Source organism: Polyodon spathula, chromosome 26 (genome assembly GCF_017654505.1).
Source record: "Polyodon spathula isolate WHYD16114869_AA chromosome 26, ASM1765450v1, whole genome shotgun sequence".
Taxonomy (NCBI): Eukaryota; Metazoa; Chordata; class Actinopteri; order Acipenseriformes; family Polyodontidae; genus Polyodon; species Polyodon spathula.
Window position 1 is genome coordinate 1,206,180 of NC_054559.1, and position 128,516 is coordinate 1,334,695.

At 40.2% G+C, this 128,516-nt stretch overlaps 1 protein-coding gene across 1 annotated transcript; it reads left to right on the forward strand.

Annotated features, from left to right (window-relative positions):
- Nucleotides 1–18,515: 18,515 nt before the first annotated feature.
- On the forward strand, nucleotides 18,516–112,026 carry LOC121300555 (cAMP-specific 3',5'-cyclic phosphodiesterase 4D-like). The gene is made up of 15 exons (XM_041229126.1): nucleotides 18,516–19,178; nucleotides 57,994–58,185; nucleotides 58,887–58,923; nucleotides 66,742–66,815; nucleotides 67,103–67,146; nucleotides 72,144–72,256; nucleotides 78,593–78,686; nucleotides 86,880–87,052; nucleotides 87,889–87,987; nucleotides 98,417–98,581; nucleotides 99,274–99,373; nucleotides 105,624–105,778; nucleotides 106,462–106,584; nucleotides 107,350–107,532; nucleotides 109,440–112,026. The coding sequence occupies exons 1-15, from the start codon at nucleotides 19,051–19,053 to the stop codon at nucleotides 109,962–109,964; spliced, it is 2,205 nt and encodes a 734-aa protein (XP_041085060.1). The 5' UTR covers nucleotides 18,516–19,050; the 3' UTR covers nucleotides 109,965–112,026.
- The last annotated feature ends 16,490 nt before the right edge of the window (nucleotides 112,027–128,516 follow it).

A 128,516-nucleotide genomic window follows, 5' to 3' on the forward strand; every position in this document is an offset into this window, starting at 1 on the left:
GCCTCTTGTTACAATTCTTCAATCTATTGATATTGAGATATTGAGGTTTAAAAGTTTTAAAATGATATGAGGCAAAACATACATGATGATAATCGGCCAGTTAAAAGCTGACAATTCCCTTTGAACCGGAAGCACTCTGCAGAGCCTAATAACATCAATCACGAGTGTCACCATGTTCAAATTAAATGTCGTTTTTTTTTTTTGTTTGTTTTTTTTAAACCCTACCTGAAGACGTTACACACTGTTGTTATGCTTATGTGTTTATAATGTGGATCTGATTCGGTCACGCGAAACTCACCTGTTCACAGATTTAAAGGCAACAATTTATTTTTAATTGAAAGCACTTTGGAGATTATACACACAGCACAACCTAACTGTGTGATTTAAAATTTTAACCAGCTTTCAATTGAAATGTGTCGGTTCAGCGAGACCTTAAAGGAAAATATATGTGATATATGTGTGTGTGTGTGTGTGTGTGTGTGTGTGTGTGTGTGAGTGTGTGTATGTGTATATATATATATATATATATATATATATATATATATATATATATAATACAGTGCCTATAGAAAGTCTACACCCCTTGAACTTTTTTCACATTTTGTTGTGTCAGTGCCTCAGAGTTTCATAAATTTAATGAGGATTTTTTTTCCACTTATCTACACACCATACTCCACACTGTCAAAGGGAAAAAAGTTTTTATTGAGAAAAAAATTTATATTAAAAATACAAAACTGAAAGATCATAATTGGATAAGTCTCTACCCCCTGAGTTAATACTTGGTGGATGCACCTTTGGCAGCAATTACAGCTGTGAGTGTTGGGATTCTGTCTTTCAGCGGCCTCCCCACTTGCATGGTAGGCCACTCTTTATATCTGTCTGTCGTATGTGACTGCCTGTGCAGTCATCCGCGAATGATTGTCTATTCTTCCTGAGAGTGCATGTGTCCTCCTCGGGCTAGGCTTTGTCGTATCCCCGCTGTTGAGTGACCCTTCCAGCTGCACTCTCCTCCACGGGGCTAGGCCTTGCCGCATCCCCGCTGTCGAGTAGACGCTGCCGCTCACCTCGGTGAATCGGGCGTTGTAAACAGTGTACTCTCTTTCCCTTTATTATCTCCCTTTACGTGTTTTACAGTCTGCTTAAACTCGCCCGCCACGACTTTGGCCCTGCGTCCCCCCCCTAGGCGCTGACCAGGTATGTGTGTTGACCATGCAGTTAGGGCAGGCACATTGCGTAGCCACCTCCCCGGTGCTGCGGTAAAGTGGTGCACACATAGCCCGTGATATTTTTATCTTAGCGCACAGATGCTTAATGTAAGCAGCACATAGTGCCCAGCACCTCAGCAGTAGTGCACAATCAGCGTCGCGAGGTGCTCGGTATGCACGGTGCACACAGTGTTGGGTACAACACTAGTGTGGGAACGCACAGTGCTGCACGGTATGTGTTGCAAATAATGCAAGCTACTCTGCGCACGGGGCTCAGCACGCACAATGCACGCAGTGCACAGTACTCAGTGGTACCCACTGCTACAGAACTAGTGCAAGAGCGCACGGTGCTGCACAGTACACGGTGCACGTAGTGCTTACGATACTCTGTGCGCACGGAGCTCGGTAGGCAGGTGTCTTGTACGTCAGTATGCATAGCGCCCTCGGGTACTCAGTACATAAGGTGCCTCATTGTCCTCTGACTGTATGGTGATCCATGCCGTTGGGGGCTATGTGTTGCCCTGGTCATGTTACTGCATGTAGTCCAGGCTAGACACCCCTGTCCAGTTACTATGCTGTGTTTACTCTTTTTCTGTGTAACAGCGTACATCGGCCTGCTTTAAACCTTTCAGCGCTCGCTGTTTTGTGTTTTCCTCTGCTATTGCAGTTTAAAAAGAAAAAGAGATGCGTGGCTCATAGTGCTGCTCCCAGCTTTTCTCGAAAATGTCAGGTTAGAGAAAGCATCAGTTCTCCTAGTTGCCCAGTAGAGTATGGTTTTCGACCCTTTGCCAGCTGTTGCATGGCCAGCCCTGGGAGATTCCACTCTGTTCTATCTCCTTAAACAGACGGAAGGCTCTTTTTGGCACCTGGAACCGGGCAGGTTCTGGCTATGGGTCTGGCCCCTGAAAGGGACCGCTGGCTAGCCCTAGGGCTATCGGATGTGACTGTGGGTACTCTGCAGAGCACTAGGGCAGACTCCACTAGGTCTTTGTGTACCTGTAAGTGGAAGTATTTTTATCTTGGTGTCTGGCTAAAAGCTATGACTCCATATCTTGCCCTATGCCAATCATCTTGCAGTTTCTGCAAGAACTGCTTGATGATGGAAGATCACCTTCCACCTTGAAGGTGTATTTAGCGGCTATCTCTGCTTGCCATGCCACGTAGATTCAATGTCTCCGGGTGCGCATTTTTTGGCTACCCGTTTTCTTAGAGGCGCTCTGCAATTACACACTCTTAGGAGGACTATTCTCCCCGAAAGGAGCCTTAATATTATACTGGAGGCTCTCATGAAGGCCCAGATTGAGCCCATACACTCCATAGAGCTGAAGTACATGTCTGAAGACAGCCTTCCTCTTGGCTATCACCTCCGCTAAGCGGGTCACTGAGCGCCAGGCGCTGTCTGTGCACAGCTCCAGCATCTGTATTTGGGAGGATGGCAGCAGGGTGTTTCTGCGCACCAACCCTGCTTTCCTCCTCAAGGTGATCACAGCCTTCCACATTAATCAATCTGTGGAACTGGAGTCCTTCCTTCCACCTCCGTTTGCTTCAACAGAGGATGAGAGATTGATTTTCCTCTGCCCAGTGAGGGCATTGAGATGCTACGTGCATAGGACAAGAGCTCTGTGTCAGTCTGACCAGCTCTTTGCCTGTCACGGGACACGGACCTTAGGACAGCCCCTCTCTAAGCAGCGTCTGTCACACTGGATTGTGGACACAGTCTAGACTGTGTATAATGGTGCTGGCTTGCCCCCACCAGGAAGGGTAGCCGCACACGCCACAAGAGGGTTTACTACATCTTGGGCCCTTTTCAAAGGTGCCTCGATGTCTGACATTTGTATTGTAGCTAGCTGGGCTACGCCACATACTTTCTCCAAGTTCTACCATATTAATGTGGTAGCCCCAGGTTTGTCTTATTTCGGCACAAGGGTCCTTGAGGGTTAGACAGTGTTGTGCGTCCTTCACATGCTGCAGTTCCTTTTCCCTCGCAATGGCTTTGGTATACATTGAAAGGGAATAAATGTTAGGTTACTTACCATAACCCTGGTTCCCTGAAAGAGAAGATGACCACCACCCACGAGGTCGCTTCGGTTGCCCTCATGGGTTAGATGGAAAAAGAGGAGGATCTTCCTAAGAGTGACGGTTTTATTCCCTCGGTAGGCGGTACTGAGTGCGTCATCCCAGGAAGGGGCCTTTTGGCAGCTCTGGTATAGAGAACTCAGAAACACCTACCCGAAGGGCAGGAATATCCCATACCTAATGTAGTGGTTGTCATCTTCTCTTTCAGGGAACCAGGGTTACGGTAAATAACCTAACGTTTTGAAGCACTTTTGTCAGTATTATATACAGAAATAAAAAGATTGTAGATCAGAACAAAACAAACGGCTAACTCCGTTTTGGAGCTCTATCTAAACTTTTCCACAGCACTACCTAACATCGGTCGCCCAACTAACATCGGTCGCCCAACTACACTGAGCAATAGCATACACACACACACACACACACACACACACTTATATATATTTCTGTAAAATTACTTTGTGCTGAAAGCATGAACAATTTTATTTTTTCAAATGTACTATTATTATGCTATTTGTTTTTTTGTACAGCATCAGTGAGGACTTGCAGAAGAGTGCAATGTTTTAATAACTCAGATGTGTGCCTTTTAGATGCTGTTCAAGGTTACATACTGCTTGTGAATGGCTGCTCCTGAAATCAATGTGGATCTAGCTGGGTGATGCCAGGCCTGTGAGCAGAAGAAGAGAACAGTGTCAGGCTGTGATAATAAATAATGCAGTAAACAAGAGGAATAAAAGAAGTTTCAAGATTTTCAACTTCTAACAGTGCTTTTTCTGCTCATTTCACAGCATAAATCAATAATGTCATTTAAACTGACAGATTGTGCCAGATCACATTAAATTGCAAGCTGCTAGACCATTACCTCTTGGCTGACCCATAGTTGCGCAGTGGTAGTTCTTCACCCTTTTCAGCACACTACACTAAATAATTTTCAGCGTGCACGATTTCTTTAAAAATCGAAACGTCAGGGATTCAAACCCACTACTTGCCCATGTTTTCAGTATAGTACATGAACTTACAGAAAGCAAATAAAACAGAAGGTGGCACCGAGATTCAAATCTCATGGAGGTCACTGAGAGGTCAGGATTGAGGTGCTCTCATATTTTTCTGTGTTTGATACTGGACTGATACTGAAAGAGCATCCTCTATACGCGCCCCTTCAGATCAGTGCAGTGGGGTGTTGGGATTAGGGAGGGCCATTTGTCTAGCGGCTCTTTAATACAAATGCAAGAATAAACATGCATACAAATTCTTGTGTCATTTTGCAAGAGCACGTAGTTCAGTTCGAAGTAGCAAACGGGCTGTTTGTGGTCACAGTGCTTTTGCAAGTGTCATTGTCACTGCTTAGTGTGGAACTCAGAATGAGAGACAGATTTTTTTTTTTTAACCTACTCAGAACTGTTGACAACAGACCTATCATAAAAAATAATCTCCTTTCTGTTTCCTATTTTTGATTTTCTGTATTCAATGTGTGCGACACAGTGGCGTGGTCCTAGGTTCAATTCCGGCCTAGGGGGGTCTGTCTGTGTGGAGTTTTGTTCTCTCCATGTCTGCATGGGTTTTCTCCAGGTACTCCAGTTTCCCACAGTCCAAAGACATGCTGTTGGTCACTCTAAATTGCCCTGTGTGTGGTTCCCTGCAATGGACTGGCGTCCCATCCAGGGTGTAGTCCCCCTTGCGCCCTGTGTAAGCCAGGTTAGGCTCCAGCTCACCACAACTCTGTAAAGGATTAAGCGGATAATGATAATGGATGGATGTATTCAAAGTCATGACTCCATTAGTAGCATGCTTATATTAATTGTGTAAAATTGTGCAGAAATGTTTACTTTTAAAAAATACATGCAATTCCTTCCCTTGCCCATAATCCAAATGCCAGTGGGAAATTGTATTAGTGTTGAACCAGTATATTGGTGATTGATTAGTATTAGGAATCAACAGTATCACTGGCATGGAAGCAGTTCTTTGCTTTCTTCTGATTGCACAGTGGCAGTGCCAATTTGCAATGTCAACACAAGCAAACTGTCAAATAATTAGTGCTAATTTGTACTCAATTTCTTACCTGTTATTAGCACTGGCAGAACAATCATTGCCCCCTACATGTGGGGAGGCAATGTGCCTTGTTAGCTCAGTGATATACACTCTGTACACTGTCTATAGAAATGTAGCTCACATGGCCATTCCTGCTCGGTTTTGGCAGACAGACAGAACCCTGTCAAGACTTTATAAACATGCTGTACAGTCAGATAAATACATACATCTCAATATCAAGTTCTGTCAGCTAGCTTAGAATAACAAAGAAGCCCTTGTTAGAATGATGCTATCACAGCAATGGGTAAATGGATGAGTAGAAACTACAAAACATGGTACTGGGATCTGTTTGTATTTCATACAATGTCACAATTCTTCTTAACTTGATGACATTCCATATATATTGTTCTAATTCTTCAATAGCAATAGGACCCACAATTGCATCTTGGCTCATGGAAAAAAACAAGCTGTATTACATGACACTAAAATAGTGCAATACAACTTTTCTGTCTATGTATGCTGTAATAAGGTGAAGTCAAAGCTTTTCTCTTGTGGTTGATGATCACAGAACCCCTGGATGGAATGTATGAGTTTATAATTCAGTACAGACCATACTGACTGATTCAATAGAAACCACAGCACCCATGCACAACTGTTACTGTGGTGAAACTACATGTTATAAATCTGAACTTCTGAAAGCAACCACAGGGAGTGAGAGTAGGTGGGGATATGGTTCCATCTACTGGTAAGGTTTGGTACAAAAAAAAGGAAAATGGTTTTGTGGATTGTTATTTTGATTCATGTCTATCTACTTAATAAAATAGAAATGCTAGCTTATTAAATGGAACGGCAAGGGCTGGACACGAGCCACACACCTCATGGTTCTCACCATTCATCTACACAGCAAACTCTGGAGACAAGAGGCGAGTACGTGCCTCAGGCTGGTCGAATGAAAGCATGTCATGTGTATTAGTAATATAGGACACTGTCCCACCACACAGAATGTGTATTAAATGGTGTTTAATTGATGATGATGATGATGATGATGATGATTATGATGATGATGGTGGAGTACTGTGCAAGTGCACTTGGCTGTAAGTTCGTTGCCAGGTTGTTTGGACGAGATGATAGACCCCCTTGGTTACCAAGGGGAAGTAAAGAGAGCTGGTGATTGGGGGAGAGGAGGGGTGAGAATTCATTAAATGACAGGTCAGTTACTAAAGATATTCAAGACTTCATAAGGAATACATAGCTTTAGCAACAAAACCTGGAGACTTATAAATTTGTTCAGTGTTGAATTCTATGAGTTTACATTTCTTCTAGCAGCTTGGTACTTTTGAGGAACCACTAGATGGCGCTCGTGTCATGGTTATATTCAAAAAAAGCAAGTCCTGAATATTTATGCTACACTTTAAAACATATTGCACTGTGCTTTCAATAGAAGTATCTCAATAACATGGCTGTTAATATGATAACATTGATGACCATAACATTATTGCAAAATAAATATAAATAGAACACATTTAAAATCACAATTACAGATGCTATTCTCCAGATATAGGCAAAAAATCTGATATTGTCAATAACTAAAGCTAAAAAATGTTAATACCAAGTTACTTGACAATGGGATGAGCGACATACAGCTGGAAGGATGTACTGCCTTCCACACTCCTCTGCTGACTAATACTTATTGAAATAGCTGGTGCTGCTGCCTGGCATCTTCAGCAGCACTCTCAAGCCTTGCTGCAGAATTCTATGGGCTGCGTTGGGAGGATTACCACAAAAGCAATTGACAGAAAAGGAAGAAAGTAACCCATAGACAACAAATGTATTCATGAGAAGGACCTGTATGTTTCAGCATTCGGAATATATTTCTCAATGTCTTCCAGGTTTTTTTCGTCTTTTTGAAGACATTATCAAAACTTCTAATCGAAGCGTTTGTCATTGAATTTATGACGTTTCTTTTAGGGTTTCTAAATTCAGCGCTATGAGTGTTGAATAGTTAGGAATGGACTCTGGGATAACCACGGGTAGGTGGTTGATGCAACCGGGTGCAGTAAAATGCTCTAAAATTCAGTGGTAGCTTATCAGGGTATAGAAATAAACTAGTTACAATACAGAAATAAACTAGTTACAATATAGAAATAAACTGGTTACATTATAGAAATAAATTGGTTACATTATAGAAATAAGCTGGTTACATAAGCTAAACTTAATAAAATTAGTAAAGGATACTCCATAAAAGTCCACAGAGTTCTGTAGTTATTCCATGAATGGAGATTGTCAACAGTCGTCCTCATGAGTGAAATAAACACAGCACTTTGTTTATATAACAATTGAAGTGCATGAAAATGAAAGCCTCAAAATTTAAACGTCAAGAGGTTGATGTTACTTTGAACAGATCCCACTCTGCATCTGCTTAGCAACGTGTTGTCATTAGCAGTGGTGTGATTTTCCTGCCGTTGGATTTGAATTCAAAATATTCACTCATCAAATGTGAAGGTTATCCAATGCTAGATCTCGCAACACCTGCTGTATAATATGACGTTATTTGAGCTGTAACACTAGTATGATACTTTGATTTTACAAACAATATTCTGCAGAATAAGCACTGTGTGCATATAGGGACCCGCCATACGAAGATCTGTTCTCTACAAAAGGGGATAATGTATATGCTGGACAAAAAAGCGTTCCCCCTGTAAAGATGTACCTTAAAAAGGGGCCAAATTAAACAATACACATGAGGGACAACTTATTATTTTCATTATTGTGTTATTTTTATTGCAGTAGGAAATAGAAGCGACAGGAGTAAAACAAATGGGGACCAAGTTTTCCCCAACAGTCTTGATTAGCTCAATCACTGTTACATTACATGCGCTAGTTCATATCATGACCACAAGTATGCAGAGTTTTGTTAAGATCCGTCGCCATTTACTGTTTGTTTTGCCTCTTTACAAGGAGAACACGAAGAAGAGCAACCAGACTAGCCTTGCTTAACCTCTACAGATATTCAAATATTATTTTGTATGCAAGTGCTTAGAGTCATTTGAATCAACTGGGTTAGTTCTGGCAGTACCCTGATTTCCCATAAAGTTCAGTCCTGTTTAGATGGTCATGGTAGTTGTCATCTATCCTTGATTCTAACTTTGAGTATAAAAGTATTTTTCTAAAGCATGAACAAAGCGGTTTCTTTAAAAATGGTGTTGTTAACTAACCCAGGATGCGTCCCACAACTCTTTTCCTTTGGGACACCACAAGAGAAGCAAGAGCTTGTAGTTGAATAAACACAACCTGGCTTGTTTTTAATACAGTTGAAAACAACCAAAAATGAGAAACTATTTATAACCGATTTATACAAATACATGAAAGCAGGACCTCTGGCTCTTCTCGCTTCCTTCCTCTGTCTACTTTTAACTAACTTCCTTTACTTTCTAGTCTTGTATCCATGAGAAAAAATGCACAAAGACCAGCAGGGGGGGCATGAGAGGGTATGGTTCATAACTGATGTTTTCACCTTTTAGTTATCTTCCATGATGTTTATCTAACTAAGCAGTGTTTTATCTTGCTTTTAAGTAGCTTCCTCTTAGATTAGTATTTATATATTTTATTTTACTGTCCCCTTACCTGCAACTACTCAAATATATGGTTGTTGAGTTTTTAGATACGTCTGTGTAAAGGTGCTTTGAATGAGTTCAGGAGCTGCTCTTCAGTACTAGTTATGTGTCAGACATACAGGTGTGCATCATTGGCTAGATCAGTGTCCAGCACCATCTAGTGCATAGCTAGGGTATTGCTAGCAAAACAAAAGTAAACTTGATCCAAAGTGTCAAATCACTAGATGACGCTGGCTTTTAATTCTATAAAAAGACACAGGTCTAAACTACATGGACAAACTGCAGGAAAATGTGCCCCATCATAGTAAAAGTATTACATTGGTAATTTCCTCCCAGTGGAGAAGCAGGCCCTACATGGTATTGGCCCCTTTTTTACCTTCTAAAAGGTATTGACAGTGTCGACCCAAGGGACTTTTTCAGCATGAAAAAAGAAACAAGGACCAGGGGTCACAAATGGAGTTTAGAAAAAGGGGCATTCAGAACAGAAAATAGGAGACACTTTTTTACACAGAGAATTGTGAGGGTCTGGAATCAACTCCCCAGTAATGTTGTTGAAGCTGACACCCTGGGATCCTTCAAGAAGCTGCTTGATGAGATTTTGGGATCAATAAGCTACTAACAACCAAACGAGCAAGATGGGCCGAATGGCCTCCTCTCGTTTGTAAACTTTCTTATGTTCTTATGTTCTTATGTTCTTATGTCTATGGCAGGCAATTCGAACTGAAGTGTTATGGTCAGTGTTATGGTTTTTCTGGTCATTCTTGCCTTAGTCAAAAGTTCTTGGTCAAAAGTTTGCATCACCTAGAATTTTAGGATTGAGCCATAATTAAGAAAAAAAAAAAAAAAAAACAACAACAACTACATGAACATAATTTAGATAATTTATTTAACATCATGTAATGAAAGAAATTACACAGGCTCCACAAAAGTCTACCAGAAGCCATAATATTAGTACAGTACATTATTTCATGTTAGATTTTGAAATGTCACATTTTTCAGTTTTTGTCAGTGTTTTCGTTTATTATATGACTTGTGAATTATTGGCCAACACATTACCATTGGACCTTCTCCTCCCAAGGAAATCTAGCCTTGATTATGTCCTGTTGCCAGCTCTGTATTACAATAACAGCTAGACCACTCAAAACAGGAACATTGATACGAATGAACTGGCCCACAAGAAGAGAACAAATGTAGCATGTTGGTCTTTTGATTGGTACAGTGGTATGCTCTGGTAACCTAGTGGTTTTGGCATCGCCCTGGTGTGAGGCATGTTCTCCTGGTTATAGCTTGTGTCCTTTGATTAATGTAGCAGGCCAAACTAATGCTGTAGCTCACTAAAGCATTGCTGTGGATCAAATCCACCCAACAATGCTGAACCCAGAAGGCTACCATGAAGACCATAAAGCATCTGTCCACTGTGCCACAACTGTGCATAGTTTGAGGAGCATGACAGAGATTTCAGGGTCTCAATCCAGTTGAGCATGTGTGGGATGAACTTGATCAGTCATTATCACTATTCTCTGCCTACAGTACCTCTCTGCGCCATGTATGTGCAATAGTAATGACTGAATGAGTCCCTTGAAATACCTTCCAGCACCTTGTGGAGTCTGTGCCACATCAAGGCTGCGATCAGCACAAACGGTGACCCAAACCAATATTAGGTACAGGTCCTAATAAAGTGCCAGGCAGTGTACAGTATGTGCTGTTTGTCAGAAACAGTTGGAGTGGTTTCTCATTTACTTAGAAACATTATATTAAAAAAAATGAATATGAAAACATCTGACAAATCTCGACATGATTATATAGTTATCCATGACGTTCCGCTGGGACACGCCCCCCTGCTGGTTATGGATTTACAGCTGGCTAATTGTCAGCTGCTTTTCCCCGCAACCAAATACAGCAGGCAGCATGTCCCAGACAGAGCGTCTGCCTTTAATGATTCATTAAAAATCTAATGACACTAAACTATTAGCAAAAATAAACCAACATAACACCCCAAATGAAAATAAACAAAACAAATATTTCTCATGTGCAGAACTTATTGAGAGTCTCAGATTGAGGGGCTATATGGAGGTGTCTCTCTTTCTGTACCAGAGCGTATCAATTGCAATTAAACATTGTGTTGCAATTTGATGTAGGTCACGGTCATCAGGTTTTTTGTCACATGGATATCTCTAATTTTGAATTTACAGCCATGGAGGGAATGTATGTTACTGACATGCTTGTTATGGATTTATACTCAAAACGAAGTAATGTTTTGTAAAATTCTAGTTGAACTCATCGGCCCTGTGAGAGTTTACCAGCTGCAGTCTGTTGTGAATTCCTGCGAATCCCAAGCAAGGTTAGAAAGGGGTAACACATTTAAGAGACAGTTACAAGAGCACTTCAAATCCATTATCATATAAACCAAGCTAGAGGATGTTTACAGATATGCAGTCTTTCGTTTGTACACAAACCAGCGCTGAGCAATGTCACATTATTAGTGGGACGGGTCTGTCAGGGCAGGGAGTGCATCTTTAAGAGGTGCTGTTCAGGACTTGAAATGCTCAATACAGGCACACCTTCCCCTCCAAGTGAGATCTTGAGGCCTCGGAATGATTTACTACCCAACTCTCCACACCACACTCCCAACGTTATCCTTGTGCAGCCTGACTTTTAAACATTAGGGCTACATTGTTGCTTTGAGGTGTATTTGTCAAATACAGCAGTGTGCAGATGTATTAGAACACCTCAAGATGTGTCATTTATATCTTTTATATACCTACCTGCATGAAAACCTTAGGGTGTGAGAATTTCAATTTTCAGTAAGTAATCAGTGCTCTAGAAACAACTTCTAAAAAGTCTCATGCATTTGACCATTTGTGGCTCTGGGTTTGAATTGCATGTGTGGCCTATTAAAGTCTTCAATTAAATTAGACAATCACTACTTTGCCTATTTTGACATTTCTCCAGTATTTTCAGTTCCAGTGGTTTGATTTCATATGCACAACCAATCAAAACTTCAGAAGCAATGGGGTGTTGCAATACATTTACACACTACTGTATCTCTCTTGTACAGTGGATTGCTTTACATGCATAGAGGCCATACCAGAGATGTTCATGTTACAGTTATTCCACATATGAGGATAGTTTAATAAGCCACGAGTCCCCGCATTTGGAACAGTGCGATTCGCCGGTCATTGTGTCGTTGGATTTGTACGAATGCAGGATAGATTCAGAAGTGAGATCCGGTTATTTTATGCTGGTAATTTATAAAACATTATTGGGTTTCTCTCAAAGATACAATGTTACAAGCATTCCAAATATGTTTAATTTTAAACTTTATACTTGCTTAGTGGTTTAAGAAAGGGTTGGGAAGCTTGTCCCCCATTATATGAAGTACTAGGAACACATCTACTACCTTGCACAGCTATGGACTCCAGTGCAGTGCACAGTGCTTCAGCTATGGACTCCAGTGCAGAGTGCTTCAGATATGGACTCCAGTGTACAGTGTACAATGCTTTAGCTAAGGGCTTCAGTGCACAGTGCACAATCCTTAAGCTATGGGCTCCAATGCACAGTGTTTTAGCTATGGACTGGAGTACACAGTGCTATAGCTATGGACTCCAGTGCACAATGTTTTAGCTATGGACTCCAGTGCACAGTGAATAGTGCACAATGCTTCAGCTATCGGGGCTCCAGTGCACAGTGCATATTGCTTCAGCTATGGACTCCAGTGCACAGTGCACTAATAACATTGTTGCTGTAACAATGATAATAATATAAGTAGAAACACACCAGCAAACCATACAAAACATATTAAGTTAAATATTCAGATCACGTAGATGACACCCCCTTAATACTTGTGTATTTGTTTAATGTTTTAATTCACAACTTGAATACTACGTCTTGGAACCTACAGTGTATCTGTGTCTAACCCTCCTATCTGGGCCTCTTGGAATAATGTTGAATGACAGCCAATTTTAAATCTCTCTCAGGAGAACTCTAGTAGCCTGTTAATTCCGTCCATTGACAGGTCGAAAGGGCACTGTCTATCTTTAGAGCGGATTCTTACAGCATGTGCGGCAGACTCAGTTTCAGCAGCTAGTTTTTCACCTCCAATACAGTTAGACAGCATGGCCATCTTACTGGTTTTACTGGATTCACAGTAAAGACAACAACAACCATTGACTTGAATAAGGTGTTTCATCAAACAGCTTGTAGAGGGTGTGATGGTTAATAATTAAAACTGCCAACTTTGTGAAGTAGAAATAAAAAAAAAACTGAAATAGCTTGGTTGGATAAGTGTCCACCCCCCTTGCAATAGCAATCCTAAATTAGCTCAGGTGTAACCAATCACAAATCACAAACCAAGTCAAGTGACCTACACCTGTGTTAAATTGTAGTGATACACATGATTCCAAGATAAATTCAGCAGTTTCTGTAGGTTCCCTCTGCTGGGTAGTGCATTTCAAAGCAAAAACTCAACCATGAGCACCAAGGTGCTTTCAAAAGAACTCCAGGACAAAGTTGTTGAAAGGCACAGATCAGGGGATGGGTATAAAAAAATATCAAAGGCCTTGAATATCCCTTGGAGCATGGTCAAGATGATTATTAGGAAGTGGAAGGTGTATGGCACCAGCAAGACCCTGCCTAGATCAGGCCATCCCTCCAAACTGGATGACCGAGCAAGAAGGAAACTGATCAGAGGCTACCAAGAGGCAAATGGCAAAAAGGAAGTTGTTACTCAAGAAAGCCCACCTTGAATCCTGTTTGAAGTATGCAAAAAAACACTCAGGAGATTCTGTAGCCATGTGACAAAAAGTTTTGTGGTCTGCCAAAACTAAAATTGAACTTTTTGGCTTAAATGCAAAGCATTATGTTTGGTGCAAACCCAACGCAGCGCATCACCCAAAGAACACCATCCCTACTGTGAAGCACGGTGGTGGCAGCATCATGTTATGGGACGTTTCTCATCGGCAGGGACTGAGGTACTTGTCAGCATAGAAGGGAAAATGAATGGAGCAAAGTACAGAGAAGACCTTGAGGAAAACCTGCTGCCCTCTGCAAGAAAGTTGAAACTGATACGGAAATTCGCCTTTCAGCATGATAACAACCCAAAGCACACAGCCAAAGCTACACTGGAGTGGCTAAGGAACAAAAAGGTAAATGTCCTTGAGTGGCCCAGTCAGAGCCCCGACCTAAATCCGATTGAAAATTTGTGGCATGACTTGAAGATTGCTGTCCATCAACGAAGAGGAGTGGTCACTATTGCCAAATATAGGTGTGCAAAGTTGGTAGAGACCTATCCCAAAAGACTCACCCTGTAATTGCTGCCAAAGGTGCTTCCACCAAGTATTAACTCAGGGGGGGTGGAGACTTATCCAATTATGATCTTTCAGGTTTGTATTTTTAATATATAATTTTTTCTCAATAATTTTTATTTCCCTCTTAACAGTGTGGAGTATGGTGTGTAGATAAGTAGAAAAAATCCTCATTTAAATGCTTGAAACTCTGAGGCACTGACACAACAAAATGTGAAAAAAGTTCAAGGGGGTGTATACTTTCTATAGGCACTGTGTGTGTATATATATATGCCTTTTTTCTTACAATAATTTGCAAACCATTTTTTTGGGTGTTCTTTCGATAAAAATAAATAAATAAATAATAATTCCACTCACCTCCATAATAAGTTTGTTCGCACCGAGCAGCTTCTACAACAGCCACTGCGGGCTGACTGACACCCACCTCCCCACAGTCAGAGCAGCTCAGAAAGAACCACAATAGCTCGGTTCTACTTTAGATTTACCGCAGTCGATCATAGTTGTGCCTTATTACTAGGGATCTATCTAAGTCGCGATTTCGCAGATTTCGCGGAAATCGTGTAATTGAGGGGTCACCGCGAAATTAACCTCTTTTAGGCCAATGCATATGGAGAGGAAAAATAAAACCCTTTTAAATGAACTACTGCACAATGCAAGCGACGCAAACTACGTATCTCCCTTCTGTAGATAACCCTTTTTTATTCCTTCGCTGTCCTGTGTGCATTGCAAAAAACACGCACAAAAAACATTTACAAAAAAAATTCTAAAAAGCGGTTAACGTTTTTGTTTATTATTCAAATGACAGCGAAGTTTTAATCAGCCTATAAGATCGTCTTTACTGCTTTTCTGTCACCTGTAATGTGCAGTTGGGGGTGGGACAACGTTGGTGATGCATTTAGGTTGCCAAAATCTAGTTTTCAGCATTGGAGTTAAAAAATTAGAAATGGACGACAAAAAAAGCAAAGTATATTTCGGCTGATGATTGTTTCAAGACATTTCCCAAATAAACTGTACATGCAGACTGAGGTAATTGTTTTGCATATCATAATATGTCTGGAGAAAATAAGATTGATCGCTATTTAGCTTCAGAATCACACATTAAACAAAAGGCTACCAAACTGGAAAGTCAGCCCAAACAAAAAGTATTCCTGTCTGCCAGTTAAATCAGTACTAAAACAATCTAGCACAGCCACCTCGCTTCAACCTGCTGCTTACTTTCTGGCAGTTGGAATTTTAGAGCCGAATAGCCACGTTTTCTTTGTTTTGACTCGGTACTAATAAAATAAATGATTGGATGGGACAAATAACATGACAACAAACGTGCTGCATACATTGACTTTATTAAAGTATGCTAGATGCCCTTGGGTAACCGAGTTTTGTGGCTGTTTCTAATCGATTTCCACACCTGTATAACTTGGCAAAGCTTTGCCTTAACTTCCAACCAATTCAGTGGATGCAGAACGTGCAGTCTCTGCATGGACAAGTCAACTGCAGGGAGATGCTGCATGCTTGCCTTTAACAAATGCCAGCACTCTGTTTTAGTAAGGAAACAAGTATCACTATTTTTAGGCTTTATAGTGTTCTGAAATACTGTCTACTTAGGTTTATTTAATATTTAAACAGGTCAGTGAAATCCTAGTTTTATTCCACAACCTACCCGTGAAAAATACGTAAATTTACCGTGATTTAAGTAAGCCAAACCCAGATGTTCATGAAAAATGAGACATAAAACGGTACAATTACCCAAAAGCGGGACAAAGGTAACATTTTACTAAACCTGCGAGGACACCAGGATGTGCTCCCTAAAAAGGGGACTGTCCTGGGAAAATCGGGATGGTTGATAGCTTTATTAATAATACAACTAGCTTGTGCTGTGAAAATTCACATCTCTAAGCAATTATAATATCTAATATTCTAGACATACTTAAATATATCTATTTACTATATTTATCTCAATATAAATTAATATAAGGACACCAACTGTTCGACGAATGGCTCAGAACTTTTTAAAATAATCAGTCCCAAACTTATGAAGTCTGTTAAATGACCTCTCTAATAAAACCAGCATGCTGCTGTAACCAAAAAGATACTCTATATTTGACACAAATTATCAAGAGTCCTTTTTATATATATATATATATATATATATATATATATATATATATATATATATATATATATATATATAAATTACATTTTAAGTGGCCTATTTTAATGCCACCTCACCACTGAAAACCACAAATAAAATCATCTGGCACTGCTTTCTTATGAATCTCAAATGTAATAAATATCAAACTCCTTCATTTGACTTAAACCCGGAGACTGATACAGTTGGCCTTGCAAGTAGAAATATTTCTATATTCTGGCTCCTTTGCTATAAAATTCCTTCATCTTGAAGAATGTGATAAACCATGCTGAAACAGAGGTACTGAGCACTGTAAAGCCCAGAGAGGTATGGTAAAGCATATTAACAAGCACGGCAAACTATGGTAAACTGTGAAATGCCCAGCATAACCATGGTAAACTGTGATAACTGCACAGAATAAGCATGGAAAACTGAGATAAATGCACAGTATAAACATGGGAAACTGTGATGACTGCACAGAATAAGCTGCAAAATTACTGTTCAAATGGTAATCTTCTAGAAGGGGGAGCCTTCATCAAAACATTTACATTCACAGTTTCTTTAATCACTTAGTTTGATGTATCTTTGAGTTTGTAACAGTATTATATGACTGTATTAAGTGCTCTAGATAAGATCATTGCGGAAAGTCAGCTTTGCAGTCATATGTAAAGAGTGATACAACACTTTTGTCAACACTTTTGTCCAGAGCTGTATGGTAGAATAAAAAATATTGTTTCACAGTTTCTCTCATAGCTACTCAACCACACATGTGGTGAAACAAAAACTAAGTAGGTCCTGCCTGATATTTTAGGAGACGTTTGCTTGCTCTTTGCTTGACTAGCTGCAGCAGCACCGTTGTTATATTTCCTATTATGTGTGTTCTCTATGATTCTCTGTTTTAGATATGTTTTTTTCCCCATGCTTACTGACTATAAGAAAAAAAAAAATTGCTGCTTAAACATATGGGGAAACATATTGGTGTTACACAGACATCAGAGCGTGAGATGCACAGTATAAACGCTAACATACTTCCCTACGTCACTTGACACAATCAGTCTTTCATAAATTTGGCTGACATCCCTCATAAAAGTTTACCATAGTAAAAACATAGCCAAGTGTAATAAAGCATGGTAAAGCATAGGTAAGCATTGTGAAGCACAGAGGTATATTTTTTTACAAATTAAAGATATACAATTTTAGAGTGTAATTGAGTGTGAGGTTCTCTCTTTTTCTAGTGATTTATGGCTTCAGCCTTGTGAACTTGCATCTCGTCTACTTCAGTGTATGGATCCTTGTTCCTCTTTAAAGTAGTATACAAACCATGGCAAAGCATGGTATACTATGGTAAATTCATTGTATAACCATGGAGAACACTTTTCAAATTTAAGAATTAAATCAAATGTTTAGTTCAAACACAAGTGTAAATAATGATTTCCAATTTGTTATTAAAAATGGAACCTATACAATAGAAGTTGTTGCATTGTAGCACATACCATTATACTAGACTTTGTAACCATTACAAAGAATGATTTCCTGAAATATTTTTGAATGTTTCTGTTTGTTTGTGTATTCTATACTGTGGTTCCAAGAGTTTTTTCTTACAGTCATAAAATATTTGTCACGATTAAGGTTTTATTAAATCCCACCATATATTAATATTTGGTCATCTTTCCAATATTGTTCTACTACTTTTTTTGCAATGAGTAGAGGAATATTCATTGTCAGTTCAAATTAATATAAAAACATGAATGACAACTTTCACAAGCACAGAGCCTAGGTGCTGTATGCAGCAAAACAACCAACCACATATAAACAAACTGGTAAACCAGGCACACCCGCAGTGTTTCATACAAAGCAAAAAGGAACATTGTAATAAACAATAGCTCATTTTAGGTTACAATTGAGAGGAATTGTGGGGTCTCTATACTTTTTAGCATGTCTTATCATTTTGTTTAACAGGCAAGCTTAGACCCGGTGTACAATAAATGTCTTGGCCCTTTCTGTTTAGGCAGTAAAAGGAAAAGAAGATCACCACAAAGGGTTAAAAGGCATGTTGTGAAGAGGGCTTTCATGTGATTGGCCCCGCCTCCTATGGGCCGTGGCATCACAGTGTAATTGGCACTTTTTCAGGGATCAGTCAGTGTCCTGTTGTGAATAGGATTGTTCTACATCATTTCAGCTGTCAGGAGAAGCAGACTAACTGAGAAGAGTACAGCATGAGGGACAGGAGAGGAGCAGAGAGTGAGAGAAAGTGAGAAGCCAGGCTGAGGCATGGAGAATAGCCAAAAGAAGGTGAGATTCAAATTGGAATGAAGACCATGGAGCAGCACGGCGAGACAGTGCCTCTTCCTGGGAAACTGGAGACAGACAGAGAAATCTATCTGAACGAAGGTGCCAGAAAAGAATAGCAGAGACTTTCCAGGAAAGCCTGAAGAAGGAAGGTGACATTCGATAGAAAAATGTGATTAACAAAAAGTTAGATGCCAGCAGAGATGCCAAGAAGATTTATTTGAAAAGAAGAAGAAGATTACAAGAAGAAGAACCTGGGGATTCTATTTAAAACAAAAAAAGAAACTTAAGAAAACTGACAATGGGAAAATGTAGTTTCAGGAAACTGGGGTTGAGCAAAAGGAAAAGGACAGATGCACAACTGTAGCCCCAGCTGTTAGGAAGAAGAGAGTGTGGAGGGAAAAAAAGACATGAGTTTGCCAACAAACTCTGGCTTTCTTACTTCGAAGGATCTCTCCTTAAAATTACGAAATGGGAATATCTTTGGGTCTCCATGTGCTGTCAACCGGCCGATTGATATCATACAGAAGCGAAAACGGTAAATCATTATTTTTTAATATACTTTGTGTTGTTTTTTAACATGTAGGTAATTAACGTTGTGCTCAGAAGTTTCTGTAATTTTTTCAGGGAGATTGGGGAGGTATAGAAAGGTTTCCAATGGCATCTAACTCATTTTGTAACAATAAATTTACATATGTTACAGAGCTCATGGAATTTATAGCTAAGATCACAAGCTTAGTACTATTTGTGCAATTAGCAATTAGCAATTAAAGGAAACCTACACTTTTCTAATACTGTGACTTTATAAAACTCCTGTTAGTAACACTAGTAAGACCTCATCTTGAATATTGTGTTCAGTTCTGGTCACCTCGCTATAAAAAACATATTGCTGCTCTAGAAAGAGTGCAAAGAAGAGCGACCAGAATTATTCCGGGCTTAAAAGGCATGTCATATGCAGACAGGCTAAAAGAATTTAATCTGTTCAGTCTTGAACAAAGAAGACTACGCGGCGACCTAATTCAAGCATTCAAAATTGTAAAAGGTATTGACAATGTCGACCCAAGGGACTTTTTTGACCTGAAAAAAGAAACAAGGACCAGGGGTCACAAATGGAGACTAGACAAAGGGGCATTCAGAACAGAAAATAGGAGGCACTTTTTTACACAGAGAATTGTGAGGGTCTGGAATCAACTCCCCAGTAATGTTGTTGAAGCTGCCATCCTGGGATCCTTCAGGTTCAAGCTGCTTGATGAGATTCTGGGATCAATAAGCTACTAACAACCAAACGAGCAAGATGGGCCGAATGGCTTCCTCTCGTTTGTAAACTTTCTTATGTTCTTATGTTCTTATTGTCATCCTTAGCTCCTGATAAGAACATCACTTTGGTTATCATCACACTCCGGTAAATATTAGTTACATGTAGTAGTCACACAGCTGGTGTCCACTCCACTTACCCACTCTTAGAAATAGAAGCATTAGACTGTATAGTATTGCAATGTTCAGAATACAAAGCATGGTAGCAATATCATATGTGTTGTATCATCAACACTGTTTTGAATGCTTGTTTGCCAGGATTTTGGTCAACTCTGATGAAGTCAACTCATACCATTTTTGCTCTGTCCCTTTGCAGGTTTGGCTTTAATTAATGTCTTACCTGATTAATGCCTCATCATTCTCTATTGCAGTTTCTGGTTAGATCATTATTAACAATGTTTACTGACATCAGACCAGAACCAGGAACCAACACAGAATAAACAGAGAGATGGATTTTGGTGAAGCTGAGTGCTTGATTGTGCTCAGCATTTAATAAATGAACAAACAGAAAATAAAAGATTGAAAGACACTTTAGCCAAAACAAAGAGACAAACCAAAATGGACTACACAGACAAACACGGTGAGTTGAAATTATTACATCTATTACTATTACCTCTGTCTCCAATCCCGTTCTCAAACTCACCGAACTCACAACCAGGAGTGAGTGAAAACATGCTGCTTTTATGCAGCTGTACCGAGACTCAATTGCTAATCAATCATTCAATTGGAGTCTTGGTACAACTGCAAGTGAATTAATAAGTGCAATTCCCCGTGCTCACATATTATTACATTTTACCTGCACATGAAGTTCTATGCAATCCTCGTGCCTAAATACAAATATACATTTTGCTTGTAACCCATATTACATCCCGGTACCAATGACTATACACCAACATTAACACACTACATGCAACACAGAACACAGAAATACACCCCCAGGAGCGGGGCAACATTGCCACAATGCCCTTTAAGGTTGGGGTTATTTTCTTAGTTGGCTTAGTGGTTCCATACTGGTTCCAACTGTGACATTTTGCAGTTTACAGAAACAAGAAGCCATTCACTGACACCTATCTTCACATACACTGCATGACTTACTGTAATAACACAGTCAATATTAGTGATGCAACAAATAATTGATTAATCAATTATTGATCGCCATGGCTTTATTTTGCAATCCTCAATGAACCCTTTTATGCACAAATTATCTTTATATGGTAAAAAAAAATCCTCTTGGGTTGATATATTAAAAAAATTAAAAAAATTAAAATTCTATAGCATGGTTAATTAATTATTCATATGTCCTCATTTGAGGACACTGCGCAGTTAAGGTTATACAAATGCTTACATTCTATGCATAAAACACATACACAGCCAGTATTTTAGTAACATTTATTTAATTACATAAACTATTTACATAAATGTCAGTCTGGCTTAGTAATTAAGAAACTGAGCTACAGACCACAGGCTCATGGGGTCAGATGCCAGGTGTGGATACTACTGCCGCTATAGCCCTGAGCAAGGAGGTACTTTACCCTTAAAATCGCTCCAATAAATATAGCCAACTGTATGAACAGGAACTAGAATCTATGCATAAAAAATAATTAATTCCAAGGTGGGACACTGCTGTTGCTGTACTCTTGTAAAGGGTACTTGACTCAAAATTGCTCTAGTTTTCTTGTGAAAATGTCCCATACATGTTGGGCAGAAGGGTACACTGCATTTCCCACATCAGAAACTGGGTTTCTTTTTCTTTTGGGGGGGGGTTTGCATGCAGAGTCATGACATGTTATCTTTGTCTTTTCTGGTCAGTGAATGCCAACTTCATGGTATCACACGTCTCTCGCAACTGTCATTGGGGGTGGTGTTATGTTTTCAGAGAGGCGACCTCTTGTTTGCTTCTCTACATTGCCCATGTTGATCAAAGAATGCACAATTGAAGCCTTGACGTGAAGCAGGTCAAGCGGTTTGTTTGCAGCATTCCACTTGTGGATGACCCACAGGGGAGGGAAACTCTCGCTCTGATAGGGTATAAAACACGACCTGGATTTCACTAAACCAGGGGTCTCAAACTCGTTTCGTTTGGCTGGCCTGATCCGATACCCTGTCATCGTGTCTTTATCCGTGAAGAGAAAGGTGGAACAAGACTGCTGTGTGTTTCAAGAGAAATGGGGAATTTTGTATTTCTTGAGGGCATGAACGGAAAGACAATGTGCTTTATTCGTAAGCAACATGTGGCTGTTGTGAAATAGTACAACATTAAAAGAGACTATGAAGCACACCATGGCAAGAAATATGATACATATACAGGAATGGTACGTGAAGAGAAATACTCTGAATTAGCACAGTCATTGAAAAGGCAGCAATTGATGTTTACTAATGCTTGTAGCATAAGTGATGCTGCTGTTAAGGCAAGCCTGCTTGCTCACAAAATAGCTGTTTCTTCAAAACCATTTTCTGATGGAGAGTTTTTGAAGAAATGCTGCTGAAATAGTGTCTTGAGAAGCAGCAATCTTTCTCTGTCATTAATATCGACAAATCAAAATGTTATTCTCAGCTTAACTCGATACTCAAGATATCCTCAGTCCAGTCATTTGCTCCAGATGTTGATGACTGGTTCAAGCAAAGATTCAGCTAGCAAGAGCAGCAATAGCAGTCATTAATGTTCTTTGTCTTTATCTTTTTGCTGAGTGCTAAATAAAAAATTGATCTATTTATATTTTGCAATTAATTTTAATTAATTAATTTATATTTATTTTATTTTTTTTTGTGCTGATTTAGATATTTGTTCGGATATTCGTTTTAAAAACGTTATCAAATCCATTATATGTAGCACTGTATTAAAGTTGAAAAATATTCCAGAATTAAGAAGGGCCTTACTTTACACTCGTGGATTAATTACAAAACAAAGAATGCTAATAATCACTGCCCTTGTGTCTTGGCAATAAACAAAGTGGTCATAGACGCGTTTTTATAAAGTAATAACATTGTTTTTTAACTTGAATAAACACTTCAAATAAAATACACGTTAAAAAGACGGCGTTGTGTAATACAAACAATATTTACTCACTGTTTTTAGCATTGCCAGGATTGCATCGTGAAAGAAAATTAAAACGTTGATTAATATACGAGTTTTGCAAGTATGACCTGTATCATAATATTGCAGACAGAAACGGACCCTGATTGTAGCGGCGGTAAGAATCCAAGCGTGCAACTTGTATCTTCCAAAATAGAAAGCTATTTTATTTAGCAAATAGTGAACAGCAGCGCTCGCGCTGATCTCAGCTGACAGTCAGAGCTCACCAGCAGAACGCGCCACACTGCTCTCCAAATCTCACACCGATAAAATCGTTTCTGACGGATGGAGACATTTGTTTTTTTGCCATTGAATACATGTGAAAAAAAAAAAAAACATTACTCTTTTATGTTTGTCCGACCACTAAATTTTTTGACCTATATTCTAGTGGATAAAAAAATAATATTCCGCGGGCCGGATGACATCGCTCCGGGGGGCCGTGTGTTTCTGCACTAAACACAGTATTTCCTAAGTACAGCATCTCAAGGTGTTTTACAAAACGATAAATATTTAAAATATAAGTCGTTACCATATTTCCCTGACATTTTAACATCTATTCACATTTTTCGTGTGTAAAATAATTACGAAGGAGACCACTGAAACAAACGCGCATATCTTCCAGGCTTCGTATGTTTATACCCACTATCGCGCAATGTTCGCAAACGAGGACACATGTGAATACTGTTCCTCGTAATTAAAATTGAAGAAAAGACAAACAAAACTTTTAACACTCTCTATAATACTGTGGTTGATAACACATACTCAACGTTTCTGTGTTGTATGGAAAGCTGTTTGATTTATGACACAATGCCAGCATCACAAGCTTAGGTACAAAACAATGGCAACTGACAAGCTAATACACGTCCTGGAAAGCAAATCGGCATGTTAAACACAAGGAGAAGAAAACCGTATTCCGAGGTTGTTGAGTAAGCATTAAAAACAAAAACATGAGAAAAGATGCATTTGTGAACGAGGAAAAACACGATTTTGTATCTGTCCTCAAATGAGGACATTGTGCACGAAAGGGTTAACTTCATAAGAACATAAGAACATAAGAAAGTTTACAAACGAGAGGAGGCCATTCGGCCCATCTTGCTCGTTTGGTTGTTAGTAGCTTATTGATCCCAAAATCTCATCAAGCAGCTTCTTGAAGGATCCCAGGGTGTCAGCTTCAACAACATTACTGGGGAGTTGATTCCAGACCCTCACAATTCTCTGTGTAAAAAAGTGTCTCCTATTTTCTGTTCTGAATGCCCCTTTTTCTAAACTCCATTTGTGACCCCTGGTCCTTTTTTCTTTTTTCAGGCTGAAAAAGTCCCTTGCGTCGACACTGTCAATACCTTTTAGAATTTTGAATGCTTGAATTAGGTCGCCACGTAGTCTTCTTTGTTCAAGACTGAACAGATTCAATTCTTTTAGCCTGTCTGCATATGACATGCCTTTTAAGCCCGGAATAATTCTGGTCGCTCTTCTTTGCACTCTTTCTAGAGCAGCAATATCTTTTTTGTAGCGAGGTGACCAGAACTGAACACAATATTCAAGATGAGGTCTTACTAGTGCATTGTACAGTTTTAACATTACTTCCCTTGATTTAAATTCAACACTTTTCACAATGTATCCGAGCATCTTGTTAGCCTTTTTTATAGCTTCCCCACATTGTCTAGATGAAGACATTTCTGAGTCAACAAAAACTCCTAGGTCTTTTTCATAGATTCCTTCTCCAATTTCAGTATCTCCCATATGATATTTATAATGTACATTTTTATTTCCTGCGTGCAGTACCTTACACTTTTCTCTATTAAATGTAATTTGCCATGTGTCTGCCCAGTTCTGAATCTAGTCTAGATCATTTTGAATGACCTTTGCTGCTGCAACAGTGTTTGCCACTCCTCCTACTTTTGTGTCGTCTGCAAATTTAACAAGTTTGCTTACTATACCAGAATCTAAATCATTAATGTAGATTAGGAATAGCAGAGGACCTAATACTGATCCCTGTGGTACACCGCTGGTTACCACACTCCATTCTGAGGTTTTTCCTCTAATCAGTACTTTCTGTTTTCTACATGTTAACCACTCCCTAATCCATGTACATGTGTTTCCTTGAATCCCAACTGCGTTCAGTTTGAGAATTAATCTTTTGTGCGGGACTTTGTCAAAAGCTTTCTGGAAATCTAAATAAACCATGTCATATGCTTTGCAATTATCCTTTATCGATGTTGCATCCTCAAAAAAATCAAGCAAGTTAGTTAGACACGATCTCCCTTTCCTAAAACCATGTTGACTGTCTCCCAGGACCCTGTTACCATATAGGTAATTTTCCATTTTGGCTCTTATTATAGTTTCCATAAGTTTGCATATAATAGAAGTCAGGCTTACTGGTCTGTAGTTACCTGGTTCAGTTTTGTTTCCCTTTTTGTGGATCGGTATTACGTTTGCAATTTTCCAGTCTGTCGGTACCACCCCTGTGTCAAGAGACTGCTGCATGATCTTGGTTAGCGGTTTGTAAATTACTTCTTTCATTTCTTTGAGTACTACTAGGAGGATCTCATCTGGCCCAGGGGATTTGTTTATTTTAAGAGCGCCTAGTCCCTTTAACACTTCTGCCTCAGTTATGCTAAAGTTATTAAAAAATGGATAGGAACTGGATGACATGTGGGGCATGTTGTCAGTATCTTCCTTTGTAAAAACTTGTGAAAAGTAATCATTTAATATATTTGCTATTTTTTTTTTCTTCATCTACGATTTTGCCATTTGTATCTCTTAAAAATTTAATCTCCTCTTTGAATGTTCTCTTGCTGTTGTAATATTGGAAAAACATTTTGGAATTGGTTTTAGCTCCCTTAGCAATGTTCATGTACACTAAGTTGAATACTTAGTAAAAGCTCGAGAGCGACTCTACCCGACCATGGTCTTGGCTTTCCTTATACGAACTGAACACGACGCCTGACTTCGCAAAAGGTTAAGATAAACTAATAAGACTTGTAAAACTAAATTGCCAAAATGGTTTAATAGATCAATTAAAAAAAATATTCAGCGAAAAAAGGCACTTTACAGAGCATTAAAAAAGGACCAAAAAGAAAGTACACAGAAAGAGTACACAGAACTGCAAATGCAAGTCAAAAAGGAAGTTAGAAAGGCCAAGAGAGAAATAGAAATGAACATTGCTAAGGGAGCTAAAACCAATTCCAAAATGTTTTTCCAATATTACAACAGCAAGAGAACATTCAAAGAGGAGATTAAATGTTTAAGAGATACAAATGGCAAAATCGTAGAGGAAGAAAAAAAAATAGCAAATATGTTAAATGATTACTTTTCACAAGTTTTTACAAAGGAAGATACTGACAACATGCCCCACATGTCATCCAGTTCCTATCCAGTTTTAAATAACTTTAGCATAACTGAGGCAGAAGTGTTAAAGGGACTAGGAGCTCTTAAAATAAACAAATCCCCTGGGCCGGATGAGATCCTCCCAGTAGTACTCAAAGAAATGAAAGAAGTAATTTACAAACCGCTAACCAAGATCATGCAGCAGTCTCTTGACACAGGGGTGGTACCGACAGACTGGAAAATTGCAAACGTAATACCGATCCACAAAAAGGGAAACAAAACTGAACCAGGTAACTACAGACCAGTAAGCCTGACTTCTATTATATGCAAACTTATGGAAACTATAATAAGATCCAAAATGGAAAATTACCTATATGGTAACAGGGTCCTGGGAGACAGTCAACATGGTTTTAGGAAAGGGAGATCGTGCCTAACTAACTTGCTTGATTTTTTTGAGGATGCAACATCGATAATGGATAATTGCAAAGCATATGACATGGTTTATTTAGATTTCCAGAAAGCTTTTGACAAAGTCCCGCACAAAAGATTAATTCTCAAACTGAACGCAGTTGGGATTCAAGGAAACACATGTACATGGATTAGGGAGTGGTTAACATGTAGAAAACAGAAAGTACTGATTAGAGGAAAAACCTCAGAATGGAGTGTGGTAACCAGCGGTGTACCACAGGGATCAGTATTAGGTCCTCTGCTATTCCTAATCTACATTAATGATTTAGATTCTGGTATAGTAAGCAAACTTGTTAAATTTGCAGACGACACAAAAGTAGGAGGAGTGGCAAACACTTGTTGCAGCAGCAAAGGTCATTCAAAATGATCTAGACAAGATTCAGAACTGGGCAGACACATGGCAAATGACATTTAATAGAGAAAAGTGTAAGGTACTGCACGCAGGAAATAAAAATGTACATTATAAATATCATATCGGAGATACTGAAATTGGAGAAGGAATCTATGAAAAAGACCTAGGAGTTTTTGTTGACTCAGAAATGTCTTCATCTAGGCAATGTGGGGAAGCTATAAAAAAAAGGCTAACAAGATGCTCGGATACATTGTGAAAAGTGTTGAATTTAAATCAAGGGAAGTAATGTTAAAACTGTACAATGCATTAGTAAGACCTCATCTTGAATATTGTGTTCAGTTCTGGTCACCTCGCTATAAAAAAGATATTGCTGCTCTAGAAAGAGTGCAAAGAAGAGCGACCAGAATTATTCCGGGCTTAAAAGGCATGTCATATGCAGACAGGCTAAAAGAATTGAATCTGTTCAGTCTTGAACAAAGAAGACTACGTGGCGACCTAATTCAAGCATTCAAAATTCTAAAAGGTATTGACAGTGTCGACCCAAGGGACTTTTTCAGCCTGAAAAAAGAAACAAGGACCAGGGGTCACAAATGGAGTTTAGAAAAAGGGGCATTCAGAACAGAAAATAGGAGACACTTTTTTACACAGAGAATTGTGAGGGTCTGGAATCAACTCCCCAGTAATGTTGTTGAAGCTGACACCCTGGGATCCTTCAAGAAGCTGCTTGATGAGATTTTGGGATCAATAAGCTACTAACAACCAAACGAGCAAGATGGGCGAATGGCCTCCTCTCGTTTGTAAACTTTCTTATGTTCTTATGTTCTTAGTTCTTATGAAAAAAAGCAGATTCTTTAGCGAGTCAAGGCTCTACCGGGTGGTAGTTGGCCACGGCGGGAGTTAAGCCTTTATCAAGAGGGCAGTATTGCTATTGGAAAATTATTTCTCATTAAAAAAAAAAAAAAAAAAAACACTTTAAAACATAGCTGTACCTTGAACTTGTAATGATTCGTCAGGCACCCTTCTGCTGAGAATTTTTAGAAAAAGTCCCAAAAATGTTTGTTTTGTACTTGTCAGAGCTGCTTACAGTTTATGTGGACTGTGCAGATATCTGCAAGTATCAATATTACTGACGTGTCCCTGTCCTGGTTTCTCTTTGTTGAACGATGCTGAGTTCCAGTCGAGCTGACAGACTGAGATTAGCTGATGTGGCAGTGGCAGGTACTGGATTGGATGCTTTCGTCTGCATAAAGTATTGATTCACTGGTTTTGGTGACTAATAAAAATACATTTGGATCAATTGCGTCTTTATTTAGTATTTGCTGTCTAACTGAGCTTTTATTATTGCAAGTGAAAATGAAAAAGACGGCACTTGCGCTGAATGACTTTAAATGTGATTCACTGTCTAGTAATGTCGGCCAGAGCTGGAAGCTGATTATACTGATTTTTTTTTTTCTAATCGATATTAATTAATACAGTTCTCAAGGCATCCATTACTGTGTATAATACGTGTTGAGAGATCGAGTATTGAATAACCTTTACATATTTGGTGCTAATGAATGTATTTGTTTTTTACCCGGATCTCATCTTTCATTCAAATTCAACAGAATAATCAGGCACATGACACTGTTCCGAATGATGTTGCCGTGTTGCTAAGCAGATGCAGAGCTTGATGTATTGAGCTGTCTAAGTTAGGTTTAAATAAGATTTATATTCCATAACTTGTTCTTGTTATACAAATAGTTGTTAATCGAGTGCTATGGAAAGCTGTAAACATTCAGCTGTCCTGTTCATGGAATAACTGCGGGACTCCATGAACGGTCATGTCGGAGCTCATGTTACCTGTCCACCATCCCATTAGAAACATTGGTTGCTCAGGTTTGGGTTAGAGCAGTAATATGGCTTGAACTGACTTTGATTATGATTCAGTGTACAGGATGATTCATAGTCAGAGCATTGGAAAACTGAAAGTTGCATGGAAGATGATATGCAAAGAAACAGGACTGATAAAACGCTCTGTAGTGCACCTCCTGGACGCTAGAAGGTTGTCAGCATTTAAGTAGAATTGAAAACGATGCAAAACAGTAGTGGAGCAGAAGGCTTAGTAAACCTGGCCTATATTTATTTGTACATTTGACTTCATCCTGCGATTCTTTTATACAAATTGTTAATCTCTTTCAGTGGAATTGATTGCAACATTGAATCGCCCTGCTCACATTTATGAACAAACCTCTAACATTTCAAAAAGGTCTACCCTTCAAGCAAGAAAAAAAAAGATATAAACTGGGTTCAGCCAGTGAGAGCTCATTTAGGAATGCATTGCTTGTCATGGAATTATTTTATGAATAATAGCGACTGCCTTAGGTCTGGTAAAGCTATTGTATTTCCTGAAATTCACATGACTGTGTTTTTATTACACATGGGTGTTGCCAGGTTTAGAAAGTTTTGCAAACATGGTGACACTACACACAAAGCTCCACAGTGCCTACACCAAACACACACACACCCCTCCACAGTACCTACACCACACACACACACACACTCCACAGTGCGTACCTACACACAGTGCGTAACACACACACACGACATATATATGGTGTCATGTGTGTAGATATATATATAATAATATATAATTATATATATATAATATATCGTCAAATATGATTTTTTAAGTGTTTATGATTTATAAGTGAATATGTCCTGTGGGGGGTGTCTCGTATATAACAAAAAATGATTTCACAGAGTTTGATCAGCTTCGCAGTTCTCTTGCCCAAGTGCATGAGATGACCTCTGTTACAGTAATAAGAGACACCACACACACTGCCCATTAACATCTTAAGACAAACACTAAAAAGAAGCTTCTCATGCAATTTAGGAAACCTCTTTTGTGTATACTGTGTATACTAGCATCACAATGCTGGTCTTTTTGCACTGCTGATTTTGTTCCAAACCCTTTCTACACCCTTGTTTAAAAGTTATGCTTACAAATATTTTTTTCCCCCTGTGTAGAGAGAGCTTTTTTGGCAGTTGCACTGCCTTGAGAGGCCAGTAATTTGCACAGCCCTGCTGCTGACCTGGAGGTACTGTTAGGAAATCCGCTGGAGCCCTGGTGGTTAGCCAAATCAGTTGTGAGAAAGGAAATTAGCTCCATTCATCTTTTTAATCCTACATAACCCTGCAGCCCTGTGTCCTTTACTGGAGCAGCACCAGGAGAGCTGCAGAAAAGAGATCTGGTCAAATATTTATACCATTGGTGTTATTTTTATGAAAAGTTACGCAAATAACTTCTATCGCTAAGCATACTGCAAACTGTTTTACATTCATAGTTATATTATATATATATATATATATATATATATATATATATATATATATATATATATATATATATATATTTGGTCAGATCTTTTTGTGAGTTGTAGTAGTATATACAGGGAATCTGAGAGAAAAAAATGACACCAAAGTTTGGTGCTTCTTTCATTTGTTTGGTGTGCATGGTAATCAAACATGCATCGTCAGGTGTACAAAAGTTATTGCCCCCCTAGTTAACTCAACCCAATTAAAGGGATAATTAGGGTTACCTGTTTGAATACTTTGGTTAACAATCAGGCCTGATGTGGGCCAGTCCTGCCCAATATAAATCTGACTAACTTTGGCCCTTACCATCAGAGTGAAGTTGTCAGCACACAGGTTCTAGAGGCACATCATGCCACGATCAAAAGAAATTCCTGAAGACCTCTGGAAAAAAGTTGTTCATGCCTATCAGTCTGGAAATAGTTAAAACGCCATTTCTAAAGCTCTGGAGCTCCACCAAACCACAGTCAGAGCCATATTGTCCAACTGAAGAAAGTTTGGGACAGTAGTGAATCTTGCCAGGAGTTGCTGTCCTGCCAAAATGTCTCCAAGAGCAAGGCGTAAAATCGTCCAGGAAGTCACAAAGAACCCTAGAACAACATCCAGGGATCTGCAGGCCTCTCTCACCTTGGCTAAGGTCAGTGTTCTTGACTCCACTATCAGAAAGACACCGGCCAAAAATAGGATTCATGGCAGAGTAGCAAGGTGGAAACCACTGCCAAAAAGCACCTGGATGATCCTCAAGAGTTCTGGAACAATGTTCTATGGAATTTGTGGAATTTTTTGGCCAACATGGACCACGTTATGTCTGGTGAAAAACAAATACTGCATTCCACAGTAAGAACCTCATACCAACGGTCAACATTGGTGGTGGAAGTGTCATGATTTGGGGATGCTTTGCTGCATCAGGACCTGGACAACTTGCCGGCTGTGAGCTGAAGCTGAAGCACAGCTGGGTCATGCAGCAAGACAATGATCCGAAACACACAAGCAAGTCTACATCAGAATGGTTGAAGAACAAGAAATTTAAAGTTTTGGTGGCCTAGTCAAAGTCCAGACCTAAACCCCATTGAGATGTTGTGGCAAGACCTGAAACGAGCAGTTTATGCTCGAAAACCCACAAATGTCACTGAGTTGAAGCAGTTCTGCATGAAGGAGTGTGCCAAGATTCTTCCGCGGCGCTGTGAGAGACTGATCAATAACTACAGGAAGCGTTTGGTTGCAGTTATTGCTGCTAAAGGTGGCGTAACCAGTTATTGAGTCTAAGGGGGTGATTACTTTTTCACTCGGGGGCATTGGGTGTTGCATAAGTTTCTTTAATAAATAAATAAAATAAGTATCAAAATTTTGTGTTATTTGTTCACTTAGGATCCCTTTTATCTAATATTAGATTTTGGTTGAAGATCTGATAACATTCAATGTCAAAAATATTGAAAAATGCACAAAATCAGACAGGGGGCAAATACTTTTTCAGACGTACCAATACTACCATACATAAATATATATATATATATATATATATATATATATATATATATATATATAGAGAGAGAGAGAGAGAGAGAGAGAGAGAGAGAGAGAGAGAAAGAGAGAGGGGCTGCAGAGAATTACAGGAACATAATTTCATCCAGGGTTTCTATGGTGTCATAAATTACGAGACCCAAGGTCGAGTAATTTATAAACTGTCACAGAAACCCAAGATGGAATTGTTTTCCTGTAACTCACTGAAGAGGCCCATCTATTATTTATAATACACGGACACCCTTGTGGTGCTAATATTAAAGAAGACGAGGTTCAGCAGTACAGTTCGTTTTATTTATAATTAAGATGGAAGTAAACTGATCTAAATTTGGACTGAGATTATTTTGATAGATTCATTTTAAAAAGACTTTACAAAATCACGGGTCTGAAAAAAGCAATTCTCTACACCCAGCCCATCTGTAAGAGGAGACAAGCTCCATTCTGTCTTGTAAAAAGTAATAATAGAGTACCGTACAGTACCTTCAAATAAGTTTGAGCAGCTATAGTACATTCTTATTGATGTCTTGTTCATATTCCTGGCATGTATGCTAATCCCCCCCCCCCCAATGTATCAAGCATTTGTTAATTAATTAAATAACATCAACATGATGTAAACTGTGAAACCTTCTGAAAACTTGGCACATTTGCATATATTGACAAAGTGAATTAGATCAGCTTACATTAACAAAAGCTACAATAAAACAGGAGTAATCCCTGGATAACCACAGACTGGGAGGGGATGCAATCCAAGGGGTTAAGCCTGTGCTATAAAATTCTCTAAATCCAGCTATGGTTTATCCTGAGCTGGGAAAGGTGGAAACTTAGAAATCTGAAGGGATCTGACAGTTTGTCTGTTTTTTTCTGTGATTAACTCCAGAAACTTGCAATAACCCAAACATAGGGTTACCAGATTTCCAGAGTGAAAAATCAGTTTTTTTTTTCTTTAATTCACTGAAGCTGTAGCAACTCTGAAGCAGATCTGAGTCAGTTAAAACAATATTAATAATTTAAAGTGATATTTAACATCAGTTATATATATATATAGATATAGTTCTAATATATAGATATATATATATATATATAGATATATATATATATACATTTATACACACATACAGACAGACGTGCTCAAATTTGTTGGTACCCCTCCATAAAAAACAAAGAATGCACAATCTTCTCTGAAATAACCTGAAACTGACAAAAGTAATTGGCATCCACCATTGTTTATTCCATATTTAATAGAAATCAGACTTTGCTTTTGATTTTTTATTCAACATAATATTGTAAATAATAAAACAAATGAAAATGGCATGGACAAAAATGATGGGACCGCTAACCTAATATTTTGTTGCACAACCTTTAGCGGCAATCACTGCAATCAAACGTTTTCTGTAGCTCTCAATGAGACTTCTGCACCTGTTCACAGGTAGTTTGGCCCACTCTTCCTGAGCAAACTGCTCCAGCTGTCTCAGGTTTGATGGGTGCCTTCTCCAGACTGCACGTTTCAGCTCTTTCCATAGATGTTCGATAGGATTCAGATCAGGACTCATAGCCACTTCAGTATAGCCCAATGTTTTGTTCTTATCCATTCTTGGGTGCTTTTAGCTGTGTGTTTTGGGTCATTATCCTGTTGGAGGACCCATGACTGCGACTGAGACAGAGCTTTCTGACACTGGGCAGTATGTTTTGATCCAGAATGCCTTGATAGTCTTGAGATTTCATCATGCCCTACACAGATTCAAGGCACCCTGTGCCAGGCACAGCAAAGCAGCCCCAAAACATAACAAACCTCCTCCATGTTTCACTGTAGGTATGGTGTTCTTTTGTTTGAAAGCTTAATTTTTTCGTCTGTGAACATAGAACTGATGTGACTTGCCAAAAAGCTCCAGTTTTGACTCATCTGTCCAAAGGATATTCTCCCAGAAGGATTGTGGCTTGTCAATATGCATTTTAGCAAATTCCAGTCTGCCTTTTTTTTATGTTTTTCTTTCAAAAGTGGAGTCCTCCTGGGTCTTTTTCCATAGAGCCCACTTTTGCTCAAAAAGCGACGGATGGTGCGATCAGAAACTGATGTACCTTCACCTTGGAGTTCAGCTTGTATCTCTTTGGCAGTTATCCTTGGTACTTTTTCTACCTTTCGCACTATCCTTCTGTTCGATCTGGGGTCGATTTTCCACTTGCGGCCGCGCCCAGGGAGGTTGCCTACAGTTCCATGGACCTTAAACTTCCCTAGTGCCAATATTTGCAACTGTTGTCACAGGAACATCAAGCTGCTTGGAGGATGGTCTTGTAGCCTTTACCATGCTTGTCTATTATTTTCTTTCTGATCTCCTCAGACAACTCTCTCCTTTGCTTTCGCTGGTCCATGTTCAGTGTGGTGCACACAATGATACCAAACAGCAGAGTCACTACTTTTCTCCATTTAAATAGGCTGAATGACAGATTACAAGATTGGAGACATGTGTGGTACTAATTAAAGAAACTAATTTGTTTGATATATCATTATAATCCAATTATTTATTATCTTTTCTAAGGGGTACCAACAAATGTGTCCAGGCCATTTTAGAATATCTTAGTAGAATAAGCAATAATTAATCTCTTTTCACAGCTTCTTTGCTTTATTCTATGACATACCAAAGGCATGCAAGTGTACATGATAAAATAGCTTTTAATTTCATCACTTTTCAGAGGAATTAAGCATTATTTCAATGAGCTGTAAGGGTACCAACAAATTTGAGCACGTCTGTGTATGTGTGTGTATATATATATATATATATATATATATATATATATATATATATATATATATATATATATATATCTGTGTGTGTGTGTGTGTGTGTGTGTGTGTGTGTGTGTGTGTGTATATATATATATATATATATATATATATATATATATATAACACACACATATATATATGTGAAAGATCCTCGCAACTCTCATGGTTTGTTGCCCCTTTACGAACAGACCCAGGACGCCAGAAATGGAATTTAAAGCGCTTGCGCGCTATTTTTAACAAACACAAAAGGAAACAAGCAAAACACAAAATAAACACCTAGCTCCCACTGGAGCACTAACTATACAGTCAGGATCACCCTAACTAACACCCCAGACAGCTAAGCTGTTTACCGGTACCGCACCTGGCAGTGCCGAACTGGTTCGCTGGGGTGATGGAGGTGGGCACCTCACCTCCTCCTCTTTGTTCGTTGCTTCTCCCTCTCCGGGCTCTGGGAGCGGCGGCTCCTCCTCCTCTCTGGGCTCTGGGAGCGGCGGCTCCTCCTCTCTGGGCTCTGGGAGCGGCGGCTCCTCCTCCTCTCTGGGCTCTGGGAGCGGCGGCTCTCCTCCTCTCTGGGCTCTGGAGCAGTGGCTCTTCCTCTCTGGGCTCTGGGAGTGCAGTCTCCTCCTCCTCCTCTCTGGGCTCTGGGAGCGCCGGCTCCTCCTCTCTGGGCTCTGGGAGCGGCGGCTCCTCCTCTCTCTTGCTTCTCTTTCTCTCTGACTCCTTATCACTTTCATCCTTTAACCTTTTTCTTTTCTCTCTGGGCTCTGGGAACAGTGGGGCCTGCTCCCACTTTTGCAGCAGCAGCTCCAGCTCCGTCGGCTCCCGTTCCGGCAGCCCTAGTGCCAATCTCCATCTCTTATTCTGCTCCCATTGAGCAGCAGTCATTCTGTTGATCCTGGCGATCCATCTCTTATTCTGCTCCAGTTGAGCAGCGGTATCTCTGTTGTTCCTGGCGATCAACTGTTCAATGCTTTCCATTTCCAGGGTCATAGGGGCACCCACACTTTCTGCCACCATATGTGAAAGATCCTCGCAACTCTCATGGTTCGTTACCCCTTTACGAACAGACCCAGGACACCAGAAATGGAATTTAAAGCGCTTGCGCGCTATTTTTAATAAACACAAAAGGAAACAAACAAAACACAAAATAAACACCTAGCTCCCACTGGAGCACTAACTATACAGTCAGGCTCACCCTAACTAACACCCCGGACAGCTAAGCTGTTTACCAGTAACCCAAAACACAAAACCCCACAGTTTATCTCATTACCTTCTCTGACTGCTCGCAACCAGAGCACACTTTCTGTTCCTACCCCTCAGCAGCCCCGAACGGTATTCTTTAAATACCCTGCACCTGGCTCTAATTTACAATTAACACCAGGTGCAGGGGATTACTAAACAATAAAACAATTAACCCATTAACACCCAAATGTGCACATGTACATTCTTACATGTTTTCTGCAGGGAAGGATTTTAACCCCCTCCCTGCTTACTATATATATATATATATATATAATATATATATATATATATATAGATATATATTACGCAGTGACTGAAGTCAGGGACAACACTGGGGGGTTGAAGGTAGTCTTCAACAGGACTTGCCGTTTATTAGTTTCAGATTTCAAACAAAACATAAACACTTCGCTTCACAGGACACAAAAGAAAAAGCCTAGCTCTGCGCAGAGCTCTAACTGAACACAAACTTCCCTAACTACGGTTGGAATGGTTAAGCCGCTTATCCAACAAACAAACCAGTGATCCAAACAGTAAACAACCACAGGGTTATTTTCTTTGCCAATGCCTTGTCCCTTTTTCCCCAGAAATAGGTTTTTCACTTGCCTTTTGTCTTCCAGACTCTCTCCACTTGCGATCACCCAGCACAGACCAAGAGGCAGCTTATAGCTCTTGCCTGATTAGCTAATTGGACCCAGCTTGTTCTCAGCTGCTCCTATTAATCAGCTAGTTAAGCATTTGGGGAACAGAACTGGCCCACATCCCCCTAGTGGCCATTCTGAACATAACCCTTTTTTTTCTCTCCGGGAACAGCGCCCTCTTCATTCTCAAGCTGACATACCTATTTTCCAACACCACTCCACACACCTTATTACATATATATATATATATATATATATATATATATATATATATATATATATATATATATATAATACTCTATACCCCCATTTATAAATCTACAACCCCATTTTCTACACCCCATTTCAAAATATATATAAGAACATAAGAAAGTTTACAAAGGTTAAGGTAAGAAAGTTTAACATTACTTCCCTTGATTTAAATTCAACACTTTTCACAATGTATCCGAGCATCTTGTTGGCCTTTTTTATAGCTTCCCCACATTGTCTAGATGAAGACATTTCTGAGTCAACAAAAACTCCTAGGTCTTTTTCATAGATTCCTTCTCCAATTTCAATATCTCCCATATGATATTTATAATGTACATTTTTATTTCCTGCGTGCAGTACCTTACACTTTTCTCTATTAAATGTCATTTGCCATGTGTCTGCCCAGTTCTGAATTGTCTAGATCATTTTGAATGACCTTTGCTGCTGCAACAGTGTTTGCCACTCCTCCTATTTTTGTGTCGTCTGCAAATTTAACAAGTTTGCTTACTATACCAGAATCTAAATCATTAATGTAGATTAGGAATAGCAGAGGACCTAATACTGATCCCTGTGGTACACCGCTGGTTACCACACTCCATTCTGAGGTTTTTCCTCTAATCAGTACTTTCTGTTTTCTACATGTTAACCACTCCCTAATCCATGTACATGTGTTTCCTTGAATCCCAACTGCGTTCAGTTTGAGAATTAATCTTTTGTGCGGGACTTTGTCAAAAGCTTTCTGGAAATCTAAATAAACCATGTCATATGCTTTGCAATTATCCATTATCGATGTTGCATCCTCAAAAAAATCAAGCAAGTTAGTTAGGCACGATCTCCCTTTCCTAAAACCATGTTGACTGTCTCCCAGTACCCTGTTACCATATAGGTAATTTTCCATTTTGGATCTTATTATAGTTTCCATAAGTTTGCATATAATAGAAGTCAGGCTTACTGGTCTGTAGTTACCTGGTTCAGTTTTGTTTCCCTTTTTGTGGATCGGTATTACGTTTGCAATTTACTTCAACTAATGAGGCTGTTGGCACTTCCAAAATGGTCCATGGAGTTAAAGAGAATATTAAATTATTAAACACAATCAAAATTATTAATTAGCAATCCATACATTTATTTATTTTTGTATATTAAATTACAATGCTGTCAACTTGCTGAGCACACTCTACAGTTTTGTGGGATGATTGAACAAATTTTACGGTTTCGGACCGGGACGAAAAATGAAGGCTGAAAACTGTGTGAATCCCAGGATGTCTTTCCCAGGATGTCTGTTAATCCTACCCAAACAGGAGCGTGATTACCTGGTTATTTTTCTGAACCTGTACAGAGTTCCACAATGTCATTGTATTATCACGTGGCTCTGTCTATAAAACTCTGGAGGTACTTTTAAAAATACAACCTTAATGACTAAGCAGCTTCAAATATCACATTCTTGTTTAGATCCCCTTTACTATTGCATGGTATCTGCTATCATTCAGAATGGTGCAGGGGTCTTCTCCACTATTTACTCTTCTTTTTCTCTTTAGTTTTTTGAGTGCCAGGACTGAACAGTCTTTCTCATTCTATTTCAATCACGTTATTCAATTCTAGATCTGTCAACACCGGGCACATCTGTCAAATGGGCAATGCAAGCCCAGCCCCAGTCCTCCTGCATTCATTCATCTGTCTTAGTAGTGTGCACTCTGTAAACTACAGCAGTCAACAACAATTCACATTTATATACCTCCTTTCAATACATGGATTCAATCAAAAACAGTCTAATACAGAATTTGATTATATAGAAATTTCGAAAGAGATAAAAAAAAAAGTGGTTTTAATTGTAAACTTAGAAAAACTAAGATAAAAAGCTGGTTTGTAGAAATATAACAATTAAAACAAAAATGGAATAAAACTGGAATTTAAAGTTCTGTTTTGATTGTAAAATAGGAACACTAAAGATAGAAAATCTGTTTTATAAAAATGCATTGAGTCCCAGCTACCCTGACAAAAGGCAAAGCATTCTTAATTTAGAAGCTTTACAAGAAGACCACCCCCCTTCCCCACCTAATATTATTTTTATTCACCCTGGAATAGCCAGCAGCCTTACATCCTTTAATCTAAGTGCAGTAGTCTATCTAAGTAATCTAAGTTGCTCTTCTTTGCACTCTTTCTAGAGCAGCAATATACTTTTTGTAGCGAGATGACCAGAACTGAAGTCAACATAAGAACATAAGAACATAAGAAAGTTTACAAACGAGAGGAGGCCATTCGGCCCATCTTGCTCGTTTGGTTGTTAGTAGCTTATTGATCCCAAAATCTCATCAAGCAGCTTCTTGAAGGATCCCAGGGTGTCAGCTTCAACAACATTACTGGGGAGTTGATTCCAGACCCTCACAATTCTCTGTGTAAAAAAGTGCCTCCTATTTTCTGTTCTGAATGCCCCTTTGTCTAAACTCCATTTGTGACCCCTGGTCCTTGTTTCTTTTTTCATGCTGAAAAAGTCCCTTGGGTCGACACTGTCAATACCTTTTAGAATTTTGAATGCTTGAATTAGGTCGCCACATAGTCTTCTTTGTTCAAGACTGAACAGATTCAATTATTTTAGCCTGTCTGCATATGACATGCCTTTTAAGCCCGGAATAATTCTGGTCGCTCTTCTTTGCACTCTTTCTAGAGCAGCAATATCTTTTTTATAGCGAGGTGACCAGAACTGAACACAATATTCAAGATGAGGTCTTACTAGTGCATTGTACAGTTTTAACATTACTTCCCTTGATTTAAATTCAACACTTTTCACAATGTATCCGAGCATCTTGTTGGCCTTTTTTATAGCTTCCCCACATTGTCTAGATGAAGACATTTCTGAGTCAACAAAAACTCCTAGGTCTTTTTCATAGATTTCCTTCTTGAAAAACTCCTAGGTTTTTTCATACCAGAAAAAGGATCTATCTCCTAAGAGTTGTTTCTTTCATATAGATGGTATGTCACTCCTAAACCAGGGGGGTGGGGTAACTAGGGGCAGTAAACCCCCCAGGGGGGGGGGTGGGGGCAGGGGTGGGGGGGGGGGGAATTTTGCCCCCGTGGGGTAATGGCATTTAAAAAAACACAAACCCCCTTATCACAAGTGTTTCAGTGCAGGAATTATGTTCAGTGAACCTGGGCCCAAGACACAAGAGGCCCAAAAATCACAAAGCCAAACAAATTTGTTTTTTACAGTAGTGTTTCTGTTAAAATAGATATTTATATCCTAGAGACAGCATATAGCATTTACGAATTAAAAAAAGTTATTGCTTCATTTTTAGACCGTCTCTGGTTATTATGTGTTCCGCCCGTTTAATTTTGCTTACCAGTATTCCCAAAGAGACACGTTTCAACTGAGTGGCTGCAGCTGCTGTGATTGGGCACACAGTTTTTAAGCAGGGAGGAAGAAGGCAAGAGACCGCATTTAACACTTTTACTTCAGAATGTAATATGTTGGATGGTTATGGTGATATTGTTTTCCTGTTTCCAAAGTGTAATATGGAAACTGAACTGTCAGGGAAAATCGTTTTATCTGTGATTATTGTTTCTGCTGAACTAGCCTCTTGTCAACTGGCCTTGTCAACAGTAAACAGTACACGTGTTGCCCAGTCGTCCTTACTTGTACTTTCTTTACTATCCCACATTCAAGACAACTGTTTCCTGTGCTGAACACCACACAGTTTAAACCGCAGCACCTCTACTATTTTTTTAGTTCAAAACTTACAAGCAGGAATTAGGAGCCGGTAGAGACTGAAACGTTGCATATAATGGTAAACCGTAAATTCGGTGACCGTGGTATAGAAAAAATGTTACGGTTTCAAAACCGCGGTAATTTATACACACGGTACAAGTGACATCGCTAGGAGCAACTTGGTTCACTTGCATGTTTATAAATCATTCAAAATTGAGCTCCAGAATTCATTTTTTTTTGTTGGGCTAACACAAGTCAGATGGCATGGTCAGAAAGACTTTTGCGGGCGAACTTGCAAAAGAACTCAAAGCAGACAAACCGTCATCAAAGCAATTTAAACTTGAAGTCAAAACTAACAACCACAAATCATAGAAATTAATATTACTATATTAATAAAAATGGCCGTTAAATTACAATTTATGGCATTCTGGTTTTATAATAGCAGTGCGCGATACGCTTTATCCTGTGAACTTCAGAGCAACACATTGTTTTTATATGTAAGAAATAACCCACGACAGGGTGTGCAGCAAGACAATTCTTACCGCATGCCCTGAGTGCGTTATGAGGCACGAGGCCGCAGGCCTGTGTGTGTAAGTCAGTCGCCCGCAATGGCTATGCGCTCCTCAGGCATGTGACCACACGGTTGCACAGCTGCCCCGGTGTTTTTTTAATATCGCGGTGCGTAAGACTCTGCCAATGCTACTTCGGTACCACAGTGCACACGGTGCTTATTGACTCTAAATCTGCCACGGCTTTGGCCATATCCCCCTGTTCTATGCTACGCGCTGCTCAGATGTGTGACCATGCAGTCAGGGTAGGCACTGTGCCTAGCTGCCCTGGTGTTTTTTAATACAGCGGTGCATAAGGCTACTTCGGTACCATTGTGTGCATGGTGCCCATTGACTCGCTGTAACGATACAGGCTAGTGCGCCGGTGCTGCACGGTACTCGATGTATACAGTGCACGCGGTACTCTGTGTGCTCGATGCAAGTGGTGCCTGGCGCTGTATGGTACTCAGTGCAAGCGGTAGCCCGGTGCTCGGTGCACGCATTGCTTGGTGCATGCGATGCACATTATACCCGTTGCTGCACGGCACGCGGTGCTCGGTGCACATGGTGCTCAGTGCAAATAGTGCTCGGTGCACTTGGTGCATATTATACTGGTGCTGCATCAGTGCACACAGTGCCTGGTACAAGCGGTGCGCACAGTGCTCTGTGCATGCAGTGTGCAATGTATCTATTGTTGCACGGTACTCGTGCACGTGGTGTATGCAGTACTCGGTGCTCCTTAGACCCAGTGCTACACGACACTTGGTGCCCACAATGCTCGGTGCACACAGTGTTCGGTGTGCTCAGTGGTTTTTCTACCCCGCGCTGTGACGGGTAGGGCTGGCTTCCATGCCTGTGAGGTCTGTGGGACCAATATCCCGCAGGAGGTCAGGCACAGCCTGTGCGCTCGGTGCCTAGGCCCCGATCACGCCGCCTCAGCCTTGAAAGGCTCCTGAGACATCTGCGCGGCTTTTCATCCCCGCATGCTCGCGAATCGCCTGGAGAGAGTCGCACAGGGGCGTTCTTCATCCCCTGCAGTTGGCCCAGTCATGCCTCCCGACGCCGTCACAGAGCCCCTTCGGGGAGATCCCCTGTGCACAGGCGTCTGTATCCACCCACAGTTGCTCCCCGTTGCCTCCAGCTAGAGAGGTGAAGAAGTTCCGGCAGGTGAGGGACATTATGGATATGAAAGCCCAGATCAGTCGGATATGGAGGTCGAGAGGGAGCCTGAATTCCCGGCTAATACAGCCTCTAATTCCGAGGCGGTTTCAGTTACTAGCATACTTGCATACCTGCAGGTCCCCTGGACAGTGCAGACAGAGCCACGCCGTTCCGTCTTTCGACCACATGACGTGGCTTCCCGAGCTCAACCCTTCCCAGCTTTCCCTGATTTTATGGAGGAGGTGCGTTCCTCTTGGAACCACCCAGCCACAGAGCTGGTGCAATTGAGACATGGTTCTCTGGCCTCGCTGGAGGGTGCAGAGAAGCTGGGCCTGGCTGGGTTTTCCCCTGTGGACTCCACCATCTCAGCCTTTGTTAAGGCTCCGCCGGTGGGAGGTATGCCCAGGGACCCTGTGTGCCAGAACCTGCAGTGCAGGGTTACGGAGATGCACGTCCGGAGAGCTTACGTGGTGAGAGCCCAAAGTACCATCTTAACAAACACATCCAGCATGCTGACTGCATACTTATATGGGATTATGCGTGACACCCCGCTCCCAGAGCCGGTGGCCATGGAGTTGCGATTGCTATCTGTGGCAAAGTGGTTGGTAGGGGGAACGGGTGTAGTGGTGATGTGGTGCAGGAGTGACAGGCAGACAACGATAATCCAGTGAAAAGTGCTTTATTGCTTTTCCAGGTCTGGTGACCGACAAAGAAAACAATCCCCGGCAATACACAACAATGTGTAAAGCTCGAGGATAACAGAAACAGGGTACAGTCCTGAACAAAGTTGTACTCGAGATACTTTCTGGTACAAAAGAGGGACAGTGGCTTTCGCCCCATCCTGGACCTACGGTTTTTCAACCGGTTTCTGAAACATTAAGGATTCCACATGCTTACTCATCGTCACATACTCCAGTCTGTCCAGCTGGGCAACTGGTTCACCACGGTGGACTTAAAGGACTCATATTTTCACATTCCCATTCGTCCACAGCACAGGAAATATCTCCGGTTCGCCTTTCAGGGCAACGTGTACAAATTTTCCGTGCTGCTGTTCGGCCTCTTCTAGCGCCCCGTACATTTTCAAAGTGCGTAGACGCTATCCTCGCCCCCTTGCAGCCGCAAGGAGTCAAAGTGATGAATTACCACGACGAATGGTTGATCTGTTCCCAGTCATGGGAGGGAGTGGTGGCCCACACAGCGCTAGTGACAGAGCGTCTAGTGAGGCTGGGCCTCACCTTCAATGATGCCAAGAGTCAGCTGATGTCGGTGCAGTTCATAAAGTACGTGGGGCTCCGGCTGGACTCCACTATGATGCGCGCATACCTGTCGGATGACAGGGTAGCAGCTCTACAGCACCACCTCTCCCTGTTTCGACAGGGATCGAGGGTGCCCCTTGTTTTGTGCTAGCAACTACTGGGTCTGATGGCAGCAGCGGTATCAGCCATTGTGCTGGGTTTATTGCGCATGCGCCTGCTACAGGCGTGGCTCAGTGCATTCTGGTTACATCCCAAACGCGACAGGTACAGTGTGCCTTGCGTGTATGGTGGCCCTGCGCTGGTGGAGGATTCCCTCTCACCTGCGTCAAGGAGTCAGAATGGGAGTGGTTTTCAACCGCAGGGTGGTGAAAACGGATGCCTCCAACTCCGGTTGGGGCGTGGACTGTGAAGGCAGAGGAGTCAGCGGACCCTGGTTGGGCCGTTGGACGTCCCTGCATATCAACATGCTGGAGCTGCAAGCAGTGTTCCTTGCCCTCCAGCACTTCCTACCCATGGTGCGGAACAGACATGGGCTGATCCCCACAAACAATACATCAGTGGTGGCGTATGTCAACCACCAGGGTGGCCTGCATCACCTAGCCTTCAGGCTTCTGATTTGGGCCCAACAGAACCTACTGTCCCTTCGGGCGACGCATGTTCCGGGCGTGGAGAATCAGGCAGCAGACCGCCTCTCGAGGGAGGGCCCGCATCCATCGGAGTGGCGGCACTACCCTCAGGTGGTGAAGCGCATTTGGGAAGGGTTCGGGAAGGTGCAGGTTCTCTTTGCCTCGGCAGAGAAGACACACTGCCCCCTATGGTACTCCCTCCACCACTGTGGCAGTCCACTTGGCGTCAACGCCCTAGCCCACGTATGGCCCAGAGCTCTCCTTTACGTGTTCCCGCCTCTGCCATTGCTCCCAGCCTTTCTCGAAAAGGTCCAGTCAGAGAAGGCGTCAGTTCTCCTAGTGGCCCAGGTGGCCCAGGAGAATCTGGTTTTCATCCCTGTGCCAGCTATTGAACGGCCCGCCCTGAGAATTCCCACTTCGCCAAGATCTTCTCAGACAGGCGAGAGGCACACTTTGGCACCTGGAGCCAGGCAGGCTCCAGTTGTGGGTCTGGCCCCTGAAAGGGACCGCTGGTCAGCCTTAGGGCTGGCAGACACAGTAGTGGGTATGCTGCAGAGTGCTAGGGCGCATTCCACTAGGTCACTGTATGCCTATAAGTGGAAATATTTTCAAGATTGATGCCGTCCTAATGGTCATGATCCAATCTCCTGTCCCATGCCTGTCATCTTGCAGTTTCTGCAAGATCTGCTTGAGACTGGTAGACCACCTTTCACACTGAAGGTTTACCTAATGGCTATTTCTGCGTGCCATGCCCCTGTTGACTCTGTGTCCCCGGGCATGCATTTTCTGGATACCCGGTTTCTCCGAGGCACTCGCCGATTGCACCCTCCTAGGAGGGCTACTCTCCCCGAATGGAGCCTTGAGATTGTACTGAAGGCTCTCACGCAGGCCCCGTTTGAGCCTATATACTCCATCAAGTTGAAGCACCTGTCCATGAAGACAGCCTTCCTCTTGGCTATCATCTCCCAAAAGCGGGTTAGTGAGCTGCAGGAGGTGTCTGTGTATAGCTACTGCATGCGTATTTGGGATGATGGTAGCAGAGAGTCACTGCGTTCAAACCCTGCTTTTCTAAGGTGATTATAACCTTCCACTTGAATCAGTCTCTGGAACTGGAGCCCTTTCATCCTCCACCATTTGCTATGGAGGAGGATAAGAAGTTGAACCTTCTCTGCCCAGTACGGGCATTGAGATGTTATGTGGATAGGACGAGAGAGCTGCGCCAATATGACCAGCTCTTCGTCTGCCATGGATCACGGACCCTGGGACAGCCCCTATCGAAGTAGCGACTGTCGCATTGGATTGCGGACACAGTCTCGACTGTGTATGATGGTGCTGGCTTACCCCTGCCTGGGTGGATAGCCACACATTCCGCTAAAGGTGTGGCTACGTCATGGGTCTTCTTTCGAGGTGCTTCCATGGCTGAGATTTGTGATGCGGCTAGCTGGGCTACCCCGCATATTTTTCCAGGTTCTACCACCTGAATGTGGTAGATCCCTCATTGGCCTCTGTGGGCACTAGGGTCCTCGAGGTTGCGCGCTCACACCAATGACCTTGGTCAGGCAGGACTTAACATCCCTCATCTGCTGCCATTCTTTCCTCCCTCGCGACGGCTCTGGTACACGTTTCCCATAACAATGTTTTGGCTCTTTCAGGGAACCAGGTTTACGGTAGGTAAACTAACGTTCCCTTTCAATTCGAAGATGGCCACCAACCGAGAGGTCGCTTCGGTCGACATTTGTCGCGAAAGAGAGCGAATCTCCCCTGCGTGACGGTTAAGTGCCCTCGGGAGGCTGGTGGGCTAACTCGACAATGGGGACAAGCATGCCCGGCCCTGTGCAGTGACAGTGCTCTCCAAGGCAAGAAAGGGTGAAAAACACAGACAATTCTTAACAATAATACTTACCGTACTAAGACAGACAGACAGAAAGAAGCAGCTTGATACGTGGAGCGAGCAGGTGCTGATAGTCAGAAATAGAATAAAAAGGCTACGAATTTTTAAACCATGGATTCTGGGAAAAGCGGCGAAGGCTAGCTTTCAGCACAAAGTGTAGGGGAACTAGCAGTAGCTTACGCAGCACTTTTTAGAAGAAAAAAGACTTAATGCAACACAGACAGGTCTTACCGTACCAATTGTGAGAAGCGAAAGAGAGCAAATCTCACCTGCATGACGGTTAAGTACCTTCGGGAGGCGGGACCGAGGGGGTCACCGAGGGGAGAGGGCCTATCGGCAGCTTTGACAGAAAGAGCTCAGTGACACCTACCAGTAGGAAGGTTTATATCCCATAACAATGTGTGGTGGCCATCTTCTCTTTCAGGGAACCAGGTTTACAGTAGGTAAACTAATGTTTTGTGTACTCTTTTTGTGTACTTTGTTTTTGGTCCCTTTTAAACGCTCTGTAAAGTTCATTTTTTGCTGAATATTTTTTTTAATTGATCTATTAAACCACTTTGGCAATTTTGTTTTAGATTTAGATTTGTCTGGGGGGCTCCCGAGTGGCGCATCCTGCAAAGGCGCTTCACACGAATGTCCCCTATAGCCTGGGGATCGCAGGTTCAAGTCCAGGCTATGTCACAGCCAACTGTGACCGGGAGCTCCCAGGGGGTGGCACACAATTGGCCGAGCACTGCCCGGGTAGGGAGGGATAAGGTCAGCAGGGGAATCCACAGCTCACCGCACATCAGCAACCCCTGTGGCCAATAGGGTGCCCATGGTTCTGCAGTGGAGCCTCCAGATCTGTGTTGTCCTCCAGCACCATAGGTCTGGTGGCCACGCTGTGGATCCACAGTGCGAAAAATGACAGATTGGCAGGAGTACGTTTCAGAGGACATTTTGATTTCTCTCCTTTTGGGATGTAATTGTTTTGTGCTTCTAGTACTACATTTAAAAAAAAACAACCATCCTTTTTCTGTGGATGTTTTCTCTATTTTACTCCAATCTACTTCTGTTAGTCTCTGTTTCATAACTTCGTAGTTTGCTTTTCTAAAATTGTAAACCTTAGCTTTAGTCATTACTTTTGGGGTTTTAAAAACCCACCGGGTTTTCCCATTTTATATGGAGGAAGTTGAAATCTCCCACTAGTATGGCTTCTCCTTTGCTACACGCATTTCTAATGTCATTGTATAACAGTTGCTCGCTGTCTGAATCTGTCGGTCTATAGCATGCTTCTATTATTATGCCCTTTGAATTTTTGTCCGTTATGCTGACCCATATTGATTCGGCTTTGTTTTCTTTGTCCAGATTTAACATCTGGGCTTCAAGACTGTTTCTTATGTATAGGGCTACCCCTCTGCCTTTTCTGTCCTGCCTGTCTTTCCTATACAGTGTATACCCACAAATATTATATTCGTCCCCATCACTCTCAGACTACCATGTTTCTGTAACACCTATCACATCATAGTTACTTGTTAGTGCAGTAGCTTCAAGTTCTAACATTTTGTTTCTGATACTTCTAGCATTTATATAAATATATTTAATGGCTGTCTTACCTGAGTTGTTGTCCTTGTTTTGATGTGGTCTCCCTTCTGTTTTATTGTTGATTTCTCCCCCTTTCCTTACTAGTTTAAATGCTTCTGAACCTGCTCGAGGATCTTTTCTCCAAGTAGGTTGGTTCCGTTTTTATTTAAGTGCAGTCCATCCCGCCTATATAGTCCTTGTTGTAGAATGTGGTCCAATGATCAAGATAGGTGAAGCCTTCCTGTGTGCACCACGTCTTCAGCCATGCATTTAGATTAATTATTTCCAGCTGTCCATATGCTCCTTTGCAAGGTGCCGGCAGTATCCCAGAAAATACCAGTTTTGGTCTTGTCTTTCAATTTCCTTCCTAGCTCTCTGAATTTGTTCTGCAGGGATTTTGGTCTGTCTCTTCCAATGTTGTTTGTACCGATGTGGACAACTACTACTGGGTTGTCTCCTGTTCGTTCTAGGAGCCTGTCCACGTTCTCAGTGATGTGCTTGACAGAGGCTCCTGGAAGGCAGCACACTGTTGTAGTAAGGGGGTCCAAACTTGCTGTGTTTCTCAATATGGAGTCCCCAACAATCATGACCTCCCTTCTTTTTGCTGTCTGGTCACCACTGTTAATAGGGTCCTGGATGTTGTTCCTTTCATTCTCTTGTTGTTGGTTTTGCTCATCAAAATTTTGAAGTGGCTCGAATTTGTTGGTTGTTTTGATTTCTGGTGGTTGTGTTTGACAAAGTTTCTTTTTTTCCCTGCTTCTGCCTACCTGAACCCAGCTGTTCTGACCTTCTATCTCCCTGGTGGCTTTCAGTCTGTTAGGGGTGGTGCAGACTTCCATGAATTGTGGGTGTGCCAGCTCCTCAAGATCCTGTTGCTGTCTCATCTCTTGCAGCTCCATTTCTAACACACTTACTAGTTTATGCAAGTCCTGGATCATGCAGCACTTTACACACACTTGGTTTAGCTCTGCTGAGTTTTCTCAGATTACTTATTACAGATTACTGGCTTGAAGACCATGTTATTATTATTTATTTATTTATTTATTTTTTTGAAGTTTAGTTTATCTTCTGCAGCTGTCAACCTTCTTTCAACTGCTTCTAACTGCTGTGTACTTTTCCACACCTGTACTTCTCCCACGCTGTCGCTTCCACTGGCTGTTGCTGTTGTGCTGTTGGCTCCTCCCCTCCTCTGTGTCTGAGAACGGCGCTGAATTTGAATCAACTGCTCTGAGCTTCAGCTTGTTATCAGAAAAACACATGTAGCTGTTACACTTTAAGCTGCAGTGTTTTCCCAATTTACTGCGTTTTCTGATTAAAGCAATTAAAGATTCAATTTCTCCTTACTGCTTCTAACTACTCTGTACTTTTCCACGCCTGTACTTCTCCCACGCTGAAGGATCGCAGGGTGTCAGCTTCAACAACATTACAAATTTTCGTCTGCCCGTATATAAACACAAGCAAAATACAGTATTTATAACCAGTCACCACATGCACAAACTAACCCCGGTAATAATTACAATTATAATAACGGACACAACAAAAAAAAAAGCAGTGGTAATTTACCGAACCCTTGGTTTAGTAACAACAACTTAGGTAGCAAGTGGTTTTCAATCTGCATTTGTGAGTAAAATCAAACTGGTAATGTTTTTGAAAGTTGATGGGGTTGTTATGATCGAATCTCGCGGTAAATAAAGTAATTATCAGAAGTCACCTACATCACTTCCTGTCCCGATGACTGCATAAAGAGAATGTGTTAATCGAAACATACGCTAACGAGTAGGATTATTTATTATTTCAATTTTTTTTTTCATGTTTTTTTTGGGGGGCGGGGGGTTAAGCCATCTCTATAGGCTTGTTTGGGCCGTATTTTATTACTGTATTTGTTTGTGTGTGTGTGTGTGTGTGTGTGTGTATATATATATATATATATATATATATATATATATATATTATAATATTATATATATAATATACATATATAATGTACAATTGTATTAATAAATGTGTTTCAAGTGGCATTTGTGTTTGCAGTCGTTAGTTATTATACCTGTATACCATTTATGTAACACTTCCTGATACTGTACATTTCTTAAATTTTTAAAATTACGATAGAACCAATTGTTCGTCGGCTTCCTCTAATCATGTTGAGTGTATTTTCTCTGGCACGCTTTTCTCGCCTATGTGAGAATTCCACTCAACATGATTAGAAGTAGTTGCTGAACACTTACAATATTGTAAGGGAATATCTGATCTCCTCATATGCATGGAAATGTATAAAGATGCATGTGTGCAGTGTATATACAGTAAGTGAACGTTTGTGACAGCTCTGGCGGACTGGAGGAGTATGGTGAGGAGGTTCCAGTGTTTCAGGATGACCCTCTTCTTCCCCCTCAGTACTGAAGAACACTGTCTGATTTGCAGAGGCACCAAAACCTAATTCATAGGTCCCGAGTTTCATCACCTGGAAAGCTGGTCCAGATTATTTGCTGCGAGTGTGCATGAAAAATTTGGACAAAGATTAATTGTTCCTAAATTATTAAAATTACATTTCTAATTAATAAAACAAATAAAACAACACCACTGGGTAATTTAAAATGATATAATTTGCAACTTGATTGAAGAACCCATCAATGAATGGTGTGTAGATACTATCATATTGATAATGCCAAACTTCAGTTCTTTACATCAACCAAGCAGTGACGTTTTATCTAAGTTTTATTTTGCGGTTTGTACATTGACTGTCACGGGTCTGCTGGTTGCAATGTCAATTTAAATTTATGGGTATGACCCATGAAATGTGGGTCATTTGGGTGGTCTGTCATTTCTAGTAACCCAATGGTTGGCTCGATCTCATTCCTAGTGGACCTGTGTGCCCTGGTGTAAGTGGATTAGATGCAGGTGTCAAAAGCCAAGGACGCATTGCAAATCTGCCATCACCTGTAAAGAAACTTTACTGTAACATATAGTATGCCATGGAAACGTTTCTATAACACAATGTCTTTATTTACTGTTAGGTATTTATTTGTGTAATTATTTAAAATCTACAGTACAGCAAATAATGGTAAATCATTTTAGCAATACAGCAAACGTTCTGTAAGATTACAAATGGTTAAAACATGATAAGAAACCTCATTCAAAACCCCTAGCACAGAAAAAGGCTAAAATGCAGAGTTTCTTAAATTACAAATATTGATTACCTGGGTATTGTTGCAGTACTTACCTACAAATATGCCACCTGGTCCCTGAAAATGATTATGTCTGAGTCAAAATGTAAGTCGTGACAGGAGCCAGGGAGATTTGCTCATATGCTCCAGATGTTATAGGACGCATCATAGTCAGTGAATGGAACCCCTTCCTGTTCACATATGTATATGGATGGGGCTGTGGTGATTTGAATGCGACGTATGCAATCGATGACTATCATTACTCTGGAAAACTCAGCAATGTCGTAAAACTCCTTTTAATATTTTGTAGTTGCACCTGATTAAGTGGGACACTGATACAATCTTTATCAATGCAGCAGTGACCTGATGGATATCTGTAGAGATGGTAGATTGAGTGCCATTAAGTCTCCTGTGACCCTTTGCAATAACTCAGAGGCATTGAAGGACTGTGCGTCAGTATAGCACGGCCCCTGTTAGCAGCTATTCAAGGTCCTGACAGAGCCTCACAGAGGTTCACAAGAGCTGTCCTATCCAGTACTGACTGAGTTTTTATATAATCTGGTAAATCCAGGAAATTAACCCTGGTCCGGCACACCCTCTCTCTGTATTGTCGAATGAACCCTAGTCCTGCACACTCTCCCTCTATATTGTTGGGGGTCACAGCCTGGGTCCAGTGGTTAAAGTCCAGGGCTTGTAACCAGAGGATCACTGGTTCAAATCCACCTCTGCCACTGACTCACTGTGTGACTCTGAGCAAGTCACTTGCCCTCTTTGTGCTCCATCCTGCAGATGAAATGTTATATCAATTTCTTAATGTAAGTGACTGCATATAGTTCACAGTCTACCTCTGTAAAGCACTTTGTGATGGTGGTCCACTATGAAAGGCACTATATAAAGATATTATTTTATTATTATTGCTGTCTGAAGGTAATGTATATAGCTTTTTGTTAATGAACTCCTGATAAATGAATAGCACTGATTTACTTTTCAATTCCCACGCAATCAGAAGAAACAGCCGCAGGAAGCGCTTTGACTATGAACAATAGAGCATGACTACAGCATTCTGTTTCTCATGTTGGTGTCCCATGGTCTTGCACTAAATATCTGAACCCTCCCTGGGAAAGTGGCTACTTTAAAAAATTTGGGGTTCATTTAGAAACAAGTGAGCAGAAAAGTGTTGGAGCGGCACTTCTGTCTTTGTCCAGCAGGTGGGGCCTGTGACATGTAGATCCCAGGGTAGGCTTGCTGTACATACAGATATATAGAGCTCTGTATACAGTGAATAGGCACTGAGAGGTAAGATTTGTAAGGCATTTTAAATGGAATGATAAATACCATCCATACATCTCTTGATATCCTGTTTGTATTTTTGCAGTATTTTTTGGCTAATCTGTGATTAGTTTCGCAGGGGGTGCTTCAGCATTGCCATTCTGTTGTTTTGGACCTGTTTTTCCATACATATGTCTTTCTGTAATCCTGGGATTTGAAGTAATGAACATGTGCACGTTATCTGTTATGTTAAGAGGTGCTTTTCAAGACTGTCCACAGTCGAGAATAAATCAATCAGCTACTAGGAACAAGCATAAATGAGCCGAATGGCCTCTTCTTATTCGTAATTTTCCTATGTTCATCTGTAAATCTGTCTTATAATTGAATATATAGAGGAACGAGGACACTATCTTTAGGATGACTCCGGCTTTCAGGGAAAATCAATGACAAGAGCCACAATTGAGAGGGTTGTCTGTTGCTAATCTGTAAAAAGAAAAAAAAGAATGTCCTTTTCTAATATTACATTACAGTAAAACAATACACATCTGTAGGGTTTTTTTCACATGAAATAACTGTATGACGAGTTCAATGTTAACACAGTGGAGTCGACTGGTCCATTCAGTTTATGAGCGCTTCTCAGAGTTTCCATACTGTTTATAATATAGTATCATTATTTAAATAATGTGGAAAACCAATATTCCCACATAGAAAACACACGTAGTTAGTACTTTTTCCTTTGTTATTGGTATTATAATAATAATAAAAAAAAGAAAATACACATTTCATAGATAAATATATTACACTTAAGAATATCATATTACTTTCAAATGTAAGGGCATTTAAATTAAGGCAAAAAAATTAATATAAACTGCTCAGAAAAAAAACAAAAAACATTTCAAGAGCTTCAATAAATTAAATTAATATTTTGAAACAGCAGTTCGTTATGTTGCAGCCTTTGTAAAATGTGGAATATTTTAGAATTGGAAGGAAGAAGTTATTCCCAAAAGGCAGTGTGCAGGACGTTTCGTTTGGGAAGCAGGTCCCTTTATGTGGTGACTAAATTAACCTAACTGCTGTGAAGTTGTGTTGGGATTGTTACTGTACACCTGGGTTCCCATTCCTACATTTGGTACTGGACATCTGGGTTCCCATTCCTACATTTGGTACTGGACATCTGGGTTCCTATTCCTACATTTCTATGTAGCTGCTGAGATGCAGCTTCAGGGTACGGACATTTTTGGTATCCGCGGAAACTTTTCTTTACATTTTTCGGTGTTCTCAGTGTTCTCACTCCGTTGACGTCACCAGAATGGAACTCTATTTCTTTGCAGTTTTGATGAGTTTTGACACAATAATCAAACTGTTTATGGTCTGCTTTCATAGCGTTCTGTCCACACAGTCAGAAAGAACATCTTGTTTGTTTACATTCTCAGAGTTGCTCCCTACCCTTCTTGACACCCGCTGTCAGTACATCACTCTGTGAACACGATCGTCACTCTGCTTAGTGCTCTACTCTTCTACTCTCAGCAGTAGGAGGTTATAAGTGTTTGAAAAGCTTGATGAGGGTAAACACACTCAAAATACAGTAAACTGCACCATGAACCATCAAATGTGTATAGAGCCAGGTTCTGGTAGTTTATAAAAATGAAAAAACACACCACAGTTTATTATTCCTGAGTACAATCTTCATTTTTTGTTATTTATAATAATTGAATCCATTTCGTGTGTGGTGTCTTTTATTACGAGAGAGATCATTTCGCACAATTTGTGCAGACAGTACCCAAACTGCACTAAGAGACACCCAGCACAGCACGTATTAATATTGAAGCTTGCACAAGTCTTCCTATAGAGTAAACCATGCTCCCAATTCATATCTACAAGAACATTACTTAAACGTCTTGCTACTAAAGTATAAGAGGCACTCAACAAAACTGCTATAAATATTCAGGGTGGAGCAGGGCAGTGTGGAGCTGATTTTGTGTTTTTCAGAGCTGTTTTTAGCTCCACGCATCACAGCATCCTTGTAGCAATACTGTAGCTCACTGTCAAAATAAATCAAGCAGCCCGGAGGAAATACAAAAGCAGGGAGGAGCAGAGCAACTGAACAGAGCCCTCAGGTGAAGCCTAAACAGTGTGCTGTATTTAAAATGTGTCCATCTTTCCAAACAGCCTGCCTTCACTTGAAAGAGAACTAGACAAGTGTTCCACCTCACTTCATATGACACCATGACATCATCTTTACACGCGCTATGGAAAACTTCCAGCAATTATGATAGCACTATATAGCACATGTTCAAGTACTGCAGTTATTCCACAAATGAGGACAACCCCAAATTAAACAGCTGAATTCAGTGAATAACTTTCATTAGATCAAGCTCTGCATTGGATTCATTTAGCAGAATAATTGAATTAGAATGAATGCAAGATTCCAAAATAAGATCTGGAAAGAATGCGCTGTATACAATGCAACAACTGAACACTGACGCATTTCAAATGTCTAGTTTTCTATATTTCAGAAGCCTTAACTTCTGAAGCCCCCTATTTTAAGCCCTCTGGTTTATATGCACACTCTGAATGTGTGTAAGGGCTTACAAGACATTTTGAATCTAGAACTGAAGAAACAGTTCATTCCCTTCATATAAACCCACTCGGTTAGTAAACGGCGGAACGGGTTGTTGTCTCGTTGTACCCTGATCACAAGCTGTGCAAGCTCATGGAGTTCTTGTATGGTAATTCAAGGACAGAAATGACTTTTATTAAACTACTATCCCTGAATAACCCACTCAGACAGCCAGGCTCACCTGTGCTAAAACAGCAGGTTGCATTTCTTTATTCATATTTCATATACACGCTCCACGGGGCAGATTTAAAACCATGAGGACAGCATTCCAAATCCTGATCCTGTCATTTCTTTTCCTGTTAAATCATCCTCTCCTTTCTATAAGCCATGCACTCTTCAGAACTGCCGCTCTTTGTGGATTTTAAGTCTAGTGTCTATTAGAAATCTATTTGCTTGGTTGCCTTTTGATTTCTTTATGTACTGGTTAGTTGCAGATTACAATTGCGAATAAAAGCACATGTTAGAATGTAATCGTACTTATATGCAAGACTGTTTACAAGTCTAAATACAGAATATAGTAGATGCGGTACTGCGGTATTATAGTGAAACAGTTGGAAAGATGACATTGTCCTACACATAGTAGGAGTATAATACAGCAAAAAGAACTACTGTATATATAATACAACAGGATACAGCTTCACAGAGGTTTTTTTTTTAAACAATCTAAATACAGATATTGAAACTCTGGATATCGTCTAATCATATTTGGAACCACTGCAGAATGGTGTCAGTGTGTGCATTCTACAATCTGATTTGCAGGTTTGTGTCGAAACCTGCTGAATAATGTTACGTTAGCATATTGAATTGCATACCGCTTTGTAGTTTTCCGTATAACAAAAGCTTGACTTCAAATTAAAAAAAAAGTGATATTTCAAAATCTAACATGAAATACTGTACAACTATTATGGCTTCTGGTAGAGTTTTGCAATATTATTTTGCAGTTTGTTTGATTACATGATGTTAAATATAAGATAGAACAGTTTTCACAAGATCAGTTCAAATAAAGTCTGAACAAACAAATAGCTTCTTTAATGGTTTACTTTTCTAAAAATACTGTCCATGCAGGTGAATTTGACTCCCTTATTGGCCTACCTGATTTACTTAAATACAGTTTACACATTTCTGCATGTTGCTCTTTTGCAGAGGGATACAGGACTGCACTGCAATATGTGTGTTGAACGTAGCTGTTGCAGTTTGTGCAGCTGATACATATTTTTATGGTGGTTTATTAAGGACAGGTTTTTTATTTAATTATTATTAAATAATTACAGTAGAGTTTTGCAATATTATTTTGTAGTTTGTTTGATTACATGAATTCACATTAAATAAAAGATCTAAATTATTTTCATATTTTTTTTGATTTTTTATTATTCTCTATCGATGTTGTTTGAGTTTGAAAGTTGCACAGTGACTTAAAGATACACGTAGCTAATAGTGAGTTTCAATTTATGAATTACTTTTCTTTTTCATTAAATATTTCTAGTGATTGATGAGTATCTTATTGAATCCTGATTCTCCTTGGATATAGAGCTGTCTGCTGTTTCTATCTATCTATCTATGTAGATATTCACACATTACTTAAGTACATAAATCCTGACCAGTGCAAGTTAAAAAAAAAAAAAAGAGACTCAGCAAGATACACTGAAGTACAACAACAATCAATATTGAGTGTAATGAAAAAACTTGAACCTCCATTATTCATTTGCATTTAGATTTGGAGAGAATGAATTGTGGCTTGAGCTTGAAATAGCTCTGCTGTTCTTCACAGCGCCCCGACCCCCAGGGGAGCCCAGTGCAGTCTATAAATATCTGAGCGTGAACAGTCAATTCTGATGGAATCGGAGTTCACTCTACCTGAAACACTATTTTTAGAACATCCACAAGGAGCTGGGACTATTTTTAGACCCACATTGTCACCATATTGATTTTGCAGCAGCTGTACAATATTGCTGGCCTAACAGAGCAGAAGGTTTAAAAAAAATACATTATTTATTATCTACCGATATCTACACTAGTCCCTGTTTGAAAAAAAAAAATAAAAATACACACTCACACACAAAATTAGAACAATTATTTGCCATCTGAGCACATGTTATCTGCACCTTTAACTAGGGTCTGATTAACATGCCATGTAAACATAAGGATGATGTGATTTATTCCAGAATATTAGGTACAATATTTGTCTAATAAGTGACGTCACTAGACTTGTTATAGTGTTAGTGTATAGTCAGTGTTATAAAACGATATGCATGTATAGTAGACCCTGATATTGCCGTCTGATATTTCTTTGTATCAGAAGAAAATGACTTAACATAAAAATGAGCTATATGATTGAATTATTGTTATCATACTGTACATTTAAAAAATATATAGTGTAGGGTGCTGTGTTAGATACAAGAGGATTCTCACCCACTCAGAGTGCATTATCAGTTTGTATCATACAGCCCACTGTAGCCTATATTATATTCTATATAAACCACACAGGCCATATAGAGAACAGTGCTCTACGTATTTAGAGACTGTTCTAATGTGTTACAAAAGCTGTTTTTGCTTGATTTCGAACACAGTTTTTGCAGACACAAGTGGAGACTCCCCCCCACCCCCCACTCCCATTGCTTTATTTATTGCAGTGAATTGTAGGGCACTGTTTCCTTGGGTAAGTGTTTTAAATATATAGTACACAGTGAACTTTGAAGGAGTGCTAGCAAAGACTTGTTCCATTTTCTTACCATTTCTTGTGTGCTGTACAAACTGAACTGGGGTCATTTGGAAACAAACCACTATTACTTATATTACTTCCTGTGCTGTTGCTGCATTGATCTTATTGTATTTCGACCTTTGGAGTAAATCTGACCTATAGCACAGGATGTGTGTGGCTACCAGGAAGCAACTGCAGCTTTTAATGTGTTTATGTTGAAAATCTGCATAAAGAATAAATAAGCAAAAAAAAGCAAGCAAGCCCTTTGGTAATGTTGCCAGGGCTAGAAAAGTCAAAGCAAATGGATTGGTTCAGCAACTAGGTCTTCTTATTGACCTTTCAATAATACGCATGTAGAATCCCAGTGGTGTCAGAAAGTTTTAAGACAGTTTAGGGAGACTTTGTTTTTTTGTAATTTTGGTGCATCTTGAAGGACAGTCTGGGAGTCTGATGGTGTCTGTTTCTAAACAGTTATTTGACTGCCCCCCTCCCCTACAGAATCCTGCCTCTCTAACCCATCCTCTCTTTTCCCTTGTGCAGTTTTGATGTTGAGAATGGCCTGTCGGTGGGACGGAGCCCCCTGGACCCCCAGGCTAGTCCAGGGTCTGGCCTCATACTGCAAGCCAACTTCCCCCACAGCCAGCGGCGGGAGTCCTTCCTGTACCGGTCAGACAGCGACTTTGACCTGTCCCCCAAAGCCATGTCCAGGAACTCGTCCACCACCAGTGAGCTGTGAGTACATATCCACACTATACATCTACCGCCACACCTCTACAGGGAAACAAATTGACCTCTTCACATCTGAACCTCTCCACAACTACAAAATGTAACATGCCCACATGTAAACAACTTCACATCTCCACATCTACCTGCACTACATCTACACATCTAAACACCTCTACAACTACACATGTGTACTTATTCACAGATTCACATGTCAAAAACTACACATCTGCCTACTCAACTAAACATCCAGGAACCATTTCAACTGTACATCACATCTCTACATCTCCACATCTCCCTCCCAAAGACCTAACCTCACAACCACACACCTACATCCACTGTTTCTCAATTCTTATCACTTAGCACTTTCCAAACATTTTATACTGCAAAGTTTCTGCTACTGCAGGATGTTTGACCATTTCAAAGGCAGAAGATGATTTGCATCCATTTGCAAAAGTCAGCTATGTAGGTTATATATGTGCAGTTTTGAAAGAAACACATGTTAATATAATATATATATATATATATATATATATATATATATATATATATATATATACACCTGGTAATTCATTCATACATGCACATCTACAAAACGCCCCATGTGCCCAACACTCTACATTTATGGAATTATTTAATTGGCTGTGAATCTTTAAAATATTTTGAATACTACTTTTTTTTTAAATTTGTGATTTGGTATTGTGTTTCAGACATGGAGAAGACATGATTGTAACCCCATTTGCACAAGTAAGTTACTGTATTATTACCCATCATCCACGATAATAAAACTTTGTACATGATATTAGTTTTTTTATTATTATGTACATAAACAACTTGGCTCCTGGTGTTTCCATTTGTATAGTGTGTGTTTATTTATTATTTTACCTCATTTTAAACACACCCACATCTTGTTACTCAGGCGACTGGGGTGCGTTCAATAGCAGAGCGCCCTCTTGTGGAGCCCCGTAACATATGTTAGCAGTTATCTGTCATGATCAGTTTTAAAAAGCTAAAATGACAACAAAAATATTACTTATCACACATGTGTTGGTCATACAAATCCACATTTGAAAAAAACTATTTGCAGACACTGCACTGATAATGCAGGTCAGCCATTTTGAACCTCCAGCAAGGCAGCTCTGAGCTTGAATCGCTACTGTTAGGTAATGCTCTCGGCATGCAGGTCATTCCCTGGTGAGCTCAAAACTCAAGTAGGGTGTCCTCCAGGGGGCAGTAGCTTGCTTACAAATGTAGAGCTCCTGGGTGTGAAATGGTAATTGGCTTGGGGATCAGAGGACGGACGCACACTAACCTTTAGCTCCCTTTCAAATCGAAGACGACCACCACTGCATTAGGTGTGGGATATTTCTGCCCTTGGGGTAGGTATTGCTGAGCTCTGTACATCAGAGCTGCTGATAGGCCTCTTCCTGGGATGATGTACTCGATCCTGCCCAACGAGGGAATAAAACCATCACACAAAGGAAGCTTTTCCTCTTTTTCCCTCTCAAGATGGTACGGTAAGACTTTTGTGTTGAGCTGAGCGTATTGATAGAAAAATGCTTCTCGAGTCGACTCAAATCGGTTGTATTTCCCTTGCATTCGTGCTGAAAGCAGACGTGCCACTTTCCTGGAATCAACAACTTGAAAAAGACTGAGTCTCTATTGCCTTTCTGTCTTTCAGCGGCCTCCCCGCTTGTGTGGTAGGCCACTCTTTATATCTGTCTGTCGTGTGCGAGCGACTGCCTGTGCAGTCATCTGCAAATGATTGCACCGTGTAACAAATTATTATTTTTTTGGTTCCTGGTGTTATTTCCTAATTGCTTATGCCTCAAAAGTATAGAAAATGGCTATTATTTCCCACAAACTTTGCTTTTGTGACCAGGACAGTGATATTTAGAAATTTACCTATTTTCCAGAACATTCCAGATAGATTCAGTGCTGAGTAAACTTGGAGTAACTTCCAGAACTTTCTAGAACTTTTCAGTAATATAAATAGTAGTATAAATACAGGGGCCTTAAGCCCACCAGTTCAGTTTAGTTCCATAGATACATATCTGCATTTTTCTGAGATGGCATCAAGAGGCTGCAAGCATCCGGCAGACGCATTTTGCTATGTCTGCGGCCAATTTATCAAGACAAGAGCGAAAAAGTACTCCGTGGAAGCATCTGCTAAAATGTGTGAGGCCTACAAGGCATATTTCGGCATGCCTGTCAGGGATCAGGACAAACCCTGGGCACCTCATTTCACCTGCGAGCACTCCAAAAAAACTCTGGAAGGTAAGATGGACAATTGTTGCTCGGAATTTTATGTTATACAATTTGTTAAAATTTTTAAAATTGGAAAAGTTTTTAATTTTAAAATGTTTTACAATTTTCAATGTTACTGAAAAAATATATCATATATGAAAAATGTTGCGAGAATCTCTTACACATTAGTCATGGGTGAAATAAATATATTTTTGTAGGATGGTACAGAGGGGAAAAGAGAGCCATGAAGTTCGCTATCCCAAGAATTTGGCGGGAACCCACTGACCACTCAAGCAACTGCTACTTCTGCATGGTGGACCCTTCCAAACGTCGGACTGGCAAGAATGCACCTGCTATCACATATCCGGACCTTCCTTCATCCATTGCCCCGGTGCCAGACTGCCATGAGCTCCCCGTACCCACTCCTCCGAAGAGAGAGCAGCCGTCTTTAGAAGAGAGCAGCAAGTCAGAGAGCGAGGAAGACGTTGTAGATCTAGATGACAATTTCAGAGGTGGAACTGAGGAAAGAAACCCATACTACCCCAACCAAAAAGATCTCAACGACTTGATTAGAGTTCTTGGTCTCACCAAGTCCAATGCCGAGCTTTTGACGTCTAGGCTCAAGCAATGGAACTTGTTGGATGAAAGTGTGCAAGTCGCAGATCAGAGGAAGCTTCACCAACCTTTTTCCAGCTTCTTCACCCGTCAAGATGGGCTCTGCTTCTGCCACAATGTGACCAGTCTGTTCGAGGCAATCGGAATCGCCTGTAACCAGAATGAGTGACGCCTCTTCATTGACAGCTCATCCAGGAGCCTCAAAGCCATGCTGCTCCATAATGGTAACAAGTACCCGTCTCTTCCCCTGGCTCACTCGGTGCACCTCAAAGAGGATTACAACAGCATCAAGACCTTGCTGGACGCCTTGAAGTATGATGAGTACGGCTGGGAGGTCATAGGAGACTTCAAAATGGTGGCATTCCTGATGGGTCTCCAAGGCGGTTTTACCAAGTTTCCCTGCTATCTTTGCCTTTGGGACAGCAGGGACACCAAGGCGCACTACCACAGGCGGGACTGGCCACAGCGGACCGAGTTCTCTGTGGGGAGGAACAACGTCAAGTGGGAGCCACTGGTGGACCCCCGGAAGGTGCTGATGCCACCACTGCACATCAAATTGGGCCTTATGAAACAATTTGTCAGAGCTCTAGATAAGGAGTCGGCAGCCTTCAAGTACCTTCAAGACTTCTTCCCTAAGCTGTCTGAGGCAAAGGTCAAAGCCGGTGTCTTCGTCGGATCACAGATAAAGAAGATCCTGGAGTGCAATGAATTCCCCAAGAAGCTCACTAGTAAGGAGAAAGCGGCTTGGAACAGCTTTGTCGCAGTGGTTCAGGGCTTCCTGGGCAATCACAAGGCCGAAAACTATGTGGAGCTGGTTGAGACTCTGGTGAAGAACTACGGCACAATGGGCTGTAGGATGTCCCTCAAAGTCCATATCCTTGATGCTCATCTTGATAAATTCAAGGAGAACATGGGAGCGTACTCGGAGGAGCAAGGCGAGCGCTTCCACCAGGATATACTGGGCTTTGAACGTCGCTACCAAGGACAGTATAACGAGAATATGATGGGAGACTACATTTGGGGGGCTGATTCGTGAAAGTGATTTACAGTATAATCGTAAATCTCGAAAAACTACTCACTTCTAAATCTTTTGTAGTCATTTTTGTATTACTTTAGTATAAATACATGTTAATTTGGATTCATATGTTGTTTTTTTCTGACTATGTGAACGAAAAGACACAAATTCGCCCGTTTTGTCATTGGAAATAGGTAAATTTCAAAATATCACTGTCCTGGTCACAAAAGCAAAGTTTGTGGGGGGAATAATAGCCATTTTCTATACTTTTGAGGCATAAGCAATTAGGAAATAACACTTACTACCCAGGAACAAAAATTGTGTTACATAGTTGTCTATTCTTCCTGAAAGTACACAGTTCCTCCATGGGGCTAGGCTTTGCTGTACTCTTGCTGTCAAGTGACTCTTCCAGACGCACTCTGCTCCTCGGGTCTAGGCCTTGCTGCATCCCCGCTGTCGAGTAGACCCTGAAGGCTGCGTAGGCCTGCTCACCTTGGTGAGTCGGGCCTTGTAAACAAACAGTTTCTCCCTTTGGAGAGTGACAAACACTCTCCCTTTACTATCTTTCTGCCACGGTTTGCTGTCTGCTTCAACTCGCCCACGACAGCTTCGGCCTTGTCCCTGCCTACTCGATGGGCTGGTAAAAACAAAACAAAATCAGTTACCCACGTTGCTGTGGTAACTGTTATATTTACCTGCACAGCTTGCTGTGGAGTGTGTGTGTATTTGTTTCATTACTGCCTTACAGTTAGAAATAAGTAAAAAATACACTTGATTCTTCCACAGAAACCCAGCTCTGCTATGTCCCGGACTGCAAGCTTGTTTCAGTCCACCAACTTGCCACACTTTGTCACCTTCCTGGCATGGTGAATGTGTTTCTCCCATAGCTCAATGGCTGTGTGTATAAGCCTGTATGTTTTCCTATTACTGCCTTTGCAGTTAGAATAAAAAAAAAAAGCAGTACACTTATTCCTGCCTAACACGTCGCAGCTCCTTGAGCCTGTGCTCCACTCTGGCATACGTTATGCACTGCCACGTTGTGTAAGTGCACGTGGTCCAGAACAAGGTTATCACTGTTCTGCACCATGGTGCAGCACTGTGCACTCCCCTGTACTGCTCCCCTGATTGCCTACTGCTGTCACTCGAGTCTGTGTATCCACCCCTGTGTATGCTATGTGCTACCCCGGGTTGTGTTGACTTCATGCGGTTAAGGCTAGGTGTCTCTCAGTGCTTTTTACGCCCTCGGTTTTTAGATGCTCCATGCCTCGGTGCTTAGTGCCACAGCATGTCAATAGCACCTGCACTCGGTGTCCCCGATGCTTCTGTGCACCAGTAGTGTATTCTACCTCACTCATTATCCTCAGTGTGTCTGCACCCTTGGTGTCTGAGTGCTTTAATACACCTCTGAGCCATACGTGGCCTTGTGAGCCCCTGGCCAGGCAGCAGTTTCGACCCTTGCTGTGGTCCAAGGTCAGCCGATAACGCCGACCCCAGAGCTGACCCTGTCTGCACTGGTGATTGCCCCGGATGTTACAGAACCAGATTTCAGCATTGCTGAGGAGGACCATAATGCGATTCTATTGCGGCCTCATGGGAAGGTGGCTCCTTCCTTTAAAAGCAGCCCCTACCTCCCCTGACCATTACTTTGGACCAGCGGTTGAGGAATTGCTGCAGTGCTCCTACCGAGAACACAAGGCATCTTGGCAGGTAGAGAACGAGACCTTGGCGTCTACTGTACTTGCCAGGCTGTCTGACTGGACGAATGGTTTATCACACTGGACCGAAAGAATGCGGATTCTATGTTCCGATTCGTCCAGCATGCAGAAAGTGCTTCATCTTACAGGGGAGCGTCCTGTGTTTTCCGTGCTGTGATTCGGCCTCTCCTTAGTCCCCCTGCACGTTTTCAAAGTGCATGGATGCCATCCTAGCTTCCTTGTGGCTGCAAGTGATCAGGGTGATGAATTACCTGGACGACTGGTTGATCTGAACCAGTCGCAGGAAGGAGCAGTGGCCCACCCTGGTTGGGTCTCACCCCAAACGATGCCAGAGCCAATTAATACCGGTGTAAAATACAGTCTACTTGAGTCTCCGGCTGGATTCCCTTACGATGCAAGCCTGTCTGTTGGACGACAAAGCAGCTGCCATTCGCAACTGTCCAGCCCTGTTCAACAAGGGTTCACAGTACAATTGGTGTTGTGTTAAAAACTATCGGGTCTGATGGCCGTGGCTTCATTACCCACATAACTAGGGTTACTCCACATGCGCACGATCCCTTACTCTTGGCTATTACCTCTGCTAAGCGGGTCAGTGAGCTGCAGGCGCTGTCTGTGCACAGCTCCTGCAGGTGTATTTGGGAGGATGGTAGCAGGGTGTTTCTGCGCACCAACCCTGCTTTCCTCCTCAAGGTGATCACAGTTCCACATTAACCAGTCTGTGGAACTGGAGTTTTTTCACCTGCCTCCGTTTGCTTCAAAGGAGGATAAGAGATTGAATTTCCTCTGCCCAGTGCGGGCATTGAGATGCTACATACATAGGACAAGAGCTCTGCGTCAATCTGACCAGCTCTTCGTCTGTCATGGGACACGGAGCCTAGGACAGCCCCTCTCTAATCAATGTCTGTCACATTGGATTGTGATTGTGATGGTGCTGGCTTGCCCCCACCAGGTACGGTAGCCACACACTCCACTAGAGGGTTAGCTAAATCTTTTCAAAGGTGCCTTGATGTCCAATATTCATTCTGCAGCTAGCTGGGCTATGCCGCATACTTTCTCCCTGTTCTACCGCCTTAATGTGGTAGACCCTGCCTTGCCTTCTGTAGGCACAAGGTTCCTTGAGGGTGTAAGTTCTCACCGTTAACCTCTGGGCCAGACAGTGTTCTGCATCCCTCATATGCTGCCGTTCTTTGTCCATCGCGACGGCTTTGGTATACATTATCCCATACCTAATGTAGTGGTGGTCATCTTCGAATTGAAAGGGAACATAGGTTACTTACCGTAACCCTGGTTCCCTGAAAAAGAAGACGACCACCACCTGCGAGGTCGCTTCGGTCGCCCTCACGGGTTTGATAGAAAAAGAGGAAGAGCTTCCTTTGGGTGACAGTTTTATTCCTTCGGTGGGCGGGACCGAGTGCATCATCCCAGGAAGGGATCTATCAGCAGCTCTGGTATAAAGAGCTCAGCAACACCTACCCAAAGGGAAGAAATATCCCATACCTAATGGAGTGGTGGTTGTCTTCTCTTTCAAGGAACCACGGTTACGGTGAGTAATCTAACATTCTCCTGTGATAAGTGGACTTTCTAAATTGGGGGTGAAAACACAGAGTAAAACAATTGGACTAAAAAATAAATAATTAAACACTATGAGGACACGGTGAGAGAAACCTCAAAAGAAGTTATAGTCATCACTTTCAACTTAAGCTTTTACATTCGGATCCGAAAGAGCGCTCCTTTAATTACATCCTTCCAAACAGCCAGTCTCGAGATGATGTCAAGAGAAAGGCCAGCTTAAAAGTAACTGCTTCTAAAAGCATCAAACGTAGCCCTATTTCTTACATGCCGTTTGTTTTCTGTAGTTAATCCAACACAAATTTTTGCTTCTCTATAGAGATTTAGAGATGACTTTCCTTGAGATTTAGAGATAACGTTAGTCTTCAAAATAACGTGCTCCTTAGCATAGAGCATCAAATTCAAACACCGCCCAAATCACAGTACTAAAAGCTACCCTTATCAAAAATGGACCGTTTAAAAATATCCCACCATGTCAGACAACAGAATCATGCTTCCACTAGTGCTGTGTGTCAATAGCAAAGGCTGTGTGATTTCAAGCCCTGCCTGCTGTTGTGTTGGCACAGTTCTCTGTCCTCAGCAGTAGCTTTATGGGGTCATTTCCATTCGAACCAAGCACTATCTGAGCTTACTCTTGTATCCGAGAGAAAAATAGAGAGAGAGCGAGAGAGAGAGAGACAGAGAGAGACAGAAAGAGAGACAGAGACTCTCAATCCTGACCTGAATACACCCTGCCTGTATGACTGCATGCCTTCACTTCAGTCCTGGGCCTCACAAGTGAGACTGACAGCACTGCCCAATTGTGTGTTGTTGTGTTTGTTTGTGATGTGCCAAGTGCAACCAGTCATAGATGTAAGCTCTGCGGAGCTAATGTATTAGCGTTCTGAGATAGCCGAACCCAATAGCTATGGGGCTTTCTGTCATTCGGTTTATTAGGTCAGGGATTAAAGTATTTATGGAACAAAAATACATCATTGTTATTTATGTAACACACTGATCATCAGTTGTGATGAAACTTGGTAAGAACATTCAATGGCACAAGCTTTAGGACAGCGTGACACTTCTGACTTTTCGATGACTAATGAAGGCACGAGCAAGTGGGTAGACCACTGCAACTGCATGGATAGTGCTGAACTCCATGTGACGCTTTAAAAAGATTTAAAACAGCCTCTCTTTTCAACACTGACACTACAGCATACATTTCAGAACTTATAATTCCTAATAAACCTTTCGGAAAGAGGTGTAATATACTGTGGCACATGTTGGATATAACCTTGCAGTGTATTAACTAGGTTTGACACCCAGTGTACATTGAACAGTATTGGGGTAATGGACTTTGTGTTTGTTTCGCTAGTGTAGTTATTCCTTTGGCTAAGGACAGTTCTATATCAATTCCTCTCTCAGGTGCTGGCCAGCTTGCGAACAGTTCGGAGTAACTTTGCAATCCTGACCCACCTACAGGAGCGTGTGACCAACAAGTAAGTCCCCTGTTCAAGATCTTCCTGCTGTGAAAGGAAATTAACATGAGAGGTGAACCAGGAGAATATAGACTCTTCACGAGGAGAAAGCACTGGAATTCCAAACATAATTTTGTGGTAGCTGAGAAGTATCCTGGAATAATTTGATAACCGCAATTTCATTTTCTTTAGATGATGGTTGTATTAATCAGAGGTTGTGGGATGTGCAGTTTTGCCCCTTGTAGAGTTCAATGTATCCTACTGGTTTAAAACTCTGCTCAGTAACTGTCTTTGTTTAATGACTGCAGGAGATCATCGGGCAGCAATCCCCCGTCCAAAGCAACTCTCCCAGGTGAGTGTATGAGCAACTGTGGCAAAGTGCCCCACCCCTGTGTGTATTTTTGTGTTCTATGTTGTATGTAAGATGTTTATGTTGTGTGTGTGTGTGTGTGTATGTTGGTGTGAGTGTGAGTTATGTAGCACAGGTGATGTAAAATGTATAATTGTATTTACACACAAGAATGGCACAATTACTTCATGTGGAGATTAAAAGGGGTATTTGTTTGGAAGCACAGGAAGTGCACAAATTAGTTCACGTGCAGATGTTCCAAGATTCCAATTGAATGATCGATTAGCAATCGAGTCTCAGCACAGCTGCATACAAGATGCAGTGTTTCACTCACTCGGAGTTGGGTGCTCAGTGAGTAGAGAACGGGAGAGAGAAGGAGAGTATAATTAATTAAAATAACACTGTGTAACATTGTTCCTGGGTAGTAAGTGTTATTTCCTAATTGCTTATGCCTCAAAAGTATAGAAAATGGCTATTATTTCCCACAAACTTTGCTTTTGTGACCAGGACAGTGATATTTCAAAATATCACTATTTCCAATGGGAAAATGGGCAAATGTGTGTCTTTTCGTTCACATAAAGTCAGAAAAAAACAACATATGAATCCAAATTAAGATGTATTTATACTAAAGTAATACAAACATGACTACAAAAGATTTAGAAGTGAGTAGTTTTTCGAGATTTACGATTATACTGTAAATCACTTTCATGAATCAGCCCCCAAATGTAATCGCCCATCATGTTCTTGTTATACTGTCCTTGGTAGCGGCGTTCAAAGTCCAGTATATCCTGGTGGAAGCGCTCGCCTTGCTCCTCCGAGTATGCTCCCATGTTCTCCTTGAATTTATCAAGATGAGCATCAAGGATATGGAGTTTGAGGGACATCCTACAGCCCATTATGCCATAGTTCTTCACCAGAGTCTCAACCAGCTCCACATAATTTTTGGCCTTGTGATTGCCCAGGAAGCCCCGAACCACTGCGACAAAGCTATTCCAAGCCGCTTTCTCCTTACTAGTGAGCTTCTTGGGGAATTCATTGCACTCCAGAATCTTCTTTATCTGTGGTCCGACGAAGACACTGGCTTTGACCTTTGCCTCAGACAGCTCAGGGAAGAAGTCTTGAAGGTACTTGAAGGCTGCCGACTTCTTATCTAGAGCTCTGACAAATTGTTTCATAAGGCCCAATTTGATGTGCAGTGGTGGCATCAGCACCTTCCGGGGGTCCACCAGTGGCTCCCACTTGACGTTGTTCCTCCCCACAGAGAACTCGGTCCGCTGTGGCCAGTCCAGCCTGTGGTAGTGCGCCTTGGTGTCCCTGCTGTCCCAAAAGCAAAGATAGCAGGGAAACTTGGTAAAACCACCTTGGAGACCCATCAGGAATGCCACCATTTTGAAGTCTCCTATGACCTCCCAGCCGTACTCATCATACTTCAAGGCGTCCAGCAAGGTCTTGATGCTGTTGTAATCCTCTTTGAGGTGCACCGAGTGAGCCAGGGGAAGAGACGGGTACTTGTTACCATTATGGAGCAGCATGGCTTTGAGGCTCCTGGATGAGCTGTCAATGAAGAGGCGTCACTCATTCTGGTTACAGGCGATTCCGATTGCCTCGAACAGACTGGTCACATTGTGGCAGAAGCAGAGCCCATCTTGACGGGTGAAGAAGCTGGAAAAAAGTTGGTGACGCTTCCTCTGATCTGCGACTTGCACACTTTCATCCAACAAGTTCCATTGCTTGAGCCTAGACGTCAAAAGCTCGGCATTGGACTTGGTGAGACCAAGATCTCTAATCAAGTCATTGAGGTCTTTTTGGTTGGGGTAGTATGGGTTTCTTTCCTCAGCTCCACCTCTGAAATTGTCATCTGGATCTACAACGTCTTCCTCACTCTCTGACTTGTTGCTTTCTTCTAAAGACGTCTGCTCTCTCTCCGGAGGAGTGGGTACGGGGAGCTCATGGCAGTCTGGCACCAGGGCAATGGATGAAGGAAGGTCCGGATACGTGATAGCAGGTGCATTCCGACGTTTGGAAGGGTCCACCATGCAGAAGTAGCAGTTGCTTGAGTGGTCAGTGGGTTCCCGCCAAATTCTTGGGATAGCGAACTTCATGGCTCTCTTTTCCCCTCTGTACCATCCTACAAAAATACATTTATTTCACCCATGACTAATATGTAAGAGATTCTCGCAACATGAAAACTTGTGTTTTGGAAAATTCAGGCTAACCCGAGAGCACTTGAGTGCACTCGAGTTGGCTTGACTGGAAACGAGGCATAGGATATTTGTTTTGCACACTCAAGGAGTGTTAGCCATTATTTCAATGCAGAATTTGAGGATTTGTAATGCTGAATATACTGTACACATATAGAAGGAAATTCCAAAAATATTTTTAATTGATAATTGAACTCAGATTCAATGAGCAAAGCATTAACCTGTTAGTATGTACAACTGACTGATTAAAAAGTAAGGAGTTTCAAATATCATTTAAAATATCTTTTTTGTTTTAAATATACATGTGTGGTATTATTTCAACATGTTCTGTTGCTCCCATATTGAGTTTATATTATGTTTCATTAAGCCTTACCTGGCTTTAAGCAGCTTTGAGCTTGTCTGAAGTATCCCATCATACAGTACCTATCGGGGCTGATCAGTTCCTAATGCCACTCAAACCAAGTCAATATATGACTTTTCACCTACTCTGCTGTGCTTTATAACTGTGCAGATAGGTGCATGGTACTCTTAGGTACACGCTGCTGTGTGAGAATGCTCTTCATCCTATGGCTTCATATATAAGCCCTGTCTCTGAGTATGAGCTGAGATAAGTTAATATATAACTGGGGACCCTGAATTCTTTTAATATTTTATATATATATATATATATATATATATATATATATATATATATATATATATATATATATGCATTTCTATATACCACTAACACATTCAAGGATTTTCAATGGATTTCTGAGAGCGTTATAAGTGTCCTACCATTACATTAGCACCACTATAGACCAAGGAGGGGCTGACAGGTTTCACTGTTCTGTGGTTTGACTGTAATAAGAAGGTTGCGAGTTCCAACAATTAGGCTTTTCCAGACAAACTTAAAGTCAGATAGAGGCTGATTCAGAAAAAAAATCGTAAGTACTCAAGCAAGATAACCAAGAACCACTCAGAACGATTGCATAAAATAGGGAGGGAAACACAATTAAAAAGAGAAATGAAGCCAATGTTCTGATCATTTAACAATCCTACCTTTAACCCAAGAAGAGGGGCTGTCGTCCTAGCCCTCCCGATCCCAGCTGCACTCCATGACACTTTTCTGCTCAAACCCTGGGCTCTCTGTATGAGATCCTGCTGAAGCTATCCTCCCTGCACATCCTCCTATGAGGATATTAAGCATCCTGTTGACGTCAGACAGGCCATTCATAAAAAATATCAGTTGGTGTCTTCAGCAGAGCCTGCCAAACGTCTGCCTACTCACTGCAACAGCTTGTCTCGGTCACAGCGTTTCTGTCACCTCCAGCATATACAGCACAGGCCTTGGACAAAGTATTGGAAACACCTGCCAGAACTGGCAATAAGGTGTAGGGCAAGCATAGGGAGCCAGCATGACACTAATTCGATGTCTACAAGATCTTAAAATTGGATCGTTTTTTGAGCCTTGTGCGGCTTTGGCTAGGGAAGCATCTGTCAGTCAAATACTTACATCAGAATCACTCTGACTGACATAGACTCGCAGCAGGGAGATGCAGCTTTTCTATAAGGTAATATGCTCAGTTGACCCGATCTCAACTCAACATATTTTTTGTCCGCTGGCATTTTACCATTTACCAAAGATAGAACAATAAGATGTACTGGAATGTTCTCAAATTTTGCATTTTGAGAGTGGTTTCATGGTTTTTAGTATATTACAGAAAGTATGCTAGGGATTCCATTACAAACTGCTTAGTAATGTAACACAAAAGTATGTGCTACATATCAAATGTGTCTCTATCTGACTGCTGCTGCAGGGCAGTGACCCGCCTAAAAATCCATTCATTATTCACTGGATCCCAGTGGCTTTTTGGTTTTTTTTTGGTTTGTTTTACTTGTAAAAAGAGATTGCTCTTTAAATTTCGTTTCCCCATTGTTTTACAGAACGATCAAAAAAGCAGATGTTTTATACAAATACAGTGACACTAACAATCATACCAACAGTCGATCTTTGTTTCAGTGACCACTAAAATGTAACTGTACAATTTAAATTACATTTTAGCAGGAGAAAAACAGGTTTTAGATATATACTGTACAAATCTATACCATAATTAATCACTGATGTGTTAATGAGGTCAATTAAATATACTCCATTCCAAATGCCATGTCAGATTTTCCATCAACTATTTTAGATATAAGAAAAAGCAGTGTTTTAAATTATTACTATTATGAGTAAAATCGTAGACAATCACATTCCATCTGTCTTAAAAAATATTTCAGGAAAAAATTTATCATAGGTTTTTTTTTTTTTTTTTTTTTTTTGGCTGAATGTAAAACAACAGATCCCAGTTTCCATGACGACACAAAATGGCCACCCTTGTAACACAATATCTTGTATTAGTTTAAGAGCAATCAATTTCATTGCATTTAGAGCCTTCGTGGATTCATTTTCTGAGGATTGTGAAGGTTATAAAAGGGCCAACCGACCTCCTCCTTAGCATAAAAGAAGTGATAAGGAGATTTATCAGCCCACCTGCTGGATTGTGTCTGCTGAATTGAGGGTTTATGGGATAAGCACTACAGGTTTTGACTATGAATGTGCGCACTAAGAAAGCATGAAGCTTAAACCCTGAGTGTGTTGATTGTAAAGCAAGGGGAGGAAATGAAAGAATCAAAGTTGGAGGAAGCGTCTCTCAGACAGGAATAACAGCTCCATGTCGGACCAAGGGATACCTGGCTACAGCTATGGGGGTCCAGTGTGGGGGTTCAGGGGGCCAGCCAGCTCCTGAACCCAGCTACTCTTTGTCCCTCCAGAGGAGACCTGTCAGAAACTGGCGATCGAGACACTGGAAGAACTGGACTGGTGTCTGGACCAGCTGGAGACTCTGCAGACCCGTCATTCTGTCGGTGAGATGGCCTCCAATAAGGTAAGCAGAGGTGGTTCAAACTATGAGCTATACAATAGACACCTTGGTTATAGGGAACACACTAAAGCTGTGGTCAGTCAGAACTGACTGTTCCCACTAACCTTCAAATTAGATCGTATTGAATTACATGCCACTTCCATATACTTCACGAAAACTGACAAAAATGTTGACCTTTCAAAATCTAACATGAAAATACTGTACTACTATTATGGATTCCGGTAGACTTTTGACTTATCATTTAGTAGTTTCTTTGATTACATGATGTGAAATAAAAGATCTAAATTATGTTATTATTATTATTATTATTATTATTATTATTATTATTATTATTATTATTAGTATGTCTCAATCCTAACATTTTTGCCATAGCTGTTGGTCTCAGATCAGTTTTAGATAGAACAGTTTTCACAAGATCGGTTCAAGTAAGGTCTGAACAGACAAACTGCTTCTGTAATGGTTTGCCTTTCCAAAAACACTGTGCGTACAGGTGAATTTATCTCCCTTATTGGCCTACTTGATTTACTTAAATAGATATTTCTGCATGTTGCTCTTTTGCAGAGGGATACAGGACTGCACTGCAATATGTGTGTTGAACGTAGCTGTTGCAGTTTGTGCAGCTGATACATATTTTTATGGTGGTTTATTAAGGACAGGTTTTTTATTTAATTATTATTAATTTCATACTTTTCATATTTGTTTTCATTTATTTTATTGCTCTGGTCTTTTTCTGACTTATATTTTGTTTCAAGGAAGATCTACAAACATTATGTCACCAAAAAAAATGTTGATTGTTTTGTGCAGCACCCTCAAGAATCTAACTCAAGAAACTAAGGGGAAATTTAACATCAGGTGTTACAGGGATCTGGCCCCAGGTATTACTGGCCCAATTTAAATTGTCCGCAAACTAATTAACATCACATCTAATAAACTCATATATTGTTGCTGCGTTTGTAATTTGATACAACCAAAATTCAAATTTAAAAAAAAATTCAAAATTAAACTACAGTAAGTGCTGGTAACTTACCATTCCATTTAATTTCGTTGGAAGTCTTGAGCTGTGTGAACGTGACTAAGTATCGAATTATCACTTTATGGATGTGTCTGTTTACCTCGAACCCACTGCAGAAACACATTAATGAACTCGCCTCCGACCCGTTTTAAACGTGAACTCATCTGCGCGAGACCACCTGCTTCAAGCCGATTCTGAGCTACTGTGCAATGCACATTTTAACTTCAATTGGTAATACTTAATAGGCCTGCAAGGACTTGAGAGCGGCCCCACAATTGACCCCCCGACTAGAATGCTGCTGGAATACTACTCGGTTTGTATAATCATCATTTCTTCAATGTGTTTATTACCTAATGACATGTGCCCTCGTCACCAGTGGAAAACTATCTCAGCTAGAGGGAGGGATTTTGGGAGCACAGTCCAGTGGTCATTGTTACACTGGAATTTATTTTTAAAACATACAACATAACAAACCTAGGAAGTATTTGCAAGCTAATGATTGGTTATGCTCAGAAACACTTGGATTTTTTAACTGATATATTAGTTAAGCTGAAAGGTTCGATTCTGCTACATTCTGTCATTCACAGACCTCCTATAACCCTTTAATTTATGAAGTTCAATGAAACACAATGAGAACAGCCATACCTCGATCAGTGTGGTGGAGGCATCAATGAAGACATTCACCAAAATGTTTCCTTGATAATTGACTTCTCTGTAGTCTTGACTAGGAAAGCACTTACTATCATACCTCGATCCTTGTTCATCTGTTTTGAATGTTCCAATGTGTATTTATTTTTCAGTGGCCTGTTTGTAGCAGTGAAAATAACAGCTTTGCCAAGCTCTGAAGTCAGAGCTCTCTCTGCACGTGCAATGCTAAGCTCAAATAAATTACTTAATTAAATCCATTATCAGAAGGAAGATTCTGTGTGTTGCAAAACAGAAAACACAACGGTTGTTCATGGGTAACTCAAAAATAATCAATCCTAGTGTCTTTCCTCACTCATTGATTATTTATGTTACACGTTTTAGAACCATTATGTAACCTCTCTGAATCACACAGTATACCTGCCAGGGTATTCCCTTTACATTACAAACTAACCTCAGATACACAAGCTAAACATTATGTATAGCTTTAGAAGTCCTTTCTTTTCTGAAAATGTCAGTATGTAACTGTTTTTAAAAAGGCTTTGTAAAATGTTCACTTGGTTTTGCAATAAAATTTTCCCATGTCCACCGCCCACCTTACTCACATACACCTCAGTCAATGAAAGTGTTAATCCTGCAATGGCTCCCTTGGTCCTCGCAGTCAGTGTAGCCTCTGTCTTACCCCTTTAAGCAACCAATCCCGTTACCTCATTCCAACCTGCTTCTGTTGCCGACAGCTGTTTATTGGTAGAGCCGCACTGTAGAGTGTGAGAGTGCGGGGGGGGGGGTTTGGGTGAACATTTCTGTTTACACATGAATAAAAAGCAGAGGATGACGAGCAGTCATGTATTCCCGTTGTGTCTGTCCTAGTGAACATTCAGTCCTACCTCGCCTCCTCAATGGTCCTTCTCCCTTGCCGAGCCGTGCTCTAACAGCTGCACAGCTGCCATGCATTCTAGGGCACATTGTCTTTGGATAAATACAAGTGCTGTGCTGGGCTCTAGTGTTTGGTGGAAATTGAGTACTTTTCTCACCTTCACTTTCCATCGCAAGCTATGGAGTTGTTTTTGGTTTATTGTACTACTGGTTAAGCTGCCATGCCCGAAGTTATCTATTTGCTATCTATGTCTTGGAATTACATTAAGGTAAGTGACAGTGTATCCCATAATTTTTTTAATACTTTTAAAAAAATATATAAATACTGTTGCATATGTTTGAGGTGTTTCACTGCAGTGTGTTTAATGTTTTTGTAAGAATGTTTACAAAGCCGGTCAAATGTATTCAAGCACAAAAAACAAACTTATTTTATTCTATTTTATTATTGATACCAATGGTTAAAAAGTTTTGCATTACCCTATAGAATAAACTAATTTTGCTTTGTAAAGTTGAATGTTATGTATTCAATTATATACCACTTTGCAGTTTTCCATATAAACTGACAAAAAATAAATAAATTGGCATTTCTTTGTAGTTTCTTTGATTACACAAAGGCAAATAAAATATCTAAATTATGGTCATAGATATGGTCATAATTATACATGTCTCAATTCTAAAATTCTAGGAGATTCAAAACTTTTAGACATAGCTGTATTTATTTTGTCAAACATGTATGCATTTTGTTTCACTATTAATACAAATAATAATAATTCCAATACTTAGAAATACTACTACTACTGCTACTACTACTACTACTAATAATAATAGTAATAATAATAATAATAATATATAATAATAATAATAATAATAATAATAATAGTTATCAATACAATGTTTGAGATTTGCAGCACTTTATGTATGGTGCACACCATACTTTTCAGTAATACTAATCGTATTAGTATGGAAGCACCTGCCAACCAAGCTCTTGTTTTTTTGTGACTGGCACGGATGTGTAGTGGGACATGCAGCTTGCACACAATTTTGATTGTTTCTGTTAGATACTTTTTAAAATCTGCTATAAGGATAGCAATGATATAATTAAAATGGATTCCTAGGTCAAGTTCTTCTTTTATGAAGATCTTGAAATATTTCTCATGCTATAATTAATCAATCAATCGCTGCTAAACCATAACTGAATGGTGCCTTTTGCAACTGCAATAATTAAAGAAGTTCCTATGTGAAGCATGTTGCAGTTCTAAAGGTAGTATTAAAGTTCCTATTTGAAATGTGTTGCAGTTTTAAAGGTAGTATTAAAGTTCCTATGTGAAGCGTGTTACAGTTTTAAAGGTAGTATTAAAGTTCCTATGTGATGTGTTGCAGTTTTAAAGGTAGTATTAAAGAAGTTCCTATGTTGTTGCAGTTTTAAAGGTAATATTAAAGTTCCTATGTGGGGTGTTGCAGTTTTAAAGGTAGTATAAAAGTTCCTATGTGAAGAGTTAAGGTCATTCAAAATGATCTAGACAAGATTCAGAACTGGGCAGACACATGGCAAATGACTTTTAATAGAGAAAAGTGTAAGGTACTGCACGCAGGAAATAAAAATGTACATTATAAATATCATATGGGAGATACTGAAATTGGAGAAGGAATCTATGAAAAAGACTTAAGAGTTTTTGTTGACTCAGAAATGTCTTCATCTAGACAATATGGGGAAGCTATAAAAAAGGCTAACAAGATGCTCAGATACATTGTGAAAAGTGTTGAATTTAAATCAAGGGAAGTAATGTTAAAACTGTACAATGCACTAGTAAGACCTCATCTTGAATATTGTGTTCAGTTCTGGTCACCTCGCTATAAAAAAGTTATTGCTGCTCTAGAAAGAGTGCAAAGAAGAGCGACCAGAATTATTCCGGGATAATTCTGGTCGCTCTTCTTTGCACTCTTTCTAGAGCAGCAATATCTTTTTTATAGCAAGGTGACCAGAACTGAACACAATATTCAAGATGAGGTCTTACTAGTGCATTGTACAGTTTTAACATTACTTCCCTTGATTTAAATTCAACACTTTTCACAATGTATCCGAGCATCTTGTTAGCTTTTTTTATAGCTTCCCCACATTGTCTAGATGAAGACATTTCTGAGTCAACAAAAACTCCTAGGTCTTTTTCATAGATTCCTTCTCCAATTTCAATATCTCCCATATGATATTTATAATGTACATTTTTATTTCCTGCGTGCAGTACCTTACACTTTTCTCTATTAAATGTCATTTGCCATGTGTCTGCCCAGTTCTGAATCTTGTCTAGATCATTTTGAATGACCTTTGCTGCTGCAACAGTGTTTGCCACTCCTCCTATTTTTGTGTCGTCTGCAAATTTAACAAGTTTGCTTACTATACCAGAATCTAAATCATTAATGTAGATTAGGAATAGCAGAGGACCTAATACTGATCCCTGTGGTACACCGCTGGTTACCACACTCCATTCTGAGGTTTTTCCTCTAATCAGTACTTTCTGTTTTCTACATGTTAACCACTCCCTAATCCATGTACATGTGTTTCCTTGAATCCCAACTGCGTTCAGTTTGAGAATTAATCTTTTGTGCGGGACTTTGTCAAAAGCTTTCTGGAAATCTAAATAAACCATGTCATATGCTTTGCAATTATCCATTATCGATGTTGCATCCTCAAAAAAATCAAGCAAGTTAGTTAGGCACGATCTCCCTTTCCTAAAACCATGTTGACTGTCTCCCAGTACCCTGTTACCATATAGGTAATTTTCCATTTTGGATCTTATTATAGTTTCCATAAGTTTGCATATAATAGAAGTCAGGCTTACTGGTCTGTAGTTACCTGGTTCAGTTTTGTTTCCCTTTTTGTGGATCGGTATTACGTTTGCAATTTTCCAGTCTGTCGGTACCACCCCTGTGTCAAGAGACTGCTGCATGATCTTGGTTAGCAGTTTGTAAATTACTTCTTTCATTTCTTTGAGTACTACTGAGAGGATCTCATCCGGCCCAGGGGATTTGTTTATTTTAAGAGCTCCTAGTTCCTTTAACACTTCTGCCTCAGTTATGCTAAAGTTATTTAAAACTGGATAGGAACTGGATGACATGTGGGGCATGTTGTCAGTATCTTCCTTTGTAAAAACTTGTGAAAAGTAATCATTTAACATATTTGCTATTTTTTTTTCTTCATCTACTATTTTGCCATTTGTATCTCTTAAACATTTAATCTCCTCTTTGAATGTTCTCTTGCTGTTGTAATATTGGAAAAACATTTTGGAATTGGTTTTAGCTCCCTTAGCAATGCTTATTTCTATTTCTCTCTTGGCCTTTCTAACTTCCTTTTTGACTTGCGTTTGCAGTTCTGTGTACTCTTTCTGCGTACTTTCTTTTTGGTCCTTTTTTAATGCTCTGTAAAGTGCCTTTTTTCGCAGAATATTTTTTTTAATTGATCTATTAAACCATTTTGGCAATTTAGTTTTACATTTAGATTTGTCTACTTTAGGGATATAATTGTTTTGCGCCTTATGTTCTTATGTTGCAGTTTTAAAGGTAGTATTAAAGTTCCTATGTGAAGTGTGTTGCAGTTGTAAAGGTAGTTTTAAAGAAGTTCCTATGTTGCAGTTTTAAATGTAGTATTAAAGTTTCTATGTTGCAGTTTTAAATGTAGTATTAAAGTTCCTATGTTGCAGTTTTAAAGGTAGTATTAAAGAAGTGCCTGTGTGAAGCGTGTTGCAATTTTAAAGGTTGTTCTCATGTTGTTTTGGGTCCCTTGTAAGTGGATGTGTTGTTCTGTTTTTCAGTTTAAAAGGATGCTGAATCGAGAGCTGACACACCTATCAGAAACCAGCCGGTCTGGGAACCAGGTCTCCGAGTTCATATCAAATACATTTTTAGGTAAGTGAAACCTTTCTGAAACAAAATTAGTTAATTTTCTAGGATGAGGCAAGCCTTTGGCCGTAGCTGTACAGTTCACATGGTCTTGTGTGGTAGAGGAGTCTCCACTCCTGCCCACTGAGTGTACAGGGCAACACCACAACCATACACTACAACTACAGATCACCCTTTATTTTAAACCAGTACTTTCAGTGGATTCAGAAATACAAGGTAAATAACTTATTCCTTATAGCACTGTTTCTCTACCTTTAAAACATGAATTCAGTTTAGAAATACAAAATAATCCAATCAGCACAACACATAAACACACACACACACACACACACACACACACACACACACCACTATAAAAGAGTAATCAGCCGTTTTAAGACTTGACTGGACCCAAGTGCCCCAGTTTCTTGGTGTGCAATGGAAGAGGCTATAATCAAACCTATTAGAATTCAAGATCTCCCATTTGCTGGCCTTAAAAATAGGGCTATATCTCTACGAGTAGGCCACATTATTGCTAATTCATTAGACATCTGGAAGAAAGCTAATAAATACCTTGGTATTTCTTTTAATTTTCACAAATTCTCCCCCATTTAGAATCATCTCTTTTTGTTGACAGGCTCATAGCCTTTCTTTTACCCACCTTGGTCCACTAGAAACGTTCAAAGTTTTAATTGTTTTTTTGATGATGCAGACTTATGCACGTTCCAAGATCTTAAGGAGACTTACTACTCCCTGGGTCCACTTATTTTATGTATCTTAGGCTTTGCTCTGCCCTTTGTGCTTATGGAGTCCCATGGAATGTGGCATTGTCCACTCACTCTTTAGCTCGATTACTTATCTCAACTCCTGCGAAAAGAGGTCTTGTATCCTCGTTATAATAATTTTGTAGCTCACAATATCAATTTTCTAGCTGTAATTTCTGTTTGGGATAGAGAACTCGACAAGCTGGGTGTCAGCCCTGTCTGGGATAGAATTTAGGAAAATATCTTTACAACTTCTAAAAACTTAGCACACCAATTGATTAATTTTAAACTTGTACATAGATTTACATGATTTACTGCTGTTATGCTTATTAAAGACCTTCATTTAAGTTTGGGGCCAACAATTCACTAGAATATATAAAAAGTTATAAATATAATATATTATATATATATATATATATATATATATATATATATATATATATATATATATATAATATATATATATATATTTTTTTTTGTATTTTGTTTATAATGACTAAAAATGTAAAAATAAAATGCGAAATAAATACATCAAAGTTTAAAAAGAAAGGGGGTTAACAGATCTACTGTTAATTTAACAAATTGTTCAACACAAAAAAACACAAGGAAAAAAAAGGAAGGAGGCTGTTTGTTTGGATAGCATGTCATTTGTAAACATGACCTAGTGAGCACAGGCATACTGAAGCTGTTTCTTAGTACAGCCTGACTTTTGTCTTGCCTGTGTCAGCTATTTAGTTGTAGTAAACTAATGTGTATATAATGTGTGTGTGTGTGTGTGTGTGTGTGTGTGTGTGTGTATATATATATATATATATATATATATATATATATATATATATATATATATATATAGATAGATCCTCCAACCCTCAAGGTTCGTTGCCCCTTTAATTCAGGACCCAGGACACACAAATTTCTTTTTTTTAGCGCTTACGCGCACTTTTAATAAACACAAACAGAAATAAACAAAACAAACACCTAGCTTTTTCTTGAGCACTAACTACTACACACAGGAACCTAACTAACACAGGACAGCTAAGCTGTTTACCTGTAACACACATTGACAAAACAGAACACACAAAAAGGCTTTCTCACATTACCTTCTTTTTTATTTTTTTTACTACGATTGAGCACACCTTCAATCGGACTCCTCACACACCAGCAGCCCTGAACAGACTGACTGCTTTCTTTAAATACCCTGCACCTGGCTCTAATTTACAATACACGCCAGGTGCAGGGGATAACTAATAATTAAACAATAACACAATTAAACACCCAAATGTGCATTCTCACATGTTTTAGGCAGGGAAGGATTTTAACCCCTTCCCTGCCGTATTACTATATCTATATCTATATCTATATCTATATATATATATATATATATACACACAGCTCTGGAAAAAATTAAGAGACCACTGCAAATTCTTCTTAAATCAGCATCTCTACATGTATGGCAGCCATTCCATTCCAGTGTCTACCTGAATGAGGTACTGATTAGGGGATCACCTGAGCCAAATCTTATTTGATGAGGAGAAGTATAAAAACCACTCCTGTGGTCATCACTATCCTCTTGCAATAGGACCAGCTGGATGGCAAAACAGTGCTAGTAGTACCTCAAAAGTAATTGGAATCAAAATATAACTACTGACCATGCCCAAAGAGTTCAAAAGGAAAATTTTGAGTGAAGAGTCTGGCTTTACTGGCAGAGGGATACAGTAAGCATCGGGTTGCTTCCATCCTTAAAATTTCAAAGACGGCGGTTCATAAGAACAAGGTCAAGCAGCACACATTGGGGACAACAAAGCTACAGACCGGCAGAGGGCGAAAATGACTCTCCACTGACCGGGATGACCGCCAACTCATTTGAATGTCACTCAGCAACCGTAGGATGACATCAAGTGACCTACAAAAAGAATGGCAAACGGCAGCTGGGGTGAAACGCACTGCGAGGACGGTTCGAAATAGGCTCCTAGGGGCAGGGCTGAAGTCGTGCAAAGCTAGAAAAAAGCCCTTCATCAATGAGAAGCAAAGAAAACCCAGGCTGAGGTTTGCAAAAGACCATAAGGATTGGACTGTAGAGGACTGGAATAAGGTAATCTTTTCTGATGAGTCCAATTTTCAGCTTTGCCCAACACCTGGTCGTCTAATGGTTAGACGGAGACCTGGAGAGGCCTACAAGCCACAATGTCTCGCACCCACTGTGAAATGTGGTGGAGGATCGGTGATGATCTGGGGGTGCTTCAGCAAGGCTGGAATCGGGCAGCTTTGGCATGAATCAAGCCAAGTACAAGGTTGTCCTGGAAGAAAACTTGCTTCTTTCTGCTCTGACAATGTTCCCCAACTCTGAGGATTTTCCAGAAGGACAATGCTCCATGCCACACAGCCAGGTCAATCAAGGTGTGGATGGAGGACCACCAGATCAAGACCCTGTCATGGCCAGCCCAATCTCCAGACCTGAACCCCATTGAAAACCTCTGGAATGTGATCAAGAGGAAGATGGATGGTCACAAGCCATCAAACAAAGCCGAGCTGCTTGAATTTTTGCTCCAGGAGTGACATAAAGTCACCCAACATCAATGTGAAAGACTGGTGGAGAGCATGCCAAGACGCATGAAAGCTGTGCTTGAAAATCAGGGTTATTCCACCAAATATTGATTTCTGAACTCTTCCTAAGTTAAAACATTAGTATTGTGTTGTTTAAAAATGAATATGAACTTATTTTCTCAACATTATTCGAGGTCTGACAACACTGCATCTTTTTTGTTATTCTGACCAGTTGTCATTTTCTGCAAATAAATGCTCTAAATGACAATATTTTTATTTGGAATTTGGGAGAAATGTTGTCAGTAGTTTATAGAATAAAACAAAAATGTTCATTTTACCCAAACACATACCTATAAATAGTAAAACCAGAGAAACTGATAATTTTGCAGTGGTCTCTTAATTTTTTTCAGAGCTATATATATATATATATATATATATATATATATATATATATATATATATATATGTGATTTCCATTACATGAGAGTAGATGTTAAACTTCATATTGATTTGAACTTGGCTCTCACCAAGGTAAGCATCAACTAAGACATAGCTTTACAGTAAACTAATGTGATTCATCTGCATCTCCATCCATTTGTGTTGCTTTCCATCTGATGATGTAGATATCCTTCTGTCTGGTGTTGATTGCTGAAGTGTAATGCTGGCTACAGGGATCAGCTTGTTTGCCTCCCCAGTGCATCAGCACACACAACGGCTGCAATGCTGGCTCCGGGGATCAACCCAGTGCGGTCTCCCCAGAGCATCAGCATGACAGCCATCTGGATTGAGCTAAGTAGGGTACATCTCTGGGGTCTTCAAGTGGGAACCCATCCTCTGTGTTTTGTCGACTAGCCCACGACACCTCAAGAGGGCTCGAAGTGATTCTGGCGTCCCAGCATCACCCCCCTCCAACCCCCACTCAGTTCAGCCCCGCTTACTTACCCATACATCAGCGTTGCTTTCTTTCTATTGTGCTTGAGACCCCACCCAGAATCTTTCCGTCTCAACCACAGCCAGTTGCTGCTCCTTTCTGCTGCTTCAGATAAGCTCTTCACTGCGCGACGCAACTCTTGGCCACTAAACCCGACATCTCTGAGAAACCGGGTTGCAGAGTGTGCCACAAATCCTCGAAAACCCACCTCTACTGGATAAACTCGGACTCTCCATCCTCGCTGTTCCGCTTCAGCAGCTAGTTGAGCATACTGAAGTTTCTTCCTCTCATACACCTCATCCACAGTATCTTCCCATAGCACTGTTAACTCTACCAGATGAACAAGGCGTGCTGATCCTGACCACAAGACAATGTCTGGTCGAAGGTTAGTGGTGGCAGTCTCAGGTGGAAAAATAAGCCGTTGGCCAACATTTGCCAGCATCTTCCAGTCTCTAGCAGATTCCAGTTGTCCTGGGCGAGGCTTGATTTTAACACCTTTTCTTGGTGGTTGCTCTTGTGGACCGAGGAATATTGTCATTTGTGTGTAATGCTTTGATGGAACTGTTGGCAACTTATTGGTCAGGTTACGCTTGCTTTCCAATGCTAAAGCCAAACATCGCAGCACCTGGTCATGGCGCCAAGTAAAGCGTCCTTGGCTAAGACCCACCTTACATCCTGTCAAAATATGCCTTAATGTTGCAGGTGAAGAACACAAGAGACAGGCTTGATCCTCACCCACCCAGAGGTGTAGGTTCTGTGGTGATGGGAGAACATCATATGTTAACCTGATGAGGAAACTGATCCTGCTCTGTTCTATTGTCTATAGGTCTTGCCAGCCGATCTTGTGTGTGTGTGTGTAATAATATATATATATATATATATATATATATATATATATATGATATATTATATATATATATATCATAAGAGGTTGGCGACGTTCAGGTATTACAGGGCGGTACAGATTAACAATGCAAGCTTAATATTTAAATATAGTATAGTTTACAATAAGTGCAATCAAAGTGAGGAGTAGAACAAGTTATATCTACAGTGACATATTAGTGGTGTAATGTTTATTATGTGGTGCATAGGTCCAGTGCCTACAATTAAGCCGTTTTGCAGAGCATCACTGTAAAGGAAGAACCAACATTCCTCAACACATTATCTGTTTCCATGGGGACTGTAATATTATTAGACTGTACTTGTGTCACTTGCCAGTGTTCCAATAATATTTCTGCAGAAATTAACCTTTGCCAAATAGATGGCGAAGGAATGGAGAGCAAACAAAGAAAGAAATTCAGGGAGTTATTAAATATATAATTTACTTATTATAAATATAGTAAAAATGCGAAGGAAACAAAACTAAACCCAGACATATCGTTACACAGATACCAAAAAAAAACCAAATTTTTTTTTGTTATGTACAAGTTTTTTACAGAATGGTAGCATTAGCAAGTATCATGGTACTTTACAGTACAGAGCTAAAATTCAGTATTTTAAGTCATAAAATATTATATATATATATATATATATATATATATATATATATATATATATATATATATATATATATATATATAATATATATATATATATATATATATTTTAAAAAAAATCCAGTCCATATGCCACTCTACTCACCCACATTTCCAGCAATAAGAAGAAGAAGAAGAATAAGAAGAAGAAGAATGTTCCAGAACAGGGACAGTGCAAGGCTCTCTCCAGTAGAAAGTTGTTCTATTTTGTGAATCCAGTATACCGGCAGCCCATACAAGTTCAACACATTCCTCAGGAGCTGCTAATCCACACAAGCATTTTTTGTAACTTTCGTTCCGTAAATCTTGCAGTAAGCTGATATTAGCCCCAACAAATTCGTGGAACCTGCTGGGTTTTTTTCATGTTTTTGTTGTTGTGAAACGAGACAAATTAGTTTTTAGAGATTCAAAGAATACACAGTCTCTAAAGATTGGTGCTGAAGTCGGTAGCCTACAGCAATAATATAAGAGACCACTGGCTCAAATTCACAACTGTGCTAATTTAATACTTTTTAGGGTACAAACTTTTTTTTTGTTCTTAGTAGGTACCCATGGTAGATGCTACTTAAGACTACTGTAACATGAATTGCATCTTATCTTACTGCTAAGGGACTGAAAAGTTTAAGCTTAAAGCAATCAGCACCTGTTTCTACCAGGGACACAAACTGAGAAATAGCAAGTGTAAAGGATAACAAAATCTTTTCTATGCTTTGCTATTATTATTATTATTATTATTATTATTATTATTATTATTATTATTATTTCAATTTCGTCACATAATCTTGCCAGGGCTACCTCCAGCAGATCTCAGTTGATGATAAATAATTGCTTATTACAGCCTTTAGAAAGAAAGTAGCGCAGGTTTCATCACAAACGTGATCTTTACTGCTTAAGTATGGTGAACATATGGTATGGCTTTTAGACTTATTTTTTGGTCAAGGCTTTTTAGTGTGAGGAGGCGATTTACCCACTTTGCCACTTTGCCAGAAAGTTTACAAACGAGAGGAAGCCATTCGGCCCACCTTGCTCGTTTGGTTGTTAGTAGCAAAATTATTGATCCCAACAACATTACTGGGGAGTTGATTCAAGCAGCTCTCTTGAAAAATGCCTCAGGGTGTCAGCTTCAACAATTGTATGTTTTACTGGGGAGTTGATTAATTGTTTAGACCCTCACAATTCTCTGTGTGAAAAAAGTGTTCCTCCTAGCGTTTTCTGTTCGGGGCTGAATGCCCCTTTGTCTAATCTCCCTGTTTGTGACCCCTGGTCCTTGTTTCTACTTTTTTCAGGTCGAAAAAGTCCCTGTGGGTCGACACCTGTCAATACCTTTTAGAATTTTTGAATGCTTGAATTATTTGTCGCCTGGTCCTTAGTCTTCTTTGTTCAAGACTGGGTAGATTTCAATTCTTTTAGCCTGTCTGCATATGACATGCCTTTTAAGACCCGGAATAATTCTGGTAGCCTGTCTCTTCTTTGCACTCTTTCTAGAGCAGCAATATCTTTTTTATAGCGAGGTGACCAGAACTGCACCAAATATTCAAGATGAGGTCTTACTAATGCATTGTACAGTTTTAACATTACTTCCCTTGATTTAAATTCAACACTTTTCACAATGTATCCAAGCATCTTGTTGGCCTTTTTTATAGCTTCCCCACATTGTCTAGATGAAGACATCTCTGAGTCAACAAAAACTCTTAGGTCTTGTTCATAGATTCCTTCTTTAATTTCAGTATCTCCCATATGATATTTTCAATGCACATTTTTATTTCCTGCATGCAGTACCTTACTTTTTCTATTACATGTCATTTGCCATGTGTCTGCCCAGTTCTAATCTTGTCTAGATCATTTTGAATGACCTTTGCTGCTGCAACAGTGTTTGCCACTTCTCCTATTTTTGTGTCCTCTGCAAATTTAACAAGTTTGCTTATTATACCAGAATATAAATCATTAATGTAGATTAGGAATAGCAGAGGACCTACTCCACTGGTTACCTCACTCCATTCTGAGGTTTCTCCTCTAATCAGTGCTTTCTGTTTTCTACATGTTAACCGCTCCTTGAATCCCTACTGCGTTCAGTTTGAGAATTAATCTTTTGTGCGGGACTTTGTCAAAAGCTTTCTGGAAATCTAAATAAACCATGTCATATGCTTTGCAATTATCCATTATCGATGTTGCATCCTCAAAAAAATCAAGCAGGTTAGTTAGACACGATCTCCCTTTTCTAAAACAATGTTGACTGTCTCCCATTCACAAGTGGCACAATACAGTTTCAGCAAACAGATGTCACAGAGGCTCCCATTCACAGCACATCCGATGAAATGAAACTCAGAGTGGAAGATAGGAAAGGCATGTAATAGCTAGAACTAGATGATGAACAATCAGAAGCACATGGGGGGGGGGGGAATTTTGCACTTGGTGTTCATGTAACATTACTTGTTTTTTTTTTCAGATAAACAGCATGAAGTGGAAATCATGTCTCCGATACAAAAAGACAAGGACAAGACAAAGAGGCCCATGTGCCAGATTAGCGGGGTTAAGAAGTTAACGCATAGTACCAGCCTGAATACCTGCAGCATCCCTCGCTTCGGAGTCAAGACCGATAAGGAAGGACCTTTGACAAAGGTTAGTATTAGTATAAGCATTAGTAATAATACTAGTAGCAGTCGAATATTAAAATAAACCCCAGCATGCTTCTATAGCAGCTTTTATGACAGTACTGAAAATATACAAAGGAAACCAATGTGTACATGCTAAAAAAAAAAATAGCACACATCAGAGTTGGGCACAGTTACATTTTATACAATTCTAATTCCTATTCCATTTTATGGCATAGTCTTTACTGAGGTTTATGCCAGCGGCTTTATTGGGTTACCTGACAGCTCATTATTTGTTTGCTCAGTAAAGCCTTTGTTGTAAAATGATTGGAATAGGAATTGGAATTGATTAAAATGGAATTGGAATTACAAATGGAATTGGAATTGACCCCAACTCTGGCACACATTTCAGTGTACAGAAAAGTGTTTCTCTCCTTTCATTTGCAGGTGATTTGATGGGTTCACATTTGCTCCTAATAGTTTTTCTGTAGAATGCGTAGAAGTATCTTTTTTGTATAGAAGTCATCCCTTGCTTAGAACATACACCACAATTCTGAAGTAAAACAAAATACATTTATGTTTAATAGTAGTTGGTGAGTGCCATCTTGGTTTTTGTGATTTATAATAACATCTCTTGTTATGATAAACATTACTTCACACTATTTCAGCTGCACAAACTGCACAAGATGAAGCCTGTTATAGAAGAGACACCTGACACACAACGTAGTAACTTATAATGCTGCCAATGACTACGGTTCGAACAATGGCTCCTCCCGTTGCAGCTAGCATTGTGCTACTGCATCTGCAGTATGTGTTCTGGTGCAGATCTCTATTCTGCTTATTCATTTTGTCTTTACATTTCAGGAACTAGAAGAAATCAACAGATGGGGCCTTAATGTTTTTAAGATAGCAGAATATTCTGGAAATCGGCCATTAACAGTTATAATGTACACCATCTTCCAGGTAAATCTGCACTGTTCTACTCCGGTCATGTTTTTATTGATTCTCCAAACTGGTTTGCTCTACTGTGCTCAATCATTTGTTGTCAAAAGCTGATCTACTCCAACTAATATACAGTATGGGCCCGATCTTTGATCTTCGCGCAATCCCCTCGCTAAATTTGTGCCTTGCAAAAAATAGTGCTTTGGCACAAAATGAGAGATTTTCCAAAATGGCACAAAGCAGTTACGTGACATTGGAATATAGCAGTTCTTTTAGTAATTCGCAAATCTGTTTGTGCCTCGCAAAACCGTCTGCGCATTCATTACCAATATAGCAACTGCACACAACAGCCAAGCAAGAATGCAGAATGACAGTCACCATTAGTAATGGCATTACCCCACAAGCTGCTATCATTGGTGTCGCCACAGTATGTACCGATATGACAGCAGACAAGACCACACAATATATCGTGCACACATACATACGGACCATTCAAAAATACAATTGAACACAGACAGTATTGTATCACAAGGAAATACTATATATGTTTCTTTAAAGGCCAGCTGATCCGACATAGCTGTATGTTTTTGAAGTAAAATAATAAAAATAGGCTTTGAATACTGTTTTTTTCTGAATGATTTTTTTTTTTTTTTATATAAGTCGTGCCGTGACAAAGTCTACTGTGGTAGCACACTCTAATTTGTAAATGTAATGAGTTCATTCACCTGCAAAGTAAACATCAATTAGTCATTTTTATATACACAATGCACAGAAATGTGTTATGTTATTCATTCTACTCACCCATTTGAACATCATGATTAAGCCCAGTTTGTAAGAATGGATTTTTTTCATTATGCCATTTTTTTTGTAAGAATAATAATTAATTCTAAATACGCTCCTAAAATGTTAATTGTAGCCTACTATGATTTTTCAATAAAGTAACAGTCTCTGTACAATTAGCAACATCGACATTCAGCAGACTGGACAGCTGCTTAACAACGGCCAGAAATTATAGTTAACAGAACAGTTTGTCCCCCTTCTGCTAACTTATGATTGGACTGCTGCAGAGAAAATACAGGTTTTTGATTGGTTGATTGTATCACAGGGCTGGCTTTAGGAAAACGTTAGTATGTCTTTCACAGCAAGAGTGCCCTGTCGGTGTTTGGCTCCCCGAACTGCAGCTGCCCACCCCTACACCCGTAATGCACAGCAACCTATGGAATAGCCAAATAAAGCAATGGGCCACAAGATGGGTGTATGACATATTTATACAATTAATTTACAGATGTGAATCAACACACAGCAAAGATAACAGGCAGGACACCCCCCCCCCTCCTCATCCTTCTCTCAATATTCATTTCCATACTTTGATGGTACTCGTTGGATGCCGATATGCCTGTAGATCAGTGAAGAACACATATAACTGTATATGTAAACACACTACCGCTGTCCATCATATCAATACAGTGATAAAACACATAACTGATCCGCCCATCCGATGAGGGGTTGGGGTTCTGTACTATTGTACATTTGTACTATTGTACCCAACTCCAGAGAAGACTGTTACTCCGACACTGTTTGAGCCAGCGGTACACAGTTATTGGAACTAGCACATTGCAATTATCGCACAGATATTGGTATATTCAGACGAATTAGGGCTTTCGCCCAATTCAAATTTGATTGCTCTATGTGCATATTGAATGCCCACCTAGAATACATTTGCATTATATGTTTCTAATTACCGATGCATTACCATATGCTAATAGGACCGTATTAAAGGAACAGAAAGAAGGCAGTGTGCTGGACAGAGGTGAATGCATTCCACACTCGTCTATTGGGCATGGGAATACGCTATAAACGTCACTATGATATGAACATGTTATATATGGAAACACAAAAAAGAGGCTTATTGCTTGTATGTTTTTGCCGCAAATTGACTATGGTGATACAGCATATAGGTTTGCATTACCATCAACTTTAGCTAAACTGTACTTTATCATGCAGCATTGAAGTATATTACAAATACAAGATTTAATACACATCGTTGTATATTATACAATTTGGTAGGCTGGACTTCTTTGGCTTTACGTAGGTTGAAGCATTGTATAAGTATTGTATTGAAGCATATGCTAGTATATAAGGCTATGTAAATTATATGAATATACTTATTTAAATGAATACCTTATAGCTTCCCATAATAACCACAGCCTCAGATGTGCGTACTGAGGCTGGTAAAGGAACCTTTGCTTATTATGCCTGTGGCAAAGTGGCTAGTGGAGGGAAACAGGTATAGCGGTGATGCGATGCAGGAGTGACAGGCAGACAACAGTTTCCAGTGGAAAGGTGCTTTTATTTATAATCCAGGTCTGGTGACCGTTAAATAATAAATCCCCGGCTATACACAACAATGTGTAAAGCACGGGGATAGCAATAATAGGACACAGTCCCGAACAAAACGAACACACGGTCACCAGTCCTGGGTGAGTGCAGACGTGCTTGTGGTGGGTGAAGACACTGTATTTTGTGACGGTTCCGTGCAGTGGTGAGCCGGATTGTGCTGACCCTGGTCGACAGCTCCGGATAGGTGAGTTAACTGTCTGGTGGTGAAAAACGCAGACAATTACAAACAAATTCCTCTTTACAACGAGAGCTCCTCTCTCGATCCTTCTCTCTCCAAGCGTTAACCCAAACGAAGGAGAAAATCAGCGTTACCCTGGCCCCTATATGTAATCCCGCATGATATCGAGATAAACGGTTGCAGCTGCCTTATTACTTGCAGCTGCCTCTCGTTTACCTCTCAAATCAATACGGTCTTACAACAGAGTCGCGCTTCCCTCCAGGCTGACCCACTTCCCTGACCCGGAAACGAACTGTCAGGCCTGCCCTTCCAGATACTTCTCCTCCCGTTCTTTAGCGCCCTCACAGGTTGGGAGGAAGATTCATCACCAGAACTCATCTTTCCGTCACAATGCCCCATGACCCTGGAATGAGTTCCAGTCCAAACTAAAGCTGCAGACCCAGATATCTATTGCAATTTAAGAATAAACTGCATGATTTCTTGACAGAGTTGTAATTGTATTAAGTACTGTACTGTGCAAAAGTTTGAGGCAGGTGTGAAAAAATGCTTTCAAAAATAGACATGTTAATAGTTTATATTTATCAATTAACAAAATGCAAAGTGAGTGAACAGAAGAAAAAGCTACATCAAATCAGCATTTGGTGTGACCACCCTTTGACCAGTTTGGGGTCTTTCAAGTACTAATAGATTTGTGCCCAGTTTTTGCAAAGGCTTTGTTGGGCAAACAAGCCATCGTCTTATATAATATAGATTATAAAAAGATGACTCATGTATCTAGAAAATAACTGGTTTCTAGAAAGACTAGTATTCCGATGTTATCCTTATACTAAGTGGGTATTCGGTATCACGATTTCGGAATACTGGTATCCAGAATACAGACGGATTCATTTGGAATACTCTGTTTACATGGCATGGAATAGCTATTCAAATTTCCCCCTATTCCGAATACAACTGGAATCCTGATAGAACAGGACAACCGGAACAGGTGCCCGGATAGCAATATGGGTGCAGTTAATTGCACCTACCATGTGCGGCAGGTGCGCAACCTCATAAAAACCCTGCATTATCTCCTCCATTTGCTCTGGTACTGGGGAATTGTTCCTCTGTTCCTCAGCACGTTGCAACGATCACTCTGCACAACTGAGAAGCAGTTGTACTGTCCTCCCTAAGGAGATACTACTGGCCCAATATCTATAACTAATTAAGTCAGCAAGAGTGACAGACAGCAAAAGCAGGGACGTCAGAGGTGTCAATTTCACAAACAAATGGTTTATTGTTGTAAACTATAATGTAATAACTGAAATATAATGGCAACAACTTATTGCAGATAACATTTAGTGGAAGGTACAGGTGAGTAAGAAAGTAAAGTGAATTAAACAAACATCCAAACAAACTAACATTAAAGTGAAATGAATGCGGTGTCCGGTGGGCCTCCAATAAACCAACACACACAAACACTTTTCCAATATACAACTAACACATGGACAGGCAAAAGAGACGAAGGTGAATGAATAATTATACAGGGAAAACAATTACAAAGACAGTCTTGATGGCAATGGATGATAAATGAAATTTAGGCCTAACAAGTCCAGTGAAGCAATGCACATGTAATCCAAAGTAACAAAAGAACAAAACCAAAACTACAGGAACAAAAGTATCAAAGTAAAGTAGAAAAAACCAGCAAACAGAAAAGGAATAATCTCACCAACAAATAATGAAGTCCCGAATAGAGTCCTGTACTGATGATGGTGTATGAAGGTTGATGAAAAAATAGCAATCGTTGAAAATGGTGAATCTGTCGAGTAGTACCCGGTTGAATGGTGAACAGCCGTTTGGAAAATATCAGGAGAATCAGAAACAAAATGGAGACTGAACACACTACCAAAAAATACCCCTAGACAGACCTTGAACAGCAACTAAACTTAAACAAGTAACAGTGTAAATAAAAAAGAAAGGTTTAGATGAAGTACAAGTTTATGAAAAGGGAAAATGGATGCACCAGTATGTATCTAAAATAGTTAAAGTTACTCTGTTAATTAAGTAATATGCTATTTGTTCGTAAATGGATTCCTCAAGAGAAAAAAATGGAGACCTCCCTGGCCTAGCCAGCCAGCTTTAATACCGGTACTGGCTTCCAAGGAGCTCTGAGATTGGAGAAGTGGATACCTGAATGAGCCAATGGGGGAGAGGATGAACAGAGGGTGATAGCAAGGAACTATGGGAAAATGAGTTTTAACCTGGCCAGGCTACTGACCCTAATTAAAGGGACAGGTGGGTGAAACTTACACCCATTTCATGGAGCAAGTGAATTGCTACAACGTTGCAGCAATGCGGTTATGAACCTGTCAAGGTGGCGGGACACAGCTGACTGGGTGATCCCCACTGTATCACCTGCTACCTTCTGGAAGGTCCAGGTAGCCAGGATACACATACAGACACTACTATTTGCACAGACAAGGCATGACTGCGCAGGTTTGTTCTGGCCTGGTCATCATGCAACATGTGACATAGATGAGTCAGCATGTCTCGGTTGAGACGATAGCTGGACACGACTTGCTCATTGCTGAGCTCCTCATATGTGTGCTGAGGCTGGTACACCCTTTCAGCATATCTTCGTTTATTTCGGGGTTGCTGTTGCTGGGTGTGCCTTGCATCATTCACATCCAAATGTAGACGGACACGTTGCATGCTACCCACGTTTCCCATTGTTGCCTGTTTGTAGTCAGTGCTGGAATGGTAGTGTGCGCGGAGTTAACGCAGTCCTTTTACAATCCTTATTATTTTTTTAGTAGTAATCTTTTTTTTTTATAAACACTTATAAACTCATCTATATATAGACAACTGTTTGTCCAATACCTTATTGTAAAGTATTTGCAATTTAATAAATAAATAAGAATAAATACCTAATTACAGAAAAGGAATGAATGAAAACAATACATTGTAAAATATACTTGGAGGGCTATTGTAATTTTCTTAACAGCAACAGTTCTTAATAACACCGCCCTAGGACTCCTTCCACTGTTCTCTTATCCCATAAGTGGGTCATTAAATCAGTCATGGGGGTAAAGAGCAGTGGTATTAATACACATTCATGGGGCGTGAGCTGGGGGGTAAAGATAGGGCAGAAGAAGCAGAAGGGAGCGGTAAGTAGGACAGAGTGCCGGCTAGAAAGGACCGGACCTAGGATAGAAGAGCAGGCGAGGCCCACTCTAGTAGCAGACCAGCGAAGCTGGACATGAAAGCTGGGATAGAAGGTGGTCACTGACTGAGGGCCGCCATGCCAACACAACCCAGGGGCGAAGGACCCAGCAGCCGAAACCGGATAGAAGGATGGTCACAGACTGAGGGCGGCGATGCTGACACGGGCACAGGTGTGAAGGACCCAACAACCAAAGACAGAATACAGAAAGTGGTCACTGACTGAGGGCAGCGATGCCGACACGATCCAGGGGCGAAGGACCCAGCAACCGAAACCACATATGAGGGTTATGACTCGGGGAGCCGCTCCTCGGAGGAAGATGGTCCCGGAAGACCGGAACACGAAAGGAGATAGAGAGGGAGAGGTATCCAGCTTCTGAGACTTCTGTAAAGGTGCGCTCGTTAGACCCCCAATTGGCCGAGACTTCATGCTGCCTGGGACCTGAGATAAGAACAAGGCATAGAGGTTAGTATGGGAGCCACGTCCCGAACTGAGACAGAGTATAGAACAGAACCTTGAGTGAGGCAAGCTAAGCGCAGGAGCTGTGAAAGAACAGAGTGTGGCTGGGGGTCCGCTCTGACTCACATGGTGAGAACCCCCCTAAAGGTCAAGGGAGGCTGAAGCCTGCCCTGAGGTCGGGGAAGTGAAATCACTTGCCCCCCAAAGGATGGACCCCCTGCTCCTCACCAAATCTACCACACCGTGAGACAAACAAAAGACAGCACATGCCAGCGCATAACAAACAAAAGACCAGAAGGACAAACTGGACAAACATGAGGATGGTTAGTAATTTAGGGGGATGTGACTATGTGTCGAGGAGGGAGGCCTGCTCTGGAGGCGAGGGCGGAGAGGAGGGAGGCCTGCTCTGGACGCGAGAGTGGAGAGAAGGGAGGTCTGCGAGGAGGAGAGGGTGGAGTCGAGGAGTGAGGCCTGCTCTGGAGGCAAGGGTGGAGAGGAGGGAGGTCTGCTCGGAGGTGAGGGTGGAGAGGAGGGTCTGCTCAGAGGCGAGGGTGGAGGAATGGAGGGAGGTCTACTCGGAGGCGAGGGTGAAGGTGAGTGATGATAGAAGTGAGAGGAATCAATGAGTGAGAGCAATCAATGAAGAGGGGGGTAAATTGTCTTGAACTGAGAAGAGGGCAAGGGACGAGGACTGGGTTGAAGAGAGCTAGCTGCTGTCTTAGGGCATAAATAGGTGGAGTGCGCTGTGGAGGTGCATGCGCTGCAGGCATTGGCGCGAATGCCGCTAAAGATACGGGTGAAGAGATCTGGGTCGGATCAGGACCAGTCCGTGATATGGTTGTCAGCTGAAAGGGTGGCAGCAGCTTTGGCTGAGAATGTGCGGTTGTATTGATAGAACAGAGTGCCCTCATAGTGCACAGATAATTCAGTTACAAGCAAGAGATACCGATTTAGCTCCTGCAATCTGTGTGGATAAACGGAACAGAGAATGTCACAAAGGTTGAGGAGGAGGGGGACTCCTGCAAATCCCTCGGAGTGACAACAAACTTCAGGAATGTATAGAAAGGCTGGAGCATACGAGCTTCACAGTCATAGCAAACCAGCTTAGAGACTGTATAAAATTTGTGGTGTTATACAGCCATCTAACGGTTAAAATTAGAATTAACCACTGGCTTGAGTGAAGCAGGGTAGAATATATTTGGTTATTGTGATTAAAATCCTTGCCGGTGTAGAACAACAATTGCGTATTCTTTTAGATTTGAATATCTCTGTTACATGGTTTAGGACAGTTAGTCATGTATATAAATACATTAACACAGTATTTAGATGTCACAATTCGGCGAGTTGAACGAGCCCTCGCAGATTGTGAAAGCGCAGCAGCAGCAAGCCAGAAGATTGCAGTACTGAGGCACGGAGCTCGCAGTGCGGATGAAGCTGCCTGGTCACCATGGTGACTTACTACTCCCCACAGTCACACTATGAGGTTGCCATGGTAGCCACAGACTGAGAGGCGCCGGTGGAAAAGTTGCAGAACAGCAGTGTTGTTGGAGCATGTTGTGACCAGTCGAAAGCACAAGCCGCCACACGTTGAAATGGAGTATGAAATTGACTGGATAGGTCTTTAAAACATTGAACTTAGCTAATAGAAATCTAGGGCAGGATCTTATGAAGGAACGGTAATTTGTGCTGGCTCTGGGAGCGGAGGAGGGGCACTTGATTGCAAGCGAAGAGTAAAGGAATGTACAGCTGACAGATCTTTGTGGTGGATTAAAAAGAGGAATTATGACAAGGCAAACGCTGACAACGGGAATGTCGATATCTGTTTGGACGGTGCTGTTGCTGGGCTGGAGGCTGGAAAGAGCAGGAAAGACTAACGCTGGAGCTCCTGCAGCCGAATGGAGAAGCTGAATGATGAGAAGCAGCACCAGAGGAGGTAGGAAAATATTTGATAATATCTTGGGAGCGCTGCATAGAGAATTGACCTCCAGTGAAAGGCAACGAAGTGTAGATTACGGTGAAGCAGGAAAAGATGACGTCTGAGCGTTTGCTACAAAAACAAAACGCTAGACAGCGAAGGTGCAAGTGATCAGGGCTTAAATAGAAAATAGGTATTAATTGACAGGAAATTGGAAGCCCCTGCTGCACGCCCCCTGAACTACGCTCACTAACATTTAAAGAGCAGTGGTATTAATACAGTAAAGAGCAGTGGTATTAATACAGTAAGAGCAGTGGTATTAATACACTAAAAAGCAGTGGTATTAATACACAGTAAAGAGCAGTGGTATTAATACAGTAAAGAGCAGTGGTATTAATACACAGTAAAGAGCAGTGGTATTAATACAGTAAAAAGCAGTGGTATTAATACACAGTAAAGAGCAGAGGTATTAATACAGTAAAGAGCAGTGGTATTAATACACAGTAAAGAGCAGTGGTATTAATATAGTAAAGAGCAGTGGTATTAATACAGTAAAGAGCAGTGGTATTAATTAGGGATGGGCTAACTCGCCAAGGACGTTAGTATTTGTTAACAGGTTTTTTTTTGTTTTTTTTAGATTTCCAATAATGCTGGATTAATTTCATAAGCTTTGTAAAATAAAACAAAAAAAATAAAAAAGTGATGTAAATGTGGTATTGTGAAATACAAAGTAGACCATGAAATTGGAAATGCTTACATTAACAATACATTTTAATACAGTTTTTGCAATAGCTTGTTATTCAGAGTTGGGGGAGGGACTGTTTCAGCTAATGCTGAAATCACGTGGTTCACTACAGGCAGAATGGTGACCAGATGTAGGCCTAGCGATGTAGGGAAATATTTTGAACAAATTAATGACTTGAATGTGCAGTCCCTCTGTGCTAGATCCCAGGCATAAGCATCTCCGTTTTGTGGAGCCAGCACTCCGACTGAGCATCTGAGAGAGACTGGCTGAAATGCACGTCAGGGTTCCTGAACCGAACACCACTAGAACTGATGCCCAGAGAGAAGCAACAAACCACAATGACACGCCCACAGCAAGCTCCCGCATCACAAGCGCCGCAGTGCTCAACACACTCTTTGGGGAGGATTACTGCATTGCCGACTCCAATGCCGATCGGAACGAGAATGAGCAATATTTCACTGGGTCATGCATCCCACCCAATCAAAACCCATTGAAAATCAATGACAAAAAGTACACCAAGCTCAGTGTCCTGGCTAAGGAGTATGTATTTATTTCGCTCAGATTTCAGTTATTGAAATTATTGATTTATTTTAAATTTTGACGGTTTCGTTCTCATGTTTAATAAATTATTTTCAAATTGCACTTGTTTTCATTGTGAAATGACAAGCCTTAGCCATTACAATCTGTCATGGTTAATAAGACTTACATCATGGCTGCCGTTAGGATAATTTACATACATGTGCACGCATTAAATATTTTCAAGAGTCCTCGAGTACTTGAAAAATATCATGTGAGTATTTGAATTGTAAAATAATTCCAAATGCCCATCCCTCTTATTAATACAGTAAAGAGTAGTGATATTAATACACAGTAAAGAACAGTAGTATTAATACAGTAAAGAGCTGTGGTATTAATACACAGTAAAGAGCTATGGTATTAATACAGTAAAGAGCTGTGGTATTAATACACAGTGAAGAGCTGTGGTATTAATACACATTAAAGAGCAGTGGTATTAATAAAGTAAAGAGCTGTGGTATAAATACAGTACAGAGCAGTGGTATTAATACACAGTAAATAGCAGTTGTATTAATACAGTAAAGAGCTGTGGCTTTAATACAGTAAAGTGTAGTGGTATTAATACAGTAAAGAACAGTGGTATTAATACACAGTAAAGAGCAGTGGTATTAATACAGTAAAGAGCTGTGGTATTAATACAGTAAAGAGCTGTGTTATTAATACAGTAAAGAGCAGCGGTATTAATACACAGTAAATAGCAGTTGTATTAATACAGTAAAGAGTTGTGGCTTTAATACAGTAAAGTGTAGTGGTATTAATACACAGTAAAGAGCTGTGGTATTAACACAGTAAAGAGTAGTGGTATTGATATACAGTATATAGTGTAGTGGTATTAATACAGTAAATAGCAGTGGTATTAATACAGTAAAGACCAGTGGTATTAAGTGTTAAGATTGTTAAAGTAGTCACCTGACAGCACTAGCTGTAAGGTTTGCATCCTTGATTTCAGTTTATTATGGTTTTCCCACCCTATATTAGGAGAGAGACCTGTTGAAGTCCTTTAAGATCCCTGTCGACACATTTATCACCTTTATGATGACCTTGGAAGATCACTACCACTCGGATGTGGCATATCACAACAACATCCACGCAGCTGACGTGGTCCAGTCTACCCACGTGCTCCTCTCCACACCAGCACTGGAGGTGAGAGCAAAGTACACAAGCACTACATGTAACTGAGAATGAACTGGCACAAGGGTTGGTACAGTGATAGATTTTGTAGACATCTAACCGTTGTGAAACATTTGAATTTCAAATACAGGATTTGGCCTTAGTGTTCATATACAGTAGTAGTAAGTGCATGTAGTCAAAGTGTCTTCTGTCTTTTACCTACACGGTTCAATGCTGTGTGCATGCAGTCTTATACGCAATCATTTAAGTGATAGAGGACTTCTTGTGATGGCGTTTCTGAGTGATACAAACATTCCAGTTAGTTTAAATGTTTAAATGTGTTTGATCTTAAAGCTATGCAGAAACAACGGTTACAAATATTCCCAATATGTTAAAGTATAAAAGTTTAAACATGCTCAGAGAGCTCTTATTAAATCAGGGGGTGGGTTTTGGGGGTGTTTTTTTCTTTCTTTCTCCCAGTACTATGAATCTGTATACAACCTTTCAGAGCCATCCAACCAGGTGTTTAGAAGTTATACAGGTTACAGTATGAAGAAACACTAAATCAAGTCTACATTGTACTTCATTATATCTGGTCCTTTAGAAATGGTACTATTGTAATGCATACTGTATTGAGTAAATACATATTCCACTAAATTAATTTACTATATAAAAGAGAAGTTGAATGCTATTTTGGTAATAATCTGAAATCTTATTTTTCCTAGGCTGTGTTTACAGACCTAGAGATCCTGGCCGCTATCTTTGCCAGTGCGATCCATGACGTTGATCACCCGGGGGTATCAAACCAGTTTCTGATTAACACAAGTAAGCCTCCCCAGCTCTGCATCTTTCAATGCTGCAGTGGATCTTGTTGTCTAATTCTATTCAAGCAGTTGAACCCTGATTTGAGTGTACTGCTTTCTGGTAGATGTTAAGAACTATCGTATAGACAAGTCCAACTACCCAACAATCAGGGTTTTATTGCGTTTAGAAACGAATAAACAGTGTCTTTATTGCTACTGTTATTGTCTAATTCACAGATTTGTTTTTGTGTTTTGCTGACCCTGGTCCTTTACCGTGTGGTAGGTAGTGTATAGTGATTCAATACGCATCTCGCTATGCAGGTTGCCATGCAACATGTGTATGGATGCATGTGAGGGCTCTGATGGGATATTGAATGATACACAATAAGATCAATTATCACTGAATTGCATTTAAAGACTATTTTGTTAAAAAACTAAACGAGTTAGGAAGAATATGTATTTATACACACAAGTATTCTTGATTGAAGAGCCACTATGTGAACTACAAAGAGTGATGGTATACTTTCTCCATACACCATACAATCACCATAAAATCAATACATACCTCTATTGTGATAGGATATGATACCTCATGAGTAGTGTAATACATACCTTTATTGCGATAGGATACGATACCTCATGAGTAGTGTAATACATACCTCTATTGTGATAGGATACGATACCTCATGAGTAGTGTAATACATACCTCTATTGCGATAGGATATGATATCTCACAAGTAGTGTTCCCCATATCCAGTTTATTCCAAATTTTACAGAAAAATTACAGGATTTTTTTTTAACTGGACGCTGGTTTTTACTTATTTACACCTGACTTTTGTCTATTATTCAATAATCTCCCAGTACAATTTTCTAGGAAATACACAATATTTTGATTAAAATGCTTTTTTATTTTGACTCCGACATTGCAATAAGCAGCTCTGCACTGTATATCTTAGGATACAGTAGACATCTACACGTCAGATAATCAAATAACGTTCAAACGTGGTTCTCTGTCACTTCACAAAAACACTATCACCTGATATGCTGGCGAATCAGTCTTGTTATTGTGGCAATTGCTGGGCGTAGTAACTACTAGATTCCTCAAAAACTAAATTGAAATATTTACATGAAAATATAATATTTTTAGTGGCTGAGGAATAGAGAGAAAACATAAATCAGTTTATGAATATTCAAAAGAAAACCAAAGTTTCCAGGTATGCAAAAAGCAAAAACAGCAGAAGTGGGTGAGATGAGGCAGAGAATGCATAGCGTTGCAACCACTGCTGCATTGAGGTGCACGTTCACGCTGACAATAAAAGAACAAAGTGAAATATAGGCGACACATTAAACTAAAACAAGAAAGTGAACTGAGAGACAAGCAACCCATTTATCCTGGTTTTACACACGCTTTAATAAAAAGAAAGCGCAGAATGACTGTGTTAATGAGTTTGTCAGAGCGCTATGCTTTGCTTGACAGCCACTGTTTATTGCAGAGAGGTATGTATTGGTGACTTTGTGCAACAGTACTGTCTGTAGTAAAACACTACGTAACACTGACAATCTTAATCGCAAATATCTGACAGAAAATGTAAATGCTTTAGTTGTCAATTTTCTTTTTCTTTTGTTTTGTATGATTTCAAGGCTTATAAACCTGGCTCGTTTTGTGCTGATGTCATGTTCATACCTTCTGTAGATATTATTTCCATTAGCACAGCGATTGCCCAAACGTTCGCAAAGTACCAGCTAACTCGGGGAAATGTGGCTCCCACTTGCACAGATTATTATTAATCAGAAACCAGAACTGCTCCTCATCATATTCCACATGTAAAGTGTTTTTTTCAGAGATTTTTTTCCCCCAACTATTTTGTACTGATTCTATCCCTATTTTAATATATGTAAAATAAAAAAAATTCAGGGAATTTTTTTAAAAGATAAAACCCGAAAAGCGGAACACTACTCATGAGTCATGATAGATAACTAATCGTTACGCCCCTAGTGGTAATGCCTTGCAAAGGAGTTTCAGAATCATTTTTGTTCAGATAGGGTTAGTTCCCTTTCAATTTGAAGATGACCACCAAGACATTATGAGATGTCGATAGGCCCCTTCCAGGGAGGATGCACTTAGTCCCGCTCACTGAGGAGATAAAACTGCCATCCAAGGGAAGCCATTTCTCTTTTTCCTTCTTAAGATGGTAAGGTAAGACATCTATGTCTAGCTGAGCTATGATTGAAAAGAGTTTCTCGAGTCGAATCGAGTCGATTGTATTTCCCTTGCATCCGTGTTGAAAGCTGGCTCGCCGCTTTCCCGGAATCAACGACTTTGAAAAGACCTTACATGGTAGGCCGCTCTTTGTTATCTGTCTGTCGTGTGTGAGCGACTGCTTGTGCAGTACCCAAGAGTGGTTGTCTATTTCTTCCTGAGAGTACACAATTCCTCCACAGGGCTAGGCTTTGCCATATACCCACTGCTGAGTGACTCTTCCAGCCGTGCTGTCCTCCACGAGGCTAGGCTTTGCCGCATCCCTACTGTCGAGTAGACCTCGCCGGCTGAGTAGGCCCTCCCACTTCGGTGAGTCGGGCTTTGTAAACAAACAGTGTGCTCTCCCCTATACTATCTTTCTACCATGTTTTTGCTGTCTACTTCAACTCGCCCACCGTGGCTTCGGCTCTCGTGTCCCCCTAGTGCACGCAACGTGCTGACCAGGTGTGTGCTTGGTACGCACAGTACTTGGTACCCATTGCTACAATGCAGTGAGGGAATGCACAGTGCTGCACGGTATTCGGTGACAAGGCGCTCACGGCGCGCAGGATGCACGGTGCACACGGTGCTTGGCCACTGCCTCAGACCTAGCCAACAGCTCATGGTGCTGCACGGTACAAGTTCTCGGTGTGCACAGTGATGCCCACTGCTACAGAGCTAGTGCAAGAGCACATGGTGTTGCATGCATAGTGCTTGCAGTACTCTGCTCACGGTGCTCAGTAGGCAGGTGTTTAGTACCTCCAGTGTGCATAGCGCCCTCGGGTGCTCGGTGCACAAGGTGCCTCATTGCCCTCTGCCTGTAAACAGTGCTCCACTCCTCTGTAGGCTACACGCTCCCCCAGTCATGTGACTGCACGTAGTCCAGGCTAGACACCCCTGTCCAGTTACTGCGCTTTGTTTACTCTTTTTCTTTGCGATTGCAGTCTGCTTTAAAACCTTACAGCGCTCGCTGTTTTATGTTTTCCTCTGCTATTGCAGTTTAAAAAGGAAAAAGAAACATGTGATCCTCAGCCCGTCCTCTCGGTTTGCTTAAAAATTTCAGTTTGCCCGGATTGCTGTGATGTCTGTTGTGTTACCCTCACAGCTTTGCTGTTGTGTGCTTATATGTGTGGTTTTATTTCGCTGCCTTGCAATTTAGAAATAAAAAATAATACAAGCCTGATTCCTCAGTCGGGACCCAGCTCTGCTGCACCCCCGCTGTTAAGTTGCTTATGCCGGCTTGTTTCAGCCCACCTACTCTGCACACTTGGTCACCCGTATGGCATGGTGAATGTGTTTCTCTCATAGCCGAATTGCTGTGTGTATAAGCCTGTATGTTTGTGTCCTTGATGCGTCTACCCTTGGTGCCTGAGAGCTTCACTAAATGGCTGAGCCGTGCAAGGCCTGTGAGCCCCTGGCCAGGCAGAAGGTTCAAGCTCTTGCTATGGCCCCAGCTCAGCCGATAACGCCGGCCCCGGAGTTGACCCCACCTGCACCGGTGGTTGCCCCAAATTTTGCTGAGGAGGCCTCATGGAAATGTAGCTCCTTCCTTCATAAGCAGCCCTTACCTCCCCTGACCATTCCTTTGGACCAGCGGTTGAGGAATTGCTGCAGCGCTCTCACCGAGAGTGCAAGGCATCACGGCAGGTAAAGAACGAGATGCAGGCGTCCGCTGTACTCGCCAGGCTGTCTGGCTGGGCGAATGGTTTATCACACTGGACCGAAAGAATGCAGATTCCATGTTCCTATTCGTCCAGCACACAGGAAGTATCTCCACTTCGCCATACAGGGAGCGTCTTTCCGTACTATGATTTGGACTCTCCTTAGCCCCCTGCATGTTTTCAAGTGGATGGATGCCATCCTAGCTCTGTTGAGGCTGCAAGTGATCAGGGTGATGAATTACCTGGACAACTGGTTGATCAGCCCCAGTCGCAGGAAGGAGCAGTGACCCACACAGCGATTTGTGATGAAGCACCTATTGATGCTGGGTCTTACCCTCAACGATGCCAGAGCCAATTAATACCGGTGTAAAGTATGGTTACTTGAGCCTCTGGCTGGATTCCCTTACGATGCAAGTCTCTCCGTCGGTCGACAGAGTAGCTGCCATTCGCAACTGTCTGGCCTTGTTCAACAAAGGTTCAAAGTACAATTGGTGTTGTGTTAAAAACTATTGGGTCTGATGGCCAGGGCTTCATCAGCCACCTAACTAAGGTTACTCCACATGAGCCTGATCCAAGTGTGGCTCAGTGCCCTCGGCTGCACCCCAAGCACAACAGACACTGTCGGCTAACCATGTCTCTCCTTGCTGGGAAGCTCTATGCTGGTGGAGGCAAGCCTCTCACATGACCGAAGGCGCAAGGATAGGAGTGATACACAACCATCAACTGGTGATGACAGACGCACCCAACTCTGGTTGGGGGGGCGGTCTGGGCAGGTAGAGGAGATCAACACAGGTTTGACAGAAAAAGAGAAATGGCTTCCTTTGGATGGCAGTTTTATCCCCTCAGTCGGCAGGACTGAGTGCATCATCCCAGGAAGGGGCCTATCCCATACCTAATGTAGTTGTGGTCGTCTTCTCTTTCAGGGAACCTGGGTTACAGAAGTAACCTAACGTTTCTCCTTGCCATGTACAAATTGCATCCTCCTCTGTTCCTTATTGAATTAATGGCAAAGGGCACTATTTTAAAGATCTAAGCAGTGACAGATCTGAACAGCACCACTCTTCAGCTCTGTATTAATCCAAAAAGAGACCCTGTGATCTGGTCTTTTTTTTTTGTATATAATTTCCTAAATGTGTATTGACATGTGTATCGAAGCTGCTGTTCACACACAGGCCAACCTGACATTCACTCAAGAGTCATTGTTTACAAGCAGGCCTTGGTTGGTGTGTGTCTCTCAATGGGATAATTAGCCTAAGCAACTCAGAGGCAGGGAACAGAAGACTAACATGCTGGTAAAAATCCCCAGAGCTCTATTAATGGTTATATGAGGGCAACTCTGTTCAGTATAACGGCTTCTAATAATAGAACAGCAGTTCTTTTAGAAGAATGGGCCTCGGCATGTTTGTGAGGAGGGTGTCCAGTTATTGATTTCTTTTTTTTTATCAGAACTAGAATTGCATCCTGGCCCCATTAAAAAGTGATTGCACTGATTGACATCACCAAGTTTTAAATGGACTGTTCTGCAATAGTGGTATATTTATGGGGGAAGAATGGTGAACAGCGTAAATGTGTTTTTCAGAAAAGGAATTTTATTTTGTGTACAATCCCATGGCCATTTTTAAATGAACATAATTTTTTAATCAATATTCATTACTTGCAATTATTTGCAATTGAGATTAATTAATAATGTATACAGTGCTCACCCTTTATAACGCTATAGTGGGGAGCCATCATTACAAGACCATGCGTGCTATTTATATATATATATATATATATATATATATATATATATATATATATATATATATATATATATATATATATATATATATATATATATATATATATATATATCATTATATATCGATGCATTTTATATGTATGTTGATAGTATTTATGCTACTTTAATAAGTCATGGAACACTGGTCACTTTACTGAAATATCAGTTGAAGACATTGAGAAAGACTTACAGTCAAAATATTTGTCATTTAAGTTGTACAAAGTTTATTTACATATTTCTAAGTGGTCTTTCTAATAGTATTTTATAGTTACGGAAGAAATATCACTTTATGTAAATTGTTGTCCACCCTCTCAAACTGCTGTCCAGTGTGTAGGCGCTTTATACAGCATAGCAGCTAGGAATCCATTAAGAAACCAGTAACCTTGCGAACCATTTCCCTACTCCTGCTGGTGCTTACAGATAGCTGGACTTTTCAACAGGATATTGAAAGGGGCTAGGAAATTTAGATATGATACAGCTGTTAATTGTTTGATCTACTTCTAACTCAAAACCTTACTGCCAATGGGCTTTAATAGATCTGGAGCTCCACAGTACAGTTGCCTTCCTCTAATTTCCCTCCCTTCTTGCTCAGACTCGGAGCTGGCCCTGATGTACAATGACTCCTCTGTGCTGGAGAATCATCACCTGGCCGTGGGCTTCAAGCTGCTGCATGAGGAGAATTGTGACGTCTTCCAGAACCTGAGCAAGAAGCAGAGGCAGTTGCTCCGGAAGATGGTCATCGACATGGTGAGAGTGAGCACTGGAGCACTGGACTCGCATAAAGAACGATTCAACACTCAACAGTGCGCAATTTAGAAACACTAAAATAAACTTCAATTCAATGACAGACTGTTGGGATTAGAAGTCTTTTTCAATGTCTTTGTGTTTAAGAAAATAAATATATGTTTCTTTTAGTATTTCTAAATTTAGCCCACTTACTTGTAGTCGTAAAATATCTAGATAGCCCTGAATAGATAAACATCCCCACTTCCAAAATTGGCGAGATATCAATATCAATTATGCAATGAATGCTTTTTTTCTGCAATTTGTATACCAACATGTTTGCTTAGATCATATCTCTGTTGTTTCTATTAGAATCCATATCCTCTTCATCCTCAATATCTACATGTAAGGTTATGCACTGCTCCATTCTCAAGCTATGATCTTAACACAGTGCCTCTCCAGCACTGGAAAAACTACTCCAGAAATACTGATCATTCACAGATTTCCCATTATTTAAAGAAAGGAAATGTTATCCTACATCACGAAAGAACTCCTAGTTTATTTGAAAAATATAATTTTCACAAAAAAGGGGTTTCTGCAATGGTAACTGGTATTGCATGGAATATTGAACCAGTCTTGACAGTTAAATATGTTTCTGCATTCATTTTCTTGGAAAGCATCCGACAGTATGTCTTTCTCACCACCAGGTCCTGGCGACAGACATGTCAAAGCACATGAACCTGCTGGCTGATTTGAAAACTATGGTGGAGACTAAGAAAGTGACGAGTTTAGGGGTCCTGTTGCTGGATAACTACTCCGACCGAATACAGGTACTACTGGGGGGCACCTGTCCTGTGGTCTCAACACTACACAGCATACATGTTTACCTCCACCCTAAACTGCACAAAAACAACAGCACAACTTGCAACAAGACCTGTCAGACACTGTAACTATTTCATTAACTAGTCTTGGACAGCCTTTCTGTGAAGTTACTTAGGGTTTGATTTTATCAGATTATACCCTGTGGGGATTTGCCACAGCTGCATTTTTTAGAGCATTTTGCTGCACCACTGAATCTACCTGGATTGCACCCACCTCTTATTTTTAGGGGTGATCCTGGGATAACTGCAGATAGATGGATGATGCAAACTAGAGGGACTGACAGCATTATTACCAGAGGGACTGACAGCATTATTACCAGAGGGACTGACAGCATTATTACCAGAGGGACTGACAGCATTATTACCAGGGTTTTTATGGCTTGAAACTCACAAGACCTGCACCCAGTCCTGGGTTTCAGAACTACCTTCAATTAAGTATATTATTTAAATGATCAGGAGCCAGGAGTTTAATGTTAAAAAAGTACCTCCCTTACAGTTGAACAACTGGTAATGCTTCAGACTCATGTGTGATCAGTTCAGAGCAGAATTATCAGGGGCCTGATTGTTCAAATTTTTTTCAATACAAACCTAAACCAGGGAAGTTGTGAAACCCACAATTGGGTTCAGGGCTGGTGTAAGCTTTGAGAACTGGGTTCTATAAGCTGTAATGCTCAAAGTCCTGCACTGTGCCCCTGTGTGCCTGTCTTGCTGTAGGTTCTTCAAAACATAGTGCACTGCGCTGACCTCAGCAACCCTACCAAGCCTCTGCAGCTGTACCGGCAGTGGACAGACCGCATCATGGTGGAGTTCTTCACACAGGGGGACCGCGAGCGCGACAAGGACATGGAGATCAGCCCCATGTGTGATAAGCACAACGCCTCCATCGAGAAGTCACAGGTACCGAAGACTGGGGAGGCTTCATAATGTTGAGTTAGACAGGACTTCTCTTAACATTCCCTTCTGGATTGAATGGGTAAATACAGGGATGGGATTTTCATATATTGTAATGATCGTGTACACGCAATTTACTAAACGATTACGCTATTATACTATGCATTTGATGTAGCAAGCTGAAATGTTTCTTTGTGATTTATGGGTTTCTGTTGCGTGTGCAAGGCACCCTCTCAGTCTCTCAGTCAGTGGAGCCCGAGGCTTGTGGCTGAGCCTTTCTCTGCAGGTATGTGAACACATGCTTGCATCGCAGGTGGTTATTATTGTCCCTATGTTGTTCATGTAGCTCTGTCTTTCATGGCAAAGTGAGTCACACTGGAATTTTTGAGAACTTACGTGGCTGTTTCGTGTTCCGCTTGGTATCTGCTTGTTTACTAATATTAACCACAGCGGTTTAAGTATAAATAAATATATCATAACCGCCAACAATACCGCATTGTATGATATCTCTTTTTTTTTTTTGGAAAATATCTCTATTTTTTAGTTTCCTGTAATAATTAAATTGAATAATGAAATCTAGTTTTAATATGTGCAATGGTGCATTCCAATCACCTCTGTAACAATATTGGTATCACCCGCCACTTTTAAGAACGGCTGTTTTTTTTTTGTATCTGTCAGGAGCTTCAGTAATTTAGAGCCATAGAAAGAAATAATGATTTATTTAATATTTATTTATAGCAGTATTCTGGACTACAGCGGCAGGCTTAGTTTGTTTAATGGCTCTGTTCACTGCAGGACTGAAGCCTCTTTCACACTGGCACTTCTACCTGGGTCCCGACCCGGGTTCTGCCTACCCAGATCACAATCCCACGAAGTGTGAAACCACCTACCTGGGTCATACCCGGGTTAACCTCAGGATGTGTGTTGACACACTTTGATCCAGGTTGCGCAAGACAAAATGCTTGACGGCCATTTTTAAGCCTATGCAGTAATGAACAGCCACGCCTGCGGGAAGGTTTCACTTACGCAAGGAACATTTCTGTTTAGCTATATTTTTGTTGATTGAAACCCACCATGAGCCAGATTGCAGCAGGGATGAGAAAACATTTGCTCTAATCAGCATTTGGGCCGACGATTCAATCCAGAGAAGTTTGGCTGGAGAAGCTGCTTCCAGGGCATTGATATGTGCATTGTGTACTTGCGCCTCCCACCCAGGTCAACCCTGCTTTATCAAAAGCACAGTGAAATCATGCATGACATGAGGTCCTGACCCGGGTAGGGTCTGACCCAGGCAGAGCATGCCAGTGTGAAATGGGCTTTAGAGTATGCCTTGCACAAGCAGCAGAAGTACCAGTAAATCACACCGAACCATTACAGCTTGCTCTACCAAATGCACTCTACAAAAGAAGCGAATAACTGACCTAATAGTTGAAATGAACACTAAAGATAAATTGACTATCAGCATTGTTGACTTTTAGTTAATGACATCCAATGATTTAATGTTTACTCTGTACTACATTATTTATTTATTAGGCTTTATGTAGCAGAATGTATACCAAGACCAGGAGGTATGTACCATATTAGTATGATATGCTACTTCATGCAAACGTATTTATATTTTATAGTTGTTCACTGAATTGATTCATTATAATCTGTACGTTCTTATGTTGCCTTTAATTGTTGTTCGGAAATGATGCATAAGTTGGGCTTTACGCATACTGTACTTGTATTACACTTCATGTTAATATAAAGAGCTACTTATTGAAGCATTGCCAAAAGCATTATTTTTAACCAGTGGCACATTGATGTAAAGTTTAATAGTGTAATCTTTTAGTAAATTGTGTGTATTCGATTATTAAAATCTAGGAACATGTCCATCCCTAGTTTGAGCTCTTGTCCTTGTCCTATTCCAGGTGGGCTTCATCGATTACATCGTGCACCCGCTGTGGGAGACCTGGGCTGACCTGGTGCACCCCGACGCCCAGGATATTCTGGACACACTAGAGGACAACCGGGAGTGGTACCAGAGCATGATCACGCATAGCCCCTCGCTTCCCCCCGAGGAGAGAGAGAAGGAGGGGGGAGCTGCCGGGGAGAAGTTCCAGTTCGAGCTGACGCTGGAGGAGGAGTCGTCCGACACAGAGCAGGATGACATGGAGAGTCCTGTGAACGAGGAGACCAGTGACTCCAGAACGCCCGTCACAGACAACTCGGAGAGTGGAGAAGGAATTCCGGGGGCTGCCACAGCTCAGGACAGCATTGCGGCCAGTGCAAAAGCCACCATGAAGGTCGATAACCCCAACCCGACACGCAGAACGTTGGCCAGATGTGGCAGTATGAATGTGCCAGAGGCAGAGACTCAAGCAATGAGTGTGGAGGAAAAGGAATATTTAGTAGACAAAGAAGGAAATGTTATATACCTTCCGCTGGGAACATAACACATATGCACTTTCACTTACAGCTTTGCAAAAAGAAAAATGATCCTGTCTGTAACAGTAGCCTTACACTGGAATTGTTCATTTGGAACTCCTTAAATGTAGGATTTATTTTTCTTCCTAACGACCAACAAATACAAGCTACTTGCTCTTGTTAATCTTTGAAGTAGTTGACACCAGCATGCTTGATCTCTCATGATGGTGTCACGACAAGCACAGCGATGGGTTTGGTCAATGATGGCACATCAAGCTCTGAACAATGGAAGAGAAAAAGGAATTCTATTGAAATCGTCTTCCTTCAGTTGATGTACAGACACGTTTCTAAACTTGGTCTAGGAACTTTTGTACCAGGTAACCCGTGAAATTTCACAAAGACTGTTTGATAATTTTAACAGCTATTTTCACAAGCGTTTATAATTTCAGTTGTTTTATTTAGTTATTTTTTAATCCTCACTTTCCGTAAGTTTTTTGAAAACGCATTATAAAGCTCACTACACTTAACCTGCAATTTTACCAAAAATACTGACCTGAATTGAAAAACAAAAAAATAAATCACACAACAGAAATCTCAGGGTATGAAGGAGAATCACAAACACAGAATATAGTCTTTTAATGTAGCAAATTGTTCTTGGGTATCCCTAGTTATAGAACTGAACTGTATAATGGGGTATTACAAGGGAATCACCCTCAGATTCAAGTCACTCTGTGGAGATTTACTGGGGGAAATCAATTCCAAACATCTAAATCTGAATTTACTAGTCTTTATTATAGAATTAGGGATACCTAGCTTATTTTATAAAGAGCCTCCACTTTCATTTTTCTATGTAAGCTAGGTATCATTACACCGTTTTTTTTACACTGGTTTTGTCACTTGCTGTTTTAGCTACAATAACCAATAATTGGCTCATTTCCTTCTACCACACTATAAATTCACCTCCTGCGTTACATAGGAAGTGAATGGGAGGAACTTCCATGGCTAGATTCATAGCCCCCAATTCTCACTACTCTTGGACTTGTGTTACCCAAGGCAGACCAAGAGGGTGTGTGAAACCAAACAATAATCAATGTGAAGTCTGGAAAACCAAAAGAAGAGCTGCAAAACAAAAAGGGGCTTGTAAAAGTTCTGGACACGCCTTTGTTATGAGATACCTTTGGTGTTTTGTATTGCCAGTCTCCCTGACAGAGTTCACTTCAATGCCTTTACACTACCACTTTACCCCTAGCCAGTGTAGCTCTACAACTACCCTTGGCTCAGCCATGCCATCTATAGTGTGAGTGATACACCCTAAAAAACTGTCCAACACAGGGTTTAAGATAAACCTCGCCCTCTTTCTTGTACTGAAAATCATGGCTCATTTGCGTTGTCATTATTGCAGAAGTTAATATTTGACAGTGATGAAGGAAAAAGCATTGAACTGCTAATTCCTGGCACCCATTCACATACCAGAAAGCAGCTGTTGTATTTAAAAAAAACATTAACAAAAGTGGAGAATAAAAACTACTTCAGAACCATAAAAATGGGTGCAGTTAATGCCAATATTAAAATTGTAATTTGAAAGATGATATATACTATAGCTTTGTTTGACCAATTATCTTACCTGTTTCACATCGCTGGCAATAGTTCCAAGCAGTTCGGATGTATGTTGCTCCAATAAGGAGTTATATCAATTTTTCACTTAAGTTCACCTCAGTTTACAGCTAATTTATTGAATGTTCATGCGCTATTTCCTTAATACTGAATTAAACTCTGGTGCAACAGACGAACACCTGAAATGGGAAATGCTTTTTGTTTCAGTTACAACTGAATTTCATGTGGAGTTTGTGTTTAGTTATTTTTACTATATTTTTTAAGTTTAAACACTCTCCTACCAAAATCTTATTCTGAATGAATCAGAGGTGCCAATCCCGCCCCCCATGCCATAGCACTGTGTCATTGCAGCCATGTATTATCTAGTTTATTACTGCACTGTAAAGGGTTATCCCTCCTCCGCGGCAAAACTGGAAAGCAGAATGGAGTGCAAATGCATCACACACACACTTGCGGTTTTAAACTTTTTTTGTTTGTTTTTTGGGGGTTTTTTTTCTAAACACTTTTATAATTTTTTTTTTTTTTTTAATTAACCAGTTTTGCACTTCTGGAAGGATTTTAAATTAACAATTTGTTAATAAACCATTTCTATTCTGCAGATTGTGCTACAAATGCCAGTCGCTCACTATTGTATACTAAAATCTACAAAAATACATATTGTTATTGTACATGATACCTTAGCAAACAAATACATAAAAATAATGAAACAAAGAACTTGTCAACAATGAAGAATTGTCAGTAAAGTTCTCCTCAGTGTGACGATGCATTGCCAGGGCTCAGTAAAACACACATACTGTCTTTTCAATAAGAAACGATTTGCAGCCGACAAAAACCAACAATATGTCTAAAAACACTGTGTCTATGTGCAGCACCTTCCTGTTACCTGGTCCCCAGCAGACTAACAGGCATATGTGCAGCCCCTCCTGTTACCTGGTCCCCAGCAGACTAACAGGCCTCACTCATCCCCCCTATCTTGCCCTTTTGAAATAGAAAAAAACACCCATTCGTTACAATCCCCCTACTTTGTACATGCAGAAAAAACAAAAGTAAAAATAGTCTCTGTACTTGAAACTGTATATACAAACATAGGCATACAGTTTGATGTATGTATATATCTGAAATTAGAAAGCAATTAGAAAAATGTATCAAATTAATTTATAAAATATACATTTTTCTCCCTATTCTTACTTCTCCTCGCTCTTTGAGCAATACTGGTTTTGTATTTTAAATCACATGTAAGGATACCCCACGATTTCAAAGCCAATGTAGCCAGACTGCTAAAACAAGTCAATTTATAGATACAGCCAATCAATTGAATTATTTGAAACTAAAACAAATTGAGCAATATTAATTATGTATTGATAAACCCATGGTGATGCCGAAGTTCAATCAAAATGAATTTACTCGTTTGATTAACTGTGTATGGCATTCATTTTTATTTCCACACCAAAATGAATTTTACAAGCTGAAGAGTGAATTTGTACTCCAAAAACTAGCAGTAAATGTATTTCCCACTCCCTTGATAAATATATATTTAAATTTATGTCAGGCTGTGTATGTGTATGTCAATTGTACATAGCCATTTGCCTTTATATATGTAATCTGTGCACAATGTGTAATAACCAAGGTTTAAGCATCTCTCTTCTTATTCTCACAAGTTGTTTTTGCTTTACTTTCAGTCAAGTGAAGTCTCCTTCTCTCACTACAACACTTTGATGAGACCCATGTTACATCATTACTTTGCAATATTTTTCACTCATTTAACAGGTGCCATTTAAATATAATGAACCGGCGAACTTTGTATGACATTGTGTATTGTTTCTATCATTATTATTATTGTCCTTTATATTATGTAAAGTTTGCTATTTATTCTTTGTATGTGTTGCTCTGAAACAAGCGCTGTAAAGAGCCCTATATTCTCAGTACCAGAACCTGAACACCTTTCATGTGTACATTTCAAAAGATGGGCGCAGTGGTTTTCTGCAGATGTCTTCAACCCATCTGAATGTTTGTTAATTTGCAAACCATGCTCCAATGCCTATAAAGTCTCTGGAATTCACTTTGTGTTGAATATATATACCGTATTTGCTCAAAATAGATCCCAGGTGTTTATTTGCTTAATCTTCTCTTTACCTGGGTGCTGGATAATAGCGTCAATTGAAGAGTAGGTGCTAATTGGCTCCTGTGAAATCAATGCATACAGTGTGTGTGTGTGTGTGTATATATATATATATATATATAATATATATATATATATATATATATATATATATATTATATATATAATATATATAGATAGTGAATACCTTCTCCTTACTGAAGAGTTCGCACTGTTTGTTGTGTATTTAATAGTATTACATAAATATGTCTCACTGATATAAATATTTATTTGTCACAATGCATCCCTGTAACATTTCAACAACGGTTACTAGACTAAAAATGTTTCAGTAAATCTCAACCCTAGTTGCAGGAAAACCCCATGAAGACGAGAGATGTGACTCACTCTTTGCTCTTGTTCAGATATGTCGATTATTAAAATAGACCCCCCCCCCCCCCCCCCCCCCCAAAGCTGTCTATGCCTTTTAAATAAATGTGGTATGGCATGGTTAAAATGAAACACTGTTGTAATGGTGAAATGAAGGACAATCCCAGAGGCATGTCGGTGGGCTGCAAACAAAGTGGAAGTGGGGGAGTAACAGATAATTGAATAGAAAACTATTATTATAATGCAGTGTCGAGAAATAACTAACCGTTTATGTTTGTATATATGCTATCATCACAAAATCTATAAAGCGGGGGGGTTACTTCATTCCCCAAATGTGCTTCTCAGCTTAAACCCTCTGGCATCTGTTGTTTTTAGCTATGAAACAGGAAAGCTGAAACATGGACTTTTTCGTAGCGTACAAGAGCAGGTTGCTTCCAGGCTTGATTCGCCAGGGCAAAATACACTTTGGAGAGGGTGGGTACTTACTACCCCTTTGCCAGTTAAACTGGGCATTAACACGAATAAAGACTAACAGTCGAGACTGGGCGGTATTTTGAGCATATACGGTATATTAAAAAAAAATGGTGCAACCATGACAGTCCAAATGTGTTTGTTACCAGTGTGTATTTATGTATTCCATCTGATGACTGAACACGTGTCTTTTCTGTCTTCGTTAAATAAAAGAAAGTGTATTTTTTCTGCTCTGAGAAATAGCTCTCCTGTGTCTGTACTAGTCAAAGCAATGTTTCTGACTGTAGCATAACAATAGAATTATAACTAGGGTGACTGATTTTCCGATTTGGAACGGAGAAATGTCTCCATATACAGTGTGTGTGTGTGTGTGTGTGTATGAAAGAAAAATAAAGAGAGAGAGAGTGGAAAGAGATAGATTGCATACCCCAATGTGTGGAACTATACATACGTTGGGGGTTTAAACTGATTATATATTTTAAAAATTTACCCGATTTCTTCATTAAATAATTCTACCCAATTTTTAAAAAAGCATTTACCCGAATTTGGAAAAAAAATTAACCTGAAAATCAGACGCCCTAATCAGAAATCAACCAATCACAGAATGCCACACCTAATTCCAATGATGTGATAGTGCCTGAAGATGAAGGCTGTACTGTGGGGTAGTTGACTATAACTGGAGTTATGCATGGAGCTAACAAAAGTCAAGATCAACTACCTCACAGTAGAGTCTTCATCGAGAGGGCATTATTGCTATTAGATTTACCTTGAACTGGTTATGATTTGTCGGGTAGCCTTCCGCTGAGAAATCTTTTAGGAAAATAGTGCCAAAAATTTTCATAAAGGATCATAATTAAAGACAAAAACATAACTTTTTACTTGTCAGAGATGCTTGTAGTTTATCTAGACAGTGCGGGATATCTGAATGGAGCAATATTAGTGAACTGTCTGTGTCTCGTTTGTTGTTGAAAGAGGCTGTTTGAGGTCCAGTTGATCTGACAGGCTGTGATTGGCTGATTTGGCAGTTGCAAGTACAGGCCTGGTTGCTTTTATCAGTGCAAAGTATTGATTGGCTGTTTTTGGTGAATAATTAAAATAAATTTGGACTAATTGTGTCTAATAGATGTGAACCGAGCTTTCTTTACGGCAAGTCAAAACAAAAAAAGTCATAATTTGCGTGGATTGATTTTGAGTTTAAATCACAGGTGACATTCTATTGTCTGATAGAAGTCTGCTACAGTTGAAAGCTGATTTGCTGATGATTCTGAAGAAAAAAAAAACAACACACATCTGGAAACTTGTCAAATGGATCATCTTATTAACGTCACTCCTTGGATGAACACTTTTCTCAAAAGAAAATATTACTGAAATTCCAAATAGAAAATAACTTGTCTTTTTAATAAATAGTCTTCTCCATGACACATCAGCTGTAGGCCTACATACATTATTCAGGGACTGTAACAACCAAACGAGCAAATGGGCCGAATGGCCTCCTCATCGTTTGTAAACTTTCTTAGTGATGTTTCTTATTTCTTATTATTCAGGGACTGTGGCAGGAAACCCGGCCTGAACCATATTATTGATCAGAGGAGGGTTTGAGCAGCTTCGCTTTGGCTGTGTGCAGTAGCAGTTGGTTCAGTAGACCCCGGGCAGCAATGCTCTACCTAGAGCAAGCACTTTCGGTAAGGTAGCTGTGGCACGGATAGGCTTGAGGGTCAGACCAGGAAATGCAGGACACAGTGTCTTCATTGAATGTGCTGGTGGTGCACAGATTTAATAAACAAAACAGTTAAAAAAACAAACCACTCAAAACGAAAGGCACAATGGCAAAAATAAATAGACAAACAAATCAGTGAACACAAACCCCAAAAAGTATCGTGCTGATCCTTCCAGCACAAGTACCAGTTGTTTATATTTTCTATGTTTTAAATTTCTCCTTCTCTAACCCACTCTCCACCACAAATACCCAACCCCCGAGTGTGAAATGTGTGACTCTTTGACTACAGCTGTGCCGGGACTCAATGGCTAATCATTCAATCTGGCCCTGGCACAGTCTGTATGTGAAGTACTTTAAACACCTAGGAAATGTTTTCACAAAAGTGTTAAGCTATTCTGAGTTACGTCTAAAAGATTAATTATATATATGATATATATATATATTACATACATACAGATGTCCAGACAGAAGCCTTCACATATCCCTTGAATCTACTCTCAATAACTTCAGCTAAATAGGTTAATTCCAAGTTTCAAGTAATCTATAAGTGGTTTTTCAGATATATGCAAACATGTAAGTGTGACATACAGATGGACAGACAGACAAACTCTGTTTATGTCATCAAAATGTGATATTTTCAATAACCTGCTAAATAAAGTTAAGACAGAGTTTCATGACAATTGGAAAGTCTCTGCTCCACAAAGTCTGTATCTCGGAGCCCATTTGATGATATGACATCACATTTGCAAGGCTACATGAACACAATCCCCCAAACTGGTTGAATTAGTTTGAATCCTTGGATAAGCGTGTCCGTGTACTGCTTTGTTCCCTACTCTATTTACAGTTGCCATGGAAATTGTAGAGCAAGACTAGTGTTCTCTCCATGAAAATACCAAGGGGGGATTCTGGGATTGTTACTTAATGAGGGTCCAATGCTAAGAGGTGGGTTTTAAAATCATGTTGCTGGTTCTTGTGCGAATGTGTACAGCTGGGACACGCAACTGGAGACACATTGCTAGGCAACTAATTGAGCAGGTAGGCTCGCGAGACCCTGGTCCAGTTTGGCTGGGGGGGGTGCCCGGGGAGGAACATCAAGAAGCTTCTGTGCCACAGCCTGAGGCGACTGCACTGCCATGCTACACAGAGGGGCACTTTGTTTACATCAAAGAGGAGAGTGTCTTCTCTGCAGGGTAACTACAACGGAACCCTTCAACTGCAAGACAGTGCCTGTGAAGGCTCTGCTCAGCCAGGACTGTCGTAAAGACTGGAAGTTGCTGGGAGGCCGGGACTTCGGGAGCCACAGCAGTCGGTTAGTTTAGGGGATGTTGATCCCAACCAATATAGAGAGGGTTTCGTAGTGTAGTAGGTTCCTGGAGTGGGACATCCCATTTAATTAGGCAAGCGCTCGCCTTGTGTTGCAAACTTTAATTTTGAGCTTTGTTTTCTCTTCTTTATTAATCTGACACTAGGGCTGCTATTGCTGGTACCCTAGTGACAGCACCTGTGTTGTTATTAAAGCTGAGCGCCTGTGCTGCGCGTCGACACCCAACGCTCTGTCTCTGACTTATTATTATTAGTGATGACCCACGTACGTAACACGTCCCCCTGTTAGAGTGATACATACAGGTGATCAGTGACTTGTGAATTGTTCAGTCATATTGTAAACTGTAGACTGCTCTGGATGAGACTGGGTTTTTGGTTTTGTGGCACAGATGGAAATTTGGCATAATATAAGAAATTGCACCACTCTAGACACTATACTGTACATCAGTTCTATTTACACTTTTAACAAAAAATAAATATTATAAAGGGCTTTCTGTGCTCACTGTTTGTGTGCATGTACTGTTGGTTCTCTTGAAACATTCTTGTACGTTGTACAGCTTTTTTATAAAAGCGCAAACACACACAAAGCCAAGCTAAATTTGACCCCAAGGAGTTCTGAATGATTCCATCAAAGCAGCCCCGAGGTTCCATACCGCATGAGTTAGCGCCATGACAACATGTCAAAGATCTTCTGTCCTTAGTGCCTGTCCTTGAACAGGATGTGAGTATTCTTCAGAGTACAGTCAGCTGGTATGCTAATGATTCAAATGCATGGAATTTGATACCTATTTATGTAACACACTGCTGGAGATGTATTCAGAGGAAGAAATATATTCTTACTTAGTCTTGGGGATCTCTCAAGCAGAGACTGGCTGCATAGAGCAGGGGTGGGCAATCCTGCAGGCTTTCTGAGTATCTCTAAATCACCAATGGCTAAAAACCTTTAGTGTTGACCAATTAAGAAAATAATTGGTTCAATTAAATAATTGGGAACTCAGGTGGAACGAAAACCATGGGTTAGGGTACATTCCTGAACACCTTGCCCTGTACTGTTATCAGGTTTAGGGTACATTCCTGAACACCTTGCCCTGTACTGTTATCAGGGTTAGGGAACATTCCTGTTTTTCAATTCCATTTCTAGTTTTCCATTTTTATAATAAGTTTGCAATTCCAGTTCCCATCCCATTTCAATCAATTCCAACACATAATTGATCAAAATTGCAATTAGCAGTTTTCTGTTAAAATCAGCATCTCATAGTGGCAACAAATTATTTAGTGTTAGTCAATTAAATTGGCTTCAAATGAAAGCAGTTGAACAATCGCAACCAAAATATTCCAATTCCAATTCCTTCAAATGAGACACAAAGATAGCTTTAATTAACAGTTTTTAAGCCAATGTTGCCACCTACTGGTAACTGTGTTTACTACTTGCTAAAGAGGAAAGGCATAATTTTTAAACTTGGACTCGATCACAGCAGACAGACTAACAGGTTTGAACTCTGTATATGAAAATACATAAGATAGATTTCACAAACCATGACCTCAATGCATGGTTCTGACAGTGAAGCAAAACACTGGTTCAAGCAAACGTATTGCAAGCTCGAGCCTTGGAAAGGTGCATTCATTTAAACTAAATCCTTGCTAATCAAATCTGCTTTCTTACTAGCTGATCTATATATATATATATATATATATATATATATATATATATATATATATATATATATATATATATATATATATACACAGTGAGTGATTGTCTAATGTAATTGATGACTTTAATAGGTCACAATTGCAGTTAAGTTAAAATAGTAAGAGAAAAAGAACAGATAGCCAAGAATGATAACTGCATGACAGTTATTGAAGATGCCTAATTAAAACACAAAGTCATGTAACATTTTCACTCATGTGCCTATTGTTCCACCAATTACTGACAGACAATTGAAATGCTTACCCCCGGAGGTAAATGCAGGTAGGTATATAAAGGATTGTGAACAGAGATGGGTCGTGTGGTGACATCAAGCCAGGAAATGAATGGATAACAACACCAGCCTGGGGTAATGAATGCACTGGTGTGCAGATTTAATAATAAATAAAAATGTTTGGGTTTTTTTCACATTCTACACAAGTTTAGCATGGATGGGGAATTTTAACACCATCCATGCTGCAAAACAACAATCAGAAAATATTGTGTTTTTTTAAAACTACTAATCAATATGTTTTTAAATAATAATACAACACAAATACAAAATAATACAAATACACACACATACACACACACAGGTGTACCCAGTTACAAGAATATACAAAAGTATTTGGGCAGTTAAATAAAAAGAGAAACCACAAAGAAAGTGATTTCTATAATTTTTAATTGTTCTGATATAAAGATATAAAGTAGAGATTCAAAGAAATAAAGTAGAGATTCAGCTTTATAATAAAACAACAAATTATTACATGACATGCATAACATAAAAAATAACATAAACACATTCGTTGCTAATTTTGACAATTATCTTGATTGAAAACCAACACCTGATGATAATTATAAAATTAATAAATACATAATCATCAAGTGATGGAAAATAAATCGTAGTACAGCAACAATCTCAAAATGGCAGAGATACAACTAAACAAAAAAAGAGGAACTACCAGAAAAACAGCAGAAAGACTTGATTTACTGAAAAGCACTGTGTGTCTTTTATTGACAAACTCAGGAGAACAGAACTACTGCAACTAGCTCCAGGTATGGAAAATCAAGAAATATTTCTGCAAAATCTGGAAGAAAAATCATTCGAGCAGTCTGGCAAAAACCTTGGATTACTGCAAATGATTTGACACAAGAACTGAGAGAAGGTGGTCAAGAAATTCATGAGGGAACAATTCAAGATACCTCAACAAGATGAATGTCCATGGGCGAAAACCAAGATGCAAACCTTTCTTAAAAACAATACACAAAAGAAAACGATTGGAGTTTTCCATTAAAAACTTGAAGTCGTCTGATAATATCTTCAACCAAATTTTATGGTCAGACAAATCCAAAATATAACTTTTTTTCACCAAGAAAGCAACAGTATGTTTGGAGGAAGAGAGGAGAAGAATTTAAAGAAAAGTTCTTCATGCCCAGTGTTAAACAGGGTGGCAGTTGTGTGATGGGATGGGCTTGTTTTCCTGCCTCAGGCACTGGCGACCTTTGTATTGTAGAAGGATCAATGAATGGTGCAAAATATCCAGAAATTTTGCACTCTCATTTGTTACCCAGTGCTAAAAGGCTTATTGGATGGAAGTTTGTATTCCAGTAGGAAAATGAATGACCTTAATCATTCTGTGTAGTCTACAAAGGAATTTCTTAAAAAAAGGAAGATTACTGTTATGGACTTGAATCCCAATGAGATATTGTGGATTGACTTGAAGGCTGCTGTTGGAAAAAGGAACTAAAGTCAATTCCAGAACTCAAAGCTGTAGTATCAAAATTTCTGACAGTTAACAAAGTGTTATAAAGAAAATACATTATATATATATATATATATATATATATATATATATATATATATATATATATATATATATATATATATATATATATATATATATAACTGCAAGCAGTAAAAGAAGCAAAAATGGACACACAAAATACTAATGTAAGGGAGGGTGCCCAAATACTTTTACCAAAGTATGAAAATGTTTTATTGTAAAGCTGAATCTATACTTTCATTTATATCTTTCAACAGAACAATTGTTGTTGATAATGAAATGGTAGACATATTAGTCTGATGATAGACAAAGAGAAGATGATAACTTTTATTGGACTAACTAAACACGTGTTTATATACCATTTATTCCATCTCAAAAGTGTTTTATCAGTCAAGGTCCTCCAGCTAAAATCAAATAAACTCAGTAATGGAAAATGGGCTTGCAGAACAGGAAAAGAACATAACTGAGAAGTTATCCAGCAACAAACTCTCCATCCCCAGCTGTGCTGCTTTCATAGAAAGATTCTACTTGTGAGATGTCTTGCTCATTCAAATATTCAGCATATTTTTGTAAAGGAGATGATTATATAAACAGGGATACCAAGATATTGAGTAAAGGGTCTAAGTGAGGAAAAAGGGCAATACAATCCCCACCCCTAGTCTTGCTGTAAATCATTTGTTTTTTTCATAATTTGTGCCAGTACTAGATAGTGTCACGGCCCAAGATGTTACCAACAGGAATTAGAGACTCAGAGACAGGAGCTGCAGTGAAGCATTGAATAAGAGACAGGAGCTGCAGTGAAGCGTTGAATTAGAGACTCAGAGACAGGAGCTGCAAAGAAGTGTTGAATTAGAAACTTAGAGACAGGAACTGCAGAGAAGCACTTAATTATAGACTCAGTGACAGGAGCTGCAGTGAAGCACTGTTGCACACTTTATTAAAAAAAAAAAAAAAAAAAAAAAAAACACCATACAGCCTGACTGATTTATAATCACCCTTTCTTTCTGAAGGCCTGCTGTTTTTAATTCTTATCGTAATTTCTGTGGCGTTCTGTATCCATTGATCAGCTGCCTGCACTCCTCCCTCAGGGAGTTCAAACCAGAGGCTAAATCAATATGTAGCAGCTGTCCCTTGAGCATACGAAACAGTTCTTTTGTGATATACAATTTGTTAAACAGACAATAGCATACACCAATTGATAGTGTCAAAAACAGACACGTATATCTACACATATCGGATAATTTTTTTTAGCTTAAAATAAATGAATACACTGTTTTAAGTAAGTTTTATTTGTTGAACACCCTAGCCAATGCTTTAGGCACAGCACAGAAACCTGATTGGAAATATGTGGAGACTTATAACAGAGGGTAGGAGTCACTTCTTCATACAGAGAGTAGTGAGGAGATGGAATGGGTTACCTAGTCATGTTGCTGAAGGAGACACTTCTTCACACAGAGTGGTGAGGGGATGGAATGGGCTACCTAGTCATGTTGTTTGATGCTGAATCATTGGGATCCTTTAAGACCCGACCTGACAAATTTCTCAGCTGTAGGAGCTAGACAAGCAACAATAGCCAAAATGGCTTCTTCTAGTTCACAACTTGTGTTCTTACATTAAAAATGTCAAATCTGACAGCAAATATTACTATAATGTAGGTGTTCTACAAAGAACATACAAATATAGGTGGAACTTGTGAAGCACTTTGTGATACCATGGCATGAAAGGCACTATATCTTCCCAGCGCTATATCTTCCCATCTTCCCAGCAACAGCGATAACAGACAGTACTCAGAGCAGCTGATTCAAATTCAGCGCTACAGAGCAGTTTAGAAGCAGAAAGGAGAAATTGCATCTTGAATTGCTTTAATCAGAAAACAGAGGACATTGGGGAAACACAGCAGCAGCTCAAAGTCAAACAGCCGCATGTGTTTTTCTGATAACAAACAAGCTGAAACTCGGAGCAGCTGATTCAAATTCAGTGCAGTTCTGATACACGGGCGAGGGGAGGAGCCAACAGCACAGCAGAACAACGCAGTTAAACGAGGCAGTCTTCCCAGCGACAGCGAGCGGGAGAAGTACAGGCGTGGAAAAGTACAGAGCAGTTTAGAAGCAGTTTGAAAGCAGGTTGACGGCTGCAGAAGAAACTAAATTTCCAAAAAAAAAAAACCTCAACATGGTCTTCAAGCCAGTAATCTGTGACACCTGCTTGATGTGGGAAATCCGAGAAAACACCTGCTTGAGTGGGAAATCCGAGAAAACCCAGCTGAGCTAAACCAAGTGTGCGTAAAGTGCAGCGCGATCCAGGATTTGCATAAACTAGTAAGTATGCTAGAAATGGAGCTAGAAGAAGTGAGACAGCAACAGGATCTTGAGGAACTGGCACACCCACAATTCATGGAAGTCTGCATCACCCCTAACAGACTGAAAGCCACCAGGGAGATAGAAGGTCAGAACAGCTGGGTTCAGGTAGGCAGAAGCAGGGAAAAAAAGAAACTTCGTCAAACACAACCACCAGAAATCAAAACAACCAACAGATTTGAGTCACTTCAGAATTTTGATGAGCAGAACCAACAACAAGAGAATGAAAGGAACAACATCCAAGATCCCATTGACAGTGGTGACCAGACAGCAAAAAGAAGGGAGGTCATGATTGTTGGGGACTCCATATTGAGAAACACAGCAGGTTCAATTCGCAGTTTGGACCCCCTTACTACAACAGTGTGCTGCCTTCCGGGAGCCTCGGTCAGCACATCACTGAAAACGTGGACAGGCTCCTAGAACGAACAGGAGACGACCCGGTAGTAGTCGTCCACATCGGTACAAACAACATTGGAAGAGACAGACCAAAATCCCTGCAAAACAAATTCAGAGAGCTAGGAAGGAAATTAAAAGAGAAAACCAAAACTGTGGTATTTTCTGGTATACTACCGGCACCTTGCAAAGGACCATATGGACAGCTGGAAATAATTAATCAAAACGCATGGCTGAAGACGTGGTGCACACGGGAAGGCTTCACCTATCTTGATCATTGGACCACATTCTACAACAAGGACTATCTGTATAGACGGGACGGACTGCACTTAAATAAAAAGGGAACCAGTCTACTTGGAGAAAAGATCCTCGAGCAGGTTCAGAAGCATTTAAACTAGAAAGGAAGGGGGGAGAAATCAACAAAAAAACAGAAGGGAGACCGCATCAAAACAAGAACAACAACTCAGGTAAGACAACCATTAAATGTATTTATCTAAATGCTAGAAGTATCAGAAACAAAATTCTAGAACTTGAAGCTACTGCACTAACAGGTAACTATGATGTGATAGGTGTTACAGAAACTTGGTTGTCTGAGAGTGATGGGGATGAATATAATATTTGTGGGTATACACTGTATAGGAAAGACAGGCAGGACAGAAGAGGAGGAGGGGTAGCGCTATACATAAGAAACAGTCTTGAAGCCCAGGTGTTAAACCTGGACAAAGAAAATAAAACCGAATCAATATGGGTCAGAATAACGGACAAAAATTCAAAAGGCATAATAATAGGAGCATGCTATAGACCGCCAGATTCAGGCGGTGAGCACAATAATCTGTTATACAATGACATTAGAAATGCGTGTAGCAAAGGAGAAGCCATACTAATGGGGGATTTCAACTTCCCCCAAATAAAATGGGAAAACCCGGTGGGTAGCGCGAAGGATGAAATAGAAATGGTGGAAATGACAAATGACTGCTTCCTAACACAATTTGTCAAGGCACCAACTAGAGGGGAGGCATGCCTTGATTTAGTCTTTTCAAATAACGAAGATAGAATAACTAAAACAGAGGTCAGAAAACCACTAGCAAACTCGGACCACAACATGGTCTCATTTGAAGTGTTCTTTAAAACCCTAAAAGCAATGACTAAAGCTAAGGTTTATAATTTTAGAAAAGCAAACTATGAAGGTATGAAACAGAGACTAACAGAAGTAGATTGGAGTAAAATAGAGAAAACACCCACAGAAGAAGGATGGTTGTTCTTCAAAAATGTAGTACTAGAGGCGCAAAACAATTACATCCCTAAAGTAGACAAATCTAAATGTAAAACTAAATTGCCAAAATGGTTTAATAGATCAATTAAAAAAAATATTCAGCGAAAAAAGGCACTTTACAGAGCATTAAAAAAGGACCAAAAAGAAAGTATGCAGAAAGAGTACACAGAACTGCAAACGCAAGTCAAAAAGGAAGTTAGAAAGGCCAAGAGAGAAATAGAAATGAACATTGCTAAGGGAGCTAAAACCAATTCCAAAATGTTTTTCCAATATTACAACAGCAAGCGAACATTCAAAGAGGAGATTAAATGTTTAAGAGATACAAATGGCAAAATCGTAGATGAAGAAAAAAAATAGCAAATATATTAAATGATTACTTTTCACAAGTTTTTACAAAGGAAGATACTGACAACATGCCCCACATGTCATCCAGTTCCTATCCAGTTTTAAATAACTTTAGCATAACTGAGGCAGAAGTGTTAAAGGGACTAGGAGCTCTTAAAATAAACAAATCCCCTGGGCCGGATGAGATCCTCCCAGTAGTACTCAAAGAAATGAAAGAAGTTATTTACAAACCGCTAACCAAGATCATGCAGCAGTCTCTTGACACAGGGGTGGTACCGACAGACTGGAAAATTGCAAACGTAATACCGATCCACAAAAAGGGAAAAAAAAACTGAACCAGGTAACTACAGACCAGTAAGCCTGACTTCTATTATATGCAAACTTATGGAAAACTATAATAAGATCCAAAATGGAAAATTACCTATATGGTAACAGGGTACTGGGAGACAGTCAACATGGTTTTAGGAAAGGGAGATCGTGCCTAACTAACTTGCTTGATTTTTTGAGGATGCAACATCCATAATGGATAATTGCAAAGCATATGACATGGTTTATTTAGATTTCCAGAAAGCTTTTGACAAAGTCCCGCACAAAAGATTAATTCTCAAACTGAACGCAGTTGGGATTCAAGGAAACACATGTACATGGATTAGGGAGTGGTTAACATGTAGAAAACAGAAAGTAATTAGAGGTTACCAAAACCTCAGAATGGAGTGTGGTAACCAGCGGTGTACCACAGGGATCAGTATTAGGTCCTCTGCTATTCCTAATCTACATTAATGATTTAGATTCTGGTATAGTAAGCAAACTTGTTAAATTTGCAGACGACACAAAAGTAGGAGGAGTGGCAAACACTGTTGCAGCAGCAAAGGTCATTCAAAATGATCTAGACAAGATTCAGAACTGGGCAGACACATGGCAAATGACATTTAATAGAGAAAAGTGTAAGGTACTGCACGCAGGAAATAAAAATGTGCATTATAAATATCATATGGGAGATACTGAAATTGGAGAAGGAATCTATGAAAAAGACCTAGGAGTTTTTGTTGACTCAGAAATGTCTTCATCTAGACAATGTGGGGAAGCTATAAAAAAGGCTAACAAGATGCTCGGATACATTGTGAAAAGTGTTGAATTTAAATCAAGGGAAGTAATGTTAAAACTGTACAATGCACTAGTAAGACCTCATCTTGAATATTGTGTGCAGTTCTGGTCACCTCGCTATAAAAAAGATATTGCTGCTGTAGAAAGAGTGCAAAGAAGAGCGACCAGAATTATTCCGGGTTTAAAGGGCATGTCATATGCAGACAGGCTAAAAGAATTGAATCTGTTCAGTCTTGAACAAAGAAGACTACGTGGCGACCTAATTCAAACATTCGAAATTCTAAAAGGTATTGACAGTGTCGACCCAAGGGACTTTTTCAGCATGAAAAAAAAACAAGGACCAGGGGTCACAAATGGAGTTTAGACAAAGGGGCATTCAGAACAGAAAATAGGAGGCACTTTTTTACACAGAGAATTGTGAGGGTCTGGAATCAACTCCCCAGTAATGTTGTTGAAGCTGACACCCAGGCATCCTTCAAGAAGCTGCTTGATGAGAGATTGGGATCAATAAGCTACTGGGACCCAATAAGCTACTAACAACCAAACGAGCAAGATGGGCCGAATGGCCTCCTCTCGTTTGTAAACTTTCTTATGTTCTTATGTTCATATATAAATAAATAAAATTGAACTGAATTGCAATTGAAAATTTAATTCTATGGCATTACATGGTTTACATGTACCCTAAAGCACACCATTGTCTAATCAATACATTTCACTTTTATTAAGTGACCCTCCAGCCATGTCCTATATGAGGGACAAATCTTCAGCTCATCACTAAAACTGGGAAGGATATCCTTCTGCAGTACAAGGAAAACAAAGGGAAAAATACTTATTTTTAAGGAACTACTTCCAGTCCTTTTCAAGACTGAACAGATTCAATTCTTTTAGCCTGTCTGCATATGACATGCCCTTTAAACCCGGAATAATTCTGGTCGCTCTTCTTTGCACTCTTTCTACAGCAGCAATATCTGTTTTATAGCGAGGTGACCAGAACTGCACACAATATTCAAGATGAGGTCTTACTACCCTAAAATACATAAAAAATAGGCATACATTATAACAACACCACACACAGACGGAAGTACCAGAGATTACAAAAAAACAACATTATTGCAGGAGGGAGCACGGCTTGGATACATTGCGGTCCTAGAAGAGAAATTATCTTTCTTAGGATCCTAGAAGAGAAATGATCTTTCTTACACTGTGATCCAAGAAGAGAAATGGTCTTTCTCCTGGTGAACAATCTTGAGTGCATGTTCAAGTGTTGTCCCCCAGTTAATTTATACATTTAAATGTTTTCAAGAGAGTAGTTTAGAAATACAACGCTGTGCTACGGACAACACAGGACACAGCAAAGATAATGCTTTAATACTTAAATAAGTATCACCTTTATTTGAATGTAAATTAGGACATTTTACAGTGGCTCTCAAAAGTACTCACCCCTCTTGGACTTTTTCACATTTTATTGTGTTACAACATGGAATCAAAATGGATTTAATTCTGAGTTTTTGCCACTGATCAACACAGAAAAATTCATAATGTCAAAGTGAAAAATAAAATCTACAAATTGTTCTAAATTAATTACAAATATAAAACTGAAAATAATTGATTGCATAAGTATTCACCCCCTTTGCTATGACACACCTAAATAAGCTCTGGTGCAACCAGTTGTCTTTAGAAGTCACATAATTAGTTGAATGGAGTCCACCTGTGTGCAATTAAGGTGTTTCACATGATATCAGGTTAAATACACCTGTCTCTGGGAGGTCCCACAGTTGGTTAGTACATTTCCTAACAAAAACTACATCATGAAGAAGGAACATTCAAAGCAAATCCGGAAGAAGGTTCTTCAAAAGCACCAATCAGGGGTAGGATATAAGAACATTTCCAAGGCATTGAATATCCCCCGGAGCACAGTAAAGTCCATTATTAAGAAATGGTGAGAATATGGTACAACTGTGAATCTATCTAGAACAGGCCATTCTCAAAAACTGAGTATCCGGGCGAGAAGGGCACTAGTCAGGGAGA

Bases quoted from the DNA above. Each gene is read 5' to 3' on its own strand.
- LOC121300555 (XM_041229126.1), top strand. From the start codon at position 19,051: ATGAGTTTGCCAACAAACTCTGGCTTTCTTACTTCGAAGGATCTCTCC. The intron at 72,257-78,592 runs GTAAGCAGAGGT...TCTGTTTTTCAG, and splicing joins GTGAGATGGCCTCCAATAAG to TTTAAAAGGATGCTGAATCG. The intron at 98,582-99,273 runs GTGAGAGCAAAG...TATTTTTCCTAG, and splicing joins TCTCCACACCAGCACTGGAG to GCTGTGTTTACAGACCTAGA.